Source organism: Leptosomus discolor, chromosome 1 (genome assembly GCF_034619465.1).
Source record: "Leptosomus discolor isolate bLepDis1 chromosome 1, bLepDis1.hap2, whole genome shotgun sequence".
In the NCBI taxonomy this organism is placed as follows: domain Eukaryota; kingdom Metazoa; phylum Chordata; class Aves; order Leptosomiformes; family Leptosomidae; genus Leptosomus; species Leptosomus discolor.
This window is the reverse complement of record NC_141391.1, coordinates 28,405,279-28,548,704: the sequence shown is the minus strand read 5'-3', so window position 1 is coordinate 28,548,704 and position 143,426 is coordinate 28,405,279. Positions and strand designations below refer to the sequence as shown.

Below are 143,426 nucleotides of genomic sequence, written 5' to 3'. Positions count from 1 at the left end.
AAAGGCCTAGAGAATAAGTCTAATGAAGAGTGGCTGAGGGAACAGGGGCTATTTAGTCTTAAGAAAAGGAGGCTGAGGGGAGACTTTATTGCTCTCTACAACTACCTGAGAGGACATTGTAGAGTGGTAGGTGCTGGTCTCTTCTCACAGGTAATTAATCATAGAAGAAGAGGGAATGGACTCAAGCTGCACCAGGGTAGGTTTAGGCTAGAGATTGTTAAAAATTTTGTCACTGAAAGGGTTGTCAAACATTGGAACAGGCTGCCCAGGGAGGTGGTTGAGTCACCATCCCTTAATGTGTTTAAACGTTGTTTAGATGTGGTGCTTGGAGATATGGTTTAGGAGTGTACTTGGTAGAGTAGGGTTGATGGTTGGACTTGATGATCTCAAAGGTCTTTTCCAACCTGAATGATTCTATGATTCTATTCTATGACTCTCAATGGAAGAAGTACCCTATAGTGACTGGTCCTAATACTCCATGCATCCTTGGCCTAGACTTTCTCAAGAAAGGGTGTTCTAAGGATCCAAAAGGTCGTCAGTGGGTTTTTGGTATAGCACCTGTAGAGGCTAAAAAACCACTAACTACGTTATCTAAACTTTCAGAGCAGTGGTGCAGCAGTTTGTGCTTTTAAAAAGGGTAGAAAGGAGGACCCCAGGAACTATTGAATTGTCAGCCTTACCTCTGTGCCTGGGAAGATCATGGAGCAGATCCTCCTAGAAGCTCTGCTAGGGCACATGATGGACAGGGAGGTGATTCGGGACAAACAGCATGGCTTCACCAAGGGCAAGTCCTGCCTCACCAGCCTAGCGGCATTCTGTGATGGAGTGACAGTGGACAAGGGAAGAGCTATGGATATTATCTATCTGGACTTCTACAAGGCCTTTGACACGGTCCCCCACAACATCCTTATCTGTAAGTTGGAGAGATATGGATTTGATGGGTGGACTGTTCGGTGGATAAGGAATTGGCTGGATGATCACATCCAGAGGGTAGTGGTCAATGCCTCAATGTTCAGATGGAGATGGGTGACAAGTGGTCTCCCTCAGGGGTCCATGCTGGGACCAGTGCTGTTTAATATCCTCATCAATGATATAGACAGTGGGATCAAGTGCACCCTCAGCAAGTTTGCAGATGACACCAAGCTGAGTGGTGCAGTCGATACACCTGGGGGACAGGATGCCATCCAGAGGGACAAGCTGGAAAGGTGGGCCCATGTGAATCCCATGAAGTTCAACAAGGCCAAGTGTAAGGTCCTGCGCCTGGGCCGGGGTAATTCTCATAATTAATACAAGCTGGGGGATGATGTTATAGAGAGCAGCCCTGCCGAGAAGGACTTGGGGGTACTGGTGGATGAAAAGCTGGATATGAGCCGACAATGCATGCTTGCAGCCCGAAAGGCCAATCGCATCCTGGACTGTATCAAAAGAAGCATGGCCAGCAGGTCGAGGGAGGTGATTCTCCCCCTCTACTCTGCTCTGCTGAGACCCCACCTGCAGTACTGCGTCCAGCTCTGGAGCCTCCAACACAAGAAGGACACGGACCTGTTGGAGTGGTTCCAGAGGAGGGCCACGAAAATGATCAGGGGGCTGGAGCACCTCCCCTATGAAGACAGGCTGAGAGCCAGGGTTGTTCAGCCTGGAGAAGACTACGGGGACACCTTACAGTGGCCTTCCAGTACCTGAGAGGGGCCTACAGGAAAGCTGCTCTATGCCTCGAAAGGCAGATTTTGTGGCGACGTGGCACTCCAGAAAGAATTAAATCAGACAATGGAACACATTTCTGAAATAACCTAATAAACACCTGGGCAAAGAAACATGGCATTGAGTGGGTGTATCACATCCCCTATCACCCACAAGCTTCTGGAAAGATTGAACGATATAATGGACTGTTAAAGATGATGTTGAAAGCACTGGGCCATGGGGCATGGAAGCACTGGGACGTAAATTTAGCAGAAGCCACTTGGCTAGTTAATACCAGAGGATCTGCTAACCATCCTGGTTCTGCCCAAACAAAACCTCTGCATACTGTGGGAGGAGATAAAGTCCCCGTAGTGCATACAAGAAAGTGGCTGGGAAAGGCGGTGTGGGTTGCTCCTCCCATGGGAAAAGGCAAACCCATTCGTGTCTTTGCTCAAGGCCCTGGGTGTACGTGGTGGGTAATGCGGAAGGATGGGGAGACCCGATGTGTGCCCCAAGGAGACTTAACCTTTGCTGAGAAGTAATTTGTATGTTGCAGGAAAGTAATGTAGCAGGAATGACCTGGAGTGACAAAGAGAGTTTTGCAAGGAACCAGAAGAGTGCAGTGATGACCAAAACCAAGCCGGTGCTGGTGCCCAACAATCGAACATACTGCTTCTCCTCTCTTGAACACTCATCTTGACAGATGGGACACAAGTTGTAGACCTGGGGAAAAAAAGACTATCTGTCTGCTAAATGACAAGGGATAGTAGTTAATGAGAATGTTAAATCTCTGTGTTGGGGATAAAGATGGTTTAAGTATATAGCATCAGTTGTAAGTTGTAAGAAGGATGGGCACTAAATTATGTGGTACCTGAGCATGACACAAGTGGTATGGAATAAGGGGTGGATATTGTAATGGGTCTGCCTGAGATGCAGCCCTCACCGTGCTGTGCAGTGGTAGCTACATAACACACCAGTGTTTTGACTGCTGCTGAGCCGGGCTCACACAGCACCAAGGCTGCTTCCCCAACATTTCCCCAGTAGGCTGGGAGTGGGTAAAAACTTGGGAGGGGATATAGCCAGGACACCTGACCCAGACTGTCCAAAGGGATATTCCATACCACGTCGTCTGCTCAGCAATATAAGCTGGGGAAAACAGGAAGAAGGGGGGGACATTCGTTTCGTGTTTGTCATCCAGAGCAACTGCTACGCGTACAGGAGCCTACTTCCCAGAAAGTGGCTGGACATCGCCTGCTGATGGGAAGTAGAGAATAAGATCTTTTGTTTTGCTTTTGCTTCTGCGCGTGGCTATTTGCTTTATTAAACTGTCTTTATCTGACACACATGCCTGTTATATTTTCTCTCCCCTGTCCAGCTGAGGGGGTGAGAGTGATAGAGTGGCTTTAGTGGGTACCTGGCATCTGGTCAGGGCCAAACCACCACAGCTGGGGAGGGACTGTTTACAAGGGCACGAAGCGATAGGACGAGGGGCAATGGCTTTAAACTAAAAATGGGTAGATTTAGATTGGATATTAGGAAGAAGTTCTTTACCATAAGGGTGGTAAAGCACTGGAACAGTTTGCCCAGAGAAGTGGTGGAGGCCCCATCCCTGGAGACATTCAAGATTAGGCTTGATGGGGCTCTGGGAAACCTGATCTAGCTAAAGATGTCCCTGCTTACTGCAGCGGGGGTAGACTAGGTAACATTTGGGTGTCCCTTCCAGCCCAATGCATTCTATGATTCATTCTATGATGAAGGTTGAAGATCAACAGGTGCCAATCGCTACCAAAATGGTGCATCCATGGCAGTATCATAAAAGCCAAGACTCAGTGATTCCCATCTATAAGCTGACCTGTAAATTTGAGCATAAAAAGGTGGTTAACAAGACTTGCTAACCCTTTAACAGTCCTGTATGGCCAGTGCAAAAGTCTAATGCCGAATGGAGATTAACAGTGGATGATCGTGGCCTGAATGAAGTCACACCACCACTGAGTGCTGCTGTGCTAGACATATTAGAACTTCAGTGTGAACTGGAGTCAAAGGCAGATAAGTGGTATGCCACAACTGACATTACTAATGCATTCTTTTCTTTTCCTGTACCACAGAATGCAGGCCACAGTTTGCTTTCACCTGGAGGAGTATCCAGTACACCTGGACTCAACAGCCCCAGGGGTGGAAATACAGCCCTACCATTTGCCATGCACTGAACCATTGTGCACTGGAGAAGGGTGGAACTGCAGAACACCTGCAACACCTGTTGATGACATCATTGTATGGGGTAACACAGTAGAAGAAGTCTTCGAGAAAGGTAAGAAGATAATCGAAATTCTTTTAGATGCTGATTTTGCCATAAAAAGAAGCAAGGTCAAGGGACTTGCACGAGAAATCCAGTTTTGGGGAGTCAAATGGCAAGATGGGTGCCACCAGATCCCAATGGATGTGATTAATAAAATAACTGCTATGTCCCCACCAACGAGCAAAAAAGAAACAAGCCTTCTTAGGCATTGTGGATTTCTGGCGAACGCATATTCCTGGTTACAGCCGGATGGTAAAATCTCTCTATGAAGTGACCCAAAAGAAAAAGTTTTAATTGGGGCCCAGAACAAACACAGGTCTTTGAACAAATCAAATGTGAAATTGTACATGCGGTATCCCTTGGGCCAGTTTGAACAGAACAGGACATTAAAAATATACTCTATACTTCAGTTGGAGATAATGGTCCTACCTGGAGGGAGGATCGCACCGGAAGACCCTTCTTGATGTGGCAACACTGAGGCGACATGAGTGCAGGGAGTGTGAAGGTGCCCCAGCCCTCCTGTGAGAGGGAAGAGTGAGCTCCTGACCAGGGTCAGCTGTGACTCACCACGGGCAGGGACAAGAGTGACAACAGTCAACCCCCTCACATACAAGTGTAGCCCCCAGGGAGCGTGAGTGACCAGAAGCACAGCAACCAGGACGGCAAACCGGGGAATGGCGTGTCAGAAGGGCATGGCGTGGCAGTTGGCACAGGCAGGGCCTGCAGGGCAGGTGTGCGGACAGGGTGCAGTCCCTCTCCCAGCTCTAGAGACCAACAGACTAGTGGCCATCGCCAAGGCGAAGCTATGGTTTCCACTCGGCCAAAAGCCATCACCAGAAGCAATGTGGTGACCCAGACAGAGCTCCCACACAAACACACAGCTGTGCAGGTCTCTGGCTGCAGGGAGTGCCTGAGCCTGTCACTCATGCCACAGAACAGCAGGGATAACACCTGTGTGAGGTGTGACCAGGTGGATGATCTGCTCACCCTGGTGGCAGAGCTGAGAGAGGAAGTGGAAAGGTTAAGGAGCATCAGGGAGTGTGAGAGGGAGAGAGATTGGTGGAGCCCCATCCTACCATCCCTGAGGCAAGAGCAGCAGATGGAGGCTCTACAAGAAGTAGAGGACCACCTACCTTCTTGCCATCAGGCAGAAGGAGAGGACCCAAGAGACGTGGGGGGATTGGAAACAGGTCCCTGTTCAGGGTGGCAGGTGAATCCCCTCATGGCCTCCCTTACCTACCCAAATGCCCCTACACAACAGATATGAAGCTCTAGTAGTTGAGGACCAGGCAGATGAGGAGGTAGATTAAGGCCCATCTGAAGAGTTGCCTAGTGAGTGTCAGTCAGCCCCATGCATTGTGTCTGCCTCTCTTAAGAAAAAAAGGAGGGTAATTGTTGAAGGTTTTTCCCTTCTGAGGGGAACGGAGGGCCCAATATGCCAACCAGACCCATCCCACAGGGAAGTCTGCTGCCTCCCTGGGGCCCAGGTTAGAGATGTTACTAGGAAACTTCTTAGTCTGGTATGGCCCTCTGATTACTACCCACTATTGGTTATACAGGTTAGTAGCAATGAGGTTGCAGAGTAGAGTCCAAAGGCAATCAAAAGGGACTTCAGGGCTTTGGGGTTCAAAGGTTCATGAGCACAGGTAGCGTTTTCCTCAGTCCTTTCAGTGGCAGGGAAGAATACTGAAAGGAACAGGAAAACACACCTGATTAACTTGTGGCTCAGAGGCTGGTGTCATCGATGGAATTTTGGTTTCTATGATCATGGGGAGGTTTACACGGCACTGGACCTGCTGGCAACAGATGGGTTTGGCTTTCTAGAAAGGGGAAAAGGATTCTCGCATATGAGTTGGCTGGGCTCATTGAGAAGGCTTTAAACTAGGTTTGAAGGGGGAAGGGGACAAAACAAGGTCCACTAGTGAGGCACCTAGGGGTGGCATGTCGATGTTGGGGTGAAATCGATAGTTCAGCTCAAGGGCATCTACACCAAAGCACACAGCATGGGCAACAAACAGGAGGAGCTGGAAGCCCTTGTGCAGCAGGATAGCTATGACTTAGTTGCTGTCCTGGTTTGGCTGGGATAGACTCATAGGCCAGCCATTGGCAGGCTCAAGCCAGCCAGGGCAGCTGACCTGAGTTAGCTACAGGTGTGGCCCATACCATAATGTCATGCTCATTATAAAAGGAGGAGTTTTACTGAGGAGAGGGAGCTCCTGTGAAGTTATTCCTGCTGGTGTTCCTTTTGCTCCTTCTCTGCTTCTGCTGAGACTATTCATTCAGTTAAGTATTTTGTGTTTGTACTGGTGGTGGTTTTATTAAATCTGTTGTACTTCCACCTACAGGCCCTCTCTCCTTTTTCCTGATTCCCCTCCCTGACTGGTAAGGGCTCATCAGGTAGGAGAGTGACTGTTATATTTGGTCCCAGGTACAGGCTAAATGTAGACAGTTAATTTGGTGCCCAGTGTTTGTTTGGGATATAACTTAAATAGTTTACCCAGGAAAGCTGTAAACCCTTACAAGGGTTGAAGTTTTGACAGTTGCTGAGATCAGCCAGTTGCTGAGATCAGCCACTTGGGGCCTGGCCTGGCCAGTAGCAGAGCAGCAGATCTCGGTGTTCAGGAGCTTTCCTAAGGTTTTCCTGTTGTAGGGGAACACCAGGGGAGTGATGGGAAACACCTGGAGCTGGCAGCAGGTTGTGTAGGTTGTGTTTGTCTCACTCCCTTCAACAGCAAGGAAAAATACTAAGAAGTTTATTTAGAAAGCCATAACAGATAAACACCTGGCTTGAAGGGTGGTGCTGACAGTTCAGTTTTGGGTTTTTCAACCACAGCACCTGGCCTATTGAGATCAGATGGGGTTCAGATAACTGCAAGGGGAAAAAGGATCCTGGGACATAAGCTGGCAGAGGTCATTGAGCAAGCTTTAAACTAGATATGAAGGGGGAAGAGGATAAAGCCAGATCGGATGAAGATGTCCCTGGGAATAGCAATGTTGGGATTGACACCACTAGCCCAGCTGAAATGCAACTGTACTTCACTGGGGGCTCCAGGTACTTCATCGGGGGCCAGCTCAAATATGTTTATGCAAATGCTCACAGCGTAGGCAATAAATAAGAGGAGCTTGAGATGCTTGCATGCCTCCAGTGCTATGATCTGATCGACATCACGGAGACATGGTGGAACAACTGTTGTGATTGGTGTGTTAGGTTAGAAGGGTATAAGCTCTTCAGGAAGGTCAGGCAGGGGAGGCAAGGAGAGGGTGCTGTTCATGTCAACGAACAGCTAGAATGCATGGAGCTCCGTCTGGCGGGTGAAGACAACAAGACTGAGTGCCTATGGGCCAGGGTGAAAGGAAGGGAAGGAGACATTGCAGTGGGGGTCTGTTACAGACCACCTGAATAGGAGGACCAAGTGGACGAGGCCCTTCATAGATAGGAATCGCTGCTTGTTCACAAGCCCTGGTCCTCGTGGGGGACTTTAACCACCCCCATAGCAGTTGGAGAGACAACACAGCAAGGCATAAGCAATCCAGGAGATCCCTGGAATGCATTGATGATAACTTTCTCCTCCAAGCAATAGAGGAACCAAGGAGGAGGTGCCATGCTAGACCTTGTCCTCACCAACAGGGAGGGGCTGGTGGACAATGTCAAGTTCATGGGCAGCCATGGCTGCGGTGACTGTAAGATGGTGGAGTTTAAGATCCTAAGGGCATCAAAGAAGGGGGCTTTCAGCAAGTTTGAAACTCTCAACTTCAGAAGAGCTGCGTTTGCCCTCTTCAGGAACCTCCGTGGTAGCATGCCATGGGATAAAGCCCTGGAGGGATTGGGAGGCCAGGAAATACACAAAGGGTGGAAACAAAGACAGGTAACCTGAGATGATTACAAAGTGACTGTTTGTGAAAACAGAAACCAGGTTAGAAAAGACTAGATCTTAGGAAGAAGCTCTTCAGTATGAGGGTGGTGAGACTCTGGAATAGATTGCTCAGAGAGGTTGTGGATGCTCCCTCCCTGGAGGTGTTCAAGGCCAGGTTAGATGAGGTCTTGAGCAACCTAGTCTAGTTGAGAGGTGCCCCTGCCCATAGCAGGGAGGTTGGATTAGATGATCTCTAGGGTCCCTTCCAACTGAAGCCATTCTATGATTCATCAATCTTCCTAGTCAAAGGCAAGGGGCTTGAAAAAGCTGACAGAATCAGGAAAATCATGAACGGCTGAAGGAGTGGTGCCACAGCCAGGGCTTTGGCTACTTGGACCGTGGGACTTGCTTTGAGAAACCTGTTCTCCTGGGGGCTGAGGGGGTATGTCTCTCAGAGAAGGGGGAGAATATCTTTGGACAAAGGCTGGCCAATCTAGTAAGGAGGGCTTTAAACTAGATTTGCTGGGCGAAGGGATACTTAATCTATCCTGCTTTGAGGCCTGTACTGGAAATAGATGCCCTGGCCCCAGAGATGGATTGCTGGCCAGCAAGAGAGCACATACGTGCAAGATAATTAATTCCAGCCAGTAAGCATTCCAGCTGGTAAGTCAGCTTCAATGGGGGGCCCACTTAAATGCCTCTATGCAAATGCACAGAGCATGGGGAACAAACAAGAAGAGTTAGAGACATGTGCTCTTCTACAAGGCTATGATCACTGAGACATGGTGGGATAGCTCCTATGACTGGAGTGTAGAAATAGATGGGTATAGGCTATTTAGGAAAGATGGGCACATGAGAAGAGGAGGGGGTGTTGCCCTTTATGTCAAGGACCATGGAGCTTGGCCTAGGGATGGATGAGGTGTTGACAGAGAGCTTCTGGGTCAGGGTTAGAGGAAAGGCAGGGGAATCATAGTGGGGGTCTGCTAGAGGCCACCTGACCTCTATAGACAGATAGGAGTGGCTTCACATTCATAAGCCTTGGTCCTCATGGGGGACTTCAATCACCTGGATATCTGTTGGAAGGAAGGCACAGCAGGGCACCATCAATCCAGGAGTTTCCTGGAATGTATTGATGACAATTTCTTTCTCCAGGTGGTAGAGGAACCAATGAGAAGGGGTGCCATGCTGGAACTTGCTCTCACCAACAAGGAGGGGCTGGTGGTTAATGTGAAGCTCAAGGGAAGCCTTGGCTGCAGTGACCATGAAATGTTAGAATTCAAGATCCTCAGGGCAACATGGAGAGTGCGCAGCAAGCTCACTGCCCTGGACTTCAAGAGAGCAGACTTTGACCTCTTCAGGGATCTGCTTAGTGGAGTACCATGGGAGAAAGCCCTGAAGGGGAGAGGGGCCCAAGAAAGCTGGTCCATATGCAAGGACTACCTCCTCTGATTCCGGGAGCAATGCGTTCCAAAAAAGAGGAAGGCAGACAAGAATGCCAGGAGGCCTGCATGGATGAACAGGGAACTCATGGACACACTTAAAGACAAAAAGAGAATTTATAGAAAGTGGAAGAAAGGACAGGTGGACTGGGAAGAATACAAACAAGTTGTCTGAGCAGCCAGGGATCAGGTAAAGAAAGCTAAAGCCCAGATAAAATAAATATGGCCAGGGACGTTAAGGGTAACAAAAAAAAACTTTTGCAGGTATGTCAGTGATAAAAAGAAGACTAGGGAAGCTGTGGGCCCTCTCTGGAAGGAAACAGGAGAACTGGTCATGAGGGATATGGAGAAGGCTGAGGTTCTCAATGGCTTCTTTGCCTCAGTCTTCACCAGCAAGGGCTCTAGCTGCACTGTCCAAGTGGCAGAAGCCGAAGGTGGGGACTGGGAGAAGGAAGATCTGCCCACTGTAAGTGAAGAGCAGGTTCGTGACTATCTAAAGAACCTGAAGGTGTACAAGTCCATGGGACCTGAGAGAACTGCAGACCAAGTTGCTAGGCCACTTTCCATCATATTTGAGAAGTCATGGCAGGCTGGTGAAGTGCCCGCTGACTGGAGAAGGGGAAACATCACCCGCGTTTTCAAAAAGGGAAAAAAAAAAAAGGAAAACCCGGGCAACTACAGGTTGGTCAGTCTCACCTCTGTGCCTGGCAAGATCATGGAGCAGATCCTCCTGAAGGCTCTGCTGTGCCACATGGAAAATGAGGAGGTGATTGGTGGCAACCAATATGACTTCACCAAGGGAAAATCCTGCCTGATGAATCTGGTGGCCTTTTATGGTGGAGTGACAGCATCGATTGACAAGGGAAGAGCAATGGATGTCAGATCTGGACCTGTGCAAAGCCTTCGACACTGTCCCGCACGACATCCTGGTCTCCAAATTGGAAAGACATGGATTTGATGGATGGACCACTCTATGGATAAGAAATTAGCTGGAAGGTCGGACTCAAAGAGTTGCGATCAATGGCTCGATGTCTGAGTGGAGACCAGTGGACAAGTGGTGTTCCTCAGGGATCAGTACTGGGACCAGTGCTATTTATCATCTTTGTCATCGGCATGGACAGTGGCATCGAGTGAACCCTTGGCAAGTTTGCCAGTGACACCAAGTTGTGTGGTGAGGTTGACACACTGGAGGGAAGGCATGCCATCCAGAGGGACCTTGACAGGCTTGATGGTAGCCCCAGGTCAACCTCTTGAAGTTTAACAAGGCCAAGTGTTAAGGTCCCACACCTGGGTTGAGGCAATCTCAAGCACAGATATAGGCTGGGCAATGAGTGGATTGAGAGCAGTCCTGGGGAGAAAGACTTTGGGGTGCTGGTGGATGATAAGGTGAACATGAGCCAACAGTGTGTATTTGGAGCCCAGAAAGCCAACTGTATCCTGGATTGCATCAAAAGATGTGTGGCCAAGAAAGACATGGAGCTGTTGGTAGCCCTCCTCTGGACTCACTCCAAGATAATCAGAAGGTTGGAACACCTTTCCTACGAGGACAGGCTGAGTTGGGCTTCTTCATCCTGGAAAAGAGAAAGCTCTGGGGAGATCATATAGCACCCTTCCAGTACCTGAAGAGGGCCTACAAGAAGGCTGGGGAGGGACTTTTTACAAAGGCCTGCAGTGATAGGACGAGGGGTAATGGTAGGAAGCTGGGAGAGGGCAGGTTTAGACTAGATACAAGGAAGAAGTTCTTCACCCTAAGGGTGGTGGATCACTGGAACAGGTTGCCTAAGGAAGTTGTGGATGCTCCATCTCTGGAAGTATTCAAGACCAGGCTGGATGGAGCCTTGAGCAACCTGGTCTAGTGTGAGGTGTCCCTGCCACGGCAGGGGGGTTGGAACTAGATGATCTTTGAGGTCCTTTCCAACTCTAATCATTCTGTGATATATGATTCTATGGAATCCACCTGACAGTACTGAGGGAGCTGGCCAAAACACTCTCCATCATTTATCAGAAGTCCTGATCAACAGGAGAGGTCCCAGATGATTGGAGACTTTGCCAATGTGATGCCCATCTACAAGAAGGGCCGGAAGGAGGATCCAGATAACTACAGGTTTGTCAGCCTGGCCTTGGTACTGGGGAAGACTGTGGAGCCGTTCACCTTGAGGGTGCTCACATGGCATGTGCAGGATAACCAGGGACTCAGACACAGCCAGCATGGATTCATGAAAGGCAGGTTCTGCTTAACCAACCTGATCTCCTTCTACGACTATGTGACCTGCCTAGTCGATGAGGGGAAGGCTGTGGATGTCCTCTACCTGGACTTCAGTAAAACCTTTGACACAGTCTCCCACAGCATTCTCCTAATAAAGCTGATGGCTCATGGCCTAAACAGGTGTACACTAAGCTGGGTTAAAAACTGGCTGACGGCTGAGCACAGAGAGTGGTGGTGAATGGAGTGAAATCCAGCCGGCATCTGGTCACAACAACTGTTCCCCAGGGCTTGGTATTGGGGCCAGTCTTGTTTAATATCTTTATCAATGATCTGGATGAGCGGACTGAGTGCTCCCTCAGTAAGTTTGCATATGACACTAAATTGGGTGGGAGTGTTGATCTGCTCGAGGGTAGGAAGGCTCTGCAGAGGGACCTGGACAGGCTGGATCGATGGCCAAGGCCAATTGTATGAGGTTTAACAAGGCCAAGTGCTGGGTCCTGCTCTTGGGCCACAACAACCCCATGCAGCACTACAAGCTTGGGGAGGACTGGCTGGAAAGTTGCCTGAGGGTGCTGGTCGACAGCTGGCTGAACATAAGCCAGTAGTGTGCTATGGTGGCCAAGAAGGCAAACAGCATCCTGGCCTGTATCAGAAATAGTGTGGCCAGCATGAGTAGGGAAGCGACTGTGCCCCTCTACTTAGCACTGGTGAGGCCACACCTCAAATACTGTGTCCAGTTTTGGGTCCCTTGCTACAAAAAGACATTGAGGTGCTGGAGTGTGTCCAGAGAAGGTCAACGAAGCTGGTGAAGGGTCTAGAGCACAACTCTTATGAGGAGTGGCTGAGGGCTCAGGTTGTTTAGTCTGGAGAAGAAGAGGCTGAGGGAAGACCTTATTGCTCTCTACAGCTACCTGAAGGGAGGTTGTAGTGAGGTGGAGGTCGGTCTCTCCTCCCAAGCAACTATCAGTGGGGCAAAAGGAAATGGCCTCAAGTTGAGCCAGGGGATGTTTAGATCGGATATCAGGAAAAGTTTCTTTATTGAAAGAGTAGTCAAACATTGGAACAGGCTACCCAGGGAAGTGGTGGAGTCACCATCCCTGGAGGTGTTAAAAAAGGTGTTGATGTAGCACTTGTAGACATGATTTAGTGGGCATGGTGGTATTGGGTCAACAGTTGGACTTGATGATTTTAGAGATCTATTCCAACCTAATAATTCTATGATTTTTTTGGAGCCAAAGATACAAAGGCTCTGAGGCCAACTATACTCCAACAGAAAAAGAAATACTGGCAGCATATGAGGGAGTTAGAGCTGCTTCAGAAGTGATTGGTACTGAAGTACAGTGCCTCCTGGTGCCATGATTGCCAGTACTGGGTTGGATGTTCAAGGGTAAGATTCCTTCCACTCATCATGCCATCGATGCTACCTGGAGAAAGTGGGTTGCATTAACCACACAGCAGGCCCAGACAGGAAATCCCAATTGTCCAGGAATCTTAGAAGTCATTACTGGTTGGCCAGAAGGTAAAGACTTTATAATGCCACCAGAAGGTAACATGTGCTATAGAAGCTCCACAAGATAATCAGTTGCCAGATAATGAAAAGCAATATACTCTGTCTACTGATGGATCCAGCTGCCTTGTAGGAAATTGTCAGAAGTGGAAAGCTGTGGAGTCCCACATGACAAGTTGCAGAAGCAGCTGAGGGAGAAGGTGAATCAAGTCAGTTTGCTCAGATAAAAGCCATCCAGCTGGCTTTAGACATTGCCGAAGGAGAAAAGTGACCAGTACTCTACCTTTATACTGACTCATGGAAGGTGGCAAATGTCTTGTGGGAGATGGTTGAAACAGTGGAAGCAGAATAGCTGGCAGCACAGAGGTAGACCGATTTGGGCTGCCACACTGTGGCAAGACGTTGCTGCCCAGCTAGAGAAACTAGTTGTAAAGGTACGCCATGCAGACACTCATGTACCTAAAAGTCAGGCCATTGAGGAACACTGAAACAACCAGCAAGTGTATCAGGCTGCAAAATTGTTCCAAACAGACCTAGACTGGGAACTTAAAGGTGAAATATTTTTAGCTCAGTGGGCCTATGACACTTCAGGACATCAGGGAAGAAACACAACATACAAGTGGGCTTGTGACTGAGGGGTGGATTTAACTATGGACACTGTTGTGCAGGTTATCCACAGCTGTGCAACATGTGCCACAAGCAAGCTAAACGGTTAAAACCTTTGTGGTATAGGGGATGATGTTTGAAATATAAATATGGGGAGGTCTGGCAGATTGATTATATCATACTTTGTTCCTCACAATGGTGGAAACAAGCACCGGATGGCTGGAAACATATCCCATACCTCATGCTACTGCCTGGAACACCATCCTGGGCCTTGAAAAGCATATCTTGTGGTGACATAGTACTCCAGAAAGAATTGAGTCAGACAATGGGACTCATTTCAAAAACAGTCTTATAGAGAACTGGGCTAAGGAACAGAGTATCGAGTGGGTATAGCGTATTCTTTATCATGCACCGGCCTCTGGGGTAATTGAGTGATAGAATGGGCTATTAAAAGCTACTCTGAAAGCAATGGGTAGTGGAACTTGTAAAAACTGGGACAAGCATTTAGCACAATCCACCTGGTTAGTTAACACCAGAGGATCTATCAATTGAGCCGGTCCTGCCCAATCTGACCTTTTACATATGGCAGAAAGTGATAAAGTCCCTGCAGTGTGTGAAAGGAATTTGTTGGGGAAAACTGTGTGGGTATTTCCTGCTTCAGGCACAGGCAAACCTGTCTATGGGGTTGCTTTTGCTCAAGGACCTGGACATACTTGGTGGGTAACGATGAAGGATGGTAAAGTCTGGTGTGTACCTCAAGGGAATCTAATTCTGGGTGAGAATACCTGATTCTGAGCTGTATGGTGTTAATTGCTACATAATACTAGCAGTGTTCAGTAAGTGTCTTTCAGGATAACATAGTGGTGTTGATGGGAGCTAACCTCACTGAGTAACATGCAGTGACTTCCTTGAAGATGGACTTGAGACCCATGGGCATGAACCACAACGAACTTCATATCTTTCCTCTCCTGAAAGACTGCTATGATATATGGAAACCCCCAATCATGAGCTAAATAAGTCTGCAAAGAGCAAAGCAGCAGCAATGGCAGTGGTAAGTTCTGTAGCCAAGTGCTAGATTAAGGGCAACCCGGGCAAGACCTGTTTGAAGAAATGTGGCGACCCAGAGAGAGGCCTCAGGTAAACATGCAGGTGTCCAGGTCACAGGCTGCAGGAAATGCCACAGCCTCTCTCTGGTAGCAGGGGGCAGCCATGAGTATGGCTGTGTGTGATGTGAGTAGGTAGATGATCTGCTCAGCCAAGTGGCACAGCTGCAACATGAGGTTGAGAGGCTACAAGATGAAATAAAAAGACTTAGGAGCATTAGGGAGGCTGGAGTGTAGATAGCCTGGTGGAACCAGGCTCTGCCCTCCCTGCAATGGAAATGGGAGCCATTTACCAGCCAACCAGATACCACCCAGGATAAAGGGGTCCCTGTATCTTGCCCCTGTGAGGGGGAAGACAGAAGCCTAAATGAAAGAGGTGAGTGGAGGCAAGTTCATGGCCAGGACAGAAGGCAAGTGCCCTCCTTGCCTGCCTCACCTCCCCATGTGCCTCTGAGAAACAGGTATGAGGCCCTGATGGAGGACAGCCAGTCTAATGAGGATGTGAATGATAGACAACCTGTACCAGAGGTCTTAGCACAGTCAGGTAGGCCTTCCAGCTGTATAGCAACCTCCTCCACAAGGAAGAAGAGAAGACTTATAGTTGTTGGAGACTCACTCCTAAATGGAACAGAGGGTTGACATTCATCATAGGGAAGTCTGTAGTATTAATGGAGCTCAAATTAGGGATATTGCTAGGAAACTGCCCAACCTAGTGCACTCATCAGACTATTACCTAATACTGATCTTCCAGGCAGGATGGGAGGAAGCTGCATCCTGTAGTCTGAGGGGAATTGCCTTTTTAAGGAATCGCTAGGGGAAATCTCATGGGACAGGGTACTAGAAGGTAAAGGGGCCCAGGACAGTTGGTTTATATTCAAGGACCACTTTTTCTAAGCTCAGATGGGGGCATCCCAGTGGGTAAGAAATCCAAAAAGGGAGCCAGGAGACCCTCATGGTTAAACAGAGAACTAATGGGCAAACTCAAGCGGAAGAAGAGAGTCTATAGATCATGAAAGGAGGGGATGGCCACTTCGGAGGACTATAAGACTGTTGTCAGAGGACGTAGGGAGGCAACTAGGAACTTCATTATATTAAGGGTGACAGAGCACTGGAACAGGCTGCCCAGAGAGGTGGTGGAGTCTCCTTCTCTGGAGACATTAAAAACCCACCTGGATGTGTTCCCGTGTGACCTACTCTACGTGGTCCTGCTCTGGCAGGGGGGTTGGACTAGATGATCTCCAGAGGTCCTGATGAGATGCATCCCACGTTCCTGAAGGAATTGTCTGATGCAGTTGCCAAGTCACTCTCCATGATATTTGAAAAGTCATGGCAGTCAGGTGAAGTCCCTGGTGACTGGAAGAAAGGGTTAATTATGCCCACTTTTAAAAAGGATAGAAAGGAGGACCCTGGGAACTACTGACCTGTCAGCCTCGCCTCTGTGCTTGGGAAGGCCATGGAACAGACCCTCCTAGAATATATGCTAAGGCACAGGGGGGTGGTTCAAGACGGCATGGCTTTACTAGGGGCAAGTCCTGCCTCATGAACCTAGTGGCTTTCTACAGTGGAGTGACTGCATCAGTAGACAAGGGAAGAGCTATGGATGTTATATATCTGGACTTCTGCAAGGCCTTTGACATGTTCTCCCACAACATCCTTCTCTCCAAGTTGAAGAGAGACAGATTTGATGGGTGGACTGTTTGGAGGTTAAGGAATTGGCTGGATGGTCACATCCAGAGGGTAGTGGTCAATGGCTTGATGTTCAGATGGAAAACAGTGACAAGTGGTGTCCTTCAGGGGTCCGTACTGGGACCAGTGTCATTTAATATCTTCGTTAATGACAGTGGCATTGAGTGCACCCTCAGCAGGTTTACTGATGACACCAAGCTGAGTGGTGCAGCTGATATGCCAGAGGGACCTGGACAAGCTGGAGGGTGGGCCCAGGTGAACCTCATGAGGTTCAACAAGGCCATGTGCAGGGTCCTGCACCTGGGCCAGGGTAACTGCTGGTATCAATACAGGCTGAGAGAAGACATGCTAGAGAGCAGCCTTGTGGAAAGACTTTGGGATACTAGTGCATTAAAAGCTGAACATGAGCTACCAATGCGCAATTGCAGCCCATAAGGCAAATAGCATCCAGGGCTGCATCAAAAGTGGGGCCAGCAGATTGAGGGAGGTGATTCTGCCCTGGGTGAGACCCCACCTGGAGTACTGTGTCCAACTCTGGAGCCCCCACACAAGAAGGATGTGGACCTGTAGGAGCATGTCCAGAAGAGGGCCACAAAAATGATCAGGGGGCTGGAGCACCTCTCCTATAAAGACAGGCTGAGAGAATTGGGGTGGTTCAGCTTGGAGAAAAGAAGGCTCTGGGGGGACCTTATAGCGACCTTCCAATACCTGAAGAGGGCCTATGAGAAGGCAGGGGAAGAACTGTTCACAAGCGTTTGTAGTGATAGGACAAGAGGTAATGGTCTTAAGTTAGAAAAGGGTAGATGTATGTTGGACATAAGGAAAAAGCTCTTTAATATGAGGGTGGTAAATCACTGGAACAGGTTGCCCAGAGAGGTAGTGGTGACAGCCTCGTTCCTGGAGACATTTAAGGTCAGCCTTGATGGGGCTCTGAGCAACGCCTCCCCTCCCCTCAAATTTGGACTTGCCTCCTTGTCTCTGGGTCTATGAGTGCCTCTATGAATAACTATTTAAGAGTGGTAGAACCTGTTCAGCAAGTTCTTTGTTTGTGAGTCTTTGTTGGTGAGCAGAATAGAGGAGAAGGATGTGAGAGAAACAATCATGGGGACACCCAGGTCAGTGAGGAAGAGAGGAGAGGGAGATGTGCTGAAGCAAAGGCTCCCCTGCAGCCCGTGTGGAGATGGCAGGCTGACACCCTGCAGCCCATGGAGATCAGCAGTGGCCCAGAGGTTTGTCTGCAGCCTGTGAAGGACCCCAGGCCAGCACAGGGACTGGGCCCAAAGAAGGCTGTGACTCTGAGGAAGCCCGCACTGGAGCAGCTCATTGCCGGGAGGGCGGCAGCCTGTGGGAGGGACCTGCACTGGGGCAGTTCATGGGGAGCTAGAGCCCCGTGGGAAGGACTCACATTGGAGAAGTTCATGGAGGTCTGTCTGCTGTGAGAGGGACCCCACACTGGAGCAAGAGAGAGCTGCGAGGGCCACTCTGCCTGGGGAAGAAGGAGCAGCAGAGACACCTTGTGATGAACTGACTGTAACCCCCGTTCCCTGTACCCCTGCACTCCCGAGGGTGAAGAGGTAGTAAAGCTGAGCCCGGGAAGATGGGAGGGGTGGGGTTTTCTTTGTGTTTTTAAGACCTGGTTGTATTTCTCATCATCCTTCACGGTAGTTGTTTGTATTAAATTGATGTTTTATCTCCAAGTTGAGTCTGTCTCTTACACGTGACCATAACTGGTGAGTGAGCCCTCCCTGTCTGTTGTCTCGATCCTCAAGCCTTGTTGGTTGTATTTCGTCCTCCCCGTCCCTCAGGTGATTGGGTAGGGGTGAATGAGCAGCTGTGTGGGGCTTTGTTGCCAGCTAAGTGGGCTTAAACCATGACAGAAAGGCAAGACAGCTAGGCAAATGGAATGTGGTTGAATATCCCCTAGTACCTGGTGCTGAATAAAGCAGTATCTCCTCTCTAAACTTTGTTAGTTTCGACAGTCTTTATTTTAGGTAACAATCTAATAGTCTTCTATGATGGCATGACTGACTGGGTGGATGAGAGGAAAGCAGTGGATGTTGTCTACCTTGACTTCAGCAAGGCTTTTGACACTGTCTCCCGTCACATCCTCATAGGTAAGCCATTGCAGCGTAGTCACTGAGGTGAAGGGCTCCAGAGCAGAGGATTGCACAAGGGGACCCTTCCTAAAGCAGTAAAACTGTGAAGACAAAAGTGCAGGGAGTGAGGGATGCCCCAGCACCTCCCAGAGAGGAAAGAGTGAGCTCCTGATGGACATCAGCGCCGACTCTCAGTGGGTTGGGGCAAGAGTGACAGCTGCCAATCCCTCCACATGCAAGAGTAGCCCCCAGGGAGCGTGAGCGACCACGACTGTGGTGAACAGGGTGTGGTGCATCAGAAAGGTGTGGTGTGTCAGAAAAGCATGGCGCAGCAGTTCCTGCAGGCAGGGCCATGATCTCTTTGTAATTACAGTGACATGGTGGGACAGCTCGCATGGCTGGAATGCTGTCATGGACAGCTATGTACTCTTTAGGAAAGGCAGGCCAACTAGACGAGGTGGGGGAGTTGCTCTTTATGCGAGAGAGCACCTGGAGTGTATCGAGCTCTGCCTGGTGGGGGATGATGAGCGAGTTGAGAGCTTATGGGTAAGAATTAGGGGGCAGGCTAAGATGGCAGACATTGTTGTGGGCATTTACTATAGGCCACCTGATCAGGATGAGGAGGTAGATGAAGTCTTCTACGGACAGTTGGAAGCAGCCTCACAATCAATCACAGGCCCTGGTCTTCATGGGGGACTCTGACTATCCTGATACTTGCTGGAAAAGAACACAGCCAAGCACCCACAGTCCAGGAGGTTCCTGCAGAGCATTGGTGATAACTTTTTGACACAGGTTGTGAAGGAATCAACAAGGAGAGCGTAGGAGCCCACTTGTAACTTCCCTGAAACAAAAGCAGCTTGAGGGAAGAAGATCACACTGTGTGACACTTCCTGAAGTGGCAAAACCACAGTGAGACTGAGGTGACAAACATGCAGGGAGTTAGAGGGTGCCCCAGCACCTGCACCCCTGGCCCTGAAAGGGAAGAGCAAGCCCCTGACGAGGGTCAGCTGTGATTCACCATGGGCGGGGACAAGAGTGACGGGAGCAATATAAAACCCAGTGTAACCAACATCTCTGCCTAGTCACTGAGGTGAAAGGGCTCTAGAGCAGAGGATTGCACCAGGACACCCTTCCTGACTCACCACGGGCAGGGACAAGAGTGACGACAGTCAACCCCCTCACATACAAGTGTAGCCCCCAGGGAGCGTGAGTGACCAGAAGCGCAGCAACCAGGACGGCAAACCGGGGAATGGCGCGTCAGAAGGGCATGGCGTGGCAGTTCACACGGCGGTTAGTGCAGGCAGGGCATGCAGGGCGGGCGTGCAGGGCAGACTTGCAGACAGGGTGCAGTCCCTGTCCTGGCTCCAGAGACCAACAGACCTAGTGGCCATCGCCAGGGCGAAGCTATGGTTTCCACTCGGCCAAAAGCCATCACCAGAAGCAATGTGGTGACCCAGACAGTACAGTAGGAGCCCCAGCCAATCAGCATGTGAATAGAGGCGCGATGGACAGAGCTATTGAGAGAATCATTTTAGCAGCCTTAGCGCATGAACAGCGTGGACAGATAAGAAAAGATACAAAAGGGAATGCTTTTTCTGCTGCGCCATCTCAGCCATCTTGGCTTTTGCAACTTAATAAAGACTGCCTTCTTACCTATACTTTTGTTGTGTGCCTCCCTACCGCGACAAATGGTGACCCCGCCGTGATTTTTGACACAGATTCTGTGTGGGCTGCTGGACAGCTCGACGTGAGGCTGCATAACGATTTGCAGCGGGGACGGAGCCCGGTGAAGCTTGAGAGCCGTGTGACTCGGCCTGGTCCTGACCTGAACTTCGACACCTGATAAGGTGAGCCACCGGGAACAAAACTATAGTTATGGGCCAACAAATGACAAAAGAGGAAGAGACAATATTGTCCACCTGGAAGGCCCTATTAAAAAGAAAAGGTGTAAAAACCACTAATCACGGTTTAAAGAGAATGTTAATATGGAGTAAAATGCAGGGATTTGAAGCTACTGCAGCCACTGCATTTAGTGTGTCTGCCTGGAAAGAAGTTGAACAGAAACTATGGGATGCAATTTCAAAGGGGCAAAAGGATGCAGTAGAGTTAGCCACTACGTGGTGACTATTAAGCGAGACTCTCAAAGAATGGAAAGCAGAATGTGATGAAAAGGAAAAGTCGCCAACAGAGGAAAAAGGAACTACAAGTAATGTAGGACAGGAGGCAGATTGTCCTGGGCTCTTTGCAGTGGTGGGGAAAAAACCATGCACTGGAAAAATTAGATCTCGCCCTTGTAAGCCTCTTCCTGCTCTACCTATTTCTAGTGGTTTTCACCCCCCCTTAAGGAATGTAGAAGATGATAATACCAGGTTAATACCCTCAGCACCTCCACCGGAGGAGCAAGAGGCTGGGGGGAAAGGGGAAGAAAATGATGATAGTGAAGAAGATGAGGAACTAGATTTGAATGCAGCTATGCAATCTTTGCAAATTTCTAATTCACATGACTGATATGCTCAACCGTGGACCCTACCCCCTGCTACTGTAACTGTTACACCGCAGTCACCCGATTGTTTTTAGGAAGACGTTAGAAAAAACAAGCTGCAGAAGTGGGGAACTGGGACCTAGTTGAACGACTTAGCCCATTTCACCCTGCACCATGCCCCAGAACTGATAGACATAGTGCCTTCCCTGTGTTCAAGGCTGTAGCAGGCACTAAGCGACATGACGAGCACAACCCGATAAGCTGGAAGGTGGTGCAGGATTTGCAAAATAAAGCTCAAAAGTTTGGAATTAATTCTCCTGAAGTGATGCAACTGATCAGAATTATTAATACAGATCTCTTATGTCCCTATGATATTACTCATTTGGCACAAGTACTATTTCACCCCATACAACTCCAGGTATTTCAATCTATGTGGCGACAAATGGCCCGTGCAGCAGCACAAAGAAATCAAAGACTGCCACAAGGTGACCCTAGGGCAGCGGTGGGAGAAGACGCATTACTCGGAGAAGGGCCATTTACTAATCCACAATTACAAGCCACCTGGCCCCCCATTGTACTGGGACAATCTCAGCAAATAGGAATTAATGCCCTAAAAAAAGACAATGGAACTAGCGGCACCAAAACACAAGTATGTCGCTATTCGTCAGGGTCCTAGAGAACTTTTTCTACAATTTGTAGAAAAAATCTCAGCTGCTTTAGAAAAACAAGTAGAAGATGAAGGACTGAGACAAATGTTACGTAAACAATTGGCTAAAGACAATGCTAATGAAGATTGACAGAAAATTATTGAGGCATTACCTGGTGACCCCTCTGTGCCTGATATGGTTGCTGCCTGCTCCAAAGTAGGCACCGTGGAACATAAAATGGCCGCACTAGCCACGACAATGAGGAACAAACTGCCTGCAAGATGTTATGAATGCAGTCAAAATGGACATGTTAAAATCAGTTGTCCAAATAGGAACCTTCCTCAGAAACGTGGGGAGGGGACACCCGGAGTTACTTGTAATAAATGTGGCAAATCGGGACATTTTGCAAAATCCTGTCGGTCTAAGTTCCATGTAAATGGACAGTCGCTTTAGGGAAACAGCAAGAAGAGTGCGAGAGGGTGTGCGAAGTTACAAAATCCCTCTCCAGCCACGGCAACTCAATCTCACTTTGCGAACAATTGTCCACCGCAACTGTCAGCTCTGCAGGGCTGGATGTATCCACCGCCGACACAGTAACCATAACAACAAAAGATATCATTAAGATTCCATTAGATGCAAAAGGACCTATAGGAAAGGGACTGAGTGCTTTGTTAATTGGACGATCTAGTAGCACTTTGAATGGGCTGATTGTACATGTAAGTGTTATTGATGCTGGTTATATGGGGCAGATTTGTGCTATGGTTTCTACTCCGTACCCAGGAGTGACCATTCCCAAAGGCACTTGTATTGCTCAACTTGTACCTTTTTTAAGTTGCGTTCCTAAGACAGGAAAACAACTGTGACATGATGGAGGATTCGGCTCTACAGGACCTCCGCAGGTTTTCTGGTCACAGTCCGTTTCATCATCAAGACCACAGATGACTTGTATTCTAACCAATAAGGGTGAATCACCGGCATCTGTGAAGCTTACCGGACTTCTAGACACTGGAGCTGATGTAACTATTATATCTCATTATTCCTGGCCATCCACTTGGCCAACAGAAAATATGAGAATGGGAGTAATAGGACTAGGAGGGTCAACACAAACTGGAGTAGCAGTAACACTGGTTCTGGTCACCAACCCTGAGGGCCAGCAAGCGACCATTAAACCCTATGTAATGACAGCCCCCCTGAATCTGTGGGGAAGGGACTGCTTGTCACAGTGGGGAGTGAAAATCACTATGGATTTTTGACGGAGGCCACTGTGCTGCAGAGTGTTAAACAACCCACACTTGCATTGACCTGGTGTCCTAGGTTACAGTGTAAGATGTGCCCCAAAAGTATTCTATTACCATCTTCAGGAGCTGTTGAGACCAGGTGGGGCGGTGCTCCCTGCCTCCTCCCTCTGGACTATCTTCTGTTAATGGGCACAACAATGCCTTATCGCATGACCCATCGATAACTCGCTCCTGGACTATCTCCTGTTAATGGCCCATCAAGGAATCCCCTCATGACTCACTATCCCATTGTGAGATGCTCCGCCCAGGTGGAAGGAGCCAAGCAGTCCATGCTAAATATAAACTGAGATCTCGAACACCCTAGCAGCCTTCTTCCACTGGATTCCCAGAGGATGAGAGCTACCTACCTACCACTAGAACTTCCGAGGAAGACCAGACCCTTTTACAAGATTGCTGCTTCAACAGAACTACATCCATCGCTTCAGCAGGACTGCAGCCACCATCTTATCGGACTGCTACTGCCACCCTAACAGGGTGTCAGGTTGTATTTCTGACTCTGTCAGTTTAAACCAGTGGGGTTTTTTCTGCCTTGTTATATATAGATATATATAGAGAGAGATATATAGATATATATATTAGTAAAGAACCGTTATTCCTATTCACCATATCTTTGCCTGAAAGCCCCTTAATTTCAAAATTACAATAATTTGGAGGGAAGGGGATTGCATTTTCCATTTCAAGGGAGGCTCCTGCCTTCCTCAGCAGACACCTGTCTTTCAAACCAAGACAGAAGGGATGGAAAGAGTTAACAGGATTCAGGCAGTTCCTGCCCTGAGCCTTGTACAAGAGTAAAGGAAGATAACAGGGAAGCAAACAGGTGCAGACCGTTAGGTATGAGAGGAATGCAAGTCTGCAAAATAGCAGCCAATGGGGTTGGCGGTAGTGGCGTGTGAACGATGCTTGTACACCAGTCATAGCTTACTTAGCAGCATGTGTGCTGATAGAGAAATGTATATAATGATGCTGTAACAAACAATAAAGGTCTTTGGTTCACCCTCAATTGGAGTCCATGCATTCAGTCTCCCCAGTCTCCCACCACATCCTCATGGGTAAGCTTAGAAAGTGCGGAATAGATGAGTGGGCAGTGAGGTGGATTGAGAACCAGATGAAGGACAGAGCTCAGAGAGTTGTGACCAGTGGTGCTGAGTCTAGTTGGAGGCCTGTGACTAGCAATGTTCCTCAAGGGTCAGTACTGGGTCCACTCTTATTCAATATATGCATCAACGACCTGGAAGGACAGAGTGCACCCTCAACAAGTTTGCTGGTGACACAAAACTGGGAAGAGTGGCTGACACGCCAAAAGGCTGTGCTGCCATTCAGCGAGACCTGGACAGGCTGGAGAGCTGGGCAGAGAGGAAACTAATGAGGTTCAACAAGGGCAAGTGTAGAGTCCTGCACCTGGGGAGGAATAAACCCATGCACAGGTACAGGTTGGGGGTTAGCCTGCAGGAGAGCAGCTCTGCAGAGAAGGACCTAGGAGTCCTAGTGGACAGCAAGTTGACCATGAGCCAGCAATGTGCCCATGTGTCCAAGAAGTCCAACGGTATCCTGGGGTGCATTAAGAAGAGTGTGGCCAGCAGGTCGAGGGAGGTTCTCCTCCCCATCTGTTCTGCCCTGGCCATATCTGGAGTACTGTGTCTGGTTCTGGGCCACTCAGTTCAAGAGAGGCAGGGAACCACTGGAGAGAGTCCAGTGGAGGGCTACTACGATGATGAGGGGACGGGAGCACCTCTCCTATGAGGAAAGGCTGAGAGATCTGGGGCTTTTTAGTCTGGGGAAGAGAAGACCTTATCAATACTTACAAATATCTAAAGGGCAGGTGTCAAGAGGATGGGACCAGGCTCTTTTCAGTGGTGCCCAGTGACAGGACAAGGGGCAATGGGCACAAACTGGAGCACAGGAAATTCCACCTGAACATGAGGAAAAACTTCTTTACTCTGAGGGTAACAGAGCACTGGAATAGGCTGCCCAGGGATGTTGTGGAGTCTCCTTCCCTGGAGAAATTCAAAACCTGCCTGGACGTGGTCCTGTACAACCTGCTTTAGCAGTGGGGGCTGGATTAGATGATCTCCAGATGATCCTTCCAACCCCTACCATTCTGTGATTCTGCCCCTCTACCCTGCTCTGGTGAGACCCCACATGGAATACTGCTTTCAGCTCTGGAATTCTCAGTATAAGAAGGAAATGGATGTGTTGAACCGGGTCCAGAGGAGGGCCACAGAAATGATCAGAGGGATGGAACACCTCTCCTATGGGGAAAGGCTGAGAGAGTTGGGGTTGTTCAGCCTGGGGAAGAGAAGGCTTCAGGGGAGACCTTGTTGCTGCCTTAAAGGTCCCTTCCAGCCCAAAGCGTTCTGTGATTCTATGACCCTTTGTGGCAGATGTGCTTGACCTGACAAAGACCACAAAGACCTTGGCCTTGCCAGAGATCCTACAATCATGAGGGCTTGCCAAAGACAAAGATCGGGGGCTTTCCAGCTGTTAAAACCTGATCGCTTTGTTTACCTTGTCTTTTTGCTTGCTTGACCCCAGCTAATTAGAATTGACCATGGGTCAGACTCAACTGGGGTATAAATGCAGCCCTGCCAGAGAGCGGACTGGAGCCAGTCCTCCGCAGAGCAGAGCAGTGGGGCTTTGGCCATGGACTCTCTCCTGGCGTTGGGACACCGCCTGAGGAAACTCCTCGGGGTTATGACCTCACCCCCCTCACCTTTGGTAAGTGAATAATTCTGGAAATATCCTTGAGTAAGCCCTCACTCCTGTTGGGCAAGTGATTCTATTTTCTCGGTACCTCTGAGTGAGAGATTTTCCCCCTTTTTGTGAGAGTGTGCACATTTTGGATCATTTTTCTAACGGGCCTTTTTACAAAACTTATGAATTATTAAGTCAACCTGTGTAGTGTTATATTCCCAACTGAGACCTGAACTTTATTGTGGTCTGTTGGAGTGCTAGCTAACTCCCCATTTTGAGTGGCTGCTCTGTCTGTTTGGTGAATGCCTCTGCTGTCGAAAGAAAAGGGTTAACAGTCACAAAAATTCTGGTTTGGCAACCAGGTGGACTTGTGTAGGTGATTGGGGGGGGGGGGTGTAGAGCATCACACCTTGGTAGCACCAAACTAATCTCAAACAAAGCCAATCGGAGCATCGAGATAAGAGAATGTTAAATATCTGTTTTCATGTGTAAAGTTAGGGGTGACATAAATCACTTTACTGCGGTTTCTTTTTCGTTGTTATTTTGTATATGAGACCTGGCTTATTTCTCAAAAGGGGCACCAGCTTTGTGGAACTACCACCTCGCACCCTTTTCTGTGCAAAACTGGAATTAAGCAAATATCTCGACAAGGCTTATTGCCCACCGGGTAAAAGAACCCTAATTTTTGGGACAACACCTCTGCCTGGCATCCGGGCTTTCGGTTTGCTTAGGCCTGTAGGGGTGTTTGCTTAGGCCTGTAGGTGACTGTTCTGTCTGTTGTGCGGGTGCCCCCCCCCCCCCCCCCCCCCCCGACACCCTTCCACCCTGCCAGCCCCCAATGCGTTCGCATTCCTTCGTTCATTCCTGGGGGAACGGGGCGGGTTCCCACGGATTAGGGTTACCCCCACCCCGCTGCCTGGCAGAACGGCAACCCCCTGCTTGCTCTGCCAGTCCCGGTGTACTGCGAGCGGAGCGGAGCGGGTGGCCGCCGGGGTGTCCCCCCCACCCCTCCCGTGCGCCGGCTGGAGGGACAGGGGGCGGCGGGGGAAGGCGCAGTGCCCCGGCGACGGGGCGGCGGCGGCCCCCTTCCCTCCCCTTCTTCCCCCCTTCCCCCCGCCTCGGCAGTCACCCGCCCGGCCCCCCGAGCCCTCCATCCCCTCCTCGTCCACGGAGCCTCCGAGGCCCCCGCCCCACCGCCACAGGCGCCCCGAGCCGCCGCGGTGCCCTCCCCGGGCCGGCCCGGCCCGCCGCCCCTTGCCCGCCGGCTGCGGGGCTGCCCGGGGCCGCTCCGCCGCAAGCACAAGCCGACGGAGCGCACGCTGGTCCCGGCCTTCCCTTCCCCTTCCCCATGCTTTGGGAGGGACGGCAGCGCTCCAGCCGGGGCCAGGCGTCCGGGCAATCCCTCCCGGCTTTCCCGAGCCACCGGGGCGACACGCCTTGCAGCTTTCCCCCCCCCCCCCCCCCGTACTGCGAGCGGGCCAGCCAGGCACCCGCTCTCCGTCTCCCTGCTGTCCTTTCTCCAGCGAGGCGTTTCTAACCGGGACCTGCCGACTGCAGCAAGTGCTTTGCACCAGGAGGTTCTGATCCCGGTAAGAAAGGCACCCGGATTCTGTAAAGTATCGTTTAAAACACTACTTGTTAGAGCTAACAGTATAGAGAAGGAAAACAGTATAGTTAACCTTACGTCCCTTTAGATGCTGAGAATCCTGAGTCGTACAGCACCGGACAGGCCTCCCATCCACGCGCAGCATGTCGTGCAGACCCCATCGGTAGGAAGGATTAGTCCGTCCTGGTCATCCGAGCTCTTTATAGGGTTTTCTTACAAGAAAACAACTCTATTAATCATTTCTACTGTCAAACAGAGAGGATGTTCACATGAGAACTTGCTGCTGCGCTGTTAGATAAAGGCAAGGCCGCGCAGGTGTGTAATCGCTGGTACCAAGTGGGAGCTGCCTGCGGGCTCCTCCGTTACCATCTCCCAGCTGCGTCTGCCCTGCACCGTGGGAGAGGTGCAGCGCGGCGCGGGCCTGGCTGTGATGCTGTATGCTCAGGCCCGTGCCTGACAGGTTCACTGATCACTATTCCTCGATGTGCAATGGTCTTCTGGTCAGGATCACTGCAGGAGCCCATAAAAGTAGTTTGAGATCTATATCAGTCTGAAAGAACCCTCTTTCGAAAGAGCCTCATGTTAGAGCAGTTGTTCCCTGAGGACGGGGATTTAGGATAAGTGTGGAGGGTGTTGCTCATGCTGGTAAGGTAACAGTCTGTAGGGAGTTCCTACACTGACATTTTGACAGTATAGATGGATGGATCAATCAAAGTTTTATTATTTAAGAGAAAGGGATTGTACATAGACAGGCTGAATGAAAATCAGTCAGCAAGTTGTAATGTTCAAAACATTAGTTGGAGCTCAGCTGGAACATAATCAATACCTGTCATAAAGGAAACTTAGGCCCACCAGGCTGCATCCAGCTTCAACATGAAAGAACCACTGAGATTTATGTGTCACACACAGTATCTTCTAGAGATTCTTAGTTAGAAAACAGCCTTTGATAACAAGATTGCTACACTCTGATTAGCAATTCCACTAAAGTCTGTTATAAACTCCAGAACAATACTGAAGTTTATTGAAATTCTCCACTGGCTGTATAGTAATTGTCTTCATTTATCAACAGCAAAAATGTCTCTGTCTTTTAATTTTCTCCTCCATGGATATTCCTTGTTTTAGTGTCCTTGCCATTTCACTAGCTGCTTTGTAAAAGCTAGTTTCTCTAATGAATGCAGCTGTAGCAAAGAGTCACTTTTGTAGTGTTTGGGCTAATTTAAAGCTCCACTGAGACGGTCATGGGTCAACTCACAGGCCTTGCTGCAGAGCAGTCCTCTCTCAGCACTACTCCTGTGTCCCCCACCTCCTCCTGTCCCACAGGACCTTGGGCTGCTCGCCTTGACTTATACAAAGCTCTTCTGCAAACACAGCAAGCAAGCTGATGTCCTTACAAAATAAGAGAAATAAACAAGGAAAGCCAAGCAAAACTTTTAATGGGAAGTTCATGAATCATGCTTACTCCACATAGCAACGCTACAAGCCGTTGCTTTCCGAGGACAGCAAACATAACCTCTTACGTCATCAGTGTTGTGTTCTAATACGGATCTTTCTGACTGTTCTGCTACCCTTGAAGTAAACATGGCAGAAATTATCATTCCCCTTGTCAGTCAGAAAGCCCATCTGGCACTACATTAGAACAGCCTTCTATTAAATTCACCAGCATGCTAATTATAGGATGACTAGCGAATGGTTAAACTGCCAGATGCTATGAAGATATATCACTGTCTTTTTATGTGGTTAGGCAAACGTTTAATTAAACCTGCAGCTGCTGTGTCTGCTTTACCTATGAACATATCTAAATTGCATTCACCTGTGGGAAAGATGGAGCTGTTGTCTCTCAAGAAGAAAAGCAGCTTAAATGCAACTTTGCTGGAACATACAGCATGTATACATGTGATTTAATTATGCATGCTAGTAATTTCATCAAAACCAGTTACAGGCTCTTCCACTTCAGTTCTCTGGATTGTGCTCCCTGATCCTTGAATAATCTCTTAGCGCTCTTGCAAGCTTTGAAAGCCGAGTTGTTTTAGGGGCTTCAGCAAAACCACATTAGAAATGGCAATATACAGCCATGGTTAACAGGATGTCTAACAGATGATCCTGCTACTGCTTCTGATTTTGAAGTCTCTGAATATGTGGAAACAGTCTACAGCCTTTTACTTTTCCTCATTCTAATGAGTCTTTCATTCAGAAAATACTGAAGCAGGTGAGTGACCTTCCAACATGACACAATAAGCAATATTGGTCCCAGGGTGTTTAGCGCTCCTGTGAGGCTGCTTCTTTACCGAAACACCGAAAGACAGAACCCCACATTTTTCCCCATTTGAGATGTGGCCTTGGCTGAAGCCTGCAGAGGATGATTTTAAAAGAGAATTCCTTTTTATTTGCAAGTGTTTGTACTTGGCTGTACTTGGTATTGTAAGATCTAGAAATCAGATCTGGAAAAATGGGATTTACAGTCTAGCATCTGTTCAGTCAAGTTTCCATTACCCTTCCATTTTCAGTGTTTAGAAACCAGATTTCAGACATGCGCTTTATTCACGTTTAGTACTGGGCCCATAGTCTGCCTGGGCTCTTAGAATCCATCCCAAGGCACAGCCATTGAGGTGACCAAAGATGCAGCTGAGCAATGAGCCCAGATTCAGCCACGGAGCCCAAGACCCCTGAGTCAAGAGCTTTTTTCGGATGGGCAGCATGCTTGGCTGGACATGGCCTGTTGCTGTCTGTTGATTGCAGACAGTGCTTCATGCAACTGAAATTGCCTAAATTATGCTGAATTTTTCAAAGAGTCCATGGTTTTGGTCTGGGCCCACAAGCACTTTTCCAGTCAATTCATGAGCACAGGAGTTACTGCACGTTAAAGAGCAGTGCCGATAGGCACACTAGATGTGGCCGTGCGTTTTGGAGAGTAAAGGATTTTAATAGTATGAGCATAGGTCATTTTGTGCCAGTTGACCATATTGCACTGTCAAGCATAGGAAGAAACAGGATACTGGGAGGTTATTTAGAAGATACCAGGGACATGGCTTTAGAAGACAAAGTGGGAGTTTAGAGCTTCTACAGAAGTCATAGTTTAAATAATTTACTGGGTTTTAAGCCTGCTTTGTTTATAACCTTCTTCCTTTGCTAGCATCCTCTTTAGCCTGTTTTCATCCTGTGTGTTTCATTAGGCATATACAGCCTTCCCTCTTGGGCACAAACACTGACAATGTGATCCACATCATGGTTACTTCAGGGTTAGATGCTAGTAATGTGCCTCATGCAGCTTAACAGCCGAAATCCGGGCAGAATATTTGGGAGGACGTGGTGGGTTGACCCTGGCTGGATGCCAGCTGCCCATCAAAGCTGCTCTATCACTCCCCCCCACCTCAGCTGGACAGGGGAGAGAAAATGCAACGAAAGACTCATGGGTTGAGATAAGGACAGGGGGATCACTCACCAATTACCATCATGGGCAAAACAGACTCGACTTGGGGAAAATTAGTCTAATTTATTGCCAATCAAATCAGAGCAGTATAATGAGAAATAAAACCAAATCTTAAAACACCTTCCCCCAACCCCTCCCTCCTTCCCAGGCTCAACTTTACTTCCAATTTTCTCTACCTCCTCCCCCACCAGCGGCACAGGGGTAGGGGGAATGGAGGTTGTGGCCAGTTCATCACATGCCACTTCCTCCTCAGAGGGAGGACTCCTCACGCTCTTCCCCTGCTCCAGTGTGGGGTCCCTCGCACGGCAGACGGTCCTCCATGTGAGTCCTTCCCGCTGGCTAGTTCTTCACGAACTGCTCCAGCGTGGGTCTCCACCAGGGGGTGCAGTCCTTCAGGAACAGGCTACTCCAGCATGGAAATGGCCTCTCTCCGGAAGCTCTAGGACCTAGGAACAGGGAAAAACACAGCACGTGCAAAGTATTATATTTGATGGCTGTGGAAATTGTTCCTCTTTTCCTTTTGAAGACATCAAATTTGCTGGCTTTCCAGGCACACTGCAAAAGACATTTATATGAGAAGGTTTTCAGAGGAGATAGAGACATGCTTTCCAGCTGACAATAGAGGTAGATAGCTGTCTGATTGAACTGCTGAGTTTTAACTTACTGGTATTTTTGCATAATTTATTATGGCAGGTCCATAGAGCCCTGGGAACTGATCTTGATGATCTTAAATTTAAATAAATAAATAAATGATGGATCGTTGAATGAACTGACACTCCATTTCAGGAGATGAACCTGAGGCACATCAAAGGCAGGCTCTCAGTGCCAGAATCAACTGCAGTTTTACAACTATGTTAAACTATGCAATTATCTTAAACCGCAATGATCCTGTTGGATTTGCAGGGAGAAATTTAGCATCAATCTCCTTACACAAAACAAACAAACAAAATCAGCAGTGCATTTTCATATTAACACAGCACAAGACAGTGCCAAAGTGAATTATCATCTATGTTCAGAAGTGCCTCTGCTGTGCTGGTTGCCTCACAGATAAGTGAAAATGTGTATTTGTTGGTCTGAGGAGCTTGTATCTACACAGCACAACAATAACCTGTAAAGACTGTGACCAGTAAGGTAACTCGGAATAAACTTTGATCGTCTAAAGCAGTGCTAGTTAAGTCAGCATTTTACTCTGCTGGGGTATGCAGCCCTCCTGCTTTCCATTCATTGTGGGCCTCATTTTTCCATCCATTAACCCACTTCTACGGAAAAAGGACTGCAAGAATCCTTGGGACCAGTACTATTCAATATATTCACCAGTGACTTGAATGAAGGAACAAATTGTACTGTTGGCAAGTTTGCTGATGACACAAAACTGGGAGGAGTGGCTGACACATCAGAAGACTGTGCTGCCATTCAGAGACACCTGGACAGGCTGGAGAGCTGGGCAGGGAGGAACCTAATGAAGTTCAATAAGGGCAAGTGTAGAGTCTTGCGTCTGGGAAGGAACAACCCCATGTACCAGTATAGGTTGGGGACTGAGCTGTTAGAGAGTAGCGTAGGGGAGAGGGACCTGGGGGTTCTGGTGGACAACAGGATGACTATGAGCCAGCAACGTGCCCTTGTGGCCAAGAAGGCCAATGGCATCCTGTGGTATATTAGAAGGGGTGTGGTCAGTAGGTCGAGAGAGGTTCTCCTCCCCCTCTGCCCTGGTGAGATCGTGTCTGGTATATTGTGTCCAGTTCTGGGCCCCTCAGTTCAGGAAGGACAGGGAACTGCTGGAAAGAGTCCAGCGCAGAGCCACAAAGGTGATTAAGGGGGTGGAACATCTCCCTTATGATGAAAGGTCTGTTTAACTTGGAGAAGAGGAGACTGAGGGGTGACCTCATTAATGTTTATAAATACACAAAGGGCAAGTGTCAGGAGAAAGGAGCCAGGCTTTTCTTGATGATGTCCAATGACAGGACAAGGGGAAATGGGAGCAATCTGGAGCATAGGAGGTTCCATATCAACATAAGGAAAAACTTTTTCACTGTGAGGGTGACAGAGGACTGGAACAGGCTGCCCAGAGAGGTGGTGGAGTCTCCTTCTCTGGAGACATTCAAAACCCACTTGGACACATTCCTGTGTGACCTACTCTAGGTGGTCCTGCTCTGGCAAGGGCGTTGGACTAGATGATCTTTCAAGGTCCCTTCCAGCCCCTGTGATTCTGTGAAGAGCTAACCCTAAGACAGATAAAGGAGGATGATGGCAGAAGACTGTCCCCAGGGCTAGAAGACAGGAGACAACAAAAGCAAAAACAACAACAAAGATTGGCTGGCAAAAGCATTGGGAGGAAAAAAACAACAACCAGAAGTGTAACATTCCTTTTAAACCAATGGGGAGAGACAGCAGGCAGCAGTGCAGAGACTAACAATGTCAAATAAATAAATAAATAAATAAATAAATAAATAAATAAATAAAGATTTTGCCTTTACACGTCACTCAACAACATCGATCCTTGTCAGAGAGAGCAGAACTTCTCTGGAGTTCCCTTCTCTCTTAGCTGGGCTGGAATCCAGTGGAAGAACAGAATCAGAGGCAGCTTTCCTTTGAAAGGCAATTTATTTATTAGCCAGGCAGAAAATCCTATTAAAAAGAGAGGAAATTCCACGATTGTGCTGCAGTATTAATTTTCAAGTATACTGCAAAAAAAAAAGGGTGTTTTGCATAAGATGAAACCATAATTTTGGAAGGGACCTTGAGAGGGGGGTGAGGCATGCGCCAAGTTCCCCAGGAGAAGTCCCAGAAGGCACTTGGACTTGAGAGACACAAAACTCCTTCCCTGCCAGATATATATATATATATAAAATTTCTTTTTTTCTGGATTAAACTCACAGCATCTGATGGGAATGTCTGCTTCCTGGCAGGGAGTGAGTGTGTGCAATGTTGGATATGACTCATGTCACTCCCTTTCTCTGCTCATTTGGTAGCACTGTTCTGGCTAAAATAAGGTGCTGACTCCTGGTTTGCTAGTACAGCTAAATAAATGTGGGGCAGGAAGTGGGGCTGAGAACTGGTCCCCAGCTCTTCTCTGTTGATCTTTTTGTTTGCTTATGGGCTGGCCTGACCACTCCAATGAGATTTTCCCAAGACAGAACCCAGCCATACTTCTGGGGAGAATTTTTCCCAGCAATTCCTTGCAGAGGGCACCACGGGTGAAACTGACCCTCCAACATTGACGCGTGTCCTCATGCCACACACTGGTGTGAATAAAACAACCACTTCCAGTTAATGCCATTCAGGGCTGCAGAGCAAAGCTTGGATCATTTCAGAAAAAGAAAGTAAAGCCTCCTGCCCCAAATCGTGATTGTGTCACCAGAGGGGCACCAGCAGGGTTCCAAGGGCCATCCAGGGAGAGGATGGGTTGGGAGTGCTACAGAAGGGACATGCCCTGGGCAGCATAGATGTGACAAAGCCCATGTCACTCAGGGATAGGGACCAAACCCTCTGATTTGTTATTTTTAATATACAGCCTTTGCTATTTAGCATTTCAACCTGAGATACTAGAATTCAGACCCTCCTGTGGGTGCCCAAAGAAAAGGACAAACATTATTTTCGCATGGAGAGCATCGGGCTGATGTAAATCAGAGCAGCTGCACACCCCAGGTCAGCACCGGCTCGCAGGCATGCTGCCGCACCTGCCCCTAACCACATCTGGCAGGAGGGTTTTGGAGGAAAAATAGCTGACAAATCTGTTAGACCCTTGCCTGCCCAACGTGGTGGATAAGAGATCTCATCAGGAAGCTCTCACCACAGAGGGGCTTTCTGTGCTGCGACATGCAACATCCACCTGAGTTGAAGAAGGGGTCAGTTTTGCAATGTAAATGGACCAAACCTTTTTGCCTTGAGCGCCTTGCAGGGCCACAGCACGGCAGAACCCCTACAAATGCGTACCTACATGATCTGTTAGCCTCTCCTGTTTTGATTCTACCTTCCTTTGCACCAGGCATGCCATCAAGTACTGCATCTCAGCTGCAGGGTGGAAAATTCCAGCCAAAGGGGACATATCTTCCAGAAATTGCTTCATTCAATCATAAAGCAGTCATATGACCATCTCACAAGATATTTTAATTGGAACAAACCCAGGAAGAATAGTCATGTAGAGCTGATGAGGTTTTAACTCTGCAGTGCCATGACCTTTTAGCTGACGGGAAAGTGCCCAGAAAGATTTTCTTGGGAATTGATTTTCCTCTTTAATGTTGCTAACAGCAGATGTTGATAATAAAGATTAACCTAGGTATCTCTAAATAAAAATGGCATGCCCCTACTGTGGTTCACTTGCAGGAAAACTGCTTCTTAGATCTAAGGACTAAAAGAGAAATACTAAATGCAAAATAATTAATATAATCCATCGATTTCACAAAAACAAAGCAGAACAACGAAGAATTATGATAGTAAATTGAATCGTAAGATGGCAATATGCCAAGCTGTATATCAGCTGGGTCTTTTTACTTGTCTGTTGGCAAAATAAAGAGGATTAGGGGAATGACTCATCTGTTGATTGGAAAATCTACTTTAAAGTTGCAAGGAAATGCACACAACAAGATTTAATAAGCAATAACTCGCTGCACAAAAGCTTCTGTTCACTTACAGCTCGGCTCCCCAGCTTGTAAACTGTGGATGCGCGGGAGCAGCAGAAACAACCCAGCTCTGATGTCGATCCCGCATCACCAGGTTGTGCCTGCTTGTGCTTGCTACAGCAAGTGAGTGCGGTCATATTAGCAGCAACAAAAAAACATGGTGTATTTCCATAGGGGGAAATCCTTTTTCTGCTGTAGCTGTCAGTGACAATTTTATTCCTGGCTGCAGCGCAGTCAGGGTTTTAATCTTTCTACAAGTTTTGTCTTCTCCTATATGAAATCCAGATTCCTCCTATACTGAGTTTGGATCCATAAGGCATCTGAAGTTGTGGTTTTAAAACTATCCATGGCCACAAAAGTGATGCCTGAGCTGTAGAAAAGGCAGTGCTGTTCAGACTTCAACCCCACCCTCGTTATTGGGGCAGCCAGCAGCTCCCTGCCCCACAGGTGCTGGTGGGGGCTCCCAACCCTGCAGTAGTTCTGGGCAAAGCCATCAGTGCTGGGGAGCTCCTGGCAAACTGCCTGTCCATCATCTCATCTCTACCCTGGGCTCATTCAGCCCAAGCTGCTGCTTTGTCTTCATCTCGCAAAACCCCGATGTCACCAGACACCTTAGCAAAACTGAAACTTCACTCCGCTCAGCAGTCTGGAGAGGATCTAGGTAACAGGTTTGTATACGTGCTACATGGTTATGCCTCCGCTATGCATAATTGCACTGTGTTGGTGTTTGGCAAGTGCCATCTGGTTTTCATTTTCTTTCACAGTATAATTCATCACCTCCACCCCCACAGATTTACAGTGCAACTGCCTTTCTGCTTTCAAGACAATTTCAGCTACACTGAGTGTGTTTTGATTTATTTTAACTGAATCCAGCAGACACTACCATCAAATAGTTCTCCTTTAAATTAAAAGGAATTTGATTTGCAAATTTTAGCAAGATAGGACTACTCATAAAATCTTAACTGGTAAGATGCTAAGAAGATGAAAAGACCAACCATAAAATAACTTTGCTCACCAGAATCTAGGAAAATACTCTGGAGAAATGTCTTAAGCACATTAAAACCCATCAAAGCTATATAAGCAGTAAGAATAATAGTGAGTAATTAGAAGAGGTGTAGAGAGGAAAACACCTATTGTAGCTCAGTACAGGAAATTATTTGTTTAATACTTCTTGTTGAGACTCAAATTACTATTTTTGTTTGCAAAAGACTGGAAGTATCTTTCATTAAGAGATATCTTTTGAATCTGTCACTGTGAGAGGGGACACTGGCCTGTTCTGTATGTGTATCTGTGTACAGGCAAGGTGAGAAAAAGAAAATTTAAAGCTATGAAGGAGCAAAAGATAGAGCTGATTACAGAAGTAACAAAATCGAGTCACTAACAAGCCAGGAAGAATGTTTTTATTGCAGGTTCTTGAGACTTCCAGTGAATAGTTTTCTCCCCTCCGCTTAAGCACGTACAACTGGAAACACCATAGGACATAGCTATAAGGAAAAATGTAAAGAGAGAGTAAGATCCAAAGAAGCAGCCACCTCTGGTGACACAGATTATTTTCTTTCTCAGTAACACCAAAAGCCCACTTTGCATTGTAATTTTATGTGCTCCTCAGCTACGCCTTAGGGTTCACTTTGCACAACAGTTATTTTCATTGAGTGATACTGTGTGCCGATGCATAGTGAATTGCGAACAGGATTACCAGGTTAAAGGGACATTGTCAAAAAACATTACTTTACATGCACATACACACATTAAAAACCTTATTAAGTCTACTAACTCAAGCAGGCAAAAGCCTAGGAAGTGTCAGAATTAATGCTATGTGTGTTACCCTAAATCTGTCCTTTCCCCACGGGCACCATGGCTACAATTTTTAATAACACGATCGCCAATTTATTTTCTCCCCAGGGGCTCCTGTCTTATTCAGTGTCCTCTGCTGGATACTCCTCCTCCAGCTCCCTGTTCCTCGGACATCTCCAGGCTCAGTGCACAGCCAAACATCCACATATTTTCCACAGGAATAACAAGTGGAAATTATCTCATGCAGAGGACATGCCCTTTGCTGAATTTAAAGCCGTATTTAGTAGGAATGCATTAGAGCTTCTCCATATTTTGTAATTCTTCCAAATAAGTGGAAAGCAGTATACTTTCTTAGAAGTCACTGATTTCAGCAGAAGATAAAGCAAATCCATTGCATGGATGATTTCAGCCTGCATAGTTCAGAGGACAAAAGCAAACAAAACCAGTGTCTAATAAAGGCAAACGTTGGAAAGTTTCAGCTTGGTGACACGATTGGCTTTACCTATCACACAGCTCATGTTTTGATAAGCCCACTGTAGTCCCTGGGAGTTTCTTCAGCAGCCTTGTTGAAGAAAAGGACCAGGACAGCAGAGGCTAGGGTCTAACACCTGAGTAAGACACCTGCATAAAACTGGGAGGGGAAGTTGTCCAGGGTCGATGCTGTTCCCTTTCCCTGTCTGTCCCCTCGGAGTGGTCCGTGGGTGAGTGGGTTGCTGCAAAGCAAAAGCTGCCCATGCTGGGCACCTGGAGAGCTCTCCAGGCTGCAGAGAGGCACCCGTGCTCCCAGAGGGTGCAGAAGCAGCAACCAGCTTCCCCTTTTGTTTCATTCTCTTCCTTTGTGGAGCGAGCGGGAAAACATAAAGTAAAGGACCAACACAAGGCTCCTGGTTCGCTTTCACCCACTTAAAAAACTAAGGCCAGGCAACTAAACCACCTGCAGCAGCTAAGAGTCTTATCCCGTAACAAGAATGAAGCAACCCAATCCCATTTCTCCCACAGTTCCTGGGTTGCCAGCGTTGCTTCAATTTTACCCTTCATCCCTCCCCCACTGCGTCTGATTATCTATATAAAAGGCTAATAAATTCTCTGCTGAATTTAAAAAAACCCGGCAGCATTTGCATTTTGAACACCCGGCTGTTCAAGATTCAGCCCATTTAATTATTACGCTTCAGAGGATGTACCCAGTTTTGCCACTCACTCTTGCCAAAGGAGGCATGGGCTAGCGAGGGATGAGCAGTGGGATAACAGCCACTCGGCCTGCTGGTGTTTATTTAAATATCACCAATTGCCATTCCTGATTTGGAGCCTAATCTACACTTCAGATTTGAAACCGCTCTCCCAGGGATAGCTCTATCCCGGCACTAGCTCTTTAAGTGTATGCACTGGTAATCACTTTTAATTTGGCTAGTCCTGCATAAAGCTCTGTCTAAGAAAAAGGATACGTTTCCAGCCTGTCTCATGGACTCATATTTTCATCAAATGCCACTGTGGTCTACTTGAATTTTGAATGCTTTGTTTACTTGGATTCATGTCTAACCACATTACAGTGAAAAATAAATCCTTCCACACGCTAATAAGTATGCTTATTAATAAAACTTTTTAGAAGGTGCTCAGAATTTCCTATCTCTTAATTTTTCCACTGTTTCCGTTATCTGGAATGTGCTTATGTCAAGGTCTCTTGGCAAGGCGCAGGCTTTTATCTCATGTATTGTATAGTGCCAAGCTCTTTTTTTTTAAATTTTGAAATAATTATGGGGTTTGAGATTTTTAGATCAAGCTGCAAGTGTTTCTTCTCTGATAAAGATTTTGGGTCAAGCAGCTATTATTCCTTTCTTATCCCAGATGAAATTTCCCCCAAGCAGAACAGTGAGAACTGAGGATGTCATAAAATCCATTAAAACTCATACACTGGAATTAACGCAGTTAGACTGGTGCAATAGCATTTCTTGGAACACCTGAGTTGGTCTAATGGATCCCTCACACCAAAATGGACCTCCTTTTGAAAGCACGGAGGTTTCAGATTGGCTCATTTGTCTTAATGAATTATATATTGCTTTTCTTTTACACCAGCCCATTTCCTTGGCAATGGCCTCCAGGGCAAGGGCTGTCTCTGTTGCCTGTATGTACAGTGCAAACACAGCAGAGAACTACTGCTGATATCAGGTGGCTTAGGCAGTTTCATTACAGAAGCATTTGTTACCACTTTTCTCTCCCAGCATGCCTGTGACCCAGACTACATCAATAAAAATTAAATAAAAATAACATACATATGTATGAATGTTAGGTTGTACATACTGCATCTGCTACATACACCTCTCCTGATATATTTATCTATAGATACGTGAGTGTTCGTGTTTAGGAGATGCAATACATACAATCAGAAATTTGTTACATGACTTTTGTTTCTTGAGCAAGTTGAGATTTCCTGGAGGATGCCATATCCTTTATTATACCTACTGAGATAGTTGTTTAAAAAAAAAAAGCACACAAGGCCTTGCATACCCAAAAGCTTGTCTCCCATTTTAAACTGCCACAACTGCGCTAACAAGAGATAATACTTTTTCTTTACAAATGTTGCTGTGCTTGTGCCTGCAGATCATTATGGGTTTTACAACAGTGGTGTGATTGCTTCCTCTGTTGGAGAAGGAAGGTGGTGCTCAGAGAGCAGCCACAAGGACTGAAGGGCCCTCGGGTTTGGTGCAGCCCAGGAAGGGCACAAGGAGAAGCAGATGCGATGCACCAGACCTTACACGACTGCTCTGCAGAGCTGCGTGGGTTTCACAGCACCTGGCAGCCTTCCTACGACAGCCTGGTGGCCGGCTCTGCTTTAGAGGTGGCCTCTCCAAGACTGCCAGCGAGTCTGCCTTTTTGGATGAGCTGCACCTTTCTTTGCAACGCTTAGTTAAGAAAAGAGAATTTTTTAACATAAACCACTCCAGTGCTGTCAGGGCTTCCTGACTGGCAATCCATCCTCCTCTCCCGTGCACTGCTGGGGACCTGTATGCAGGGATGAAGGCTTGTGAATTGCTGAAAACTGCGTGGGGATGGAGAAACAGTGACCAGAAAGCATCAAGCCGGAGAGGACAGGCACATGCTGGGGGCTGCGTGTGGCAGCCCTCTGCAGCTGGGCGAGCTGCCGAGGTAGATGCACACGGGTCGGCTGGGGCCAGGGCCGGCCGGCCATGCCTGCCGTGAGCAGTGGCCGTGCAACTTGGCTGCATCCAGGGAGGTGGTGGCTGCCTGAAGTGCTGGACCCACCGAGGGGCTTCCTCATCACCAGTGCACTGGGGCGACCCTCCACTCCTGGGAGAGCTGGGGTGGGCTTCCCAAATGGTGCTCCGACAGGGCAGCTGTGGGCCTGAGCGCTTGGAGCAGGGAAGTGGAGGCACTATGAAATAGTTACCTGCTATTAATAACAACAGCTTGACTCTATTAGTAGCAATAGCTTAATTATTAAAAGGTGTTTGATAAATATTGGCTGTGACTTGTCTTTCCTCCCGACTCAATTGTCTGTGAGGAAGAAGGAAATCCATGACAAGGAGACTAGGCAAAATGAAAACCAGGAGCTCTATGCTGCACCATGCATCCCCCTAAGAACACAGGCCAGCATCTTCAAATTAACTGAAAAGGTGTCACCTTAAAAATTATCCCAAATATTTTTAATTCCTCCAGCTTGTTACCTGTCTTACAGATGATTCAAACTTTCTTTCTCCTGTTTTTGTCTGGTAGCATCATCCATCACAAAGAGCCGTTAAGGCAACACCCCGGAGGCACATAATGGCAACCCTTAGTTACAGTAAAATCTCCCACTCTTGCAACATTTTTCTTAGAGTTTTCATTCCTAAAAGCTCTGAAATTAGACTGGGCACGAAGTAAGATGCTGCAAGCCTTATTGCAGAGCTAGTGTGAAATACTGGAAGCTGATACTTTCATAGAATCATCTTCTACGAGCCTGGGATCTTTTCCTAAATGGCAATATATACCAAAGCTATCATAATGTATATATAAAATCTGACGTCTTTTTACTAATTGTACCTGATTTTATATTTACCATTGTTATATTCCTTTTGCCATTTTATTGCCCAGTCACTCAATCTCATGATATCCTTCTGCAACTCTTTGCAGCTTTTGTCTTCACTCTCCACCTGAGTAGCTTGGTACTGTCAGTAAATTCTGTCCCTGACTTTCCAAGTCCATTTCCAGATCATTTATCAGTATATTGAGCAGCAAAGAACTCGTTTTTAATATACTTAATTTATAATCTTTTAATTAGTCTTCCATAATTATCTCTTCTTTCCTATTCCACACAGTTTCTTTATGGACACTTGGCAAGAGACGCTGCTGAAAGCCTTTTGAAAATCTAAGCAAACTTTATCAGCCAGATCATCCTGATATACACGCTCAGAGATTCTTCCAAAGGCCTGTAATAGATTTCATGGTTGTGTATCTGATACGTTTACTCTTTCATTATGGTTTACATCAATTGGCAAGGTACAGCCATCAATTCTGATGGAATCCTCCTCACACAGAGGTGTGGGATTTTTTTTTCCCTGTTCTTTCTTTAAACCATATTTGCCATTTTTTCTTTCCTCTCATACTAAGGCAGTTCTAAGCAGAAGTTAGTATTTCAGAAATCTTCTGAAAATACTGAATGACCTTAATGAAATGAACACCTGCTAGCAACATATCAGGTTGTTTTAATAGGCCATTTATTGACACTTCAATTTCAGCCAGATCAAGACCTTGGCAAAAGATGTTAAAAAGCGTGGAAAGTTTGCTAAGGACTTCAACAGCAAGCACGGATAAAAACCTCAGTATCTGTTCTGGTTTATGCTTCAAGAAGGGTTCCTTTACACTGTGACCACTTAGTCACCCAAATCTTTTGACAACTCTCAGAGGCAGTACTGTACTGAGAGCTAGTAGCAGAAACAAATTCAGCCACATCAAATCATGGGGAGATGGTATTGCTCCTGTACGGCACACAGATAGGTTTAGTGCTGGCAGTTCTAACATCCAGACTTCCTGTCATGTGGTAAACGTTCTTTTGGATTTGCTTGGTTTTAATAAAAAGTACTATGAAAACATTTTGAAATTAAAGCCTTACCAGTTTTTAATTATAAGGCAAGTTTTGCGATCTGTACAGTTTAGACCAAGAGCAGAGCAAGAGATGACTCAGTCATCATCTGTAAATAACTCCCTGGGGCATAAGAGAAAAAGATTTCCGTATTAGGTCTCTAAGCTAGCTGAAAACAGAAGACATGAGGTTGAAGACAAATGAATCCAGACTAAACAAAAAGCCTTCCCTTTATAATGATGTTTACTGACTACTAGGAAGGATTAAAATATATAGACCTTAGTTATTCAAGTGATTTCTTAAGTTTTAATTTGTAAGAGACCCCATCATAGCTCAGGCAGAATTGATAAGCTTATTCCTGATGTAACTGGGCAAAGTTTTTTCCCTCTTCTTTGCAGGTCCAGTTACACAATTGTATTTGGTTTCCTCAGCCTCAAAACATGTGAGCTTATGATAAAATATGTCTATTCAATCTCATTTGTATCAATGTTACTTTGGCTTTAATGCATTAATGAATCATCCTGTCTGCATAAATATGCTCCTACTTTAAAGTTTCATATAAGCAACATGGCTTTGATGCTTTATGAACACTGAAAGTCTCAAGTATTTTGAATCACTCACCTGAGGAAGAGTCTATGTTCAAACTTTTTATGGCAAACTGCTGGCAAATACAATTTGCAGATGCAATTCTTCCCTGCCCTCCCCCCCCCCCCAGTAGAGTAAAATAATAATACAAAATCGGAGGAAGGTTTTTAGAGAAGGCTCAAGGCTGAGAAAGGAGGGGCAGAATAAAACTGGCAAATGAGATCCAGTAAGCTTAGCTCTAATCTCATTCAGGGTCACCTCTGTATGGAAATACACTGGCATTGCTCTCTTGGTGTAATTATGCTGCTGCAGTTATACTATTATAAATTATTATGTTTCCAAAGCAACGTATCAGGAGTAATTCCATTGAAATCAATGACATAAGGACTACAAGAATCAATTCACCATATCTAGTTGTCTCTGGACACTGAATTACCGATTTTTTTTTCTAGGAAAAACAATGGAAATAAAAGATGGACATAAATCCAGTAGTAATAAGCCAAAATGACTAGAATACAATTATCTGCTTATGTTTCAAGCAATCTATTTTGAAAAGATAAACCAAGTCCGGAGCAATTAATTATCTTTGTTGACTTTTACTCCAAATGTTCAGAAATAACCAGCTGTTTACATTTGCCGGAATATAGTGACACTGAGTATGCCAAGCATCAGCAGGGGTTTGGTGCCCTCTTATGTTTTATACAAGCAACTTCAGTGATTGCAAACATCACTTGTGAAGTATTCTCAGGCTACAAATCGTTAAGAAAGTCAGTGTCAACTAAGATAACTAACTGCTTAATGCTTCAAAAAGCATTATAATAACCACTTTAAGGCCGTGAACTCACTCTCAGCAACAGGCAGACCCACAGACATACCTGCACACCTTCCCCTTCAGCTTTTATTGAGACAGTTCAGCCTCTCTAAACTGATCTTCCATGGCACAAACCTCATTCGGGCTTCTTTTGTTTTGGCCAGACAGATATTGCTAAGGGATTGCTGACTATAATAACACACACACAAAATAAAAAAGATTGGTTATCATCACAGAAAAATCAGGATGAACTGTATGAATAGATCTTTTAATCAGAGGAGAGTGGACTTGCATGACCCAGTCTTACCTCCTGGAAACGTCATCCAGTTAACAACCTAGGTACTTATCCAACAAAAAGAATTAATTAACAATAAAATAAATAAATAAAAAAAAGGTCTGCAAAGTTGGAGACATCAAAACATAGAATATTCTTATTTCCTATACTGGGATATGCCCGTGATTACTTCTCACACTTAAAAGCAGGCACTTATTAACTAAAATCAGATGTTTGGGGGGGTCTAGCAATCACCTTAGGTTTTCTTTCTTGTCTGGTTAACACTGTAGTATGTTATTTTTCTTCTTGTGCAAGTATTTCTACCCCATAGAGAAGTCCCTTCTTGATTTTCTGAAACCCAAACAGATTGCTTGGTAAATCTTTTCTGGAATTAAAACCTGATTCTATACTAAGAAGGGTTTTGTTAGCTTGTTTTTAATTTCCCTATTAGCATCAAAAGGGTATACAGTTTAAATATTTTCTTTTATAATTGCCACTTATGTAACTCATCATCCTATTTTACTAATTACTCAGAGGAAAACATCTGGGAGAGATTTATTTTCCTTTTTTGATACATAAATTAGAATGCAAAAGAGATGGTCCATAGAAGTAGTAACGTATAAAGATAACCTGCAATTTTAGATGACATTTGAATCACAGACTCACAGAATGGCAGGGGTTGGAAGGGACCTCTGGAGATCATCTAGTCCAACCCCCCCACTAGAGCAGGTTCACCCAGAGCAGGTTGCACAGGATCATGTCCAGACAGGTTTTGATTATCTCCTGAGGAGATTCCACAGCCAGCCTGGGCAGCCTGTTCCAGTGCTCTGTCACCCTCAGAGTAGAGAAGTTTTTCCTCATGTTGAGGGAGAACTTCTTGTGTTCCAGTTTGAGCCCATTGCCCCTTGTCCTGTCACTGGTCACTACTGAAAAGAGCCTGGCCCAATCCTCTTGACACCTGCCCTTTAGATATTTGTAAGTGTTGATAAGTTCTTCTCTTCCCCAGGCTAAAGAGCCGCAGGTCTCTCAGCCTTTCCTCATAGGAAAGATGCTCCCGTCCCCTCATCATCGTAGTAGCCCTTCACTGGACTCTCTCCAGTGGTTCCCTGTTTCTCTTGAACTGGGAGGCCCAGAACCGGGCACAGCACTCCAGGTGTGGCCTCACTAGGGCAGAGCAGAGGGGGAGGAGAACCTCCCTCGACCTGCTGGCCACACTCTTAATGCACCCCAGGATGCCACTGGCCTTCTTGGCCACACGGGCACATTGCTGGCTCATGGTCAACTTGCTGTCCACCGGGTCTCCCAGGTCCTTCTCCGCAGAGCTGCTCTCCAGCATGTCAGCCCCCAACCTGTACCTGTACATGGGGTTATTCCTTCCCAGGTGCAGGACCTTACACTTGTCCTTATCAAATCTCATCAGGTTCCTCTCCACCCAGCTCTCCAGCCTGTCCAGGTCTCACTGAATGGCAGCACAGCCCTCTGGTGTGTCAGCCGCTCCTCCCAGTTTTGTGTCACCAGCAAACTTGCTGAGGGTGCACTCTGTCCCTTCATCCAGGTCACTGATGAATATGTTGAACAAGAATGTTAGTATCAGAAATTATTAAATGCCTTATTAAAGTGCTGAGGACCCCATATTTAGAAAAGTAATCCATTGCAATGGAATGTATTGATATTACCACAGAAACAAAGAGCCCAAGGCTTTCATAACGGGAAATTCTCAATTTATTTCATCAAATTATCCTACTATGCAATTTTTCAGAAATCAGTTTCAAGATGATACATAAGAAAACCTTCAGAGGATAGGAAGTTAGCACACAAATCAATCATTTTCTCAGTCTGGTCATAGGTGCAGAGGTAAAAAGGAGTCTACTAGTTAATAATGAGCATCCCTTCTTATCACAGATACCCAAATGGCTAGAGGCAAGGCACATTTTGGCACCATGGCCTATTTCAGTAAAGCCAGACAAAACTGGATGAATGCTCTCCATTTCTAGGGGCTGCAAAAGCCCATGTAAAGAGAGTTGAGAGCAGATCCATGCAGCAAACACAAACTTGTAGAAATAACTTACTCGTCAACATCCAAAAGTGCATTACTCCTTTACTGAACACAGAAGCATGTTCCCAGAAAGCTTCGAGTTCTGTTTCAAATAGATGTGACAAAAGAAAAATAAATAAAGTGAGGATGTGGTGAGGAAAGATGGATGTGCTTGGACCCCTTACACCACCAAGATATGCTCAAACATAGTTAATGATATTATAGTAATATTTTTAAAAACAAATCCACCTTCTGTAGGTGAGAAATAGCTAAATTGCACACAGAGCAGAGATCCCTGAGCTACTGGAGACCTAGTTAGAAAATCCACACCACACACCGCAAAGCAATGTGGACCTACCCAGCTAGGTCTAGAGGAAGTACTGCTACTTTTTCAGCTAATAAATATTGCTCACCAACTCCCATTCAAGATCATGTGAACAATGGACCATATCTGCTACCCGATAACCCTGAAGTTCTGGTTCTAAGGCTTGCACGAGGGCAGCCAGGTAAGATCTGCTTTTGTTATTGTGGATGTAGCCAACAACAAAATTCACGTTTAGTGCATCAATCTCAAACAGTACTGAAATCAGGCCATCAGGCTCCACAGCTGAGTTACTTTCCACAGAAAATATGAATCTGACTTTCCTGGACAGATCTTCCATCTGCTGACCCACTAATTTGTGATCATAGGCTGAAAACTGCCAAATTAAGAAACATTTGCTTTTGATAACATTCACTGAAGTTGCTATTTCCTAACAGAATAAATCTATTTCCCATATTCCCTTTCTAAGGAAGTAGAAAAAAAATTGCCTCTCTTCGCTGGTAATTAGCATTACAATAGTCCACACAGTAGAATAAATGTGTGGAAACAGTAAAAATCCTCCCAAATGTTTTGAAGAGCTAGTAGATAAATACAGAATGCAGGTCCACAGCTTTATAGAGGCAATCAGTTATTCACTGTCTTGTTTCTGCCATGACATTTTCCCCATTCCATTTTCCTATACCCTGTTCCCCCTATGCTATAAAGTGAACTAACTTAAAAACTTGAAGCACCACGTAAAGAATAGAGAATCACTCTGGACTGGGAATGGAAAGAGATAGCATTTCTAGGACAGAACTTGAAGACATCTCCTAGGATGTGTAAGAAACTCAACTCTAGACATTAACGGAGTTGATGAAGTCTAAGTTCTGGATAGAAAAGAGTTTAAAATTCCCAAATCAAAACAGACACACTGCTGTTAACTAACAGAGCTCCAATGAAATTGGGAGAAAATCATGTGTCTCCTGGTCCCTAATGTTGATTAAGACTTTCCTAGTGAATTGCAATTTGTTTATCTTGAGGAACTTAAATGAGTTGAACTTCAGTATGTTTCACTAGGAAATTTACAGAACAGAAAACTCATGCTGCTGTAAATCAAATCAGGGTAGGAATTGATTTAGTTAAGAATCAGTAGCTGGCTGCTGTGCACATCCTTTTAATTTAGTTTGAAGTGCCTGATATCAATTTAACTTAGGCTTATTACAGACTTTACCACTTTAGCTAGAGCTGAAAACTTAGATTTCAATGCTTATGCCATTAACCACCTAAGCAGATGCCAGTATCAGCACTGACACCAGTATCCAGCAGCACGTTATTCAACATCGTAATGCACCCCTGTGTTCAGTGTTTGGCAGTATCAGCACAACGACTCAAAAAAACAAGTGAAGGAACATTAAAATGAGGTGCCTGCCTCCCAGGAAATCATTTATAGACTTCTTTCAGACAGTTCTGACCTTCATTTAACACCACACAGAGCCTAACTAGAGGAGCCCCAAGATGACCCTATACATTTAAGAACAGCAGCTGTGTTTGGAAAGTTTTCTATAACAAAATTAAGATCCTTATCAAAATCATTTTACAATTGCCAGCAACAAAAGCAAAAGCCACCACAGCATTATTACAACAAGTAACAGCCTGTCTTGGTTTTGGCTGGTATAATTTTCTTCATAGTAGCTGGTGTAGTGTTGTGTTTTGGATTTAGTGTGAGAATAATGCTGCTAGCACACTGACGTTTTAGTTGTTGCTGAGCTGTGTTTACACTAAGCCAAGGACTTTTCAGCATCTCATGCCCAGCTACTGAGAAGGCTGGAGGGGCACAAGAAGTTGGGAGGGAACACAGCCAGGAGAGCTGACCCAAACCGGCCAAAGGGCTATTTCATACCATATGACGTCATGCTCAGTATATAAACTGGGGGGAAAGCTGGCCGGGGGCCGCTGCTCGGGAACTGGCTGGGTATCAGTTGGCAAATGGCGAGCAATTGCACTGTGCATCACTTGTTTAGTATATTCTAATTCTTTTATTATTATTATAATTATTACTATTTTCTTCCTTTTCTGTCCTATTAAAGTGTCTTTACCTCAACCCATGAATTTTACTTTGTTTCCCACCACCACCAGTTCTCTTCCCCATCCTGCTGCGGGGTGGGTGCAGGTGGGGAGTGAGCGAGCGGGTGTGTGGTGCTCAGTTGCTGGCTGGGGTTAAACCACAACGCAGCTCAAGACAAGTACTCCTCCAGGACTGCAGAACAGCTAGGACAGATTCTTAGCTCTACAGTTCTGCGAGCACAATGTTCTGTGCTTGTCTGAGGAAACAGAAGATACAGAAAACTCAAGGAAATGTGGTCATAGGTGTTGTACGTCACGCAGCTTGTGCAACAGCAGTGATAGGACACCATCAGCTTAAGGGTATGTATTTTTGTACTTGCTGGGCTCCAATCTCTGCGACATAGACTGCTCCACTCTTCATGTCTACATCCACAAGGTGTGGTTTGGTTTCATCTGCCAGCTGGACTGTGTTAACCATAACGCAGTCCCCAATGGAGCCAACTGGTGGTGCTGCCAAGATTGCCAACCGGTTGATATTCAGCTGAGCTACAATCATGTATTTGTAATTGGCAGTAAACCTGGGAAAGACAGAAATGTATTTTTGAATTATGAACTCCCTATGACATCTCATTTTAACACAACCATGCACTTTTAAACAAACAAAACCTCCTTAATAGTCAAGTTTTTGAAGACTATGACAGTCTAAATGCAGTGAAACATTAAGAATCAACTGGTAAGCCTTGCTCTACATGTTGCTGCTGCTGCTTGAGACAGATAATGCTACAGAAAACTCATTCAAGACAATCCCTCTTCCTGTAAAAGCTGCAACAGTAAGGTCAACAACATACAACATCTTTAAAATTAAGTTCCCAATCCTGTACTCAAATCCATGGGGCTTGTGGTAAAGCCAGGATTTCCCCGTCAAGATACAACTGTGCAGATATTTGCATATGATTTGGGCCCAGCATCCTATTAGTTAAACTGGTTAACTCCTTGTCATCATGCATTAAATATCAACATTTTAATTCACCAGTAAGAGTACACCTTATTTATGTAATTGCATGCTTCTAGAACTGTTCAACAATACCTGACAGAATAGGGTGCATCCTCTGAAAAACAGCTGCTCCAAGACCCGAGCCATTCCCCTGTGACTTTATCAAAAACTTGGATTCTTTTGTTGTCTCTGTCTGCAACCCATACCTGTTAAGAACAAAAATCATGGCTGTTCACAAACAGAACAAATCAAATGCATTAGTTTCTTACATGAGCAAAGTATCCTGTAGCAAAAAAGAAGTACCTCCCCATTCAAAACTATGTAAGTAGATATGACTTCCAGATATAAAGCAAAACCACCACATAGTTAACATACACAAATTATTTTATACTACTTTAACAGAGAAATCAGTGCCTTCTCTTTATTTTTGTGGCTATAGTATGGATATTTTTAGTAGGATTTCCCTCTCCCCAGTGAGGACATATTCTAAAAATATTGGTCTGTCACCCACTTACAATTTGTTTTTCAACAGCAGTCTCATTGCATGATCCACGCCTATGACAACTGCCTCTGCAAACACTCCTGATATGCTTAATACTACTATAAATATTGAGCAACTTAAACACTACGAGCATTTTCAGCATGTTTTGTCCAACCAGTTTTGTGCGGCTTGTCACTGTCCCACCTTGTGCTGGGTTCACAAAAAATGCAAGCTAGCAGTACCACTAGACAGCTCCAGTCTCTTGTACTACAATTATTGACAACCTGTCAGTCTGATAAGTAAACTTCATTACTTTTCTGGGATATCACCCAAAAGGGAGCAATTAACAAGTCGATGTGAGAGCTTTCATCACTATTTTTAAATGAAACACTACTACAGCATTCTCTTAGATTTCTTAGAATTAACAATTATTTTTAACCTAGGCTGATGATCAACACTATGTGGACAATAAAATCGTAGCCCATGGCAATTGCTGTCTTTGAATGTATATACTCACGGGCACCCTTCAACACAAAGTGACCATGTCCCTCCCCTTCTCCTTCCCACCCTACCATTTTCATCAGAGAACTGAATGTAATTTTACATTCACTTCTTATTCTGGCTCAGGCAGCATCAGCAGAATTCTCTCAAATGAGTGATTTAAGATGCTGTAGTCAAGCAACCTTATTTTCCCCGAAACAGATTACGGAGTAACCGCATATTTCCTCTACAAGAGCAGGAGAGCAAAAGCCAGACGATGATTATCACCTGGCAGAAGGACTCTTGAATGCCTTGAGCTGCACGCAGAAAAGGGCTGATGTCCACAGCCTCCTAGCTAGAGCTGTACTATCATCTTAAGCTTATTTGCAATTTCCAAACGTGAAATTAAAAGTTCTCTGAAGAAACTATGCGCTTGGGTAGAGGTTTATTACAGAAGACAATTCTCCTGTACTCTCACAATGGCAACCTTTTAGAAACTGCAGGAGGAACAGTCTGTTGTTGCAAGGACATGGACGACGTAACTGGTCAGAACCCTTGTGTTAACCCTGGAGCCAGCTACTTCATCAGGATCTGCAGCGTGAAACTTCAGCTCATGACCACTACCACACTGAAAACCGTAACCCCCATAAAATGACCCAGATCACAACAGTTCAATTAAAAAAGAAATACAATTTGTTTTGTTCAAATATACGTAAATAAGTCTATCGGAAGATGACAAAAAGCTTTGCCTTTATTCTTTACCCGTCCAAAAGGATCCACCGTTACGCTGTGAGGAATCTTGAACTGACCAATGCCGGTCCCATTTGTTCCAGCCAGCCATATCTCTTTGTAATCTAAACAGCGAGCACCACGCAAAATAAAAGGTAAAAAAAAATAATTAAAAAATCACAGTATGAAAACAACAAATAAAACAGCTTTAAGTCATTCCCTTGCAAAGTTATTTTGAGTAATCTTTAAAGGATGAAATTTCTAAACTCAGACTTTTTAAACACAGTACTCCTGATACATAAACCCAAGAAATACTGAACTTCCGCAGTGACTACTGGATTGTTATTAGTGGTTTCAGGATTATGGTTACAGAAATGTAGCCACTAGCACACAAGAGCCATAGTCCCAGGGTTTGTTAAGCACTGTATTAAAAAAAAAAAAAAAGTAAATTAGAACTAGGTGTCTGATCACGATATTCACTTGTTTACTAAATTGATTTTTTACATTTACCTGGCAGCTTTGAGTTTTAACAATTTACCGATTTTGCAAACTAGATATTACGATACTGACTGTTTTATGACAGCACAAACGACAAACAGTAACTCCTCCACTTTTTCCCAGCTGTAGGCACACAGACTCCTCACTCACTGCCCTAACCAACACCGATCATCTAACCAGGGAATGCGAGCAAGCTAATTAGAATCACACAATAATTTAAGTATAAAAAGATCTCCAGACACCATCTGATCCAACCTGCTTCTCAAAGCAGGACTAGCCTTGATACTAAATCCAGCTCTGAAGTCAGACCAGGTTGCTCATAACTCATCCCATTTTGAGCACCTGCAGGAGTGGAGACTGCACACCGTCTCTTGGCAAGCTATTCAATGTCTGATCACCCTCACTCTGAATCTTTCCCTGCAACAATCAAACTGGACTTTTCCCCTCTTGCATCTTTTGCTCAGTGTTCCTCATTCTTCACTGTGCATTTCCAAGAAATGTATGGCTCTGTCTTCTCTGTACCCTCCCATTACTGACTTGAAGACAGCAATAAGAATCCCCTTTAGCCTTCATTTTCAATGAGGGAACAAACTCATTCTCTCAGCCTCTTGTCATTAGGAGATTTCTCCTGAAGTGACAAGCAATAAAACAGGATCTGATTCAAAAACATCTTCAAATTAATGTTAAATGACAGCTCTACCTAGTCCTCGCTTAAAGATATTCTCAAACTGTGCCATTTAAAATTCAATTTTTAATGGTCAAGTACTGTGGAAGTTCATTTCTCCATACCGTTGGATAGTTTGAGCAATCTGTTATTCATTCCTCCGTCTCCATCCACAACATAGATATCTCCACTTTCCTCTACAAAGACCTCTGCTGGTTGATCAAACTGTAGGGGAATCAAACTTGAACCAGCATTACCCGGTGTGCCCAAGATCTGCATAAGTTTACCCGAAGGGCTATACTGTTTCACGGTATGTCCGTATTTCCCTGAATTAAGAAAGAAAAGTACAAAAACTTTTTAACAAAACAAAGTAAGTATTACAACTGATTACCAAGATTAAAAAAGAAAGTCCCCTGATACTCACAAGTATATTAATAAATCAGACAAAATTCTACAGTGAGAATATGACTGTGGGTTAGTAAATCCATAGGCTACAATATTCACCTATTGTATTAGGGTCACCAAACCTAGGACAGACAGTAAGTCTAGCCAGAAGATACTTTTTTTTTTCCCTGATACTTCTCCAGGGGGTGAGGGGGCACAAGGGGGCAGGGGGATGCTTACTAAGTTCAGAAGCTATAAGCAGACACACAGCACAACTCTTGAACTTTCAGAGTATTTTGTACACCACCCGGTAAGTTTCTTCAGGACAAGAAAAGCACAAATCTGTCTCAGAATTGTTTGACAGGCTTAAATAAATGAATTGTTTAAAGTAATACCTGCAGTATTAGCATTTCCTTCCCCACCTAACACCTCCTATCACCACCATGCATACCTGTTCCAACATCTGTGATCCATACCGAGCTATCTGTTGCAGTGTTCAATACAAAGATACCATGAGGCATTTCCACCGTATCATTCCAGGAGTAAAGAAAATAGCCTTCCTCTGAGAATACAAGTACCTTTGGCACATTTTCTCCCCTCTGAAAAGGGAAAAAAAAGTTCTATTAAGAAAACGTATTAAGCAAGTAACCATATTTTTGAAAATTCCCCTCTGTAAGGTTCTTTCAACATTTCAAGAATCATAAGAATTTCCTGAGATTGTCTGCTAGATCTCATTTTTTCCAGCTAGAAAAGGAGAGAGAGAAGGGTCTAAATTTAGCATGTGAAACCTTCCACTCACTCTGGAGTTTCAACATAAATCACACAGAGACCAATTTTCAGAGCAGCCAAGCTCCTGCAGCTATCTTGGTCTTCATTTTGAATCGTGTTATTACGTTCTTGCTGAAAAATACGCCAAGTGTAACACAGGCATGAAAAGCTATAACTGTACTGATTAGCTGCATGGCACTCAAGTACTCATACTGTGCTTCATAATTAAATCCCACCACTTTCCATGTCTTATCCGTGACCTAGGATACCAATGCATAGAACCGAGTACAGCAAATAATTGAACTCCAGGTACTGGAACTGGCTGAAAGAGCTGCATGGTTTTGATTTCATGGCACAAAAGCTGAAAGAGTGGAAGATTCAGTTGCTCCCAAATCACATTTTACCTTACAGTTAAGGGAAGAAGCTACTGTAACTCAGTTAAGTTGGATCATGCGTTCACATCACAGATTTTTTTTTTGTTTTTAAAAGCACAAACAAGTGTGGTACCAGAACTGCTTTTAAATATGGATACAGCAGAGACATCTATATTTACATTTTTCACTAATTTTGATACTATAATAATTCATATATATATATACACATGTACATATACAGACACACAGACACACACATATCCTAGTCTAAACCAGACACTTTAGAGGCAAAACCGCACTAGAACAACAAGGAGAGAAATACCACGTTCTCACTCACTTGGCCCACGTAGACTAAACCATGAAGAGAGTCAACAGCAACACAAAATGTTTGGCCAGTGAAGTATTCTGGAATTTTAGGCCAGCCTATATCCAGCTTGTACCTCTGTTGCTGTCCCTCCCAAGAAGGGAAGTAATCAAATGCTTTTAAAACCTGAAAACACAAAATAAATACGCATTAGTAGTTAAATTCTATGATGGTGGGATCAGAAGAACCAGCAGGAGAAAGTAACTGTGTACTGAGGCATCATAAATTGATTTATTCAATTTAAAAGATGAAGATAGATAAACAGAAATAGGCTTGCAGCTACTGTTTTGGACTACAAATGGGAACATTTTGACAAACTGGAAATTAGCTAATGAAGTCCTTTGGATTGGGGAGTTCTGGAATTAGAAGGCAAATCCCACACCCGGAAACTTCTTACATTGAAGTTATGATTGCTGATTTCTTACATTGAAGTTGTGATTGCTAATCACACTCCAAAATGAGGAAAACAGCAGAGAAGGTTCCAAATGCAACAGAATCATTAACCACTTCAAGATGATATGAAATAATAATAAGAAAAGTCAGAACAAAGGGAAAACAGGTCAAGAAAGAAAACTACATCCTGGAAATGGGGAAGTGTTAAGACACCAGGAATGGCAAAACTCAGGTCACATCTGAAAGGGTAATGGAAAAAAATAATCTTCCACCTTTTTGTTCTATTTTTCCATCAGAAGAATGGCAGCTAAGCACAGCTGTGCTGCTGCAAGCCAAGCACTGGAGCGGAAAGATCAGGCTGGAACGAAGAACTAACAGGGGGACCAAGGCCATTTCTGTTAATTGCCTTGCCAGAAGGACGGGTAAATGGATCACAGAATCACAGACTGGCAGGGGTCGGAAGGGACCTCTGGGAGCCATCTAGTCCAACCTCCCGCTAAAGCAGGGTCACCCAGAGCAGGTCGCACTGGATCGCGTCCAGGGAGGTTTTGAGTATCTCCAGGGAAGGAGACTCCACAACCTCTGTGTGCAGCCGACACAGAACTACCAGCAGCTTGAGAAAGACTATCAGGAAGGAAAACCGACAGTAACAAGCGCGAAGTTATTCACCCAGAGATTGAGTTTTTCCTCTTTTAGGCAGAGCACATCGCTTGGAAACCCCTGAAAAAGAACCGCCCAGCTCACGCGTTCATCTCAAAGGGCTCTGAAGCCACATCGCAAACCTCCGCCTGGAACGCCGTAAGGCAGAGGAGGCGCGGGAAGGCACTGGGACGAAACGGGCCCCGAGGCCCTGCCCGCACCCGCCGCCCCGGCGGGTCCCAACGGCCCCCGTCCCCCGGACCAGGGCAGCCCGCCGCCCCCCTCCCCCGGGATCTGCCTTCGGACGAGGCGCCGTAACCGCAGGACTTGCACAAAGCTCCCTCCCTTCGCCCGCCCCCTCCCTCCCTCCGGCCGCCGCCCACCTGCGAGCCCCACAGCAGGGCCAGCAGGGCCACCGGGGCCAGCGGGGCGCCGGCCATCACCAGCCACGGCCGCCGCCGCCGCTTCCGCCTCAGGGAGGGCAGGCCGGGGAGGGGCGGGGCTGCCGCACGGGCGGGCCGCGTTGCCATGGCAGCCACGTGACCGACACCGCCCCCCCGCCCCCCGCGTGGCCCAGGAAAGGGCGGGGGCGGGCTCGCCCCCACTCCACCGCCTCCCCTCTCGCCGGGCTGCCCACACCGTGCCTGCTTCGGGCCAAGCGGCGGCAGCGCAGAGGCAGGCTGGGGAGGGCGCGACGACGCCCAGGGGAAGCGCTCAGCGCTTCGGTACGACGCCCGGGAGCTGAAAGTGGGGCGAGTCCTCTTCGAGTTTCCGCCACCTCTGCTCGGGCATCGTTGTGGCCCACCCTCAAGGAAGGGGGCCTTCGGCTCCACGCTGTGATGTCAGAAGAGCGTGACGGCGGAGCGGCAGGGCCGGCGGAGCGGGGCGCTGTGTTGGTGGCTGCGCGCTGCGCCTTCCCCTCCGCCTCCCGGGACGCCTCGGCCCGCCGCCCCGCGCTCCCCGCTCGGAACCGCCTCGGCCTCTGACCGCCGGGATCGACGGGCGGCGGCGCAGCGAGCTATGGGGCGTGGGGGCTCCCGGCAGGTGGGCGCGGGCCGGCCGGGCCTCGGCGCCGCGTGCTGAGGGCAGCGGCGCTGCGGGCCCCTTGGGCGGCCGTGCCGAGGGGCCGCGGCTGCCGCCCCCTTCCCGCTTCTGCTGCCGCCGGACCGGCCTCTCTGCCCCGTGCCCGCCCTTCTCCTCCTCCTCAGTCGGCGAGAGCAGCCTCGGAGCGTGCGGGGACGGGCGCGGGTCTCCTGCGGGGCGGCGAACAGCACCCGGCGGGGTCCGCCTTTGTCTCCTGCAAAGGCATCGGCGCTGAGTTCCAGGAGCTGAGGAGATCCCAGGCTGCCTTTCTTGCCCTGCTTTTTTTTTTTTTTTTTTTTTTTTTTTAATATTTTCTATATCCTTAAAGCCATTGGCCTGGATTTTTTAAAATTTTTTTTCCCCTTCATATTTAATTATCTGCATTGAATGAACTAATAAAGATGGATAAGAAATCATTTGAAACCGTGCTGGATGAAATTAGAAAGGTAACATCGTTTTTCTTGTTAGTTTAACCATTTGATGGTAGACTGTTCCTCTTGATGGACACACCAGGTTGGGCGTTTCTGTTCTTTAATATCACTTCGGAATTCAACAAAGACTAAATTTCGCCTCGTAGTGAAGAACTGTAATCCTGTGTTGCCGGTGTATCCTGGGTTTTGTATGTCAGATATAACAGTGTAAAGCTGCTGTGACATGGTTGCTGTCTTTGAGGTGTTTTTATTTTCTCAGAAAACTGAGGTTGAATGCCCAGACTGCTATCACTGAGCTAACAACATATACTTGAAGAGCCCTCATTTAAAATAAGCATTTGAATAAGTTTGTCACAGCATTTTCAGTGTCAAGGAAGATGAAGAAGAGAAGCCGAAATACCCAAGTATCTGTTATTTGGGGGGAGGGTTTGTGTTTGCTTGGCCTGACAGGAGACTGGGACTTAGGGTGTGGGGTATCCGCCTTTTATGTGATGGTTTAGGAGATAGAACACACAGATATGACATGAGAAGGCTGGTGTCAGAGCTACACTCCGCAGCTGTCCTTGTTCAAAGCCCCATCTCCCGCAGCTCAGGAATGTGTGCACGCCTTCCTCCAGGATGTGGAATCCTGGGGTTTGTTGTGTACTCGGAACCGTCGTGCTTGAGCATCTACTCTTAAAAGCTCGCTGGGCAAAATACCTACTAGTAGTGGGAAGCAGAGATACAAACCTAGGCTTCCTGGTGTCTGCAATGTCTCGTTTCTTTCTGCACAGAGGCCTGCTTTTAACGGGAAAGCTGGAGGTTAGTGATTGAAGCAGTTCCGCAAACGCTGGAAGTGGAAAAGGAGAATAGAGAGAGAAAAATCAGAACCTCTAAAATTAATAGTTGCTGGTTTATGTGGGATGTATGAACTCGGGATGCTATATTTTGCAGTAGTTAAGCAGAGGTGATTTAAGCATCACGGTAGAACAGTTCTGCATCCTGCTAAAGCTGTCTTGGTGTGAAAATGAAGGGCTTGTTTTGAATAAGATCGCCTTATGGCAGAAAAGGAATCCTTAGCATTTTTGTAATAGGTGTTTTTTGTTATGATGGGTCATCTAGGACAGGTAATTTCCTTTATTTGGGTTTGGGTGCTACAGAGTTGAATTTCAGTTCAGCTTCTCCATCATGAGATGCAGTGATGGCTGCTGTTGTAGTATTATTATTTTGGAACATATTGAGGTATAAACCACTGTGCACGAAAGCCCCAGGGATGAGTCTTTGTTATCACAACTGCACTTACTAATGTTTTTGCGTAAGGTCATGGCCATAAATTCTCCTTTACAGAACAGGTACGTTCCATGCTGTGGAACCATCTTAAAAACATGACAGCCTAAGATATTTCAGGTTGTGGGCTTCCCTCCCAACCTAAGAATTTTTATGGAAAACCTGGGGGAAAAAAATCAAGGAACAACTTGCACCCGCATACTTTCTCTGAGAATTACTTGTGGGAGGGAGTAGTTTCAGATATTGCTACTGCAGTGCGGCCCTTCAGAATACGCTCTGTGATTACAAAAGGCTTCAAACAAAAGGGGGTTGACATGTGATTTGGGGCAATTGTGTTTCCTGCATGCTCTCTGCCTGTGTTCCTGTTAGCCTAACTTACTGTTGATCTAAGGATCGGTGCTGTGCTGTGTTAATAATAGCTGTGCTGTTGCAGTGTAACGTTCCTTTTTCAGTTGCTCATTTTGCGTCTTTGTTGCTAGGTCTTTGTTTAAACTTCATTTCTAGTTCTGTGGTAGAACCTTCTTTATTATGCAATTCGCAAGTCAGTTGAGTTTGCATTCCATTTTCAGTCCTACAATTAGCAGGAACAATTATTTAAATGCCATAATGTGTAGCTTAGTTCTGTCTTTCCCCATATATATCTATGGTTATAAACAAAATAAAGTTTGGGGGGTTGTTTTCATAAACAGACATAGCAATGCTTTCTGTTTGTGTTTTTAGTATAAAGTCATTCAGCTGTCGATTTAAGGAGGAAGAGTGACATTTGTTTTGGTGAAGAAGTTGCTATATGATGTACCAGGCTTTTTTTCCAAAATATTTGAAGAGAAGGAACGGAGAGAAGAAAAAATGAGCATAAAGAGAGAAGTTATTTTCCCCCTGTGACTTCAGCGTGTTTGGTAGTGCTGGTCTCTTAATGAGGGACATAAAGGATAGGTTTGCCTCAGACAGTGTTGACGTGGGTTTCTGTGCACCTCTGTGCTACTCACAGTCAGGGTGCAGTGATGGAGAACTTCATGTCTGTCTGTGGAGGGGCAAGGACAAAAAACCCCAAGGAATAGGGGTATGTTTTAGGGCTGTTGGGAAGAAGGTAGAAATGGGTGTGTGGGTGAAGCTGGAGGTGATTTGAGAATAAGCATGAGACTAGCAATAGATGGGGGCCTTGGAAACTGGGGAAGAAAAGTGTTTGCACCAGTTTGGGGCAGGAATTCAGCTATTGCCTGTCTTTACATCTTGTACTTGTATCAGTGAGCTGGCCGTGAGGAGAGGGAGGGAGCCCTGGCTGTTAGGCCAGGTGGTTATCAACAAAACCGTCTTGCCACTAAGTCAAAAGGGGTGGCCAGTACTGCATTAAACTACTCTGCTTTTTCCTTTGCTTTGTATGTTTGCATATTAAAGTTTGAACTATGGGAAGGAATGTTAAGACCACAGCAACCTCTGGAGCAAGCCTTCTTGTATACTTAATTCTGTCTGTACCAACTTGTTATCCAGTCTCTTTGTAAAGTCACTGAAGTAAGATGCTTTGTTAATTATTGTACAGGGAACATACAAAGAGATTGTATGAATAATCAACTGTATTATCTTGTTTAACATAAAGTTGATGTAAACCTTTGAGGCAAAAGGAAGAGTGATGATGATGTTCTCTCAGTACGGTTTTAAAGAAAAAAAAAAAAAGGCAAAATGAAATAATTCAAAAAATAGTAGGGTTTTTTAAACAGAAGAATTAAATTACATCTCTGTTTTTCATTGTTCTTTCAATTATCTAAGGAGTATAGTGTTACTTAGAAATCCTGCAGTGTAATGAAGCAAGTGTCACTTTGTAAGGTCATTTTTTTAGATTATTAGTTTAGCAGATGGTTGTGCTCTAGTTATATTTTTTGAGGGACTAATTACGCGTCTCTTTTTTTTTCTCCGTCTTCTAGGCTGTATTGACTGAGTACAAATTAAAAGCTATTGAATATGTTCATGGATACTTTTCTAGTGAACAGGTAAAAGTCAACACTGCCATGGGTTTAATGGGAGCTACTGGTTTTGTGTATTCAGTAATAACAGAAAGACAGTGTCTGCAGTCATGCTGAGGCTGATCATAATTCCTTTTTTATTTATTAACAGGCGATTTATTTCCTCATTATTATATCAGCATTAAACTGTTAAAAATAGTTCCAAGTTGTTACAAAATCAGTATGTTTTTGTTCTTGTCTGGGGGAAAATTGGCGAAATTTATGATCATGGAATTTAGGATTGTTTTGCATATATTTTCTAAACTGGCATGTAGGAATAAGCATCCATCTTATTTTGTTACTATGTAGATTTTTTGTCCTGTTTCTTTTTCTTCTGTGTGTACATGTTTGGTGAATATGCTGTTTGAGATACTTAATGCTTATAAGGTTTTTCAGAAAGATTTATTTTTTTCTACTACTGTGGCAATTGTTGTGCATATACGCAAATAAATAGAGAGGAGTAAGTATGTATTTTAAATATTTCCATAGAAAAACTTCATCTCGTAACACAGAATTTGTAGGTGCCTACTTAAGAATAAGGAAGAACATTAGATGCTGGTAGGCGCTGATGTAATCAAACATCAGACAGACACGTCCTTTTTAGCAGTATACCACTATACTCCAAAAATGGAAAGATGATATCGATGCTGTTAGCGTAATTTCTTAATACATATAAGAGATTAATTGAAGGCCTTTCTGTTGCAGGTCGTTGAGTTACTGAGATACTTTTCCTGGGCTGAACCACAGCTCAAGGCAATAAAGGCTTTACAACATGTAAGTTCTTGTGACGTAATCTTGTGGAATAAGTTTGCCCTCTTAGTGTCATTGTAGTTTTGTGATGGGTACTTTTGCAACTGATGGTTCAGTCTGCCCTTTAATCTTCAAAGTTTCCTCTTTTTCTTTTGCAATGGTATCAAAATGTGAAACTTCATACTCTTAACCAGGGTATCTTTTCTGACTAAAGTATCTTTACCTTCCTGTGTATCACAAGAATAGATGTACCCCTTTGTAACTACTGTTAACTTTCCTAATTTCTTTGCTTTTGGCAAGTGCTTTTAGAGTTGCTTGTTCAGAATTTAGTATATAAAGTCTCCTTCCCAATGGGAGGGAGAGAATATTAAATATTTACTGAAATACATGATATGAAGCTGTTACTGAGTTGCATTCTGAGTTTAAAAGAGTTGTACTGCCTTATTTTATGTACACTTTTTTTCTTTCTCGCTTACTTGTCAGAAAATAGTGGCAGTTCCGGCATCAAAAATGGTTAATATTCTCAACTGCTTCACATTCAGTAAAGATAAACTTATTGCCCTTGAAATCTTAGCTTCGTAAGTATCTCTCGTGTCCTATTTCCTTAACTTGTATTGTTTTTACTAGTGTTTGGAGTATATAAAACTTAAGATACTTCTAGCAGGAAGCACTCTGGCCACTTAAGGTGAAGTACAAATCCTTTATTGATGAGTCTGTAAAAAGAATTAGAAGCAGGCATTGTGGAAAATTCCATAGTTCGTCTGAGTCTTGAGCATACTGCCTGTGGGCTTCTGCCTGCTGGAAAACTGCCACATTGCCAGTGTTTTTACAGTGGTCTTCAAATCTTGTAGAGAATGAAGAGGGCCTTAAGCTTATTTCTGCTCACTGAAATGTAAAAGGGTTGAGACCAGAGTATTCTGGGAATTGACCCATTTGCATTTGAAAATACCCTGTTAAGTATTACATGTGTAAAAATGAGTTCATTAAATAGTTCTATTAAATTGACACATTTGATTTACAGATCTAGTGTCTATAAAAGATATGTAGATATTCTAAATTTATGTCTACATAGGAAGTTGGGTTGTTCTACTGAACAGAGCTGCTTCAAAGGATCTAACATTTATATATGTTTATATGTACATGGCACCTGCACAAGCAGGTCTCCCTCAGTAAGTTTCTAGATGACACTAAATTAGGTGGGAGTGTTGATCTGCTCAAGGGCAGGAAGGCTCTGCAGAGAGGTCTGGACAGGCTGGATGAATGGACCGAGGCCAATTGTATGAGGTTCAACAAGGCCAAGTGCCGGGTCCTGCACTTGGGTCACGACAACCCCATGCAATGCAACAGGCTTGGGGATGAGTGGCTGGAAAGCTGCCTGGTGGAAAAGGACCTGGGGGTGTTGGTTGACAGCCGGCTGAACATGAGCCGGCAGTGTGCTCAGGTGGCCAAGAAGGCCGACAGCATCCTGGCTTGTTTCAGAAACAGTGTGGCCAGCAGGAGTAGGGAGGTGATCGTGCCCCTGTACTCAGCACTGGTGAGGCCGCACCTCAAATACTGTGTGCAGTTTTGGGCCCCTCACTACAAGACAGACACTGAGGTGCTGGAGCGTGTCCAGAGAAGGGCAATGAAGCTAGTGAAGGGTCTGGAGAACAGGTCTTATGGGGAGCAGCTGAGGGAACTGGGGTTGTTTAAACTGGGGGAGGCTGAGGGGAAACCTTATCGCTTTCTACAGCTACCAGAGAGGAGGTTGTAGGGAGGTGGGGGTTGGTCTCTTCACCCAAGTAACAAGCGATGGGGCAAGAGTAAATGGCCTCAAGTTGCACCAGGGAAGTCTTAGATTGGACATTAGGAAAAATTTATTTACTGAAGGGGTTGTCAAGAATTGGAACAGACTGCCCAGAGAAGTGATTGCGTCACCATCCCTGGAGGTGTTAAAAATACGTGTAGATGTGACACTTCAGGACATGGTTTAGTGGGCATGCTGGTGTTGGGTTGATGGTTGGACTTGATGATCTTAGAGGTCTATTCCAACCTTATGATTCTGTGATTCTAATTTCAGTGGCTCATTAAACTAACCTGTTTTGCTTTTTGAAATGAGATTGGAGCAAACAGGCTCTTTAGTAGCTACACTTGAGCTGGTGTGGGGGGAAAGTGTGGTAACTTCCTTAGCTGTTCAATTTCTACAGTGCAAGAGCACAAAAAGGGAGTCATGGTACAGAAATTCTAACCCAAATCAGTGTACTACTTACTTTGCTAATCAAAACTAGAGAACAAAGCTGGAAGTTCTTTCACATTTTAGTACCATTCTTTGAGGCGTATTTGATGTCTTTGTTCAGCATTGTGCTGATTCCATTTCTTCTAATATCCTCCTTGGAGAAGTCCTCCTTTTTGGTGCTGTATTGTATTGCCCTGCTGTGTTGTTTGCATGGGGCAGGTAATTTTGACAGCAGCAGAAGTGCTGTGGTCAGGGTTTTGAAAAAAGCAGGTAGAATTGGGCATTAGGCTCCTTGTACTTGCACATTTTATTATTCTCTTTGGTATGTCTAGTGTTATTTTTGGGAAAGGAGGAAGGAAGGCTACTTTTTGGAACCATGTGAGGGGTTTCACTGGCTCTGCAGAACCTGCAGAAAATTGCCAGGAGTTTCATCTTTTTAATTTCAAGATGAAATAAGGTGAAAATTTGTTTCTCTACCAGGCCAGCAAGAAATAGTGGCAAACTGAGTAGCTGCTGGTTTTCTGCTGTGCTGGGAATTGTGTGCTAGTGGCAATTAAAGCTTTCTAATAGACTGTTGTGGTGCAAAATTTGTTTTGTCAACATAGTTGTTTTTGCCATAAAGTTTAGCCATTGTTATCCATTGTTCTGTATTAATATTCAATTCTTAATACTGTGTTTACTTACAGGTATGAAGTCCATATTTAAGTCTGGGGTTCCCCTTTTCTTTAATAATAGTAGTAAAATTATGATCTGAACTAACTTTTTTAATGTACTGTTGGATACTGGCTGCATAAATGTTGATTACTTTTCAGTTAGTGCATTATTTCTGATAAGCATATGGAGTGGCAGTAATCGTCTGTCAATGTCTTTATTTATAGCAACATTGTTGATGCTCAGAATTATCGCCTTATTGAAGATCTGTTCAGAATTAATATGTCAGAGAAGAAAAGGTGCAGAAGAATTCTTGAGCAGGTAGTCAAGATGCTCTAGTACCCTTGATTCTGTCAAATACAGTATTGTTTCTGTCCCTGTGGTCATTGTGGGGTCAGGACTTACCATGGGGACTGCTGGGAACTACTGGTGGAAGACAAGCTGAAAGAAGCAGCTGCAAAAAGAGAAGACCTGTGTAATACATGTGCAAATAAAGGGGGAAGTTTCTGTCAGGCATTAGGATCATATGGAAAAAGGGGCACAGAATTGCAACCAATGCTGAAAGAAACAGTCTGTGTTTGTTTTAGAGAACACCCAAGTGCTTAACCCCAAGTTCAGTAGAAGCAGAGGTGGTCCAACTAGAGTTATTCAAAACAAAGGGGACTTTGGCAGAACCTCACATTGTTTGGACTATTTGAGAAAAAGATTTGAGACAAAGCTTTGAATTGTTCCATGTAGGTTGATTCATGCAGTCTAAATGTAATGGAATAGTAATTCATTTCTTTAAAGCATTGAGTTTGATAGCAAGTAATGTCCTTTCTTGATTATTTTGCAGGCTTCAAAAACAGGTTGTAAGGCTCCTCATGCTATGATATCGTCCTGTGGCATGATTCCTGGCAACCCTTATCCCAAGGGCAAACCGAGCCGCATAAATGGAATTTTCCCAGTAAGCATGATCCTATGCTTTTGCTTTTCACAGCATCCTTGATTTAGGATTCATTGTAGTATAACCAAAACCAGGATTCATATACTTGGAAGGAGGAGTGGAATCAAAAGCAATGTGGGCTGCTTTTTGTGTTATGCCTTTCCACATTTATAGGGAACTTGCATTATTTTTATTTGCTCATTCTTTCTGTGCTGCTTCAAGTAAAGATTACTGCATAAATAAGACGTTTTTCATATAAGGAAAACATTGTAAACGCCAGCAATATTTGGCAGAATCAGGAAAGGTGCGAACAGCCTTACTGGTGGGCTGATAAGATGACCTAATATGGTCACTACAGTACTAATCTTAGTGTAGTTCTTGAACAACCATGTTAAGTGTGAACACTTAAGGGACTGCAAACTGTAAGTTATCATGTCTACAAGTCAAATGCAGAATTCTAATTACATCAGAAACATGGGCTGTTTAATATCCATCTCTTTACAAAAGCTCAGTGTTATAAACCAAGCTATTGGAATGCTCTTACTTATCATTTTACAAACCTAAAACACAGTTTCTTTTTCCTCACAAGCACGGTTAACTATCACTGTCACAATATTCAAACACTGTAATGTAGTTTAGAAAAAAAAATCAAATATGGCAGAAATTCTATAGCAAGCTTTACTTTAAATTAATACTTAATAGTTTAATTTTCTTTTGTTTCAGGGAACCCCTATCAAAAAGGACACAGAAGAATGTACTAATGAAGGAAAAGGAATAGCAGCCCGTATACTTGGACCATCCAAACCAGTATGTCTAATAAATGAATAAATAAATGAAACTAAGAAAAAAAAAATCCAACCACCACCCAATTCAATGAGTTTTTGATATAGAATGCTGTTACGTTACAAGAAGACTTAGAGCAGCAATTTAAACAAAGCTAAACTTGACTGAGTATTTTTTTATTTGACTTGAAAAGAAGCTCTAGTTTATATCTGTGAGGGGTAGGATTCTCTAGTGGATATAATGTGTGTGCCTTTGAAGGCAGAATGTAAATTACAGTAGCAGAAGAGAAAAGTAAAAGCATTTTTAGTAGTTCTTTGTGAGCTAGTGGAAGTTTTAGATGCAAATATATGCAATTTTTTATTACAGTCTCTGAGGGTTTCCCACATAAACATAAAAAATGCTTGCATCTTGGAAACTTGATTTCCAGCAGTGCCTCAGAAGGAGGTTCTTGTTTCTTAACAACACGGCTAGTCTGTATTTCAAAATTTTTAAGTGTGTGGTACAAACTTCGCATGAACCTGATACTACTTTGGAGTATTATCCAAATATTTCTATCATGAGATGTTTCCCACTAAGCTGTATTATTTTAAAGGAACAGGTACCTTCATAAGTATTGTTAGTTTTAAATGTGCTAAATCTTTAAGACTACTGAGTGTGAAGACTACAAGGCAGGAAGGAGTTCGCTTTCCCACCTGCGTTCAGTATTGCATTAAAATCTAAAGGTATACTAGCGATGTTTGTTTCATTCTTTTCAGAAAGAGTGAAATATTTGCAGTCACTATGGATATTATGAAGAAATTTTATATCAAATATTTTTCCAGTGAAGAACAGCTCTCTGTAGTAGTATCTGAATGTTAGCTTTTTGTCTGAGGAACACTAGGTAATGCTTTCACTATTACTTCTTCTGTTTGCTTGTTTGTTTGTTTGTTTTTTTTATGTAGGCTCCATCAACCTACAACCCACACAAACCAGTTCCATACCCCATCCCACCATGTCGGCCACATGCAACTATTGCACCAAGTAAGGCTTCTATGTGTTCTAGCTTGATGCTGTTGTTTCATCCATTTGCCTTTTGAGTAATGTGTCAAGTGTCAGTTTCTCTGACCGTGATCGTATCTGAAGTTGGGTTGTGCTCCCTAAGGATGCTCTGGGTACTGGTTTCTGCTTTTTCTGTTGTGACTGCAGAGTTGATGAAGAGAGGAATATATTGACTACTTTTTCAAACAACCACATCATAGGGAAAATTCACAGTCCTGTTCTGATGAGAAAATGTTTCATTATGGGAGTCATTGTGCATGTTATAGCCAAGACTAGGGCTGTGTCTTTGTTGTAATGTTTGACCAAGGTTTGGGCTTTGACTTGACAAGTCTGGAGACTTGTTGCTGTTGTACCAAACTTAGGATATAGTCAGGCACAGCCCTGAATTGGGTGGAAATATGCAAGAACTTGCTGAAGGAAGATGGTAATCTGTTTCTCTGTTGAAGATGTAATCTATTTCTCAGTTGCTTCAGCTTTACATTCTCTCCATCACAATGGAGAGAAAACAGGTTCCTGAAAGAAAAGTTTAGGAATGTAGATTTCAGTCTGAGAAGGGACATAGTGATAGCCTTTTCCTGTGTTTGATCTGACTATTCCTAGCTTTGTGCCTTAGGTAAGCTTGAGTCTTTCTTCATAAACTCCTCTCTCTTTGCTCTGCTGCTTCAGTTTGATTCCAGACGTTTTTGGAAAGGAGCAAAGTCGATTGCTGTTTCTTTGGAAGAAGTTGTTGAAATACTTACGTAGTCAAAACTCTGGTCTTTTTGAGCAGCAGCTGAAAGCTTTTCCTAATCTTGCCATTTTGTACTGCAAAACAAGGAGTGCTCTGGTTAGGAAGGTTGCTTTTCACTGATGTTAGGGAGTTCAGGGAGTTTTTAAGGCATTTGATAAGAAAGTGTGGTTGAGCTCTTAGCATGCATGTTGAAGGGCGAGTCATCTAACCAACTCGATGTCTGCAAGTCTCTTGATAGTCAGTTTGGAAAAATTGGCACTACTAGTGGCTAAAGTAATTCTGATGATTTGTGCCCTAGAAATAACTTGCTGCCCAAAAAATGTACAGGAAACTTACAGACTAGGTTGAATTGATATTACATAAATCCTATCCAAAGTAAGTTAGGGCACAAAATTTGGCCTGTGACTGGATGTAAGTATTAGTACAATTTAGTATATGAAACAGCTTTTGAGGTTTCAGGGCCTTACTAGGGTGCAGCACATTTTTTTAAAAGAACTCTTGCATAACTGATGATACATTTATATATACAAAAATATGTTTAATGAGGTTGCAGGTGCTGACCTGAAACGATTGAAGGTGATTGTTTTCAAGCAATGGTCAGAATGATGTTTTGTTTTCTGCTTCTTATATGTGTTGGTTTAACATTTCGTTCCTGGGTGACGCAATGATTGTTAGTTGCTTTTCTGATTTTCAGCCAAGAGTTGTCATGCAAGGAACCTTAACATTAGGTGTAGAGCTATTATGAAAGTGTGAAATCAGAAAGGAGTTGTGTATGACAAATTACTGCACTTTGAGTATTGTTGAAGTACTACGTTTTCCCGTGAAGCGTAAGTTCTTGTGCTCCTAAAATATTCATTCAGGACCACCGTGAAGTGTATTTCTGTTTCTGTGATTTCAATTCTGATGTTCTTTGTCAGAACTGTATACCACAGCAATACAACAGTTTGAGTTGTTCCAAAGAATAAGGGAGGAAAAAAGGTAATTTTTGATCTGTCAAGTACAATAAGTATTTTATATTAAAATGATTTGCTAACCCGCTTGAATTTCTTAACATTTAAAGAAGTATTGAAGAATGATAGACTAATTATTTGAGATGGGACATTGTTCTCTGGATTTTATGACTAGTATTGGTGGGCTGGTCAGGTCACCGATGTATGTTTAGCTCTTTTGTTTGTCAAGGCTTTAATGTTAAAGGAAGAGTTGCAACAGCCTTCAAGTTGGGAAATGAACAAATGATGCTGCAGACACTCTGAATCACTCCTCCCCCTTAAGCTTTTCAGGCAAAATGGAACTGAAAGCCATTGAAACCTGACTTTCAGGCTCTTTCGAGAGAAATACCCTTGCTAAAATTCGGATCACAGTGCATGTCATTCAGGCAGACATTGGCAAAAGCCAGTATCCAGCCTGGATGATTAACTGGTCTGGGTTTTTTGGTGAAGGAATCTTACAATCTTGAAAAAGTTCTTTTAAAGGAAAAGACATTTACTGGTTCATTTAGATAGGGGTTCTGCTGATGACTGAGATGTGTATTGCATTTGTTATTTTAGGTGCTTACAACAATGCTGGCTTAGTTCCAATGGCTAATGTCATAGCTCCAGGCTTACCAGCTCCTCCGCCATACACTGCTAATCAAGTGGTATCAGGTAAAGCATGCATACTGTTAGACATGCTGATGGTACTTATTTCTAATTCATTGTTGTGAATGGATCATTCAGTGCTGGCATTTCATTTGCTTTCAAATAACAAGCTGCTGTTCTCTGTTTAGAAAATGAGGACCTTTCCAGCCAGGCAAAACCTTCCCAAAATCAAGGTAAATTGCAAACCCACAGGGGGATTTTTTGTTGATTGTATCTTTGTTACTTGTTCAGAGAATGTAAACAACTTATTTGTTCAGTGGGTTTTTCATAAGCCTCTAAGTATTTAATTACTGTTCGAATAGGATCCCTTGAGAGTTGAAAAAAAATTCATCTCTGCCGTTTGGCACTTAGAAGCGTTGAAACGTTAAAATTCGTCCTTTTGTGTTAGTTTATTAGTTTTATATTCTTCAGCATATAAGTATGTGAGAAGTCATGTAAAAAAGTAAATCAGAATATGCTTGGCAATGTAGTGCACTGAAACAGTTCAATAATCGTGGTTTTTGTAACTCTGGGTGTCTATTTGAAAACTCATTCACATTTTAATTTCATGTATTAGTTGCAGTGGGAAGCTAGGAGTACAAGAGAGACACATTCTTTATCCATAGTTTGTTGAAATCCATGTGTAGAATGTCTTATCCCAGACTGTTACATACAGCTTTGTCTACCTGCGCTTTTGTCTTACCCTTTAAAATCCAATTCTTTTTGCAGAAAAGACTTGTGCATTTTATTTATTTTTTTGTCTCTGTGTGGTACTTTGTACACTCAGTACAAATTATAATAATTGAACTTACAAACTACTTACACAAAGGCTTGAATAACACCTTGTTAGGTTTGACAAATAGAAACTGAGAATCTACTGACTGTTGAGTCAGGCATATTAGCAAATACCCAAAACAGATAAAATGACCCTGATAAGCTTAGCTCCTGTAAATATTTATAGGGGCGGAAAAAAAAAAGTTATGTTTGTCTTTTCTCTTCTATGCGCACGGATGGTTCTACAGAAATGTTGCTGTTTCAAAGAATCACTTTATTCATATACACCCCTTTAAGTGTACATATATTTACAAGGCAGTTTATACAGCTAAATGAATACAGTGTAAGGAATAAAATCTTCTCTTATGAGGAGAAATTCAGTAACAGCTCTGGGTTCTATTGCAGCTATATTTCTCTGGCGATTGTCTTGGCTGTCAGGGTTAACAAGTGTGATCTTTAGGAGAGTCTTAACCTGGGAACAGGATGAGGAAAGAACAGAATCCAGAGCTGAGCAATCTGGGTCTAGGTTTTTGGAAAAGAATATGTAAAAGGAAATTGTTTGCAAACTTTTTAGTTTTAGAGTTTCAAGATACATAAAACAGGAGTTTGTCATATCAATTTAGGTCCAAGATTTTAAAGATTCTGGTTTGGGGTTTGTGAGTGTATCTGTAGAATTTGGGCAAGAGAGAAATTCAGCTGTTACAGAGTTATGGATCATGAGTTTGACTGGTTGGATCAGTGATTTGCTTAAGTTGAACAGATTATTTTAAAAGTAAAATAAAGCACAAGGGGTGTTTCAGAGGAATGATTAACACATTCATATTCCACAGGATAGAGGCATATCAAGGCTCTTGACATGCCAGTGTTCATAAATGCAGCTTCTTTCCATTAATCTCCACATCGCCATTTGCAGTGTGCCTGCCCATTTTCCTCCAGCTTGACTTATGTTTCTTTGGCTTACTTTGTAGGGCCGATATAAGCTGATACTCCTAGTGGCAGGTGCTTGCCTCGATTATAGACACCTGATTAAAGACTTACAGAAATACTTGTTAATAAAATCAAGTGCCAATGTTAGTTTAATACTGTAGTGTGATACATGAATTTAAAAGTGTACCTTCTTAGAATCAAAATCTGAAGGAAACACAGTGAAGAGAATGACCTGATTTTGAAGGAAAGAAAAATACCAGCACCTGAAATCAGCTTTCTTCAGTTGTTGACTAAACTTCTCTGAAATAATGATACATTGAATTAACTGGTTCTGAAGGAAATTCTGACCTTCAGTGAGAGTGGATGCAGAGGAGCCCAGGTGACCTGATGCTGATGGAATATTAGGTCTGGTTTGGGTACTGCCAGATGTTAGGGACCAGAGGGAGGGTGTTTACCTGTATCACGTAGACATTCTTGTGGAGTGTTTTTGAGCATCTTAACTGTCTTGCATGAGATCATGAAGAGGTAGCAGATGTCACAAAGTGTTTTAAAGAGGAGTGGTAGCCTACATGATGTACAACTTGTGTGATGTGTTTGTACGTACCTTTTTGTTTTGTTTTCATAGGCTCCAGTGTTCGTTGTTTATATAGTCGTTGTATGTTAGCTATTGCCTGTGTATCGTATTTTGAAATGCTGTATAAAATGTGTTTGTGTTGATTTCAAACATTTCTGACAGTTTCAAATATTCTTACCAGTTTTATTTCTTTGCAGCTTTTTCTGCACAAGCGAATCAGCTCTTTACTCCTCATGGTTCTAATCCTTCAACACCTGCTGCTACTCCAGTCCCTACCCCATCACCTGTCAAGGCAATAAGCCATCCATTAGCACCTGCAACTCCACTCATCTCTGGGATGAACATGTCTACCCCTGTCCTTCCTGTTTTCCCAGGACAGGTCTCCTCTGCCATCCATACGTCTCAGCCATCCACCCCAACCCCTACTGTCATCAAATCCCTTTCATTGCCTGGTGTTCCTGTCACATCTGTTCACAGTGCAACCTCTACCCCTATCCCTGCAGTTTTTTCTGGGCTGGCTTCTATACCCACTGCTACGCCCGCTCCACAAGGTTCTGCCACACCATGCGCCACACCTGCGCCTAGCGAAGCTTTCGCATCTGCTGCTGCACCATTTGCTGGCCTCCCGTTTTCTGCAACCTCTTCAATTGCTTCCGCTAATAATCCCACTCCATTGTCATCCGTTTTTGCTGGCCTCCCTTTGTCCTTGCCTCCCAACGCCCAAGGGATTTCTAGTCCTGTTCCATCTACAATTGCTAATTCTCCTGCCACTACCATTCCTGGTTCACTTAGCTTGCCTAACCCAATTTTGTCTGTCTTAAAGGGATTTCTGACATCAAATGACACTTCATTAATCAATTCATCTGCTTTACCTTCTGCTATGACAAGTGAGCTTGCTTCTTTATCTGCTCTTGCTAATCAAAGCCCTGACCCTCCCACTTCCTCTGTCAACAAGTGTTACACTCCATCAGCCACCCCCACTCCACAGCGTTCCTCCACACCCGGGCTGGCCATTTTTCCAGGTCTTCCATCCCCATCTGTCGCCAATTCTAGTTCCACTCCTCCAACATTGCCTGCACAGTCACCTTTAACCACTTCGCCGTCGATTATGCCAGTCAACTGTGGCTCATCAGCTTCCCTCTTACATGGCACAAGCCCTACTAATCCTGATCAGCAGCTCTCATCAGCCCCAGCTGCCACAAGTATCCCAGTTCTGGTCAAAACAGAACCCATGAGTCCTACCCTCTCGGCCTTCAAAGGTCCTTGTCATTCGGCCGGCCCTTCCCATGGCACTATAGGGCTGTCCGCGCTCGGGCGTGCATACACCTCAGCAGCTTCGGTGCCAGTCAGTTTACCCAGTTCCCTGAATCCAGCGCTATCAGGTCTCTCCTCTTTGAGTGCTCCTCTAAACAATTCCAGTTCTCTGGCTTCCATTTCCCTCGCCCCACATGGCTCCTCTGCTCCCATTGCCCCTGTGTTCAATGGACTTCCTCCTTTTACGTCTCTAACCAGTAACTTTGCTTTTACTGGTAATCCAGCACTTACGCCACCCGTCACTCTCCCAGGGTCTTTGTTAGCTACTCCGTCTACAACCGCTTCAGCCGTGTCTGCCCCTCATGTGAGTTCCACCGCCGCCGTACTCTCAGGACTCGCCGCCTCAGCAACAGTCTCTGCTCCACCCTTCTCGCTTAACTTGTCCAGTGCCGTCCCTTCCCTTTTTTCTGTTGCCCAGGGACCTCTGGGATCATCAAACCCATCCTTCCCTGGTTTTCCTGTCTCTAACACACCCTCTGTCACTCCTGCTCTCCCTTCTTTCCCTGGCCTCCAGGCATCTTCTGCAGTAGCAGCAGTTGCACCGTTGCCGGCAGCTGCCACAGCCCCATCTCCGGCTCCGGTCCTGCCAGGGTTTGCCTCGGCCTTTAGCTCAAACTTCAACTCTGCACTTGTTGCACAGGCTGGGTATGTTTCTGTTTCTGAAGGAGATCAGAACAGTTTCTTTTTTCTCCTGAGCAAAGCACTGATTGTACTTTAGGCGTAGACATTATTTTCACCCGTAGTCACATTATTTTCACTCATAGTCAGTAACTGCAGTTGATTTTTAGAGTTAGTTCACCAGCAGATTTCCACTTGTCTTTAGAAACTGATAGAGTTGTTACTTAAATAGGTTGTCCTCAGTAGTCCCCATTACGACAGTAATCCGGTGAGGTGCTGAGTGATCTTATTTCCCAGATGAGGACACTTGGCACCTCCTAGGCTTTTACAAGAATGGATTCCACGTGGGCATCCATTGACACATCCAGGTAATAGCAGACAATATCTTAGATGTTCCTATGTTTTAAGGAAGTACTCAGCATTAACTTTTGTCTGTAAAAGTTTTTTTTGTGTGCAAATTGTAGGCACAGCCGAAGCCCAGAAATTTCTGAGTTCCCTTGTTAGGTGTGCTCCAAACAAGTCTTGGTTTGTGTGTGCATGAATAATTTGTAGGTGGGTAGAGACTGGGTTTCTGTTTGGAAATTCTTGCTTTTATGAGGTTTAGAAAAAGAGGTGCTTTTCTGATTTATATAGACATAAGCTTATAGAGAGAGAAACATAGGACGAAACATGATGCAGATGTTCCTAATAATAGCCGCATCTTGACATTCTTTCAGCTTGACTTCTGGACTACAGACACCAGGAAATGCAGTTTTCCCTGGTCTTTTATCTCTCCCTGGTATCCCTGGCTTTCCCCAAAGTGCCGCACAGTCTTCCTTGCAGGAATTGCAGCATAGTGCGGCTGCACAGTCAGCACTACTACAGGTAACACACCTATTTGTTAATACTGTTTTGCTTCTGGTAACCTTTTGAGCGTGTACTTGTGTGTTAACTTCTTGGGATTAGATTAAGTCAGTAAATTATTGAAACCCCTATCCTGTTTGAAAACTGATTCCAAGGATGGTGATAAAGAAAACTCAAATTAACTTCTTACTCAAGGCCAATGTGCAGTGCTTCTGGACATTACGAGTGTGATTAAACAGTTTTTGAAAACTCTTTGTAAAATGGGATGGAGTGAAAGAAAAAAGAAAAGACGTGCAAGTGAAATTTTTGCTAAGTCTGTGTTAAGTCTAATGAGCTGACCATGTAGTTGCAAAATTTGTGCTCAGTTCCAGTCTGACATTTTAATACTTACAGATTTCTGTGGAAACTCAATTTGTTGTGGGTTATGTGCCTCTGCACACACAATCAGATTGTCTTGAATTTGTGTCTGCTGTGGTTGTGCCTTTCTCTTGATAGTTCCCACAAATACAGTTGTAATACAAGCTTGAGGTGGCTTTAGGTAATGTGCAGTTTTATCTCCCTTGTCCGTGAAACAACTAGTTTCAGTCATCAGCCTACATGAGTTAACTGAAACTATTATCAGAGTTTGTATTTAGATGTTTAGTTGGCCTTTTGTTAAAAATGGCCTCTGTACAGGTTAAGGATTCTGTTAGGAAATTTGTCCTTCTCTACAAAATACTGGAAGAGGCAGTTGAGTGTCTTGAATTAATGTTTTCTCTCTTCTGTGACACATTAGTTTTTGAAATGGAGCGTGTGTCCAAGTGCTGTTCAATATGCAGAATAATATATTTTGAGTGACAGGGGAAATACATTGGAAGAAGCAAATTATTTATCTAGGCCGTGCTGCTTTCACAGCACAGGAATTTATTCTGTAGAAATCTGTGTTACAGATTGCATTGAGGAAAAGTCAGTTTTCTTGTTTACAAGTTCCAGTCACTAAAATTTAACGGTTAGCTACTTGAGCAATGAAGATAAAGTTCAAAGTCAGTGAAATACTACAGCTCCTCATTAAGCTCTGCCTTCCAAATCAGCTGTGGCATACTCCCCTGGAAAGTAAATGCCATTAATGCTTCCTCATTTTTCCTCTTAATCCAACTGCTTTCCTTATTCTCCAGTATTTTAGAGCAGTACATTGCACTGCAGTTTAACCTCTGCGTACATGTGCATCGCTCATCTCTGTTCTTTGCATACTTCAGATTATACTTTGTTTGGTTTGGCTTCAGTAGGACTGGTATTGTGCCTGAAATTGTGCTTGATTTAGACTTTTGTTTGTTTCTTTGTTTTTATCAGTGCTGTTTCCTAACTTCTTCTCTTCCTTGAAGGCACATTCTGCTTCTGCTCTGGAGAACTATACAGCTCAGCCTGAAGGTTTTGCTAACTATCCGTCAACACCAGGAACACCATTTTCATTGCAGACAAGTCTGCCCCAGAGTGGATGGCAATAAATACCAGACATTTTTAAAGACTGCAGAGGTTGCTTGACAGAGCCTGATCCCATTCACTTTGAAGGCTGTCTCCGTGTTAGTGGGAGCATGGGCTGAATTGGGGGAAGAGGGGGAAAACATGAGGGTAAAATGATTCCAGGAGGCTGTGTGAGATGTCAAACCTGATTTGTGATTGCATTGAATTGATTCAGGGTCTGATCCTGTGAATTGCTGAGCGTCCTTGACTCTCCTTTTAGCTTATGAGTTGAATGTTTGGTGTCTTACAGGATCAGGAACATTCGGACAGATGTTTATGTAAATAGAACAATTGGCTGTCAAACTGAATGGGGAGAACAAGTATACTTAGCAGTGTGTATAAGCACCTACCCTTCTGTTATATTTTGTATGGTATATGTGGTTAATATAGAATGAGATCTAGGCTGAAACTAGATACTTAGAGCTGTAGACGATCTTTCGTCTAGGTGCACACTTGTGTGTGCATAGGTCAAGGTCAGTTTTTAGTTCTTCGGATGTTTTCTTCGTATGTGTGAGGATCTCCTGTGATCATCAGCAGTGTGTTAAGGGGAGGCTAGATCAGAGGGGTGGGGGGGCTTTCTTACGCTTTGAGATCTTGTCATGGGCTTGCTGCTGAACTGAGTACTCCTTCGTCTGACTCTGAAGAGGAGAGCTAGGAAATGATGCTGTACTGCATTTGGGTAGAAGTGGATTATGTTTTACTGGAGTATGGTTTAGCTAGCCAAGAATATGTCTTTCCAAAGTACATAAAAGTATTTTAATTTGCCTCTAAAATAATGTTCCATAACATTCTCCCTGCCCCTCCCCACCTCTGTGAATGAAATAATTGTACTGCGGATAGGCTGCCTATCCGGCACTTTTGACTGCAGACTTTTGTGAATGTTTACAGACATGGGTCAAGTTCTTCTCTCCCTTATGCTCCTAAACTCACTGGTTCTTTATATGCTTTTTGGCTGTAAACCACAACTTGATGGTGCTTATGTTACCCTGTGAACATAAGTGGGAGCAGAATTTGGACCATGGATTTTTTAGTATTTTTCCTTGGAAAACGTACATGATTTTAAAGGCATATAGCTAAATTAACTGTATTGGTTAGGAAGGGTTATGATGCAGCATATGGAAAGGTCTTGCTTTGTTAGTGAAATTCAGTTGTGCACTCTTCTAATAATGTTAGTACCTGTGGCAATGTGTAACACATCATTGAATATCATCTATTTAAGATAAACTCTTGATCATGTTCTAGAGACAATAGAGATGAATGATATTCAATCCTGTGAATAAATTAAAATGTAGAGGATACTATACTGTAGAAAAGCTCTGCACCTAGAGTTTTACTTTTTTAAAGATAAATTCTGCTGGGAGATGTTGCTAATGTATTTTCTTTCAAGATGTGAACAAACTTTTTTAGAACGTTAATGGAAATTCCTGTATTGGTTTTTAACACAATTTTTTTAAATAAAAAGTTTACAGTCATGGCAAAAAGGCTTTGCTGACTATTCACATATTTGCCTAAAATATAGATGAATAAAGTTGTTTTTACTAAGATACTTCCTAATGTTTGATCTTGCTTATGCTGTTTCTTTATGATGCAGGATTATATACTGAATTCTAAAATTGGTTTCCTAAGGACTGGCAATAGAAATATCCTGTGAAGTGTTTAGACAAAATTTTAAACGGTATCCTCGATACTTTGTCAGCAATTGGGTAGTCTTGCCTTTTAGTAGTTGAATTTACATACTACTTTAAACCTAAAGATAAAAGCGTATCACACGTTCACATTTTTTGGTTTGTGAAACCTGTTGAATTCTGATGATTCTCCACGCTGAACTGCTTTTAAAATCAATGCCTTATATCTTTACTCAGGAAATCTGTGGAAAATATCTCTACCATCTTTCATTATACTTTCCTTCCCATTCTTTTCATGACTTACTCTTTGTGGGTTTGTAGATCAACTGGAGAAAATAAAAATACAGGCATCTTCTCAAGAGCAAATTGGCTGTTGTCCCATAGATCTGAATGTAAAGTAGTTCAGAGTCAGTAAGCAGTTTGTAACCTTGCTGAGTGCTGAGTCTGATCTCTGATTTGAGTCCTAGACTCCCCATCAAGCAAACAAAGTTTAAACTAATTCACGTTACCTTGTAGTCAAAACCAAGCACAAGACATCAGCTGTTTTTGTGGTGTTTTATCAAAAAGGAAGCAGTTCCTACCTCTGTTTCTGAAAACATCTACTGAATGGTCATGGGGTGTGGATTGTTGGTTTTTTCTGTCTGAACATTAGACAAAGATACCCAAGAGACTGTGAAGCCCCGTTTCTCCAGATGAAAACAGGTGAGAAGTAGTGAATACCCACTGTATTGAATGCCATTCTCCTGAAACAGCGTACATACTAAGTGGTGCCTAGCCACTTTAGCTTTACCCAGGAAAGAGTATTTCACACACAGCCGGTGTAGTTTTACATAGAAGCCCATCATCAGTGTTAGACAATTAAACAAATAGGCTTAAGAAGCATCAAACTGTCAAGTTTTTATTCTGTCTAGAACGGGCTCTCTGTTCTTACCAAATCATGTTGAGCAGGATTTTGTAAATTGAACTTTCCAGCGGTTAGGATTAAGGTAAGTTTCAATTTCTTAAATATTTCTCCTGATGTAAAATCGGGTTTTATTGATTTTTCTTTTTTTTCTCTTCAGGAATAAAGTCTGTGTTCTGCATTGCAGCAAACTCCTGCGACCCAGCCTTGGAATTTCTGAAGGGGTGATTTGTCCTGAGCTTTTTCATGCTTACTTGAGCACCATTTTTAAAAAGCCAAGGAAAAGTCTGCTCCTGAGGCAAACCATGCCGGATCTTACACTGAGCCTGAGCTGGGAAAGGGCTGTTGCTGTATGACTTAATTGTGGACTAACTATGATTTTTTCGTTGTTCAAGTTGCCTATTACTGCTATATTTCAGCTGTGTTGGCAGACTACAAAGATAAGGTGTAGTGGAATGTTCTTTGAAATAAAATCTTTACTCGGAACAATTAACATACTGGGATTGTGATTGCAAATACAAGTTTCAGTATTTCTTTCAAGTGATTTAATTGCAGCTGTAGTGAATCTGAGAGAAACAGAGCAATTTTCTGTTGTCTTCCTCCGATTTGCAGGTGAGCATTGTGAGTTTGGCTGGGCCTGGAAGGAAACTTGCCATGGTATGGGTGTTCTTACTTTCTTGCAAATTGCCTTCCTTTCTGGATTGGGATGGGAGCAATCCCGTTGACGACTGTCTTTCGTACTTATGCCCTAATGGAGTGTGGCCAAAGGGGTGCCTCCTGTCATCTTCCCATCTTCAGCTATTGAAAGCTGATGTCATTTTCCTGAGGAGGAGGTGGAGCAATATGGAGATGTTCCTACAAGCAATAGGGTGGTACTGTTAGTCTGCTCTGTGTCCTGTCCCTTCTTCTAAATTTTAATCGGAGGAGAAGGAATGATGAGCCTGAAGGAAATAGGCTAGTGTCTGCTCTGGGGGCAGAATTCAGGGCCAGGAGAGGACTAGACTGAGAAATCTTTAGGGAATGGCCAAAGCCCAGTGCATGGGAAGGAAAGTAGCATGGGCCTAAAAAGGTCAGAAAAAGTCAAACTGAAATGTACAACTTTGTTATATGCAAATCTCGTGTGAGGACTGCCTGATGACTTTTTTGACACCTTTGGGATTGGCACTGTTTAGAAATGGCCGTGCGTAAGAATTCCCATTATGGTTTTAACAAGCTTTGAAGTGAGTGCTTGGTCTGTAGGATTAAGACTCTGCAACTGGATGATAAGTGGGAGCAACTGGACACTTTAGGGAAATTTTTAAGAACCGGTGCCATTTGCAAATGTAGCAGTTGGTGCAGAGAACTGTCGGAGAATGGCCCGCTTCCAGGTAAGCACCTAGTCCTCACGCATGGCCCGAGCCTTTGTGCTGCTTTTGGAACAGAAGCTTGAAGGCTTTAGCTACATCAGCACACTGCAGAAATTGCTGAGCTGCCACTGACCTGAACCACTTTCGTCTAATGTTGCTTCTGAGACAGTAAGTCTTGCTAGAGTGGCTTTGGACTCAAACTGGTTTTCTTTGTGGTACTGCTTTACGAGCCAGGGCTGCGCCAGGCTGTTCAGCACCGCTGAACTTGCAGCTTGTACCGCTTTGCCCCGGAGCACTCGTGCCTTTTTCTTCTCTGAGTGTTTTATGGTACTTTGGGATGTGAGTTATCCACATGCTCCAGTATAGCGCCAAGGAAAAAGGATTAATATTGCCCTGCCTTTGACTCCAAATTTTTGAAATTTGGAAGTGAAGTGCAGCTGAAGTTAACACAGAGAAACGAATACCGTGATGTTCCTAAATGTAAAAGAAAAACACCATCTGCTTTAGCCACCTTTGAAGGGGTATATTTAGAGACACCTCGGAATTACCAATAAACACCAGGGAGCAATTATTTCTGTTAGATTTTAATATGTTTTGCTCATCTATCTGATGGTATAAGCAGCTGCCTAGATTGTGGAATTTGAAAGGCGTGGAGTGAAGTTATTTTCGATAAAACTGTTGCTCTAAAATAAAGATGTTGGGGTAGTTTTGCATATTATGTTTTTGCTTCTGAAATAATTAAAGCACATTTTTCTTCCAGCTGTTCACCCTTGCTGCCCTGCTAGTAGGCATCTGTCCTGAACAGGTATGATCTTCCAGCTCAGCATCAGAAGCCAAATAATGAGGAAAATGCTACAAATTATTTCAAATGGATGTTGTCACACATTTGGGAGGGTAGTGCAATAAGCACGCCAATCCCAGTTTTGCAAGCTTTTGTGCTTATGGTTTTCGCCGTGATTTAAAACATCCATTCAGTGGTGTAGTTTCTTCTCTGTGAAGCTGAGAAAGAAAGGATTCTCTGGGGAGCGATCAGCTTTGAATGACGCATCTGGGGCCAATGTGATTACTGGCAGGGATGAAGACTTGAGTGAAATGAAGCTGGAGTCAGATCTTCAAAGATATTCTAGGTGATGGATGCCCACAGAAACCAGCCATATAATTAATGCAGCTATATGTCAGACTCATAAGTTACGTATGAAAAGCCACCTTTCATTTTTTTTCTGAAATAACAGGCAACAGATTTGTGTCCTTTGAGAGTTTTGCTCTCTGCTGCTGCAGCCTTCAAAAATGGCTTAGTCTGAAGTGCTATGCTTGGTTTGGTTGTCAGTATTAAAAAGTGTTTTGTGAAATAAGACTTTGAACCTGAAATGCTTTTACTGTGCTTTTTAGGTTATCTAGCTCAACAAGGTTCAACCTATAGAGATGGACAGTGTCGAGAAGTGTGTGATGAGCTGTTCCATACAGCATGGGGACCTCGCCTGGAGGGTTATTTATGTTAGTGTTTGAGATCTGAACAGTAGCCGAGCCCCACAATTTTAAGAGGTGTACAGCAGAGGAGCAGTACTCAATCTGTACTGCCTGGCTTTATAGATTCGTATAGAAGTCTTGGTTGGAAAAGATCTTGAAGATCATCAAGTCCAACCGTAATCCCAACGCTGTCAAGTCCACCACTAAACCATGTCCCTTAAGCACCACACTTACATGTCTTGTAAATACCTCCAGGGATGGTGACCACCACTTCCCTGGGCAGCCTGTTCCAGTGCTTGACAACCCTTTCAGTGAAGAAATTTTTCCTAATGTCCAATCTGAACCTCCCCTGGTGCAACTGGAGGCCATTCTCTCTCATCCTGTGGCTTGTTACTTGGGAGAAGAGACCGACCCCCACCTCGCTACAACCTCCTCTCAGGGAGCCATAAGGACTCCCCTCAGCCTTCTCTTCTCCAGGCTAAACAACCCCAGTTCCCTCAGCTGCTCCTCATAGGATTTGTTTTCTTTCTGTCTTGTCTTGTTCTTGGTTTGGTTTTTTGTTTGGTTGTTTTTTTGGGGGATTTTTGTTTGTTTTTTTTTTTTTCTCTCTCTAGTGACAGACATTATTGATTCATAGAAATAATTTCCAGCTTGGATTTTGTGGGATCTAAAATCAGCTGGGCTGGGTGCATCCCCAGCCAGAAGACGGCCACAGAAAACCGTGGAGTTACATCAGAAACAACCCTGATCCGCAAGACTTTGTTTTTGTAAACATCCCCTCCTCACCAGGGTAACTAACTCCCAGAGGGCTCTCGTACAAGTGGGGATTTCTCCTTCTCTCACCCTCCCTCTCTCCAGCACTTCACATGAGCGCTGTGCAGTTTCAAGGTATGCGGCTGTCTCATCTGTGAGGGGATCAGAGCTTCCCTCGAATGGGATGGATCCCCAGAGAGAGACATCCAAGAAAAACAACATGGAGCACCTAATTGGTAAGCCTTGCTTTGTGTGTGTGTGTGAGGGTTTTTTTTCCTCAATAAAAGGGGCAACACTAACCAAACAAAAGTACATTTGATCCCAGGCATTCATCATGTCTTCCACATAGGCTGGAGATGAAAATTCAGAATCTGCTACTGTGAGTGACAGCAGATTGCCTCATACGGCCCTCATAGTGCAGCCGTTGGCATCTACCTTCCAGCAAAATGGCACAAGGGGATAAAATGTGTGATTCAGCTATTGATACACTTGTGTATGTAGAGATGGGGTGGAAAAGGAAAAATATGAGTTAGGGATGGTAGAAGAGTTTTTCAGCCCTAAAAGGGCACTGGATGTGTTCGGACTTGGGTGATGAACACCTGGTGCTGTCTTTGAGCAAGGGAACTGATGCCAAACCAGGTTGTTACTGGCAACGCGTGCCGTTTTCACCGTTGCGTCTTGCCTTTAAGTAGTGTGGTGGGACAAGCATGGGTCTCAGCAGGGTTGATTTGGGTCCTTGTTGAACGCAGGAGTTTACGTAGTGGTTACAAGGAGCTGAGTCTACTCCATCTCTTTGTTGCTGTAGGAGAGTTGGGAGATTTTTGCCCGCAGTTCTTTATGTTCTTCACAAGACAACTTGGACATGAGCTTTTCATTTGCTTTTCAAGTTTGACACCCACATCATGGTTTTGTGTATCAAGTGTGTTCATGATGTACTATGATAAGTCTATCAAGAAAAGAAAAACCGAAGTGAATCTTACAAGTGTCCTGGAGCTTTTCCACAACTGCTGACTGATGAGCTGTCACGTTTTGCAGTACATTGCAGCTCTTGGTTTGCTCTGGACTGTAGACCCAAGTGAGGCTTTTTTGGTAGTTATGACTATTGTAATCCATATACAGGCATGGCAAAACCAGGTCACTGATGCATGTTGAGTTGTGATTGATCATTCACTATAGAGTTTTCCATTTGTCTTGTGGTTAAATGGTTTGAAACTTCAGGGTAATCAGAGAACATTTGTGGTGGTTTTTGGGGAGCTAGGGCTGGATTCATTATTAAGAAGGCACACTTTCATATCCTGCTTTTCTCATTGGAATCTATGTTTTTAGCTGGCATCAAGATCTCTAGGACAGTTCTCATGGAGAAGGATTCAATTGTACTTTGTCAAGGTTTGGATGTGTGCTTTGTGCCCATAGTGGCGTTAAGCGCTATCTTGACCCCCTACCTTTTCTCAGCTGCTCAGATATCAAACTGCAGAGTGCAGGCATTTGTTCCCAGCCATTCCCCTCATCTGTGGATTGTGGCATTCCTACCAGGTATCTTCACGGTGGTCTCAGGTGGATGATGGCAGATGACACTATAATCCAAAATTGCTTTTGAGGAGGTTCTTCATAACCAAGTTTAGAATGGAGAATAAGATCTTCAGACATTTTTCTGTAAGCTAATAATTTAGGTGAAACAGAGTGCAAAATGTTGAGTTCAGCTGAACAAAATATCCCTTCATGATTAATTTCCCCAAGTTTGAACGACGCCCACTCCATGAGTTTTGATCTCTTTCCACTGATTAAAAGGCACTTAACTGCTAGTACTTCATGTGCCTTTTGTAGCCTGGCACACTGCTGCTGTAATGTGAAGGACACTGTGTGGCAAACAAGCAGCAGTGAAAGCATCAAAAACTTTCACATTAAATCTGAAAAGTCCTCGCTTCATGCACATGGCCTTAAGGTTTGCATGGTAATTTACTCAGTGGAGCTCCTCAAATCATTCCTACTGCTGACTGCAGAATGGCTGATGATACCTCATGAAGCGACCAAGGATTTCAGATTACTGCTTGTTGGAAAGGGTCAGGAGGAAAGCCAGGCTCCTGGTGCGGCAATTCTGTGCCTAGCTGTCAGGGAGGCCTGAAATTTGGCCCTCTTGGATGCAAATGTATGTGTGTGTGAGTCATTAAACCTGCAGTGGGGACCTCAGAAGCATGATGGGCAAAACTGCAAGCAGCAAAGGGCTTGGTTGTAACACCCAGGTTTGCAGTTAACGCGCAGTCCAGCTACGAACAGAGATACCCAAGAGGAAGGAGCTGCAGGAGGGCTGTGTTGTCTCCTCCTCCAGGTTGCTGGGGGTTTTCTGACAAACCTGTCAGTCCTGCTCTGCTAGTCTGTTAGCTTGTGCCTTTCAGATGAGGTGGCCTCATGCTGTTTCACTGTTGTGACCAGATTTTTTCTGACAAAGTACAAAATGAATTGTTTTCTATTTATCAGTTTCTATCTGCATATGGATTTTATTTGATGCCAGAAATTCCCAGTGTTCCCTTATACCTTTGAAGTAACATATCCAAACCTGCTGCATCTTTCCATGGGGGAGGTTCTCTGAGTAGACCTCTGAGCCTTTGTCCCTCTGCTGCCTCTTCCCCTTGCATTGGGAAACATAGGCTCATGCCTGCAAAAATCCTCTTCTGGCCCAAACCTGGCAGCCAGGCAGCCTTTGGGGCTAGTCCAGCCGGCATCCTTGCTGCTTCTGCTTTGCTCGTGACACTGATCCAAGGCATTTCTGCATTTAGCAAAATTCAGTTGACCTTGCAGCACTCTGTCCGGTGTGGCAGGACTGTCCTGTTTCAATCCTTGCCCTCTTCTGTGCCTGTTCTCTGAGGACCTCAGCAGCTCCAGCTGCTCTTCTCTTCAGAAAGCAGCTGCTCCTTGATCACCTTTCCCTTACAAAGACCCTCCCAAACGTTTAGTACTTGAATAACACCTCACCACTGTCTTCCCTTCAGATGCTAAAACAATGAAATTATTTTGATATATTTTGGGTTGCATTATAATAAAATTTTGGGATGAGACGAGCTGGACACAGTGAGAGAACTGCTCAAAATGCAAGGGCGTGCATTTTGACAAACACTGATTTTGAAGCTTATGGTCCAGTGGATGAACTGGTCCATCAATATTCCTCAAAATGTTCATCTAAAGACAGCAGAAGTTCCCCTCATTTTCCTTACTACCTGTTTCATACACACTAAAGCTTTTGCCCGTGCCATGGCACACTGGCAGAGATTCATATCCATGGATACTCCACCCAATGATTTATTTCTCCTTTGCAGTGCCCAGCTTTGGCAATGCCTTTCATTTTTTCTGAACCTTTTAACCTTTTGGTCAGAAAAGCCATAAGGTTGGACATTTGGTTGGGCCTTTTATGGCTTTCTGTGAGCAATGGGAGGGAGGAAAAGGGAGTGAGTCTCTGTGGACTTTGCAGTTCCTCATGATTGCGCTGGGCTAGATCTTCATCCCTCTGATAACTCTTTTCAAAATGCATTCATATTAGTCTTGCATTCATTACTCCTCTACCTTATTTTTTTTTAATAGCCGACAGGCGGGAAGGAATTGGTGTCTGTGGCTGGATCCTGGTTTCCATTTCATTCCTCCTGGTGCTTATTACCTTTCCTATATCCATCTGGGCATGTATCAAGGTAAGCTAGTGGGATTTGAGGCACATAAAGAACACTGTGTTATCATTGCTTTTACTTATGTTTATTGATTTATTGATTTTGTTAAGGCACATCACATTCACTTTTTGGAAATCATAATATCTTGTAGTGAAGATGTGGTCTAGGACTGAGATCCATGTTCTTCCACTGACTTTCTGCATCACCACAACTTATTCATCTAATTTCTTCCAGTCTCAACTTCCACCGTCAGTTAAACTTCTCTGCATTACAACACTGGGAGAACAATTCCACAAACTTTTCTTAAGAACTCATATTTGATGCCAGCAAAAATGATTAACATGAGTAGATCGGAACATGGGGCCCTGCATTGAGCAACTATATAACCTAAACCCACAAAATGCCCCTTCAAGACATGGGCATAATATGATTAATTTAAAGCAATTTTTAGGGGTGAGTTACCAGAGTGATTGCCCTGAACACCAGGCCTTGAGTAGTCCTGATACACTAACCAAAGTAGTTAGCTAGGTTATCTGAGGTGAGCTATACTTTGCCTACGCCTCCTCTGAGTGTAGTACTGATGTCGAGAGAGTTGTGGGTAGCTGCATTAGATCAGTGGCCATTCTTTCATATTTGATCTCTTTTGTAACCTGTTTGCAGGGCCAGGGTCTGAGTTTTTCCAGCAAAGCTTGAGGTGAGGAGAAGACACAAAATGCCTAGTGATTTGCAGCTTTGTTCGTTCCTATATATTTTGTTCTTTTTTTCACGTTTAATATGTATGCCAACATTTAAATAAATCAGACTAGAGAGCAGGAATAGAATTAGTTATAAAATTCTAAATGTAAAATATTTTCCTAGGTTGTCAGAGAATATGAACGTGCTGTTGTATTTCGGCTGGGACGTGTACTGTCTAAGAAAGCAAAGGGACCAGGTGAATGCATGCAGTTTTATTCTCTTAAGATGCACTGGTTTTATTTTATTACGATGCACTCTAACCACATAGAGAATTGCAGAGGTCCATGAAATCCTTCTTCATAGAGTGGGGGGCAGGGATGAGATGGTCCTCTCTGGTGCAGTTCCTTTATCTGCAGGCTGTTTGTTTTTCTGAAGAGAAGATAAAGCCACCCCCCTGTCACAGCACAACACAGAAGGCTGAGGACCTTGATACTAGGTATGGCTTTGCCATTGAGTAGGCTGGACAATAGAAGGTTGAGCTTATGCTGGTGGGGGACCAGGGAGGTTTAAATACAGTCTTCAGGGCTGCCACACGCTTTTTTGAGTGACTGTGGCCACTTTCCCTGTACTTCACTTCCAACACCGCTTGTTGCTGCCAGCTCTTTAGCTGAATTCTACTCTGAAAATGGTAAATGGGTCAGGGCAGGGACACTCTGCATCTACATAGGGTTTGTTACAGTCACCTGGGATCAGGTTATAAATCATGAATACAAACCAAACCCAACAACATGTGTATTTACATTGGTGCAGTTACCACTGCTGTGCAATGAAACTGGGCAAACTGGAAGTTGAAATAAGAGGAAAAAGTCCTTTTCATGTACTCTCTTTCCTCTTGGGTAATAGCCATGTGGTTCAAAGAGCAACCAGGGCAGGCGCAGAGCTCTTCTGCCTGGCTCTGGGCACCTAACTAAGGTGCTGAGACTAGAAGAATAGTTATGTCAAGTCTCCCTCTCCAGTGAAGGGAGAGTGAGGACTCCTTCACTGGATGTGTCAGATCTTGGGACAACGTTGCTCGTGTGAGACCCTACAGGTGGTGCAGGAATCTGGACCTGGGGGATGTCTTTCCTTGGGGACACACATACTGTACCGTGAATGGCTTGTGATTTAAAAATGGGAAACTAAAAGGCATGGAAAGAAGTTTTGCCAGAAGTCTTATGGCAGATTTGAGACCAGAACTGCAGCCTGTCCATTCCCAATCCAGAGCCCTAGGTCATTAAGCTCTATTAAATTCACATTATTTGCAGATATCTGCATTTCCCTCTGTTATTTGAAAATGCAAAGCCTCGTTGTCACCTGCAGTAGCAGAAAGGACAACTGTAGTAATAAGGTGGGCTCATTCCCAGATGGGCTTTTCCATCTGTTTGCTTTGTACAGGATACCTCATTCTAGCCTTAGCTTTGAGAAGCATTTCATGTAATTATTTTTATTTTTCAGGTTTGATCCTAATACTTCCATGTACAGATACATTTATCAAGGTTGATCTTAGAACGGTTGCCTGTAACATTCCTCCACAAGAGGTAACTATTCTCTAGCAGCCATCTAAGATAAAAATAAAAGCTAGAGCTGCTTCATGGTGCGATCAAAAATAATGCAGGTGGTTTATAGTCTTGCAGCTGTGAGCTACCATAGAGAATTTAGCTTATTTGCCATATTTTCTGACTTCCAAACTGCTTACAAAACTTCTGGTTATGAAAACCTGTGGACACATCATTGCAGGGCAAGCAAACTCCTCTTGTTGATGTTTAGAACTGTGAGATAGAAGACAAGGGAGGGGGGGTAGAACTGCAAATGGGAGACAGAGAGGACAAGAGAGGAGAGGCTAAAAAATTTCGCAATTGCATTGTTATTCCACACTTGGAAATGACATAATAGACTAGTGTAAGTTATCCAGAAATGAATGTCCAAATAAAATTGGATCCCACATGCAGCTCACAATTCAAAAAAGCCTCCGCTGATGTTGTAGTTCCTTCTTGAAGGTACGTACACTCGACATGTTTCTGTGGGTGACAAATCTCCTTAAATTAACAGGCATTAGCAGGCAGTCATCCACAAAACTCAGATCCAAGCAGGAATGGAGAGGCATATCTTTAGGCATTTTATTGACAAATGTTGACTGAAGAATTTAATCTGAAGAATTAGTTGCTAAGCAATTCCTGCCCTCCTGATAAAGTTTTGGCTCTGTGTGGCCCTAGCTCCACTGCAGTACAATGCTTCTGCTCGTGGAATTGGCACTGCTGTCCCCTTCCTTACACGAAGAGCAGAGGGGGGAAGAGATGGCTCCAGGACCCCTTTGGCCCCCAGGATTGCCCCTTGTGTTCCCCAGGAGCTGTTTCTTGGACCTTTATCTTTCTATAATCCCAAAGAGCTTTTTTTCAGAGTGCCTGTTACAGGAGTGCATGTGGTGGAATGAAAAATGGCTCCCCCAAAATGGGAGGCTGGAAGGAAGATGGTTGCAGTACTTGTGCTGTACCAGGCTCAGCAGCGTTTGACAAGGCTTCTGCAGTGGTTGGCAGGGCTTCTGTGAAGCTTTTACTTGCAGGCAAAAGATGCTGAGGAGGGAAGAGGTAGTGAAGCATCATCATTGCTCTTCTGAGGCCAACTGCCTGCTGAGGGACAGGGGACTTGTCTGGCAAAAGATGACACAACTCCTCTATGAATACTTAAATATTTTTCAGAGTTTCTTCTCACAATTTCTTGCACTTTACTTTGCATTTTTGTTTTGATTTGCTGGTATTTCTTATATTGTTTAGGGGAAGTAGCACAGATCTTCCTACACTGCATGAGATGTATAAAAACATTAATGGCCCTTGCTACAAGAAAGGAAGAGGATAACCATCATTTATTATTGCAGAAGAAATTAATCCAAGTTATGAGATTCACTTATTATTTAAACAGTTATTTAAAGGCTATGTACAACATTTTGCCCCAGTTTAAACTTTGGTGATGCTGGATATCTTGCTTGGAAGTAGTTTCTGAGGGGAATGACAAAGAAACCAAAAGAAATTCTTAGTTTGCTTGAATTATCAGAGTCTTTTCCTCATTAAGGGGAAAAAAAAGTATTATTGCCCTTCCTTGGCAAAGGATGTGTTATTGGATCCTTCTCTAATTTTGTATATTTCTCAAATGCAGATTCTCACGAAGGATGCCGTTACTACCCAAGTCGATGGGGTGGTGTACTACAGGATCCACAGCGCTGTAAGCGCCGTTGCTAACATCACTGACGTCCACTTGGCTACCTCCCTCTTGGCACAGACAACCCTGAGAAATGTTGTGGGTACACAGAGCTTGGCTCAGCTCCTGGCGGGTCGTGAGGAGATTGCACACAGCATCCGGGTAAATCTGGCTCTCAGAATTCACTGACAAACATGGGGGTGTGTTCTGGGGAGTGGCAAATTAGAAATAATCTCTATTTCTTTCTTCAACAATGACAACAAAATTTTCCTTTTTTTTCCCAATTATATATCTGATTGCTTAGAATCAGAAAGAGTTACTGTAAAGGTATTTCCCCAGGTTCCTGCAGAAGAGTTATTTCCTATCAAAAAGCAATGAAGATTCTGAAATTATCCAGTGACTTGAATAAATTGGTTTAGTCTTTGTGCAGAGGCTGCTGCAAGTGGTGAGAAAGAATTCTGCTGCTTGTGGGAAGCTCTATCTTGAGCAGACACTTGATTGAGATTTAATCAAGGCAGGGCTTGTATCTCCTGTCAAGACAACTAAGAGTACAGAACTGAGGTTTTTTTATGCTATCTGTTTTGTTTTTTTTATGTGGTAGCCAAGGAGGGAGCAGAGAAGAAATCCAGCACCTGATTTAATCTTTTTGGTCAGAGATGAGGCATAGTCACATCAAAGAGAGATTGTACCCCTCTCCAGCCAGGAGAGTGGCTATGGGCAGAGCCAGGGTCATGACGGTGACATGGGTTGCAGTAGCACCCAGGAGCCTGAGCACAGAAGAGCATGCCAGTGTTGCAGGGCTGTGCTGCATCTTTCACCCATAGCGTGCTTTTACAGCATTGTGCTGTTTGATGAAGTTGCTGTAGTATTACTTTGTGAAAAGGAGAAGTTTGGCAAATGCCCACATAAAGAAAGGATGGGGATCATAATTTAGGAGGCAGCAGAGAAGCCACACCGGTGTTGGTCGCTTCTAGACACAGTTTAGTGGGGATGGTGGTATTAGGTCGACAATTGGACTTGATGGTCTTAGAGGTCTATTCCAACCTAATGGTCCTATGATCAGCAAGGTGCACACCATGTTTGATGTTAGTTCCCCTGGAGGGCTCCGTCTTTCTGTTGTGCAGGTTTGCACACTGCCTTTCCTTCGGTCCAAGCAGCAGGGTACATCGCGCAGTTTTCTCTCTGCCATCACTGTACACTTCGTGGTGGGTTGTGTGTTTGTCCCTAAGGCTAGCCTCGACAGTGCCACAGAGCAGTGGGGAGTCAAGGTGGCCCGAGTGGAGATCAAAGATGTCAGGATTCCTATGGCTTTGCAGAGGGCACTGGCAGCCGAAGCAGAGGCTGAGCGAGAGGCAAGAGCTAAGGTGAGACCCATGGCAATGTCTACCCCCAAGCTCCTTTATCCTTGCCCCAGGCATCCAAGTGCCTGTTTGTTTTTTTCCTCATTGTAAAAGTTGGATTTTCCCCACTATAGACAGCATCAAAATGCCATTTTAATTTCTGTTGCTTTGCAGGTTGTGGCAGCAGAGGGAGAAATGAATGCTTCTAAAGCTCTCAGGCAGGCCTCCATGCTGCTGGCCGAGTCTCCAGCAGGTCTTCAGCTGCGCTACCTGCAAACAATAACAACCTTGGCAACAGAGAATAATTCCACCATTGTCTTCCCTCTCCCAATAAATATGCTTGAGACTTTTGGGCAGAAAAATAGAGGGGGATAGAGACTTCTATGCTAGCTCCTTGGGTGGAGGCTTACAGGATTTCCCAGGAAGCAAGGGGTTCCAGATTATTACCAGAATTAAAGTGGAAGCATGCTTAGGTCCTCTGTACCAGAAATAAAAGTAAAAATAGTTTAATAACACACATAGCTCCTACATTAGGAGACCGCATTTGCAAAGTTCAGGCACTAAGCAGTTTCATCTTAGACTCATCTCCAAGTGAAATGGAAGAAAATATGTAAAATGCAATAAAATATGTAAAAAGTATGTTAGACCTAATATGAAATTTTAGTGATGCTTTCACCACATTTTACAGAGTCTCGAGTGTAGCAATTATTTAGTGAGCTGTCTGCTAAGCAAGAACTTCTGAGCTCTTGATGTACTCCACACAGCGAAAGGGTCAGATGCTGGTGTTTTAACTCAAGTGCTGTAGACTGGAAAGAAGGATTTGGCCCCTAACCTTAGAGGCAGTCATCCGTAAGTATTAGCAGAATTACTGGATAATGGGTATGTCAGTGGAACAAACTACTCTTTATCTTATATGAGTAAAAATTGGTACTTGCTTTACTGACCTCAGCTGGATTTTGCCTTATCACTGACATTTCTCTAAGATCAGTAATAAAAGGGAGAGAATATATGCCCATGCATGACAGTCACATTTCCTAAATCAGAAATCCAGGGCGAACCTCAAGGAATACAAACTGTCCTATGTTAATTTAAGTGTCTGTCTTTCAGGAGGTTTCTTGTCTCCCATGCAGATGCAGTGAAGCAGCGGTGCAGGTTTGCGCAAAATGAGCCTTTCTCACCCTCCATCCATGCAATGTTTGGCAGCTGAGCAGGGGACATGGCTGATATCTGAGATCAGCTGCCATTATACCTGGGTTTACAGCCTTGAAAAAGAGCTGGTGCAGTTCACATTGCTGGCACGCAGCGATGGGCTGTCTGCTATGGCTCTGAAGGCTCTTGTGGAGTAGCTGTTCTGGTAGGTGCTGCTGCCACGTAGTGTCTTCTCCACACAAGGCTCACTGCTGCCCCTCCCATCCAGTAGGGTCATTTGACTCCAAATTAACCATATCAGCATGGACCTACTAATTATCATATTGTTGATACAGGCCCTTCTTATTTTTACTGCCATGTAACACAAGCAGTCCAGGTGGCAAAGCTCAGTAGCTGCTGGCAGGAAGACAGTGGTATGAGAATCAGAGGATGGTGACCTGTTCAGCAAACATAGCTTTTTGTTGCAGCTTTTCTCTGCTTCAGACATGACTGCCAAATGGCATTTTGATGGCAAACCAAAGAGGTAAAACCTGTATTTGCAAGTCAACTACTTGTCAGTGTTACCAAAATATTTTCCACAGACTTTTTCTTATGCTAAGAAAACAGATGTTTTGAGTTTTGGGGTTGTTTTTCATTGTTAAGTTAGTTTGCCATTTGTGGAAGCCTTTATAACTGTGGCAGAAAACCCTCTGCCTTTCCTTGACAAATATTGCATCTCGACTACAGAGCTATTTGCATAGCCACAAAAGCAGTAATGCTTTAGAAAAATACAAGCATAGACTGTGTCAGGGTTTATTTGTTTGTTTGTTTTTGTTTTTAAGTAATGCAAAATAATTAAACTCTAAATAAAGAAAAGTTTGAGAGACATGTGACTACAAAGTGCAATTAAAAGGCAATTCTCTGCCCTCAGTGAGCTACTAGCACTAACTAGCCCATGCCAGGAGTCCTGGGTCAGGCACAGGACACTTCCAGTCCAGTTGTTCAGCCGTGATGCTGGGCCGGTTCCAGTTCAAGCTTCAGAAGTGCATATGGGAATCCTGCTGTGGTATAAATGGGGTCATTCATTCCCCTACATGAGGACTCACACTTAAAACCAGAAATTCACTGAAGTGCTGAAGCATGGGTGTTACTATCTCTTTTCTTTCAGCAGTGTAACACAGCCTGTACTTGGTAAGCTTGTGAATGTTCAGTCTTCTTTCTGACCCATGCGAATTTCTTGGCCTCTTTAATGTCCAGTGATAATAACTTCAGCAATTAATCACCTCTACAAGCAAGGTATTTTTGCATTTGATCCCCTGCAGGATAATTGCACTGTTGTATAAGGGATCAGGGAGAAAATCAGAAATGCCTTCTCTCTCTTCACCAGTGTCAGGGACAGTAAACCAAATAACTAGCAGAGTAACTGCAATTTTTATATTACCCCACCCCGAAGATACACCAGTCAGCAAAACAGCAACAGAAGCAGCTCTGCAATGTTTCAGGCGCCACTCTGATGTACAGACTTTGCAAGAAAAGTTCAGGAAGGAGCTGAGTCGCAGTCACACGGTTAGGATGTGGGGAGCAGAGCAATGGTTCAGAAGAAGCACAAGCTGTCAGGCCTGTTCATGAAGTCCTGCAGGTGAAGACAGGCTTGCCGGTGCAGGGTGGTGCGACACTCACTGTCATCTGGAATTTTCTCTATCCAGGCTTGTGCATCAAGGAAATACTGCATCCTGGGTGCAAGTGGGAAAGATAAAGGAGGTAAGTCACTACTGCTGACCTGCAGCAACGGGAAGGTGTAAACCTCGTGGGGTCACCTCCCTGCACTGAGGCATCTCTGAGATCAGGAGGTGTTATACTAGCCAAGACATGTGCCTGAAATCTAATTTCACCAGCTGGTTAACTGAGCTTTGAATAAAGTTTAGGAAGAGTCAGTGCCAAGCTAGGTCAAACCTGGCTGTACTTGTATTTTGAGAGACACTGGGTAAGCTTGGGCTAAGTTTCTGTTAGAGTTTTCTGCAGGGGCACAAAAAGCCTGAGTGAACACCAATGGGACACAGCGAAGGGGCATTTAGATTCAGAGTATCTCAAAATGTTTCCTAATTTTCTGTTGTAAGAGTCCAAGTAGCTTCTGGCATTTTATAACTGAGCTGGAGAAGACTTTAGAGGTTGCAACTCTGCTTAGAGTCTTTAGTCTTTAGCAGCACCTGTTGAAGCAGGCCCCCTGTCTTAAAGCACTTACATTGCTGTCATATGGAGATGGAGAGAGGGGACCTTTTAAGGTTTTAGGAAGTGGTGTTTACAGTTTGACTGGGAAGGTCTGCCTCCTTGAAGCTTTTGAAGGCACTACCTTTCTTGAGTTCTGTGCAGGAATATTAAACATTTAAGATGTCTTCCTGACTGAATACTTAATAGTCAGGCTAAATTCCTCCTCAGATAAATTCCCTTGAGAAACGAGAAGATAAATTCTCCATGAGAAATGAGGAGAATGACGTATTTGCGTGCATGATGTAACAGAAAATGAGAACTACTTCTAGCCACAGTCCAACCCATTTATTTTGCGAACACAGGAGCTGTGTAAGGCCTTTGCAGTAGACGGTACTGCGTGGTGTTTCCCATTCTTCTTTTCTAGCTGAGTTTTTAACCCAGTGGAGCGAGGGCCAGATTATTATTCTGGAGGGTGTGGGAACCAAGCTCTGCACAGACAGATGAGCCGATGGATTTGAGTGGCTCAGCTCTTCCCAACAGTTTGCATTTTGCCTACAGTTAATTAAGTTACTCTTCACATTTTAGTAATGCCAGCAGAATCAGTCCCTAAAGTCTGGCCCTCCATTTGCTCTCTGGAGATATTCTGATAGTTTGAGTAACCTCTGGATTTGCGGTCCGCGGCAGCAGCCACTGCTGCTCAGAAACCATTGCACTTACTTGTTGTTGCAATCAACCGTTTGCCCATCTTTCCCCATGAGGAGGTACCGTTTGCCAGTGACCATGTTTAACTTGCACATGGAGCGCGTTAAGAACTGTCGGTGGGCACCCACTTGGATGCTTTCATCAGCATCTGTGGCACGAGAAGAGAAAGCCCCATGAACTTTTCTAATAAAGAACCATAGCCCACAGGACACAACCACTTGCAGTCATTTACTTCCTGCTTAGCCAGGGTAATATTGCACTTGGCAGTTGTGGCTTGACATGAGTAAATGACCATGCTATGGTAGGATATATTTCCTTTAACATCACTTGATAAAAAGTGAGTAATTTCTGTCTTAGCTGGTTGTATTGGCCTCCTCAGAAGTTACTGAAAGAGCTATTTTGCTACAGAGATCTTTCAGGCTTTGTGGAGTTTGTTTGAATCTCACAGACTGAAAGAAAAGCCAAAGGAGAAAGAAGACATGCTATCTTATATTTCAGATTGCTCAGGCTCGTAGTGGTCTTAAAAGCTAGCAAACTAAATTCAGGTCTCCTAAGGCTCAACAATGCAGCAGGCAGTTATTAAAAACTCACTCTTCTTAACACGCCTGACCTGAACTTCACTGATTTAGCCCTTACAATATTCACTCTGAAGCTGATATGTAGGACATGCGCTTGGTGATCTCCATGTTAAAATAACTTTGAAGATTCTGTCCTGGATTCTGGTCCAGAGGATTATTCATTCAAGAGCTGCGCTGCCTATTACAGAAGTGGGCGTCCAAGGCAGAACAGAAGGGTACTCAGGTACTGCAGTGACATGAGAGCTGGAAAGAGGCTTATTTGTCAGCCTAAGGCGTGTCATGAGGCTACTGTGTTTTTTTGGCTAGAGCAACAGTATTCAATGTCCGTTTGAACATTAAACCAGCTTAACTTGCAGGTAAAACACCACAGTCCAGAACCTTGTGCAGCCTCTGCTTTCTAAAGTATTATATTACAAGTGTGGAAAATCTAGTATTCCAAATAAAATCCTAAAAGTAGAATAAAAACCTGAAGTAAAATATTTTAACACTAATAAGAGTTCAGAGTGCTAAGCTGTGAAATGTATCACTAAGAACCTTATCTATTGCCTTGTTAAAACTTGTGTTGATTTTACATACGGTACTTATAGGCCAGAGAAAAGTCAGTCTTCAGTACAGTATTCTGTTTTACATCTGCATTCTTCTGAAGAATAATACAGTATTACAGGATTTCTCATATAATCCAAGACCTTTGTATTGTTCTTATGCTACATGCTGTACTGAATTTTCATTTTGTTCAAGGAATGCAAAGATGGATGAGAATTACTTGAGAAAATGATGATGTTATGCCTCAGGTTCATTGCGCTTAAATTACCATGATGTTTCACAGAATCACAAAATGGTAGGAGTTGGAAGGGACCTCTGGAGATCATCTAGTCCAGCTCCCCCACTTTGTTCATATGCTTCACAAACAGTCTAACACAGTTCAGACTCTGGGAATCATAAGCATTTCAGCTATTACTTTGACAGGTTGTTGTGTAATTTCCAATTCTAAATCTCCAACTAAAAAAAATAATTTAAAATATAATATTCTGAAGTATCCAAGCAGAATTTAAGGGAAACAATTACTTCAAGTTTTAGAATCTATAGCGGGGTGGGGGAGGGGGGGAGGAGGATTCTGTGCTATTTTGCATGGTCCATACTGTTCCCTTAAAGGATTCATAGGAGATCATAAACATCAGCCATCCAAAACACATGCACTAAATTCTATTAAAAACTAAAGTAATCCAAGGAGTGCACATCAGCAAAATTCTCTTTTGCTGGCTCTCAAATACAAATAAGTGTTCCCATCTGTCTTCTGAACCAACCCTTTATTTGCATGGATTGATACTGAAATAATGCCAGGGGTCCAGAAAATGGGAATTTACCCTACTAAATGTCACCCACCCTTAGTGATGGCAACAGACACCAACCTCACTGAAAACAACCACAGAAAATACAAAAGATAACAACTCTAGTTCAGTCATGAACGGATTTGGATGCAACACCTTACATTTGCTTCATCATCATGGCTTCATGCTTCTCCTCAGCCTTTCCCAAGCCTGCTAAAAGAGTCTTCATAGCCCACTGCTACTCTTCATAAGCTGCCTCATACAGCAAAATCAAAGGGGATTTTAAAGGGATCAAAAAGAAGGAGGTGGGAATGGGACAAGTAATTTCTTCCCTTCAACTTCAGATTCAAAGGATGTTTCTCTGCCAAGAAACAAAATTTTTCCAGTGCTTGCCTGTGAGTTGTGAGTACAAATGCACTGGAGCCCAGAGCTCTAGATCCTTTTAGATTATCTAGGATTTCTGGAGGGATTAATGAAACTTTCCATCATGGTATTGTAATCTCCCATAGCTGGTGTTTGGATCACTAGGTACATTATCGTTTCCCTGCATACGGAAAGCCTTGGGTATGACCAAGGCTGTCTCTGGACTCACAAAGTGTGGACCTGATTTTCTGACAGGACCTAGACATTGGGTACAGATCAGAAGTTGTGTGCCATGAATTACCGGGTGACATTGCCAGTCCTCTGGGCAAAGATAAAAGGAGTGTGATAATTATTCTGTTGAATAATTTTGAAATCTTTGAAGTTGCATTTTAAAGGTAATCTCTTGCAGCAAACTCAAAACTGACAACCATGTGATACCACAGTGGTTGAAGTCTGAGAAGTCATCTGACAGCCTCTGCAGAAATTACTTTGAAGAATATCAGTGTTCACTGATGCTACTGATAAAGTAAAGTTCACATGGGGACAGCTGGGACAGCAGGCCTGTAAAAGGATATTGTCTGAGAGCAGTGAAAATCTTTACACTGCACCTAAAGAAATAGAAAGTCCTCTTTGTTGTTATCACAATTATTAAATCAAAGTTCTAGAAGTTTTCCTTTATTCACTGACTTCAGGCAAGTCATTGTGGACAGCTCGTAGCCTATTCTGCAAGGATTGCAAGTGATTAATAATTAATTAACAAGCACTGCAAATCTTCATTAATATCAAAACAGATGTGAGTGGATATGTCTACAGCAGCCCAATAACAGCAGTTTATAAAGTATAACAGTTGATGCAGAAGACCTAATACCCACATTATGCATGTTTTTGGAAGATTTATCTTAGACTAGCTCCAGTTTAGAACCATGGACTGAATGCAGCTGGAATGTGTCTTCTGGTTTAGTTTCATCTGAAAGCATTGAAGGTCATGTGCTCTGGGATTGCTGCCCAGTGTGAGCTAAAGCAGCCTACCCCCGAGCTGAACTGAACAGTGAAGTAGATGCACCAAATGAGCTTTGCAAGAAATCAATCTTCTTGCAAGCCTGGTGTAGAGGTATATCTGACCCTACTTTTTACAGCAAAAGAAGGCATCTGCATGGCTTGTACTGGCTAACATTTAAGCAACCTGGTTTTCCTACAGGTGAATGAAAGGGGCCAAGCATTTGGATACTTACTGGTTTTAAGGATTCTGTGGATTTTGGCCTCATGGTAATAAAAAACGTTCTTCTGTGTACTATTGAGGAGCTCCACCTCATACACTGCAACAGACAACAACTGCGTGAGGCCAGATGGAAACATGAAAATGCAACAAAAAAATGAAAAATAAGTACGCTTTTACCAGATGTCTATACAGAGGCCGGTGTACCATCTATTTGCAAATCATGGGGGTATGAAAGATACCAGGGTAGTAATCCTGTATACCTAATACCTTTAGAAAGTCAGGTATTAGTCAACACCTCTAGATTTGTATTCCTTTTGTGTTTTTGTTTTTTTAAAGGAACTCCTGTATGATTAGGTTTTCACTTTTTTTCCCAGTCCTTCTGTTAGCATCTAACTTAGGAACGCTGCTTTCCTTCAGTAGCACTTCCAACTTCCCATCCAAATAAGAGGCCAGAAAGTCCATTTAACAAAGGAGAAAATATCTGTCTAGCTTTGCAGAAGGAGCTGCTGAGCTATGACATGCCATGCAAACCCCACTTTTTATCTCCATCCTGTAACATTATGAATGAAGGGGATGGTGGTGCTCACACCACGGGTCTTTTCTGAATCATGTAATGTAATGTTTTCTGTGCTTCCCCCAGCATCCCACTGCACCTTTCTGAGGCCTTTACTTTTCCCTTTCACCCCCCTGATGACTGTGATAGCACACGGCTTCATTTCATCTCCTCAGCCTCTAGGCCAAATGCAGAAACCCTGCTCATTTCAGGAGAGGTCTGGGCATATAAATCTACAAATTTATCCTTATTAAATAAATCAACAGTTGTCTTTCATGCCTTACCATAATCTACAATGGGCTGGTAGCAGACAAAACGAAAGCGTGTGGTCTGTGTTATGGCTTTACTGAAAGTTGATCTTTGTCTTGGGCAGGGACCTACAGTGAAGAAAATAAATTATACGTCACTTTCTGTAGGCATGGATATTTAGATACAGTTTAAATATGCTCATTCACTCAACATTATAACATAGAATAAAATAAAATGGCAGAACAACTTTCTTAGGCATGTGGGGAGGGTTTTTACTTATGTATGCACATGTATATATACATTGCATTCAACTATTAAATCAGTCCTGGGTATCTTAAAAAAAATTGTTCAATTTGGTGGGTTTTTACTTATGTATGCACATGTATATATACATTGCATTCAACTATTAAATCAGTCCTGGGTATCTTAAAAAAAATTGTTCAATTTGGTACTGACCATACTAGAGGATGCTTTGTGTCTTGTATTTTGCATTAAGATAATTGTAATGGTCCTTTCTGGGCTCAACATTTCCCATGTTAATGGTTCGTAGAAGTAACTACCTTCTTTTAGACTGGCCTGTTTAGTCATTCCTTACCTTCTGCACACTGGCAAACGTTGGCGTGGCACACCTTTGAAAGCATGGTGCTCTGCTTGGGAGCACTGTAGAATACACTGCACTTTCTGTCTGTGGAGAAGAAACAAAATAGCTTGTCTCGGAGAGCTCAGGTGGAAAAGCCTATGCAACAGAAACTACATTTACAGCCCAGCTTTTTCCTGGTCCAGAGAAATCAGAGCACTAAGGGGCTAGATGAACATCAGCAGTCCACAAAAACCTGCAGCCTAGGCACCAAGAGTACAGGGATCACCTTGCCTTTCAGCTGGGCAACAACTTGCATTGTTGCTTCTGTGTTGGGTTTTTTTTTTTTTGGGGGGGGGGAGGGGGTGTTTGGTTTTTGGGTTTGGGTTTTTTTTGGTGTTTAATTTTTTTCTGGTGTTTTGTTTTTAAGTTGTACTGTTCTGTTCTTTTTTTTTTTTTTTTTTCCATTTTCTCTGAAAAGCATCCATCTTAAAAGTGTCTTTATACCACAGAGCTACAGTGAGCACTGCACTGTTTCAGAAGAAGGAGACAGGATCACCAATAGTTAGTGGTTTAAACCTAGTATAAACTGTCTTGGATCCCTCAGCTTCAGGCAAAGTAGAGATTTGACCTAATTTTCAAATATTGTTTGTATAACTCTGGCAACTGGGGATGATTTGCATTTAACTGTCTTTGAATGGGGAACAAGACTGGTCCCCCCAGCAAGTACAGTTGGTTGTCTTTCTTAGATGCATAGAAAAACAGCCTGACCGAAAAGATAATCTGAGTGGAACATGCTTAAAATGAGAAACAGGAACTCAGAAAACCTGAATTAAAAATCCATGAGTGTAAAAGTCTGTATTTTCAGTCCATTTGCAATAACAGACCCTTCTTGAGAGGATCTCTATTTAGATGATCTTAACCCATGGTAGTAGAAGACAGTATTCAAGGCAGGTTATTTTAACACTCAACAAAATCACCTGGTTTCACATACCACATCAAAACCATGTTTCTATAGGCTGTAATTTGTTCTTGAGGGTCTCTCTTTCAATCAGTTATGTATCATTTTTCTGTGCCCTTACCGGGGTTGTAAAAATCATAAAGGACGGCATTTGCTGGCTGAACCAAGCCCATGGGATTGATTTGCTTTGCCCCAAATGATATACAATCTGGGTCTGGTCCGCTTGTGAGCTGGAGGAAAAAGGAACAATAATTAGGACAAGTGAAAAAACTTTTTCTCCTCAGTCAGTTCCTTATTCATTTTTGCCTATACTAGCTGTTGAATGCTTGTTTCTGATGGCATAGGTGAGTTAATCCTGATAGCTGCCACCTCAACTTTAAGAAGGCATTTCCTTCAATGATTTTATTGGGAGATTTAGTGGATGAGCTAAGCCTGGTAGAGGTAGTTTGGTGAGATGTGTGCAGGTCTTCTCTGCCTGAAACTGTCTGATCTGAACTCACATCATCACTACTTTGGGGTTTACTTTTCAGCTTTTGCCTAAAGCCACCTTGCACAGGAGTAATGGGTGTGATATAAGTTCACAGCCTATCCTGTACTGGTGGCTGCTAGTCTATCCACTTCCCTTAGTAAAATGCTAAGGTCAGGGGCAGCTTTTGACCCATGTTAAACACAAATTATGTAGGACAGTCATAGAAGCAACGACATTTTAATTTTTTTCATTTGTCTATTGTCTTATATTTTAAAAAAATCGTTGCCTTGGGTATGCTTTCTACTAGGACCCCCTTGCTTTGGCTGTGGAGGTAAAGCAGTTCGAGTGGGTATAGGGTGACGTCCTTATCCAAAATATGGGAAATATACACAGAATAGGGGTTTTGTTGTTTACATTTGTTTGTACCTATATGGATCTGGATCCAGAGACGCTGAACATCACATGCAAAGCGTCCATGTGGAATTGACAGGACCAGCAGTTAGCACTTCATTAATCGTGGACAAAAAGCATCATTTCTGGTTAGAGCAGACGTCCCTTTTTTGGGGGGGGGGGTGAGGGTGGGGAGGAGGGCAAAGCCCAAATTTGAAACAAGGACCAAACTTTTGGAACACAGAGAGCCAGAGGATGAAGGTGCATGTTTCCCTTCTTCCCCTCCTCCACCCTCTTTCAACTGAGCTGTTCAATAATAATATATGACAAAAATCACAGGAAGGTAATGGAGTGTGAAAACCAATAATGATTAGGTTTAAAAAAGTCTGTATATGCTATCTGAAATGCCAGAGATTGGAAAATCGTTGGGTTTGCTTACCTCACCGAAGTAGAGCAAAACCTTTCCTTCCTTGTACTCATAGTGCTGAATGTACTGGTCTGAAGACGTCACCAACTTCAGGAAAGCAAAGAAAAAAACCAGAACAAAACCCCTAGCGTAACAGGAACACTTTGGCTACCACCCGCTATATTGTGGTTTGCTTTGTTCACCTGTCTGCTTTAGTCTGCCTTCCTTCTTCCTCCCTAAAGGAGACAGTCCCTGAGAGCATGAAACTGGGCAAACCTCCCCCAGCCAAGCAGGCTCCAGAACTTAAAACTCTATAGCCACTTTGCAGAGCGCTGCGCCCCATCTCCCTATCACTGTGCCCTGCTGGCAACTGCCTTTAAAAGATGTACTTGTCTTACCTCCTGCAAGGACAGGACGCACTGTCCCGGCATGTCATGGAACAGCAGTGCCAGTGGGGACAGCAATATATATTAAGGACAGGCATGTGTTTAAGTGCCTTGCCGAGCCTTGCCCTAATTTATTACAAGGGACTAAGAAGGCTGAACTCTCTTCACCACAAGGTTTTCATTTCTTGTATATATTCAGCAAACATTTTATCAGAACAAGAATAATGAAAACACATTTATCCAAAATCTGTTTTCCCTTCTTGATGTTGTGGATTTGGAAAGACTTCGAAAGACAAATTTTATATAGAAAAGGCTGTAAAAGATTGCATAGAAAAGCATGCTTCTAACCTGTTCGAGATCCTTCGTGTCAGGCTCTAAGCCACTGAGCAGAGAGAGATCAACCAGGGACATCTTTGGTGCATTGGAACCTGTGGACCTTTATAAGGGAGACTGTCAGCATCTACACTGATCAGCGAGATTGGTTTGAAGAGTTTGACTCTTCAGGCTTGCTAATGGTGAAACAAAACGTTCCGCTCCATTTAACTTCCCTAAGGGGATTTTAATTTGAAAATTATCTGTCTACCTCGTTAAGAGTCACAAGGCAAAATTAGTCATCTAAACTAGTCAAATGGTCATCCAAAACTCAGGTGTCTTGCCTGAGCTTGTCATTTAGGCTTTCTTCATTGCTGACAGGCAGAAACAATCTCCTTCAAAGGACGATTCATCCCACCATAAAAGCACTGTTGAAGGTAGGGAAGGTAAACGGCACTGACAAAGTGTTTGTTCTCTATTACCTACAGAGTGGAGACAGGAAATGAGTTTATCCAAATTCTTCATGGAGAAAGTCAAATTTACATCACCTTTGCTGTCCAAGATGAAAGTCCTCATCACTCTAACTATCCATTAGGTTCATATATTGGACTTCCAATCTTTTCTACTTCCACCTTCTTAAAAATCAGGGAGTTGTGTCATTGCTGGAAAATGAAGTTGTTCTGCACTCACATAGGGTGCCTTGCCCTGTGTGATATTCTACATACAATTAGCTGTACTTCGGAAACTTATTTTGGCACCCTCCTTTCGCCGTAAGGGATATACCATGATGCAGGGAAGAAGTATGGTGATGTAGTCAGTGCCTTCAGTTTTTCTCCTGTGTCTTAACTACAGCAAATGGAGCTTCATGTTATTGTTTAAGCCTTACCCTAACAGTCAGCAACATCCTGCAGAACAGTGGATCTAACAGTTGATAAATGTTACATAGCAATTAATGCGGAAAATGATGTTTTAGCCAGCGCACAATTCACTGGATAACTGTTTAACTAGGGAGAGCAAAACTTGGGAATTAGAATAACTCAAATCCTCCCCTGCCATTGCTCATGCCACTGTCTGGGGGGACACAAAAAACGCTGCCTCTGAGGCTTTGTCAAGGGACAAACTGGGGAGCAAAACCTGATTCTGCCAACCTGCACCTCTCTAGAAGGGGAACTCAGGACAGCCACTACTTTGTGCTGCTGCAACCCTTGCCAGACTGTGAAAGGGAGCAAAAGCAGATGTTTCAGTGTTCTTCTGCACGGGAGGGTTTCTTTCTAACTAGCTCTGCCCTTGCCTGCTTCTTGATTGCCACAACAGGATATCCCTTCCGCCTCCTCTCCTCCCCAAAACAGTAGTAGACATCTTTTCTTTTTTTTTTTTTATGAGGCTAGAGTGTGACCATGAAGGAAGTAACACCATCTCCAGAAAGCAATGAAACTCTGTAAGTGTGTTATTACTCTATTCCAATTGTATCTACTTTATTTGATAAAAGACTTATTTTAAATGATTAGCCAGCCAGGCGTTTTAGAGTCTCCCGAGTTTGATGGGGCAGAATCTGCAATGGACATTTGAGGTCTATGTAGACTGTCCAAACCTGATACATTGTGTGGAAAATTTTTCCCCTATGGGAGAGAGGATGCAGACTTACCATGTATGAATACTCACAGGAGATCATCGGGTTGCATGCTAAGCTTGCAGGTATAAAGAGGGTGACCAAGAAGAATTACAAACAAAAATGAATGTATTTTCTAATGAAGAGCTGATCTTGCAGACCTACCTGACACAGACTTTGTACTGCAATGATTCTGTGTTACTGGGAGACATCACATCCCTTTTCCTTCTGTGGTGGATATCAAACCACTCTATTTCAGACAGTGGCTCAGATGCACGGTTTTCTGCAGCAATGTAGTCCTCATAATCATAATCATTGTTTTCATCAGAGTATGTAGCTTCTGGAGGTGACAGACACAATCAGCCATGCACAAATTTGACTGAGGACCTGATAATTTAGCTCCTTTTTGTATAATGATAAATAGCAGTGGGCAGGCATGCCATCTCTATGGATTTTATAATAGTTTGCTGTACATCATATCAGTATTTCTAATTTGTTCAGAGTTAAAATTTTAGGGATAATTATAGCAAGAATAAGCAACAGATCTAGCTAAGAACGGGGTTTTGGCCATGCATGAATGTGTAAAGGACAATCCCTGCCTCTAATACTTAGCTACTCAAACAGAAAAAAAGGGCAGACATAGGCATAGAGGATGATGAATACTCACTTCAGGGGATGGAAAACACAGTCTTGCTCATATGAAAAACCTATGACAGATCTGCCCCAAAGAATTTTTAAGTCCACATAGTAGGTCCCTTATTAGCCAGGGAACTGACCTGGGCTTTCCCCTCATGGCAGCCAGGAACGCTGTGAAGGGAGTTTACCTCACTCTCCTTGTGATAACAGAGAAGAGTTACTCATAGTATCTGCATACCTGCTAGGTACCTGCTGCACCTACAGGCACTCAGATAGTTATTAAACTTATTAGTTTAAATCTAAATTTAAAATGAAATTTAAAAATATTAATAAGATGAATGAAACAATAGCTAGGCAGAGTTCGAGGCCTTTCTCTTTCTTTGTTTCATTCATTTATTCCAAATTTCCGAGGCTGGAAAGCCATTAAGTATCATTAAGTATCATTAGCAGCTGGCCAAACGTGTCACCTTTGAGATCCAACCACTTCCCTTTTCACTCACCAGAGTACTTAATGCTCCCTTCCATTTCCACTGTCAAAATCAAATCTTTACACGTGTTGTTCTTCAGCTCAGAAGACCAGTACACTTTTAGTATCTAAGATGAACACAAAAACAGCAAACCGCTAAAAATACAATTTAAATAACCAGGGATTTACTCATCCAGGACTTCAGGAAATGTTGATGGGACACGGGAGTGTGGAGGGAAACACCAGTCTCCCAGAGGCACAGACTAGTCTCAGAGGATGGTTGTGGGTATAAGAAGGAGAGGTCCCATACGCAAATCACAAATGGTATGGGATCTTTGAGATAACACTCCATTCCCAGCCACAAAGGGGTCTTTCAAACTCCAGCTGCCTCTATCAGCATTGATGTTTCATGGACTTAACAAAGTTCAAAACAGGAGAAGTTGACTGGCCATCAGGGAAGTCTGTAGGCTCCGAATTTTAGAAATTCGGAGGTACAACAAAAAGCAAGTAATTTCTCACTCTGTTTTCAAAAAAGGATTAAAAGAAGTCCAGTTGGACTCTGATTTTCTGGTTTACACCTTACACTCATTGTCCCATTTCCTCTGCCGTGTACAGACACTTCAAGTTTTCTTCCAAGTTCAAACTGCAAACCAAAGGAAAAAAAAAAAAAAAAGAAAAGAGATTTAGTCTGTGCTCAGGGTTTGATCTGTTGTTTTCCTGCTATCTTGATGGTCTTCTATGCCTTTACCCCCTGAACTGGGGTAGGGAAAACCTTTAGCTATAGAAGGAGTTGTGAGACCTCAAGTCTCATAAGATTTTTAATGAGCTGGACTGGTGCACCTTACCCTGCCATTCTGGGGCCCGGGAGGTTTATTTTCCCAACTTCACTCTCTCCTCATTAGTCTGGATTTAGCATTTTCACAGATCCCAACACACTGAATATCAGAATATTCCCCTTCTTCCTCATTCCCTAGCAAGACATGGGCTCCTGGCTGCCTTTCACTACTGGGGGAGATTCGTGTCACCAAAGTCCTTGAAGAGGCAGGAAAGGGCCTCTAGTGTGCTGCTAAGCATCTGTTGTTTTTTTTTTCTTTAAAAAGATTCTGTGTTTTACAAAGTAAATTATTAAAAAATATTGTAAACCAGCTACATCATGATTGCTTAACATGAGAAACCCTAGGCCAGACGATCCAATGTTTCTCCTGTTTGAGAAAAAAAACTTGAAACAATGGATGGTTGTGTACCTGTAGCTGCTTCTGAATCACTTCATTAGTATCAGTCAGAACAATACTGTAGTCCTTTTTTCTTCCAGGGGTTCCCAGTGTTACAGTCAGGTTGGTGGAAGCAGTGTTCAGTGTCTGTATGCTGTATGCTGACAGAGCTTCTAGGGCCACCACTGTATCCTAGGCGAGAAGGAAACGCAAAAACCCTAACAATTCTGCCGGGTTATTTCAACAATATGTAAGATGATGTCATCAGTCACCTGGAGCTATTCTTCAGTTTTATGTTTTTTGCTGCTTTGAAGTTGTCCTGTATCTGTCTGTGCCTACCCTCACAGATTATTCTTTTCATTTCCCGCTCTTTCTTTTAGCATTAAAATCCTAAAGCCGCTGGAGTTCTGATCTTTGATTGTCATAAGTCTTCGTAAAGACAAACAATCTTTTCTGGCTTATAACCATTTTATTTTGGCCAGTTTTTTATTAATGAGCCAAAACCTTTAGTGCTTTATACACTGGAGAATTTCAGGCTTAACTGTTCTGATGCTTTCAAATCTAAATAAAAGAGTCTTTATGGGGCTTCCATTTTCTTCCCTCCCCCTGAAACTCCACCCGGACTGGTGGTTGGGCACCTGTGTAGAGCAGTATCCTCCACCGTAGTTCCTTCTTTCCGTCAACCACGTAGCAATAGGCCTTGCATACTCCTTGTCTTTCAGGAGCAATGTTTGAAGCAATGCATAGGCAGTGGTTTCCACAGAGACTGCATCGTTTCCATTTCCCCAGTAACGCTGCTGCTTTGCTGCAAGAATAACTCAGTCTTTAATCCCCTTAAAGACATTTGCCAAAAATTACTGTTGTTCTACACAGTAGGTATTTCGTGCCATAGTGCCGAGGAACCACAAGACATGGATGCTGTCATGAGAGCAACAAATCCATTGGGAAGCAGAGATAATGGAAAAGGGAAACCATAGTTTTCAATTTTGACTTAACCAAACATCATAGTCTAATGATCTCATTGTAAAGTGATGTCTGCCTGATGGAGCAGTAGCATTGTGTCTGGTGGTCCCCCAAGAGATAATAGTGTTAATTATGCCTGTAAATCCAGTCTTGATTAAGGTGAAGCATATTCCCTATATTTAAACTTTGGCTATTAAACCATAATGTATTTACCAAACAAATTGGGAGAAATTAATAGTGTGGAAGTGCAGCCACACAACTAACTGACTCAGTATTGACCACAGCCACACACTGGGGCAAGAGGAGGTGACATCCATGTGGAGCTGGAACAGAGCACTCAGAACAGGTGGGGGGCTTTGAAAGCAAGATCTCCTGGAAAAGACACCTTCCCTCTTGATCATAAATCCCATCTGGTCTACTCCCATATGTAGCTGTTCATTCCTATTTATCCATCAAAAGTTTCTGCTTTCTCAGCTGGCTTGGACTTTTTTTTTTTTTTAATGTACTTCAGGAGAGTGGAAACTTTGGTAGGCAGCAAAGGAAGCAGAAATGTAAATGACTGTTTACCACGGTTTTGTTCCAATTCCCGTATCAGATAAGATCATGATCCAAACTTCACAATGTTGTTACTTTATAGTGATATCAATTACACAAATTATATGTTACAATTGAAATATTTAATGATATAATTTAAATAATTAAGTATATTACACATATACATCATGCTTCTAGAAAATTAAATGGTCTTAATTTACTTGAATTTGATTTGTTTGTATAAGAGTGCTCAAAGTGCTTTAATTAGGAAAAGTGCTTTCTAACTGAATTTTTAAGAACTGTTACAAGTACCTGCATCAAAAGCAGAACAGCTTCTTAATTTTTCTTTTGCAAACTGAGCATCTTCACTATCAGACTGCACAAGCGTCAGAGCATAAGCAGTGATGGCTGTAGAATAGCAGTTAGTATTTCTTGAAAGCTGATTTTTCATATAAGCCACTGCTCCTCTAATCACTTGTACCTGTGAAAACAGAATGGGTCCATATGAAAAGATCATTCAGACTTACTGTTTCTGCTGGTGAGAGTAAAAGGAAATTAGAATACGTCAATGTAGTAATTTTTGAGGCAATTTTAATGATTTTTGCTTACTGATTAAAGCCATTGATGATAGAGCGTGTAGCTCAAAACACCTTGTTGTACATTAGGCCACGCCATCTATTCCTGTCCACCACAGATGTAAACAAACTGTTACCTCCTTGTTTGCAGTACTTAAAGATAACAGGGTGGACATGTCATTGTGCAATAGCCTTCAGACAAAGATAAACAGTCAGGCTTCCTACCACATCAGGTGACTTGTAGACCTGTAGAGTCTGTTGCAATGCTATAGTTACAAAGGCTGTCAAAGCCAAATCCTCTTCTGCTGACCCAATGCCACCCTGAAAGATGAAACATGAAAAGGAGAAGTTAAAGGTACATGTATACACTTAAGATTAAATTTAGAAAATAATTTTTCATGAAGTCAAGGACCTTCTTGTCAAACCATCTGACCACAATCCATGTAGTTTTACCCTTTAATTTTCTCAATAACTTGTGTCCGCCTAGGGTATATATTCTACAGTGGCAGCCAGTTTGCATTAAACGATGTTATGAGATTAGAAACCCACTACATCCTTCAGCTGATAATCAAATATTTAATTATTTAACTTCCAGTTAAAAATCTACAATTTCTCATTGGAATATTCATGGCTTCAATTTCCAAGCACTAGTGGTTTGGGTTTTTTCCGTTTCTCTGCTACTTCCTATAGACTAAAGAGCCCTCTAACATACAGAATATTTTTCCTGTAAAGGTATTTATACACTATTACTAGATCATTTCTTGTTCATCCTCTTGATAAACTAAACACAGTGCCCTCATTAGCTCTTTTCCCCTGAAGATCTGCATTTTCATTCCTGTTCTTTGTGATTCTTTTGCTCATGCTCTCCTTTTACAAAAGCCTTAGGATCTTCCACAACCTTCAACAACCTTTGACAACAACCTTCTTCTTCACTCAGCCCCAAATGCTTGTTCTTAGGAGAAGGATAGGTTGTTTGCTTGGAAATCTTAAGTTTCTGCACAAAATTATTGTGCACAGCTCCTGAGGCAAATGTAAAATAAAAGACAAGTATCTCAGCATGAACACAGGTCAAAAAAACCTTTGGTCAGTTCTTGAACTGTTTTTTTCCCCCAACAGTGCTACATTAATTGTGGAACTGGCTTTGAGGGTGAAAGCTTCACTAGTGGTTTGACAAAGATCATTAATGAAATTAATACATTATTTTTGTATACGGTCACTGCAGAGGTGTCTAAATTTTCAATGAGTTTTGGAAGATGCACGTTATTTTAATATCCTAGATGTATGGATAGTGTAACCATTTTGTGTTTCTGGACACTCATAGAGGATTTGTAGACTAGCATATACAATTGGAAATTCTGATTAGGTATTAGGACTTCTTTTCACCATGGGAGTGGTTAAATACTGAAACAGGTTACCCAGAGAGACTGTGGGATCTCCATCCTTGGAGATACTCAAGACTCAGCTCGTCATGGCTCTGTGAAACCTGATCTAACTAGACCTGTTCTGAGCAGGAGGTGGACTAATGACCTCTGGAGATCCCTTCAAAACTAAATTACTATTCTATGGCTCTATTGCCTCTATTGTCTTTAGCAATAGAAGGCATAATTTTTTACCAAGCACAAAGATCTCAGAATAAATTTTCTAAGTGCTCTAGAGGCACAGGTCAGCTGCAAAATTATCTAAGACTGGATCAAAGGATAAAAGTAGTGAAGTGCTAGCTATGCATCTCTGACATAACAGACCCTTTAACTAATTAATTTTACATTACAGATTTTGTACTTCTTATATTACAGATTTCTTTTTGTTTTTTAGATCCATTTCTTGTTACTCAACAATTCACAATATTCCTTTCAATCCCTAGCAGCTGTAAATGTGCAACAGATTCTTCTAAATATGGATGACCTACCTGCATAGTCCTGTCCAATACTGGGTGATGGTCGTGGAATGAATCATCCACTTGCTGTTGATTAATCAAGTAGGAAATTGAGTTGCGTATGTGACTGTCTTGGACATTAATGTATTCACTGCTTCTTGTGAGTACTTTAACAATGAATGCTGTTAACCTGCGCAAAAGAAAATGTTCCAAACTTGTGCTGACATATGTTTACAGAAGAGTATATTGACAGGAAAAGAAACATACTAATTTATACATAGTCTTGTATTCAATACAGTGCACTTACTGGAACCTAGTGAGTTATCATTTGACATCAGTGTGAACATCTCTGTGGCAAATGCAAAATAATCAGTGGCTCAGTATAAATCTCCTTCATCAAGGACTAAACATGCTCAGAGATTTACATGGCTGACTATCCATGACAAAGGTATATAGGCATCATCATGCCCACCAGATTTTGAAAATCCATCTCCCCAGAAAAACTTCTGAATCATCACATGATAATAGAGGTATTTTGGAAAAAAAGGAATACGCTTACCATACACTACTAGGCGTTGTTTTAAATGCTCCGTAAGAGCCATCCTCTTTCTGAAACTCAAGCAGTCTGGTATAACCTGCATGAACAGGACAGCACATAACTGTTCAGAGTATACGCATATACATCCCTTGTATTAACATGGACATGTTCAGTATTGACTAGTGGAAGAGTACATGGAGGTGTTCACTGGTACATTAAGGACAAAATGAATGGGTCAGCAGGTCTTTGACACAGAAAAAGTACTAGGCTGTCTTGTTTGACTTAATTGAGCCGTTTCAGTGTAGTCAGTCTTGGGAAACTTATTTCCCATTACTGACAACTTTTCAAGCTGTTGACTTTATGGTGCATGGAATCAAAAAATATACAAAACATCATCTCTTGGGTCAGGCATAGGCTTAGAAATCATGAGTTGTGGCCTCTGATCTTGACTGCTATTATCTTGACGAAGTCTGTATCATTTTCTACGCTGTTGAACTTTAACAAAAATAAATAAAAGCATAATATAGGGACTAAATGCTGCTGATAATACCAAATACTCACCAGCAGGATCTTGTGTCACTTTAGGCAATCTTAGATTAATAGGCAAAGACCTCCATTCAGCAACTGCGACCGTGTTTTTAATCTCTATTTATACCCTTATTTTTCACTCGTGAAATGTGTTACATGTTGTCTGAAGATCATGAAGATAGGTGTATTATATTGCTTTTTGCCATGTGCACACCACTACAGTTAGAAAGATCAGCTGTATCTGCTACAATACTGGTAACTCCTGGGCTCCATGTTAGTGCCTGTGAGCTGGAACACCTCCACTTCCACATGCTGTGGTCTTTGCTGTACATTTAACACCAGCTTTGAATCATATCTTGGAGTGGGCTTTTCAAGAAGCAGCCTTGCAGCTGTCCTCTCCCTAAGGAAAATCCCTCCCTGGGTTGCTCCAAGGCTGTTGGAGTCATTCTAGCTCATGTAATGAATACAGAAGTGTGGAAGAGAAAGTGTGAATATCATGATTACCATTAGGAGTTTCCTTAGTGATACTCCTCTCCAGCAGAGATGTCTGCAACCCAGCTGGCCATCCTAAGCACTGCCTATGATCCGTGGCGAGAAATAAGCATTTTTAGGACATGATTCTTCTTGATCTGTTTTGCACATCTACATTAGGAGGAAATGATCAACTGGCCTTTGCTGTCCATTTACTCCGAAAAGAGTTGACATTGATCAGTTCACATTTTACTTTCTGCTTCTAAACTAGGCAAGAGAGAGGGTGGACTGTGAATGTCAATACTGTACAGTCACCTACATCCTCCTCACCAGTTCTCTTTCTCATGTCTGTATGCAGGTTGTCAGAGATAGCTGTGTTAAGACGACACTCACTCCTCTGGCAAGTAGCAACGGTTAGTGTGCAATGCAAAAGGATAACAAAGACCAGGTTTAGTGTGTCTCTGTTTTGGTTTTTTTTTCTGTATACCTTTTTCAATCATGTCAATGGCTTCCTCCTTCAGTTCAGGATTAAAGTTCACCCACTGCTCACTGGCATCCAAGTACTCAATAGCGTAGACTGCAGGGGCCATTTTCACCATTGTTTGCTCTGCGCAGCCTGTGGGCACTTGAATAAGTTTCTCAACTCCAGTGAGACTAAGACAATTTTCAACAGGCTCATCCATAATATTCCCTGTTGTAAAAAACACAAACCGTAGTACATGTTGTTTTTAAAGCTGGCTGGTGTCACATGAAGAAAGGTGATACTAACTATAGGTTGACACTCCAGCATGGCCGGATATTTCTTATTATTAAACACTGTTTGCAGCTACTTACGGCTTTGCAAAACTGGAGAACACAAGGATGAGGTGCAAGGCCTTGGAAAAGCTGGAGAAAGGAGGCTGAGACAGTGAAGGAGCATGGAGGAGAAAGAATCCTGAGGCTATTGCAGGTAGGGAAGCAAGGAAAGGGGGAAAGACTGGTGTTTCAGGTTCAGGCTGGAAAGTCTTGTCAAACCAGACCTGACCCTCCCACAGAGGGCAAAAAGATCCTACGTTAATCATGCCAAACATTTTGTGCAGTTTTTTTTCCTCTCTACAGTTTTGTCATTTGATGACTTCAAGCATTCCCATACTTTAGAACAGGAAGTTGAAATGGGATCCAAGAGCCTTTGTGTCAAGAATGCATTATTTTATATTTTCTGGTAAATGTGTTTATCACTAACAAGAGAACTTGCTAGTAAATGTTTTTAGAATATGTATGCATAAGTATATACATATGTATACGATTATTTGATTAAATGAATATATGATTGTACGTGTATTCTCTTTAGAAAAACAACTTTCCAGAACTTATACACCAGAGTTTGGGATCCTTATTTCTGAAGGCTAACGCTGATTTCTACAGCCCTACATGCAGTGTGGGGTTATTAGAGAAGGTGAACTCTTCTCTTCTCTGGCCTTCCCATAAGTTAGCCTGGGCACAGTGAGGCAGGATGAACTGCACAAAGCTATTATATCTGATGCAAGTGAGAAGGAATAATTAGAAAGAGGAAAGGTACTGGATCAGCCTTGGGGCTGTTTTGATTTATGACCCGGACATGTACCACAGACCCTTTGAATCACAGCAGAAAAACTAGGAGGGAATGGAGACTTGACATTCAGGAATGAGCAGCAGAAAGGAGCATGTCTCTTGTCACCTATGGAGAAGTTAATGACAAAAAAATTATGTTTACCTTTCAGGCTAACAAACACGTGACTATCAGAACCCGGTACCATATCAGATGGAGTGTTCAGGTCCAGCGTATGGGTTCCTACTGTAAATAAATAGTGAATAGAGATCTACATCCAGGTTCTTTAAACATAAAAACATATAATGTAATTTTAGAACATGCTTTTCATTAAAAATCTCACAGTTGATGGCAATTATGACAGAAATGTTATCAGAAACATTAAATGGATTTTTATGAAAAGAAATATATTTCTTAAATTGATTTAATTTTCAATTATTGGCAATACTTTTTGGCTTGAAATGAGGCTTGTTTTTAATGCCTTTTAAGACCCATTAGTAAGTGAAATAGATGCCTGCTTCGAATTTAAAGAATGTTACCCTGAAGCACAGAAGTAATATAAGTCAATTCTAAACATTTAGAATTAAGTGATTTTGCTTTCCTGAGTCTTTTGCTATGTATTGGATGAAGAGATTTGTGACAAATTCTGGTCAACCAAAGCAATGTTTGTACATTAAGAAGTATTTCACTGCGCCCATCAGATACTCACACCAGGCTTTACACTCTCTGTCCCTACCCCAAGCTTCGTCTGTATCTTATTCTTTTGTGTAATGAAAGAGTTAAACCCCTGACAATCCCTGACTAAGACACATAAAAGCTTTACTTGCATTTTTCTTGAGTTTTTCTTCCCCTGCAAGGATGGTTTTAGCTATTTGCTGAGCAAAGCTGATAAATAGATAACATCTTGCCAGACATCAAGGAGACAAAGCTCCAGACATCAAGGAGACACCTCTAGTACACAAGTGATTGTTACGAAAGGTTGCATCAGAAAATAGACCCTGGCTTGTGCTCAAGAAGAAAGATTCAACTAGTGGACAGCGTGAGTAAGACTATGAACGCTGGGAACTCATCACCATAAGACTGCCCTTCTCAGGAAATCTGATGAATATGTACGATTTTTGTGTATATGAACTGCTAACCCGATGGAGCATGTATGGAAGGAGCTATCCCCTGTGCTGCCTGGCGCTGTAATAAAGAATACCTGCTTGATAACACTTAGTTGTTATTGAGTTTTCTTTGATTCAGCAACTTACAGCCACTGTCAATACAAATGGTCTTTTCTTCTCTCTGTAAAACACCTTCAGCCTGCACAATTGAGGAAAGAAAAGTAAAAACTCTTGCAAGTACTTACACCTGAAATTAAGCTGCATGAAAGCTGCTACCTCCACCCTTGACCTAGACCAGCAGGTGGCAGAAAAAAGGTATTTTGGATTGAGATTTCTCTCCAGGTAAACCTGAAGATTCAAATCAGAATTTCATTCTCCCAATCGAAATGCTGAAAAACTTTGCTGACTTTTTTTTTTGTTATTATGGACATATTTCCCTGGAAGAAATTCCTTTAACCGAAGAAATATTTGACCCAGAAAAATTAAACTTCAAAGTTTATTCTCAGCTTTGTGAGCCATGCAAGTCAAGTTCACAGGTGGACTTACTTTGATAAAACTCTCATCTGTGAATTCTGCCACATTCTGAGTTCATCTTGTTGGTAAAGAAACTTTTTTTCCTTCTGATTTCCGCACATCCCTCTTCCTATAGTTTCTGTTTTAATAAACCTATTTTTACAGACACTTTGAGTGTTTTGGCGTAGCAGTGAACTCTGAGACTGTGTCTATCTCTAGAAAACTTATAGCCTGTAACAACAGCAGGTTCTCAGCATCCCATGCCTTATCTTTACCTACATGGCTATCCCCTGACATTAATGGTGCAAGGATTCATATTTTGCACTTTTACGTGGATTGAAAATAGCCCTCAGTGGACAACTTGGGTACTGTAATGAGTCTGTGCTGGTCAATACTGATTCTTGAAAAGTCATCTTTTGTAAAAGGCACCTCCTTTTCTTCATTTTGAAAAAGAACTAAAGTATTAAATAATCAATACATCATCTTTGTTTGCCTTTATTTATTTTACCTATGTAATTGTTAAGATTGAAGATCCATTAAATAGAAGGAGTAAAATAGGGTTTAACTTTTTGACTAACAGACAGTATTTCCTTTTCAAAATATTGCTAGATGGACATCTTCAATCTTGGCTTCATAAGGGAAAAAGAATTTTTACAAATGTTGATAAAGCAGGTGGAAGTTAAAGATTATGAGATGGTCACTGACTGCATGAAGATAGCTGTTGCTCTGTCATGGACAGAATTGTAGAATGTTTTGGGTTGGAAGGGACCTTAAAGATCACCTAGTTCTAACCCCTCTGCCATGGGCAGGGACACCTTCCACCAGACCAGGTTGCTCAAGGCCCCATCCAACGTGGCCTTGAACACTGCCAGGGAGGGGGCAGCCACAGCTTCTCTGGGCAACCTCTGCCAGTGTCTCACCACTCACGTTGCTGGCTCATATTCAGTTTTTCATCCACCAACAACCCCAAGTCCTTCTCCACAGGGCTGCTCTCAATCCACTCATCACCCAGCCTGTATTTTTGCTTGGAATTGCCCCGACCCAGGTGCAGGACCCTTGCACTTGGCCTTGTTGAACTTCATGAGGTTTACACGGGCCCACCTCTCCAGCCAGGTCCCTCTGGATGACCTTTTTGCTGTGGAGAACAATTCTTTCCAAGTACACTACACACAAGGCCACCACAGTGTTAAATTTCTTCCCCATGCTATAGCTCAGTCCTTGCTGAGAAACAGGTTTTCTGAGGTTGCTTCCAGCCTTGTATTTCTATGATTTCATTCCCTCCACACGAGCTCCACACATAGTGAATGTTATGTTTGCGGAGAAACACATATTCATGAGGCACCTGCCCTCAACTAGTTATACCTACCACAACATTGAGGTTCTTCCTAATGCGATCACTCTCCCAAGAAATAGTGTCAAAAGCAGTAATAGTAATTGGAATTTCTCCCACAGTCAGAGGGACAACCGAGAAGTAGGCTGGTGTCGCAGAGTTCCCCTTAGCCACCAGCGTCAGCTGCACAGCTTTCTCTGTCACCGCTGCGGTGCACAGCCCCTTCACTGCGTCCAATGTCACTGTAATCTGCAAGGACAAGGCAATGCCTGCAATCAGGCTTAGTGCATCACCACACAGGAAAAGTACCCCAGCTCCGCCACGTCTAGATAAGAACGGGAAATGAGAAACAGGTACAGCTTAAAAAGGAATAGCAGTGCAGACATTTTGCAAGATAGAAAGTGTTTTTTGCTTCGCTCCCCTGAATTTGTTATTCGCCATTTATAAAATGGGAAAACTTTTTCACCAAGAAGTGATCATATTCTGGCACAGCTTTTCCGAAGAATTTGTGGAGTCTCACTCCTTGGAGATACTCAGTATCTAACTGGACAAGTCCCTGAATAACCTACTCTAACAAGACCTGCTCTGAGCAGCAGGTTGGACTAGAGACCTCTGGAGGTCCCTTCCAACCCGAATTGTTCTATGACCCTATGGTCTGCTAACATTCATCTATATTGACTGCAGCTGTGAAGGTAAATCAGCCTGTATTTCTTCATTACACTGAATTTGCAATATAGTTTTGGCCTATCCCTGAATCACAGGGAAATAAAGAGGATATAGTACATTTTTATACATCCCAGCTCTACACCATTCAACACAGTTCAGAAGATGCTGGTCAGGCAGAGCTGGCTGAGAGATGGGAAGAAATGAAAAAAACAGCATCAGCCTGAGGGTGACAGAGGCCTTAAGCCAAATGACAACTGTGGCTGTATGGAGAGCTGGATAGGTGTCACATGCAGATAAAAAGTGGCTTTGCACTGTATGCACAATGAATTTTGTGGCTAACGTTGGATTGTGTGCTCATAATTTACCTCTATATCTTGTGTACCTGCTTTATCAGCAACTGGGTGTTGCCCAGGTGGCAGGCAGAAAAAAGTAGCTGATTGCTTCAATGAAGGGGGAGAAGACATACCCAAAGACAAGGAATTTGGCTATATAATATGGTAAATAAAATCTGTTTTATACAGGAAGTTTGATTAGCAAGTAGAACTGGATCCTGTCCTTGGAGAGACTTTCAAAATGAGAGCGTGATGTCTGGGCTGTAGGAGGGCACCAAGAGGTGGCTGGGTCATTTACGTTAACTATTAGCTATATACCTGGCGATCGTCAGGCTGATAGTTGTAAACCACTGCTTTTATTTCTAGTTGTTCATGTCGTCTGACGGAGTATGGTAATCTCAGGGATACAAAAAAGTCTTTGAAAACTTCAAAGCTGTGTGGGTCAGCTATGCAAAATCCTGGGATGAGAAAAAAACAGTTGAGAATTACACATTTAACATCAGGGGATAAAAAGTTAAATGTTTAATTAAAACTCATTGCATGGGCTCCCCCGAGGTCAAGAGCAGGAGAGGGAGACAGGCATATCCAGAAAGCATTTCAACTCACCTGTGCTTCAGACTTATCTCAGGGGTAGAGGATTTTCTCCCTGGAGTCACTGCCATGGTTTTCAATAGGTAAGGTTTGGCAGGAGGATTTGTAGCTTTTGTGAGGGAAATGTGGCCCAACTTTCCTGCAAAGGCCACGTTTAAAACACAACGACCTTTTCTCTCTTTCTGTAAATAAACTCTATGCTTATCATTACTCCTGGATGAGCCTCCCTTTCTGAAGGGGAGTGGACAGTACCAGGTGGACCCTTTGTCCCTCCTGCATGGTCCTGGTCAGCCCCCAGGAACTCTCAGAGAGCAACACCTGGGAGTCTGGGCTCTCTGGTGTCCACCACTTGCTGATCCTCTGCTAGTCTCTTGGTGCTCTTCTCTTCTCCAGCTTTTGAGAGACCACAGACTTTTATGCTTCTCTGAGATGGCCAGAACTCTCTCCCAGAAATAGCCAAATAAAAGTGGTTTTACTACTGCTACCTTTCTTGTGGCTTCCTAGACATTTGGAAGCTAAAATGAGGTAGTTTATAGATTGGAAAGAATAAGAGAAAGTTCTCATTGTATAATCCATCCTCCTTCAGAGCCCACCTCACATTGTTTTTACAAATATATATTTATCTCTTAAATTCTAGCTGGGCTTTAACATGGCAAAAAAGAGAGGGTTACATGTCATGATCAAAACACTTTGTGTTTTTCAGTATAGATTCTTTCACAGTCAATATAACATTGTATATCTGTTTTAAAAAAATATATGTTCTCTATTCATCCCTACAAAGAAACCGAATAAAATACCCAATACTTATACCTTTTTGGGGAGATATGCTTATTGCCTGAACTTCCCAGGTAGTTATAGAGTCAGGAGCAAAGTTTCTTACACTAAGAAACACAAAATAAAATGTATTAGGAAGGATATATAAATTGTAAACTTTTTAATCTGCTGAAGTTTGAGTAATGTTAGGAAAAGAAAATATTCTTCCAGTTGCAGAGACAAAGTACTTGTAAATATTCTGAAGTCCTCTGTATCAGATAACACATAAAGTAAATATGTGTAAAATTTTTACTGTACACATTTAGACATATTCACCTAGTCAGATAATACAGTACCTATGGTTTCCAGGGTTTTTCACTTCTTCAAAATTCCACCACCAACTCTCGGGAAAATAACTGCGCAAGTTGACAGAGAATTCATCAAACATTTCTTCACGGTCATCATAGTCTGTAAAACAAGAGAGGGGTTTCTGTTCTGAAGTCTTTGGCTGCTGACCTTACACCGTCTTGCAGGGAGTCAGTTTGTCAGAGAGAAAGCAGCATGAAAAATACTCTGAATGAAAAGACTTCATCTGGGTTTCATCTTGTGCATTAAGAAAAAAGGCTGAAAAAAAGAGGAGTAATGACCAAAGATTGTCATTGAACAAAAGGATAATTTTTCTTTCCAAGCTCAATTACTACATGCTACCAAAGGAGGAAACATTCCCCTTTAGTAAAGCGTAGCAAAGATGATCCCACTGTCCCATATTTGTGACAGACAGAGCATGAAAGGGGAGCTCTGAGAAAAATGGTAGCAGAAATTACACTTAGAATGGGGTAATTTTCAACATGAAATATGTTTTTTGTAACGAGTTCTTGTGTGATCGGAGATAGACTTTGGGAAAAAGAAAGGAAGAAAAAGACAAAATTTTCTCTGGCTGAAGCGGCCCCTTCTCATGAGGTAGTTTTTTGGAGGTACTTGGGTTTTATAACAGTAGTACCACTAAAAAAATAGTCATGAATCTGAGATTGCTCAGAGCCCTGAATGCACACAACCACTCCCTCCTCTGCTCCGCTGTTTGTAGTCTCCTGGGATGTGTGTAGGGGCCAACAGCTCCTCCACAAGGCTGTTCTGGGGCCAGCGGTGGCTAAAGCAATCCCTGCCTTTTCTCATGCCAAGTTATCCCAACCCACTCCCACCTTCACAGGGTACAGTTGTGAAGATACAATGGTGTGTGGGTGCTGCACTATACCATGACTCGCTGAAAACTTCCTCCCTGGCCCCACAGCATTAAATGCCCTTTAACCCGTCCTTGCCACCATATCTAGGGTATTTTTCTGTAGACAGTTGCATGTCACTGTTCTTTACGTCGTGCCAGGCCCACTCTGATCCTCCGCTTCGCCTCCTTCCTGAGGGCTGTGGCTTTCTCACAGCAGTCCTGGAAGGCGTTTCTGCATTTGGGGGAGCCAGCCACCTTTGTTAGCCTTCTTGCACAAGAAAACCTCATGGGATTTAATTTCATTCCATCTTCACAGCATTTTTGTAGATCGGTGTTTTGATATTTGCTGGCTGCAATGTGATTAAAACCCAGAATTAGTGCCGTGGAAGTAGCAATAAGCATAAAGGTGTTCACTGTGCTCATTCCTGTCTTTCTTTGCAGTTAACGTTAGTTGCTATACCAACAGTCTACCTTCAGCTGGGGAGCTGTCCTCCATCTTAAAAACAGTCCACCAGCATGGGAGGAAAGCATGGGTCCTATGGAATCCTAGATATTCTATTCCAAGCTTTCTCTCCAAATTCATACTGTTATTAATTAACAACACCTCCTTGGCAGACTGGAATTAGATATTCGCGACAGCCATGGTAATGTTCTGGTTCTTGAATAAAGAGACTGATTTCAAAAATAAGGAAGATACCAGCTTCCAACCTTCATGTCTTCTGGCAAAGAAATATCAATTTGTGTATAATTTGTGGGTTTTTTTTAATTTCGACCAAATGTTATACTAGCTCTTCTCTTAGTTGCATCACAAAATACCGAAGCTGGCACAACTTCAAAGGAGAATGTCAAGGAAAAAAATAGGATCTATAAAACATATTCTGGCCATACAAAAGATTTTGAAAAACTTTTAAAGTCATGACTGATTCCATGACATGATATCTAGCAGAAGTACTTCACATTTGGGTTATAAACTGGTGAATCATCTTCCATTTGCAGCCGGGCTGCACTTTGGTTTTTGTTTTTTGAGTTGTTTTGATAGATGATGCGTCAGGTCACACGGCATAGTACACACAGTTGTGCTAGGTTATGTCACTTAATGCAAGAACTGAGACTATGAATATCTTGGTATCCTTTACTATCCCATCACTTCTTGCTCCTTAGATCCAAGCCGGATACCTTTGTCTCCCCCTGCCAAGCCTTTCAGGCCACCCAGAGCAGACATACCAATTCCTGACATTTTTTTATGAAAATCCAAAGATCTCTTCTGCCTTCTGATAACCTGGAGGCATTTATAGTCTGGGAAAGAAGAACAGAAAAGTTTGGTCATGACACTGTGACAGTAACAGCCTGATCATTCAGGCCTTTCACGGAAAACCCATCTTAGTACCCATCTCATTCACAGAAGATCCACAGTTTGGCGAGTTACCTTACAGCCCTAGTCAACTGCTGCCTGTGTCAGCTGAGCTGGACACCAAAGGACCAGCACCCACAATCTGAGCTACTTGAGCTGCCAGCACCCAGTGGAAGAAGAGAAGAAGAAAAGTCCACAGGCAAGAAAGATTTTACAACATTACAATAAAATGTTTCTGATTTTTAAGCAATTAGCCTCCCCAGATCTATAGTGGTCTTGCACAAATATATAAAGTAAAGAGCAGATTGCACTTACCTTCCCGAGCGTTGGATTTAATTGTGTCTGATAAAAAGGCCAGACCAACATCAGTAAAAACTTGAACACTATCTGCGCCACCACCTGCAGAACATCCAAGATCATACGAATTCATAGCATTGAATACCTGCCAAATGAAATAGCATAGATGGACTGTACATGTGTGCAAAAGGGTTTTTTTAAATATATATATATATTATAAAAAAATTCTTGTAGCCTTTGACTCACAGCAATAAGACACACTGGTGGTACAAGCTGCCTTTGGAAACTGAAATTAAAGCTGAGGGATGTTTTAGTTGGGGAGTGCTTTGAAGTAGTGTTTTTTAATTTACAAACTTGTCCATTGTAGCATGGAAATCTCCATCTTAAATATATAATTATTCTTAAACAGATCCTAAATTGCAAAAGCAAAAATATTTTCAACTTTAGCAAGGCTGTGATCAAGCAATTAATAGCCCCTAATTACATTTTGATCCCTTCATTAGGTATAGAAAATTTCACTCCACTAGTAGATAAGATATTTCATTCTTACAGATATCTTACTTTTTTGGCTGTAAGCTTATTTTTCTTGTTCAGAATAAAAACTGCTTTATCAACCGCAGCTAAAGCAACTGTTCCCGCATGGTCTGTTTCAATCAGTAAATTGATGCTGTCTGCTGGTTTGTATCTCTCTTGTTCTGTTCTCACTTTAATCTAAATGGAAAAGATCGAAACAAAAATATCGTTGTTAATAAAAAGTGAAGACTCTTTGGTCTGGGAATACTGTAAGCAGTGACTGTCAGCAATAAAAGCTGGGGGCTGTTCTTGTTTTGCTGTGTTGCTGGCTGGAATCCTGTGTTTTGGAAGATGTAGGTGCAGATATCTCCCACTGAAGGACAACGGCAGGGGTTGAAAGATGTGTCTGTGCAGCATATTGGACACTGACTTTCAATGACACTTAAGCACCAATGAGAATTAAAAGTATGTGTAAGGGGTTTGCTGACCTAGAGCCTTCAACATCATTTTGTTATTTTCTGGTGGAAACAAAATCTCTGTGAAATACAGCAAAAGACTAAATGTACAAAAATTACTTAAACCAATCTGTAATAGTACTACCTCCTTTCTATCTTGCACTTGAATTTTTTAACATGACTGGGTTCAGAGCTGGTGCATATCTGATGTAGACACTTCTGTGGTTTAGGAGGAAGTAGCCATGGTGATCATGAAATTAATAGCGAATTATTAATAGAAATGCCAACTTGAACGTAACTGGGTTTTGTCATCATATGAATGAAGAATTGTCTTATCTGTTAGAGATGGATAAGTTTTCTTGTCTTCTCTATTTTTTTTTTTCCTCTTGTCTTATTATTTTGTTCTACATTATGGTACCAAAAAGGAGAAGGAGGAAGGTGAAAGAAAGGTTTAGAGGGACTCCTATTTTGTCCACATGTCATTTTCTAATGTAAACTATATTATTTTTTTAAAAATGCTTTTGAAGTGCTACAAAATCACAGAAAATTACTTTTAACAGGAATGAAAAAGGTTGAAAAATTACTTCAAATAATTCTTTTCCCCAATAAATTGCTTCACTTTCTTTCACGTGACACATCTCACTACAAAAAGACAAAGTTATAAAGAGATTCTGACCCTCAACAGTTTGATTGACATTCCCCTGTGGATTTCTAATACATAGACACTTGCAGAGGGGGATTTAGCTGTATGAAACTATATTTTTGAACTCTCTGAGGCACAACCTGCCCTATGGAAGAAGGCTAGCTCTGCCATCACTCCTGGGAGCCTTTCTGAGATATACCTTTTAGCAAGAATCCTGATGGCTCCTTTTTTCAGTAAAAATGAAATATGTTTCACTTTTTAACCCTAGGCCTGCACTTGCTCTGCTGGTGCCCCATGTTTTTGTTTTTATTTTGGAATACAATAACAGAAGCTACTTGCTTTCAAAGTACCTTTCCTTCGCAGACATCCATAACATCCACCCATACAGAATCAGCAACAATCTCTTGGCGGCCCGCGTTCGCAATGAAGTAGTAAGCTAAAAAGCGAAAGGAGGGCACCATCTTCTTGGTGATTTTAAGGTTTATTATTTTGTTTGAGAAGGGGACCCTTCCCAAAAGTTCAGCTTGTCCCTTTGCTACAACCTGCAAGGTAGAAACAAACAGATATCAAATATTGTGAACACACACTAGACTGGGCATTATGTTGTGTAATTTTATATACATATATAGAATTTTCTGAGGCCATTTCTGTTTAAAATTTATTTGCTTCTAGTGGCATTTAATAGTTTTAATTCCCAACCTGCACCCCAGTAGCCTAGAGGAGACCAGCACACAGAGCCTCTAGCACAGGAGTGTAATGGTAAGCCTCTGCTGCACTGATCCTGTGTCCTGGGTTCGAACACAAATCTACCAGCCTCTACTCAGTTTTACAGCTTGAAAAGGAGGTCCCAGATGGCAGTCTTGTTTTTTTCTTCTAACAGAACAGGTCATCACCCCCAGGAGAATATCAACTTTATTTAATCTGTAATTGGCACTGAATCTTCCAGTTGGTGTAGAAGGGTTGGAGTGGGAGGTTTCATCCAAACAGTATTATTCAGGATAAAGTATCACAGACTGGCCCTTAGCTGATTTCAGCCTATTGTTCACTATTTAATTCCTTTCTTCCCATGTTATGTTAATTATATTTATGGGTTGTCAGAAGAGTGGAAAACAGACACAGTGGCAGGACTGATAGTGCTCTTCCCTGAACAAAATACATGCAGCTTTCCTAAACACGCAATGAATGGGCTTCAGGAAGAAACAAAGACATGATGCAGCCTGGTCTGAAATCCTCACTGCCTTCATTTAGGTGACCAAAGTTTGGGAGAGAGCTGTGTCTCTCACCACCCCTCCCATACACCCTGCCTGCCCAGCACTGTGACTTCCCAGAGCCCAGCAGCGGGAATTCCAACCCTATGCTAGGTCATCCAATGAAAATAACCCCCCAAACCTAAATTTAACTCATAGGGCTGCAATTCTCCCAATATACCAGAGTCCTATTAAAAATAAATGGGAACTAGTGCCTGTGGTGGTTATCATCCTGGGAAATTTACGATGCCAAGGGAAATTAGGATGAAGAGAGGGAGGAAGGGATTAAATATATTTGACATTCAACAGTTTCACTCTGGTACATATCCGTGAACACATTTATCTCCTTCAGCAAAATAAATATTTTGCATTACTGATCCCACGCTGAACGATTTTGTTTCCTCACTTTTTCATCTATACAGCTGCTTTTCAGACCCAGTTTCAGGATGCTATTTAGGGCCATAACAGCAAATGCCTTTAGTGACACTTCATGATATTATCTGCTGGAGATAACATTGACCTACCTGTTAACTAATACCAGGTGCAGCGATATGGAGCCATGGCAATATAAGAATCATATGTTATTCATGAAATATCAGTAGTTAACTATAAAAGGCATTTTCTGAAATATTGAAGGTTCCCTAGAATAAAACTAAGTTTGCTGGTTGCAGGGACAGAACATTATGTGTACATATGATCTGCCTGCAACAAGGTGGGCAGTTCTATAATAGCTGAAAACAACATATTTATGGGAAACAGACTAATAAAAATAATATTTAATATTGGCTTATTATGAGGAAAGAATACAAACTGGAAGGAGCAGAAAAGGAGATCTGGATTAAGAGAAATCAAATTGTCGCAGATATCATAGAAGTTATCTGCCTTAAGATTTCAGCTTTCAAGGCTGTCAGTTTGGTATCTTTCAAAAATATCCACGTAATTACGCAGACAAACATTACCCCATATGGACCTATTTGCTCTGGACTGTATTAGAAACCACAGACTAAAATGTGTGCTTATGTGTCTTTCTTCAGAAGAAAAATTTACAATAATTTGTATATTACATGCCCAAAAATATGTGCAAATATATAAAAAGAACAGAATCATGGAAATAGTTTCTGGAAGAGGCTTATGGAGATCTCTAGTCCAACTGCCTGCTCTAAGATGAGCATCACCAGCGTAAGATTAGGTCAGATGGGGTTTCCTCTAGTTGAGTGTTGAACGCTTCTGAGGAAGGCAATTCCCTAAACTCTCTGGGGAACCTCTTCCAGTATTTCATTCATCACTAGTGAAGAGACTTTTCCAAAATGAGTGTTCCAGGTCATAATTTGTAGCCTTTGTCCCGTGTTATATTGTGTGGCACCACCTAGGAAAGTTTGTTTCCATTGTGTCTGTAATTCCTCCAAATAATCTTAGGTTATATTAACTCACTCTTAGCCTCTTCACCAAACTGAACAAGCGCAGTTCCTTCAGCCTGTCTTGGCAGGTGTCAGGTATGCTAGGACACTGATCATCTCGGTTGCCCTTTGTTGGACCCTCTCTGGTTTCTCGTCAATTCGTAACTAGATAAATGTCCTGGGTTGTATAATTTCTAAAAGAAATTACTGATATGCTACTATTTTCTTTACCATATAATAGAAATAGTCAATCTTTCCACTGCCAGACTGATGAACATCATTCAAGGTGATGCGTAAAGTATCTCCAGGTGCCACAACAGTATGTGGGATGCTGATGCTGAGGTAGTTCAGGGAAGCAGACTGGTATCTTTCAACTCTGATACTGGTTTCAGGTGATTCTAGTTTTTCTTTTCCCTCTTCAGCCTTTACCTGTCAGGAAAGAAAAGGACAGAGTGAGTAAAGCGTCCCTCAGGACAGTATAGAGTATCACCCTTAATTCATATCTTGCCAGGTTATTCAGAAAATTTTGGTAAATGAGATGAATCACTGCTGAGACCTCATTAGCAGAACCTGACATCAAAACCCAGGATTTGAATTACTTTATTCTCTCACCCTATTTTGTCTCTTGCTGTCTTTGAACTTAATATTTTTTCAGCCTCAGCTCTTTCTGAATGAGAATCAATGGCTTAAAATCACAAAGTAATTTTGTACTTAGACAGTTTTTTTCCCTTTTTGTATTGTACACATAACTGAACCCTCTGAGTGTCCAGATGTAGCCTAAAGTCTGCATTGCTCAGGACCTTTTCCTTCACCACCTTCTCATAATTTTTTGTCACTTATGGTTATATTCCTTACAGTCCGATTTCCATCCTTTATGCCAGGAAAATGCACATCGGAACCCCCTAAAAAGCACCACTAGCACCAATGCATGTACTCCCAAAGCTCTGGTGTACGAGAGTGTCCTTCACTTCAGTGAGACCTCCCTCAGGCCCCTGGTCTCTCTAACATATCTTACACAGTCTGGACAAAGCTGTACAGATGGTGTAAGGAATTATGTTCCACCCTCTGTGCTAATTTAATGAAAATTAATCATCTTCACAGTAATTTGTAATTGTTTTATGAGCTCTTCTCAGCAGTGTATTTTTAAACATGGATGTCTGGGTTTTCTTTACCGTTATTTGAAGCGTCTGAGCATCTCCAGGGATGTCAAATGTAAAGGCGCTTTGTCCCTCTTTATTAGAAAGTGAAGTCTTCTTCATTGGCGGTTTTCCAGGCAAGGCAACTGTAGCAGTAACAGGCAGAGAGGCAGCAGGAGAGCCATCAACCAAAGTGACAGATGCCTATTGGAAAAAATTGTATTTCTGTTACTTTAAGGAAATGCCCAGGTTTGAAAAACGCCCGGGTTTGAAAAATGCCCACAGACCAGCAGCAATTATTTTTATAAATTGAGAAGAAATACAAAACTCTACACATTAGTGTTTGAAAATTTGATCTTTGAGAAAAAGGGGTAGTAATTGACTCAGTCTGGACTCCAGCTAAGGTAAAAATCTGTGAACAGAGATTAACAGATGCCCCAGATTTTCACTTAACATCTATCGGATCTCAGCTGATCCCAGAGGTATTTGTCTGTAACTGTTAAAAGGTAAATTTCTAACTTTAACTCTTTGTAGAAAACTTTGTAGAAAAACTTGAAGGTGTGAAGTTTAAAAACTCAAAAGCTTAATTGCATTTTTTTTTTAGAAAGACAATAACCTGTTTTAATTTGCAGAATTTTAATTTGATATGGGATTCATTTATACAACATTATTAATTTAACCTTTTGATATGGAAGTGAGGAAGAGACTGCTACGTGTTTTATAAAACCTCATAGTGCAACAGTGCACGGACGAATTCCAGAACAGAAACTCATCATTTTCATCACCATTTCAGACTCCCTGCTCAGGCTCTGTGTGTAAAGAAATGAGAGAAACCAGACACACAAACAGTAGCTCCATGTTGGACTTATTCCTGAAGGTCTCTGTCCTGCAGAGCTCCCACTGGATCAGATCAGGGTTTTATAAACAGAGCAGATACAAATCCCTTGCTATGGAGGCAAATGAATGCAGCTGACTAAATACTACATACCACAACAGAGAAGGGTGCTCCAGGCACAAAATACTTTTTGGTGTTAGACAGATCAACAGCATAAGGAGATTTCACAAACTTCACATTGCTGAGTTCCTCTTCCCTCATCTCACCACCTGTTAATATCAAACAGTATGTGTTGCTGCGGGAGCAGTAACCATGTACTTGCATATCACCATAGCGTCCATCATTTCTGTTTTCAAGATTAATTGCATTTTTAGAATCATATATAAAGAGCTTCAGTCCTGATAAGAGGAAGAGATGGGTGCAGACGGATGGGGAACACAACCAGTGCCAGGCCAGTGCCAGGGCAGTGCAACGTGTGTGGTGCTCCAGCGAGCCGGCACTGGCAGGTGTGTGCTTTCGGCAACTCGGACGTGGAGACCTGCAAAGTGGTTTATTACTCACAACATTAAAATTCCCCTCTATCACATTGAATGGAACAAGGTGCCTGCAAACACAGAGTACACTGGTAACACAGGAGCCACTGCGGTTGTAGACCTCCCTTTCTGAGCTGTCAGGGCTTCATTCCTGAGGGAAAGCTACACCAAAGTCCAACATAAAAGTCACTCAGAATCAGTAGGGAAGTTTGGACCTCAGATCTCTAATTTTCTGAAAGATTTTTTTATTTTATTTTTGAGTACTGGTGAGAGTTAACATTACCTAATATCATCTTCTGTAACTTTGCACCTACAAGACAGCTTGAGCACCTGCTTCCCATCTAAGATTCTTCTGGTTAAACTACTCATTTTTCTAGTTAACTTCTAGTTAAACCACTACCCGTAACTAATTATAAAAAACCCAGTTACATGGTTTGTTTTAAACTATGTGCATTTAGAGGCATACTTTCAACATCCTTGCTTTCCACTTTAACACTCCAACGTTGAGAGGTGTCAGTAAAGCCTACCAGCCTTGCCCTGTCATGCATATAATTAATACCAAACACAGCAAGTACACAAGCGTGGAGGCAGCCTGCCTGTGGCGGAAAGAGGAAACGTGCACAGCATGGTAGAGACCACACCACACCACACCATGAGATCTTATGTCCATCATGCTGGTGCGGTAACAGGAGGTCTGTCAGCCCCTTTAGCTCTTGCAACAAATGTTGTGGCAATAGTGCATGTAAGTACCTATAATAGATTACACCAGAGAACTGCATAGCTGCAATGCATTTGACTTACTTGTAGGATTCTTAGGAATTCTACTCAATATTTAGGATTTTTAGGAATTTTTAGAATGCTAGTAATTCTAAGCTAAGTAACTAGACTCCTTCTATAGCCAATGGGAACAGACACCTCTGGACTGCAGTATAACCCATCCGTTCTCTATACTGACTATACAAAGTGCCTGAGCATTGAGGAGGTACCCTACTTTCAGATACCTAAAATAAAAGGGATCAGTCTCCCTATGAACAACAAGAAAAATCTTGCTTGTGTTAGAAAAGTCAGCTTTGTTTCAGATTCAGCTTCAGAGGTCAGTAGTGAAGTTGCACCCTCCCCTTAGCCTCGTATGACTAACAATAGCACTTGCTGCAACCCAAATAACCCACTGATCACTGCATCTAATTTAACACAATGCTCAATTGTGGGTAGCTCTAAGATATCTGAAGGCCTACCCAACATGCTTAGCACTGCTGTAAGCAAGTATCTGCACAAATCCCTTGTAATGAACTGTGGAAATAATTATCTGTCCTCAAGGAAAACAAAGGCAAACAGCCAGTGAAAAGCTTCTGGAAAGGTGTGCTCCAGGCTCACGTCCCAGCTGAACAGTAGGAGCAAGCTATTTGGATTCTATAGTACATGTGCATATGCCAAGTATCACAGTCAGATAAAACTGTGGGAAGGCATGAGAGGACAAGCAGGACTCACAAGGGCTAGAACCTCCTCTGCATTGCACTGTCGGTGTAATACATATGCATTACCTTCAGACTGACAGCTTAGCCAGCTGAGGTACAAAGCAAGCTAAGATATCAAGCTCAACTTTGTATGTATGGAAGGAGTAGTCATGGCTGAGGCAAGTGCTCAAACCAGACCTCAAGGGGAGCGATTTATTTGCATTCATACAGGTGTCTGGTGCCACTTCAGACAGGTATCTTAGATTCTCCCACAGGGATGTTTAGTATGGGACACACCCTATAGGAGACTACTTACAGGAGACATGAGCACTTCTGGAGCAGCGGTGGAAGACCACACAGGACTACTTAGGGCATTTAAAATGGTACTGGACATTTGTGTTCAAGTAAGTGAATCCACCCAAAGTTAAGTATGTGCATAGAAGGGGGTCAAATGAAAGACTGTTATGCACCATAGCATGAGCAGGCTTTGCAGTGAAGATTGGTCCAGCGGGACAAGATTTCCCACACAAAGGATTACACTAGAGAAAGATCAATACAAACGTTACAGACTGTATCAGGTAAGGCATAGTGTACTCACTTGCGGTTTCTACAGTGGTAACAGCAACATATAAATGAAACCCTTCCAGAGTGGTAATACTCTTTCTTAATTTCTCTTCCAAAAATGGTGTATTTAAAGTAACTCTTCCTGTTCCATTTTGAATCTAAAATGAAAGCGAAAAAAAAAAATTAACAACCCCTATATGTTTGTTGCCATTAGAATAAAATTTTTGCTTATAGCATGAGTATACAGGTATTACAGGGATCTATATTTCAGTAATTTCTGACAATACTCAGCTCACCTGGGATAAATCAGAATAGTTCCACTGAACTCCAGTACTTACTGATAGCTGTTGTTCCAGGCCTGGAAGAAAGACTTTTTTCTCATTTTCATCAATTATGCCAAATCGCACATATGCAGCACCTTGAACCCCTTTCCCATAAGAGTGTCTTTGGAAGGAAGAAAAGTGAGGAGATGAATCATTACATTAATAAAAATCAAGCATAAATCACACTAATCATTTTATGCTCAAATAAAATTGGGATATCGGTAGGCATCTTATCTGTAACTAATATCTTAAAAACACAAATTAGTCCCACTCATCAAAAACTCAAACATGAAGGTTTTTACTGGTCTGTGTACAAAGTGGTGATTTCAAATTCAGAGAAATATATGAAGTAAATCACATTGGTGTAAATTTTGTCAAATGTGATTCTGCTAGAGTAATCTAATCAAATATTTTTTTACAAATTAATAGAGAATTTTAGTTGCACAGTAAGGTATCACACAACTCATCCTCTTCACAGGGAGCAAGAGAGGTAACCAGTCTGTTTAACTTGGATGAACAGCTACTTCCTTTGTATGAGACACCTTATGAGCACAACATTTAAAATAGGGGGCCAGAGAATCATCTCGGGGACCGATCCGTAGTATTTGGTAGCTCTGAAGACCTCCAGAGACAGATCCTACCTGCTGAAATTTTAACACCTGCATTAGGCAGAGCAGACACTCTCTGATCCACGTCTCTCCTATGGATGTAGATGGTATAGCATAGGGATCTCTTGTAAGTCAAATATTTGCCAGGTATCTGGCCAGAACACCCCTGAACTCTCCATATTGGTCGTGGCGAGAGAGGGTAGGGCATGTTGTTGCACCTGGTAGGCTCCTTACTCAAGGAAACCCTGGCAGATGGCATTCTCCTGCAGTACAGCATGTAATAATGAGACCTGTCACTGCCGTGGTGTTGTCTTTTGCTTGTGGAAATCCTGCTTCATCTCAGCTCTATAATGGCTTATTTTTGTTTAATTAAAGCCTCTTTCAAATTTCCTGATCAGCAGCACTGATCTAGACCAATGAAACTAACTGAGAGGCAGTTTTTATGAAAACTGCTTAAAATGCCAGAACCAATAACTGCGGGAAACAATAGTCAATATACCAAATAACTGTTCATTACATGCATGGCCTGTTCGGAGAAACAAGTTCAGTTATCAGGAATTCCATATGTTGATTTTGATGAAAGTCAGGTAGGCCTGTGTAGCACCACTAGGACCTTTTCCAATAGACAAAAGAACAGTATCCAGTTTTTCAACACGATTTTTTCCTCTTAAATACTTATGATGTTAGTGTGCGGTGAAGTATATATGAAGGAGTTGAACAGTTCATAAACTCAAAATTCAGTGCTGCAATAACATACAGAGAAAACTTTGGAAAGGATTAAGGTATTACAACCAGTTATCTGATATCCCTTCATATCACAATATCAAGTAACGATGATTAAAGTTAATAATTATTCAGTAGAAAGAAATAAAGAAGTGTAGGTGATCAGGAGGGGATTAGAAGGGTTGTTTTTGTTCAGCCAAGCAAAAAGAGCGGGATACAGGATTCTGTCTGCTCTCTCAAGCTGCATTGGGCAAAGGAAAGATCAGCATGGTCAAGGTGAAGACACAGCGGGCAGAAACCCAACAGGGTATAAGCTGTCCAGGGATGAATTTAGACAGGAAATAAAACCTGCTAGAACTTAGGGGGTGGAGGATCAGTCTTCCACTTGGATACAGTGCCAGAGTCTGTGTGGCAAATCTAGCGACTGCACCCTGTCTGGACCAGGTTAATTAAATTAAATGAAATGAGCACAGTGCTGTCCCAGAGGCTGCAGCCAGCTGGCACAGCACAGCCCATGCCTGCTCTACTAACCCCCTGTCTTCCACAGCAGGGTGGCCACATGCAGACCTGGGGTGGACCTTGGTCCATGCTTCCTTCCAAAGAGTTTCCAGGAATTGTTTGGGGAGCGCTGTATGGCTGAGGCCATGTGTCAGCCAAGGCATTGGCAGCCAAGGGCTCAGGAACCTTTCCTGGAACTGTTTAATTTACTACCCAGGTGGTTCAAATATCTTTTCTGGTGTCATGTTCAAATGCAGATAAAACGCCTACTGTATGAGAATAATTCCTCGTCTAAGGGAAACATCTAAGAAATAATATCTCAAAGGATATTGAATAACGTTTGAGTACAATAGTAATTTGTTTGCTGCTCTCAGTTTGGAGGGCTTTCCAGAGTCAAACATGAGATGAAACACAAATGGTCACGGTAGTGATAATACTTTTGTCACATGCACTCACATAGTTGAATGCTAATATTCAATACCTATTTAAATAAAGCCTACTGTAAGCCAAATTACTTACAAGGTTAGTTACTGTCAGTGCTTAAGAAAGTCACAAACTTTGGTTGTATAGACCAGGCTTTTTTATTCTTATCTGTATGTTATACTAGCAATTTCTATACCTAGATCTTTCCTCCCTTCTGTATTGACTTCCTCCCTACAGTATTGACTGTATTGACTCTCTGCCATTCCCATTAATAGTCAAAGTTCTAAAAGTGAATGGATACAATAAGCTTTACAGGCTTCAAAAATGAATACTGATTATTTAACAAAGTGTACACAGTTCACTTTCCACTATCTTGGGTATCATTACTGGATAGAAAATTTGCCCGCTGTGTAACGCTAAATATATTTAACAATACTAGTTACAGTAACTTCATGTGATCCTATTTGTGGTTTTGTGTTAAAGAATCTTAAGGAAAATGGTGAATCAACCTCAAAAGCCATGAGGTTGTGACTTATTTTTTTAAGGAGCTGTTCTCAGTGAAGGTCTGACATTACTTTATGATACTGTGTTCAACTCTCTGCTGACACATCAAAATTTCCCTGAAATAAATCTGAGATTTTGTCTAGATATGGAGAAATAAACAGAATAACTATTTCAGTGTTATTTAGACAATGCAGAGTACCTTATTTTGGGAGATGTATATCTTCCATATCAACTATCCAGTATGTTTGGCAATATCGTAAAAACCTATTCAATTTGATAATATTTGCTAATATTATCTTCTGATCTTTAAATATATAAAAAATTAGGAATCCACAGAAACAAAGAAAATAAAATGTGAGCAAAAAGGTGATCAATCTCCTTGCTCCTTTGAAACTGAAAAGATTTCTCCCAACTACGAGAAGGCTATCTGCCTCGAGATGCCTGTTGTAATTTAAAAACATTTATTCCTCTTCAGAAAAAGAAAAAAAAAAAGGAGTATCAAGTTCTATTTTAGTCACCATAAGGACACTAATTCAGTTGCCTAACTTTTCATGCAGAGGTTCTTAGAGTTCAGAAAATATAAACCTCTGTTCAAGTACAGTATTAATTTTGTTTTAGCCAATTTCTAGTATACTGTTTTTCATGAAGGAGCCTCACATACTCTTTCATCAATATGATACCATTTTCATGCCATGATTTTTTTGCACTGAGTCATTTTTAAAATAGGTTTAAAATCTAACTGTAAAACAAATGTGTAACATCTGAACTAATGTCACACTGAACCACTTCACTTAAGATGACTGGCATGTAGATCCTGGACTTACAAATCTCATATAACTATATCCTACTAAAGTCATCGACTCTAGTTGCATGAGTGGTGACTTCAGTGAAAAGGAAATGCATCGCTGAGCCTCCAGAGAACTATTTGATTTCTCTCTCCATCTTCCCAGTGTGCAAGGTGGCCAAGATATTTCTAGTCATTTTGGATTCCGGCTGAGCTGTAAATAAAGGAAGAACACTCTCCTAACAGGCAGTCATTTAGTATTTCCATTCCTAAGAAACATGAAAATTCAACAGCCAAGAAAGCTTGACATACGTTGATGAGCCACTGTTAGATCATACAGCAAATTCAGAACTATCAGTGTGGGATCAAAAATACCAGATCACACAGCACAAAATACTTATTCAATCTAGGTTCAGCCTGATTCTTGCAAAGTATTCAAAATATTTTGATGGATTAAATTTTCATTGTCTGACTTTCTAAGTTACTCTGTGTTTGAGGCCATTATATTCTGACATGGGATCTGGTGTAGTTTATTCTTCATTGAGCCCTGCCTTATGGGCTGGCCAGTCTGAGAGCTTTCTAGCCATGTCTCAGCATCTCTGTATTGTGCAGTAATGCATGTGTCTGTAGTGATGGTCATGGAAACTCCTCTGATTAACTGTATTTATTCACCTGGAGGCATTTCTGCATAAAATCACTACTCTCAAGTATGCACTAGCTTATTATGTCCAAATTTCACTGGGCTTTGAGAAAGTTTCATACCCAAACTTGAATCCATCTCTACTTGAATTACATTAAATAGCAGCTTCTGAGACTTTAGAATGTTTCTAAATGGTTAAAGCAATAAGTATAAAGAAAAGCATTGGTTTGGGCGGAACCTTACGTAGCAACACAGAGGAAAATCCTAGATAGTCACCTTTCTATTAGCAAACTAAAATAGTCAGAAAATCTTGTTCTATTTTGATCACCACCACTTGGACCCAGGTAGCATATTACACTGATGTCTCAAGTTAGTAGTGGAAACAAAGAGTATATAAGATTAAAGTCAGATTCAAGCAAAGCCAGAAGCTCATTAACTATTAATGACAAGAAAAAAGGAAGAAGCTGGAAAGTTTATTATCTACTTATCTGCCTCCTAAAACAGCCTGGCTGTGAGCACGCTTACTTTGCCTGGATATCAAACACAAAGTTTTCATTCTGGATGTGGTAATATGGCTGAAGTGGGATGAGTTTGACTTCAAAAGATGGAAGTTCTGTGTGAAAAAAAGAAGGCAAAAGGTCATGATGTGCGAATTTCAAGCATACCTTAAACTCCTAGCATATGGCAACACCCACTGAGAGGATGCGGCTGTACTGAGAGGATGTTTTAGTTTGAATCATCAGTGCAATTCTAAAGCAAATCTCCTGATCATCTTCCCTTGTTCTGCTTTGCTTCACATAGTGGAGCAATCTTCGAGCACGCAAAATTGATTTATTTACAATGAAAATAAGCCAGAAGATAAGCTGTAACTGCTAATGGGCTTTAAGTGCCCTGGACTAGAAGCAGTCTGAAGTAAACCCACCCTGAAATGGAGTGAGTGTAGACATGAAGTCCTCAGCATCACCTGTGTTAGTCTGTAACTTGCTTCTGTAAACCCAAACTATCTGCTAGTGCAGATATAGCCAGAGTAATTTGCTCGTGGATGTAGGTATTTGCAGAGGGTGGAATAGTCTCCATTATTCTGTTATAGCCACTAGCTAAGGCAAAACTAGTTTTTATTAAACCTGAGATTTTCGTATAATGCTAAGGTTTTCTTTTGCCTTCAAGAAAAAAAAAGCACCCCACACTGAATTTTACAAGAAAGCATAATTTCAGCACAAATAATTCAAGCCATTTCTTACCCCAAACTGTTAAATTTCTACATTTTTACTTTTTCCACAGTGCCCTTACTTTTCTTTAAAAAGCTTCTCTGAGTATAGGAAGAATTCTATCAACTTCTGAACTGAATTCTACTGAGAGAAAATAGGTAGCTGGTTTTTTTTTTCATTCTAGTCTTCAGTGAAAACTTTAGCCAGAATTGCAATGATTTTTGAAATTGACTTCCTTCCAAAAAAAAGATGTTTTATGAAAAATGTTAAAGTGACTAAGTCTGTATAAAAATAAAGGTTTTTTTCAAATATAAGTGGAAGGCATACAAAACTAGAGTTCTCCTTCTATGCGTCAGAGATAGCAACGAGGCACTGAAACTGTGAATCTTTTCCTTAGATCTAACTACAGTCAGGTTTAATCACTGCGGTATATCTTTTAGCACATAGTGATGACTTCATATATTTATGATGGAAATTAAATATTCTCTTACCATAAATTTTAACTTCAAATTCAGCAGAAACATTAGACATTTCATATTGATAAAACCAGGCTTTGATTTTCCAAGTTCCAGGCCTAAAGTTCAAATTCAGCAGAAAATAGTTAATTAGGATTCCTAAGATATTTAAATTATCATTAAATGCTAATATTTTCCTTGCTTTGATCTCATCCCAAACTAATTTATTCATGGATTTCTCTTTGCTAGGAGGAGTCAGCAACAGAATTCCAAGTGTCCTAGGAAGCACTCAGAAAGACTTTATGAGGAACTGCAAGATAACATATTGGCAAACCACGTGTAACATGACTGCCTTTGAGAAGCCCTCAGAAATAGATAACTCAACATGTATTTTCTACAGCTTATCTTCACTGTGATGTCAAAATCAATCTAACACACAAGAACACACTGAATATTAAATAAAAGCTTGACTTTTTGAAATCCGAGGTCATTAATTACACTTTGCAAACTGAGCCCTTACAGAGTAGTCATGCTGTTAAATGGATATTTTAGCAGTTTGCTAAATTGTTCCTTACCATGAAAAATGTTGCTAATTGCAGTATATTAACATCGAATTCTGGACTCATCTCTGCAAGATGAGGTGCTTAAAGGTAAAAAGATATTAACCATAGGCTGAGTCTTTGCTCCATGGTGAGAGAAAGACAATTTTGAAAGATAATTCAAGCAATTCAGCAGTTAAAAAATCTTAAGTACTTCAACAGGCAAGAGGGATGAATCTGGATGATTTAATCCTTCTAATAGGGGGTGGAGTTAGTTCTCCTCACTTTAGACATTACACTGTGAGGTCTTTCATTTGCAGAGGTCACCTTGGGCTCGTCTACATCCACTGGAGAGAAACAGATGGTGCTGAGGCATGGTACATCTCATCCTGACATACGCGTCTAAAACAGGTTGAATGAATCACAGACTAAATATGTGACTTTCTCTCCAGTGTCACAGAAGGGAGAGTGGGGTGACAAGCTCAGGTGTGGACCCCTACACAGCAGCAGGCTCCAGGGCTGGCTACAGAGCAACCTTGCTCTGTTCCCTGCTGTCACATGCTGACAGTGCACCGTTGTGCTTTCCAGGTGTGACCAGAGCAAAACTGTCTGCTTTAGTGCACCTCCTGTTCTAAACAAATGGTAAAGCAGTAAATACACAATAAGAAAAAGAGAGGAAAACAGGGGAGCAGAGCAGAAAGAAGGGAAGGGAAGGAAAGGACGAGACTCTTGGTTTTAGCTTGAAGACAGTTCTGCTGAAAGAGGTATTTTGACATGTGAACTGTTTTAATGCACAAGGCACAGCAGTAACATACTCGGCAACGTCAGGTATTTCAAAGCTTCCGCTGAATGCTGTTTTTATTTTCCAGTCTGACTTTTTAACCACCATTCCTTTTGAATTCTGTTGAGAGAGAAAAAAAAGACATGAAATTATGCCCCAGGTGTCAAATATTTACATCCAAAAGCTCAAGTTCATATACTAGTCCTAAGGAAGAGAAAATGCTATGCTTACTTTCCTGTTTAATATTCATGTTATATTTCCCTCCATGCTCCCGATATTGGCGAAAATCGTAGAATCATAGAATCATTAGATTGGAAAAAGCCTCTAAGGTCATCAAATCCAACCACCATGTCCCAAAGTGCCACATCTACACATTTTTTTAACACCTCCAGGGATGGTGACTCCGCCACTTCCCTGGGCAGCCTGTTCCAATGTTTGACCACTCTTTCAGTGAAGAAAATTTTCCTAATGTCCAATCTAAACCTCCCCTGACGCAACTTGAGGCCATTTCCTTTTGCCCCATCACTAGTTACTTGGGAGTAGAGACCAACCCCCACCTCACTACAACCTCCTTTCAGGTAGTTGTAGCGAGCAATAAGGTCACCCCTCAGCCACCTTTTCTCCAGCCTAAACAACCCCAGTTCCCTCAGCTGCTCCTCATAAGACTTTCACTCCAGGTGTTTCACCAGCTTCATTGCCCTTCTCTGGACACTCTCCAGCAACTCAATGTACTTTTTGTAGTGAGGGGCCCAAAACTGCACACAGTATGCAAGGTGCGGCCTCACCCGTGCCAAGTAAATGACTAGACTTGTCTCACAATGTGTAAATACTGATTTCTGGAGAGGAGTCATAGAATTGTTTTACTCTTTCATCTCTTGTGGCAGGTTTTCATAGTTCCTGTGCTGAAGAAGCACGCATTAATAATGTTTTTTGTATACTTACTAGCACAACAACTGTAAGTGTGTCATTTATTGGCCTCATAGCATTGTCCAGAATGAAGATCGTGTATTTTACTGTTTAACAGAAGAATAGATGTGTTCACATACTTATTTCTGGCTTTTTTAGATAGTAATTATTACAAGCTCTAAACTGAGTTACTGAATTTAGGATAAAACATTTTCTTTCAATGAGAAGTCTGAGAAATTGCAAAAAAGAATTGTGTTCTATAGGCTTCGCATGTTACCCGACCAAACAAATACATTTTTCAAGCAAATTCCAAAAACAACCAGGGAGCTTGACTCGTTATTGTATTCCTCTGCAGTCAAGGCCTGCAAATAAACTTAAGAACTTTTTTGACTTCCCTCTCTTGTTACTTAATTAAATATTTAAGTATCAAAACAGTGTGGTCTTAAAGTGAAAAACATACTTATTGCTGGTGTTGCAAGCAGAAGCAACAGGAGATTTTTTTTTTTTTGGCAGGCTTCTCAAATTTTTTTTGCAAAGAAAGTCATTATTAAGCTTTTCGAAAAAAAAAGGAACAGTTTTTGTCTGGCTCCTGTTAGAACAGAGAATGCGTTTTTGGCTCTGGTGGCATTCCACGTGGGTTGCTGCAATGTGCAGTGCAGACCCTGCAGAAGCCCCGCTGCAGAAGGTGAGTTGAAAATCTGAGCTGGCTGGTAAGCACAGAGACAGCTGGGGTTAAACAAGAAGGATTAACATTAGGAAGGATCAAGTCATTATTACTTTTTCTAACCATGCCCTTGTAACATCTATATTCAACATCTGAAATGCAGCATTTGTATTTTAACCTTTGGAACTTGGTGTGTATATAGGCTTATCTGTCTGAATAAAAATGTAGCCTTTCTTGGAAGACAGGAGGATGTTAGTGCTTTGAATGGTATTCTCATAAAGCTCCCTGCTTTCAGTGACTAGCAGAACATACGGCCGATTCTTCTTCTTGAACAGATCCTGTTGTGAGGTCCCTGGCTTGACCTGAAGAGGACAAAATAAAAATCACACAGAGTCAAATACGAAACTGGTAACTTTGGAGACAAACAGCTGAGGCCCAAAACCAGCTGAAGTGCTTAAATAATTTTATTAGCACCATTCAACAGTAGATGCTCAATTATATCTTTCTTACTGGGTGTTACATTTTTCTTACTGTGTGAATATTTCTTTTTATGCATAAATACCACAGAATCCCCCATTTTCTGCCATAGAAATACACATTCTTCTGTCCAATGGCAGTAACTCAAGCCCAGTGACTTTTCTTCAGTCTACATGCATGTTTAATTCCAGTTACTATGTCACTTGGTAGCTGTAGCAGCATCTTGTAATCCTTCACCTGCTAAAATCTTGGCTATGAGGTTAGAGCTTTACCTCATGCAGGTTAATACGATGATTCTAAATGTCATGCTCAAGAGGAACCTGATTTGAAAGCTCAACTTCTAGTTTTGGGAGTAATAAATCAGAGCTAAACTGAGTCTTGCTGTCTGCTGTTTTCCAACCATATAGCCCAGACTAGTACTCCTGAACTAAATGCTGCCAGACTTCAAAGAATCATGTCAGAAGTGAATGATGCAAAGCAGGATGTAAAGAAGATTTAATTAACTCACAGAATTTGGTCTGAGAGACAGCACATTTTTACAATTTTCTGCTTTGTAAAAATGACCAGTTTGCCAAAGGCATGAATGCAGTCTTAGTTTAAGTGAGGCAGAACAACAAAGAGTAATAAAACAAATAATTTTTTAAAATTTAATTTTGCCATTGATCTACAGCAATGAAAAATCTTTCATCACCATGTGACAAAATCTTGAGCTTCCTTGTTGGGCACAAAAATGCAATCATAGTCACCACTGAAATTATATTAGTCACAGTTTTACTAGCTGGGTCGGTGAATAGGGTGCTGCCGTCACTGGAATTGGTGTTTTCTCATCTGTCTCTGGGGATCAGTGTTCCTGTTCCAGCATATTCCTAGTACAGATTACGTATTTTTAACCACCACATTAAAACATTTACATCACTATGATGGCAGACTCACCATTATTTTTTTAATCTCTTGATAGTCGTTATTTTGGTTAAGATTAAAGGTGATCCTCTCTGATAGGAGCTGATTTTTTGTCTCATCTTTGAAGTATGCAGTAACTTGCACAGGGTGCTGTGCTCCATGGACTTGAACTGTTACCGTCTCATCTGTGCCCAAATGCACCACATTTGGGGCAGTAATAAGAAATCTAAAACAACACAGAAACAGTATGTAGGCTGATTTGCACATAATACAAGAATGTCCAAGCAATACAATTTCTAAGAGAAAAAAAGACTCTCACAGGATAGGTGAGCTTGGGACTTGCGGAGATCACCTAGTCCATTCCCCTTGTAAGTCAGGGCAGAGATTAAAAAAAGACAGTTTCTCACTGCCTCGTCCCCAGATTCTGAACCATCACATTTAGGTCCTACAGAAGATCAATCCCTATAGATACAAGAGGAAAAAAACCTACAATATGTCCCAGGGCTGCTACTGCCATTTATAGCCTGGTTCAACTCAGAGTACTTCTACAGACACCAGTTTCAGGAAGCAAAACCAGGCCATGCTTTAAGAGACAATGCATAGATATTCATAAATACATATTTGATACTACAAAGTCATGCATCTTCATGTACTAGCACCTATCTTATGCCAGTTTATGCTTTAATATGTCAGGAGGTAACAATTTCCTATATAACCATACACTTGGGGTTTCAAGTAGCTGATCTTCATTCAGGTGTCACTGTGAAATGCTGGTAATGGGTGACCACGGAAGATGACACCACAGCCCTGGGAAATACTGAGTTGGAGGCTAAACTGATTGGTATTTATTTTTTTCTCTTTATTACTTTCCTTTATTCTTTTCTAACTCTGCCCTGGTGCTTCTTGGCCATTAATTTCATAACCTTTAAAATGTAGATCATCATTCTTGCCCTCTTTTTTTCAAGTATCTTTTACACATAAAAATCGGAGAAGTATGGGAAGAGCTATGTCTTAATGATATAATGGCACATATACAAAGAACAGTTCTGAGCTCAAGAATGCTGGTTTTGGAAAATTATTATTCTGCAGAAGACTTCTAAAATGAAAGATAAATGATTTTGCCATTATCAGAATGGGTTGTCTGAACTTACTCTTTTTTCTTTTTTTTTTAAATTTTTTTTTCTTTCTTAAATTTAAAAAATGACAGGTGGCATATAAAAATAAGGGAATAAAACTGATTTTCAAATGAAACTTAGATTTACTTTCTTTGTTTCTAATAATGATCATGGTACACTGTGAAAACAGAATAAAAATAATCTCTCTCCTTCCATATGATTAGTGAAAAGCATCATGGGTGGTCTGAATCTTCACACAAACACAGGAATCTTGTGAAAAAAAAAGTGAACAGCCTTCAATAAACATTAAAAAGTTCTATTATTTTTACCTACACATTTGTGAAAATACTTTCTAATGTTTCTAGTTGACATGAATGATGAAACTTGTCTTTCAGTTACATCTACCCTCATGCAGTTCTTGATCCTGATCTTTGTTTTCATTTGTCTGTCTTCTCTAGTTCATTAGTACTCAGGCAGGTTTGGCACCTCTATACATTCAAAAGCTTGAATTATGAGAAGAGTTTTCATTTTCAGCCTTGTTCATTGTATTTTCTTAATAGCATTCAAGGGGGTTCACTCTAAAAGTGTCACTACATCATCCACTCAGAGTCTGCTTGCTCTAGAAAAAGGTGACACAAGAATTGTCTTCACATATGGAAACAGAGTATAATGCTTGCCCTCTACCATAGCCTGCAGAAATTCAGGGTCTTTTTTTTGTAGCAATATAGTTATTTAAAAGTTTACCTATGCGATAGCTTGGACAGGCATGGTTGCTAGCCTACACTGCCCATAATCTCAGCTAGCCATACACAAGCCAGATCTGGTCTCAAAGCATCATGATGATATGTTTTCCTGACATAATATTCAATTTCATACACTTAATACGTTCAGCACCTTGTGTTTCCCACATCCAGTTACATCAGGAAAAAAACTATCCCAGTCCCTGTTCCCGCTAAGATTTTATCGCAGATGACAAAGCCTGTGCTTTACTGAAGGTGAAGTGTGCCTCGAGATGCACCATAGGTACCCCAATGTCAAGTTTTTATGGGGCTGTAATTTTCATGCTGATGTGGATGCTGAAGGTCAACACCAGGCTGTAGGCGGGAGTCTTCACCTGGCTAAAGCCTCACAAGGAGAAAATAAGTATTTGGGCCTGGAAGTAACCTCAAAGGTGGGCTGACAAGAAAAGGGAGGAGGGTTTGACCTGGCTGTCCAAATATCTTGTCAAAACTCTCCTCTGGCTATGGTAAGTACCTGAATACATTTGATCCTTGTTCCTGTTGGGAACAAAGCAAAAGCCTCTTCTCCTGTACCTCTGCCCTACAGACAAAGGTCGATTTGAAGGACCTTTAACATGCTCCATAGGTTTTCTCAAAGAGTTACACCTATTTCCCAAATGCAGAAATTCGTGCAACTAGAAGAACCACTATCAACATATGTAAGTCTTCACTAAAACAGAGGATAAATACAGAAAAATCCTGAAACTCTCTCAACTGTGAAACCTTTGCTTTTGGCAAAGTATAAATCAAATACAGAAAGAAGAGTTATTCTTTTCCAAGATTTTCCAATCCGGTAAATGTCATAAACTAAAGACGAACAAGCAGCAACAGTGGCATGAACATCATGCTTTAGTAGGACATTTTTAATTATTTGTTACTGAACAGCCACCTCTCCCATTAAAAGTGCCTTAAAAGGGCAGGTTTAAGCTTTTTACTTTTTACCTATTTACGGTTTCACAAATTTTCAGTGTTCCGAGAAACAGACTTTGTTCATTCTCTATCAAGACCATTAGCATTTCCTACTTTGTCTTTCAAGGGATTTGTTAGGAGTGAAGAATTAATAATAAAATTTACTTACGATGGTGCTTGCTGTGTATTGGACAACAGCAAATAAAAGCTCAGCAAAAATACCAGCCTTTCCATTGGAAAACTCTACAACATCTGTAAAACAGAAATACCAAACAGCCACTGTCAATGTATCCTTGAGGTGCAGGTTGTAAGAAATGGGCTGATGGCACATTGCAGTGAAGAACATTACCTATCCTGGTTATTTATTAATAACTTGCAAAACTGTACAACCAATAGTGATGGACATGCTAATGATGCACAAATTAATAGCCTGAGGAGAAACATTCTGGACTAAGTCACAATTTTACATTTAATCATTAA

General features: G+C 42.8%; 4 protein-coding genes across 6 annotated transcripts; 2 read left to right on the top strand and 2 right to left on the bottom strand.

Moving 5' to 3' along the window:
• Window positions 1-48,484: 48,484 nt before the first annotated feature.
• NHLRC3 (NHL repeat containing 3) lies at window positions 48,485-55,419 on the bottom strand. Its single transcript, XM_086481909.1, has 7 exons — window positions 55,333-55,419; window positions 53,891-54,043; window positions 52,863-53,010; window positions 52,153-52,353; window positions 50,899-50,990; window positions 49,269-49,381; window positions 48,485-48,759 (listed from the first exon to the last, which is right to left on the bottom strand). The coding sequence occupies exons 1-7, from the start codon at window positions 55,387-55,389 to the stop codon at window positions 48,531-48,533; spliced, it is 993 nt and encodes a 330-aa protein (XP_086338035.1). The 5' UTR covers window positions 55,390-55,419; the 3' UTR covers window positions 48,485-48,530.
• A 916-nt stretch (window positions 55,420-56,335) lies between these two features.
• On the top strand, window positions 56,336-76,538 carry PROSER1 (proline and serine rich 1). 3 transcript variants are annotated; one of them, XM_009949931.2, is made up of 13 exons: window positions 56,336-56,478; window positions 59,649-59,714; window positions 60,432-60,500; window positions 60,960-61,054; window positions 63,570-63,663; window positions 64,178-64,288; window positions 64,991-65,074; window positions 65,992-66,070; window positions 68,366-68,461; window positions 68,584-68,628; window positions 70,907-72,668; window positions 73,358-73,505; window positions 74,846-76,538. In XM_009949931.2, the coding sequence occupies exons 1-13, from the start codon at window positions 56,434-56,436 to the stop codon at window positions 74,966-74,968; spliced, it is 2,817 nt and encodes a 938-aa protein (XP_009948233.2). In that variant the 5' UTR covers window positions 56,336-56,433; the 3' UTR covers window positions 74,969-76,538. The 3 variants fall into 3 exon arrangements, with proteins under 3 accessions (XP_009948233.2, XP_086332564.1, XP_086332573.1); XM_086476438.1 differs by lacking the exon at window positions 59,649-59,714; XM_086476447.1 differs by lacking the exons at window positions 56,336-56,478; window positions 59,649-59,714; window positions 60,432-60,500; window positions 63,570-63,663 and having other exon boundaries at window positions 61,016-61,054.
• A 4,691-nt stretch (window positions 76,539-81,229) lies between these two features.
• Window positions 81,230-90,350, top strand: STOML3 (stomatin like 3). The gene is made up of 7 exons (XM_009949932.2): window positions 81,230-81,312; window positions 84,650-84,753; window positions 85,588-85,660; window positions 86,899-86,981; window positions 88,594-88,797; window positions 89,865-89,999; window positions 90,150-90,350. The coding sequence occupies exons 1-7, from the start codon at window positions 81,261-81,263 to the stop codon at window positions 90,348-90,350; spliced, it is 852 nt and encodes a 283-aa protein (XP_009948234.1). The 5' UTR covers window positions 81,230-81,260.
• Window positions 90,351-92,697: 2,347 nt separating this feature from the next.
• On the bottom strand, window positions 92,698-143,180 carry LOC104339990 (complement C4). The gene is made up of 41 exons (XM_009949933.2): window positions 143,116-143,180; window positions 140,177-140,369; window positions 138,945-139,128; window positions 138,139-138,209; window positions 137,231-137,316; window positions 135,913-135,995; window positions 134,739-134,826; window positions 130,049-130,154; window positions 129,745-129,868; window positions 127,313-127,428; window positions 126,361-126,528; window positions 125,420-125,617; window positions 122,895-123,086; window positions 121,495-121,644; window positions 120,952-121,078; window positions 120,510-120,581; window positions 119,435-119,635; window positions 118,423-118,534; window positions 118,124-118,194; window positions 117,041-117,180; window positions 115,761-115,973; window positions 114,029-114,080; window positions 112,941-113,021; window positions 111,696-111,899; window positions 110,231-110,306; window positions 109,705-109,861; window positions 108,024-108,119; window positions 107,536-107,704; window positions 106,365-106,531; window positions 105,760-105,918; window positions 105,099-105,158; window positions 104,550-104,643; window positions 103,579-103,753; window positions 101,841-101,928; window positions 101,140-101,214; window positions 99,963-100,071; window positions 98,899-98,988; window positions 98,339-98,431; window positions 97,515-97,598; window positions 94,029-94,161; window positions 92,698-92,836 (listed from the first exon to the last, which is right to left on the bottom strand). Exons 1-41 carry the CDS (start codon window positions 143,178-143,180, stop codon window positions 92,698-92,700), a joined length of 5,061 nt encoding a protein of 1,686 aa, XP_009948235.2.
• Window positions 143,181-143,426: the final 246 nt, after the last annotated feature.

Excerpts from the sequence above, each read along its gene's own strand:
- NHLRC3 (XM_086481909.1), bottom strand. The coding sequence starts at position 55,389 with ATGGCCGGCGCCCCGCTGGCCCCGGTGGCCCTGCTGGCCCTGCTGTGG. Across the intron at positions 50,991-52,152 it reads ATTGCTCAAACTATCCAACG|ATTACAAAGAGATATGGCTG; the intron begins GTATGGAGAAAT and ends CTCGCTGTTTAG. Across the intron at positions 48,760-49,268 it reads GATGCACCCTATTCTGTCAG|GTTTACTGCCAATTACAAAT; the intron begins GTATTGTTGAAC and ends TGTCTTTCCCAG.
- PROSER1 (XM_009949931.2), top strand. The coding sequence starts at position 56,434 with ATGGATAAGAAATCATTTGAAACCGTGCTGGATGAAATTAGAAAG. Across the intron at positions 56,479-59,648 it reads TGCTGGATGAAATTAGAAAG|GCTGTATTGACTGAGTACAA; the intron begins GTAACATCGTTT and ends TCCGTCTTCTAG. Across the intron at positions 68,462-68,583 it reads TGCTAATCAAGTGGTATCAG|AAAATGAGGACCTTTCCAGC; the intron begins GTAAAGCATGCA and ends TTCTCTGTTTAG.
- STOML3 (XM_009949932.2), top strand. The coding sequence starts at position 81,261 with ATGGATCCCCAGAGAGAGACATCCAAGAAAAACAACATGGAGCACCTA. Across the intron at positions 84,754-85,587 it reads CCATCTGGGCATGTATCAAG|GTTGTCAGAGAATATGAACG; the intron begins GTAAGCTAGTGG and ends ATATTTTCCTAG. Across the intron at positions 86,982-88,593 it reads GTAACATTCCTCCACAAGAG|ATTCTCACGAAGGATGCCGT; the intron begins GTAACTATTCTC and ends TCTCAAATGCAG.
- LOC104339990 (XM_009949933.2), bottom strand. The coding sequence starts at position 143,180 with ATGGAAAGGCTGGTATTTTTGCTGAGCTTTTATTTGCTGTTGTCCAAT. Across the intron at positions 130,155-134,738 it reads GTGTTTGATATCCAGGCAAA|ACACTCTTATGGGAAAGGGG; the intron begins GTAAGCGTGCTC and ends TTCCTTCCAAAG. Across the intron at positions 104,644-105,098 it reads GAGGAAATGGGACAATGAGT|ATACTAAAAGTGTACTGGTC; the intron begins GTAAGGTGTAAA and ends TGTTCATCTTAG.